Below are 127,192 nucleotides of genomic sequence, written 5' to 3' on the forward strand. Positions count from 1 at the left end.
ATCATTGGCCTCAAGAATATTGGCAAGCTCAATTTCTACATGAAATAACTTTAGCTACAAGTTTTCTCCCAAAAACTACCAAATAAATCATTGTAATATCAAATGGGAAATGACTAACTGATGTGTATATCTCTGATCACCCATCTTAAATTGCCACAAATTCATCCTAGTTAGAATCCTTTCTTGTAGTAACCTACAACCAAAAACACAAATTTTCAATGGAACCGATGTTTGCCAAACGTGATTCGCTGCTGCGAATAAATCGTCATCAAAATACTCTGTTCAGTTGTGTATATGCTGCAAACTGAGCAACATGTAGCAATCCTTGACAGTAAAACCAAGACTGCTACTCAATGGACATTAATTCTCCTATTTTCTTTATGATTATCGAATTCTCCAAAATATCGAGATACATTCATCAATATCTTCGAATGTAATTCTTGAAATCAAATTGATTTTGCTAGAGCCAGACCAATGTTGAGTTTAATTCTCAGAGTTTGTTCATTTGAAAGACCGATCAACCTCGTGTGAAAAAACAGATGTTCAACTTCAACTATTGATTTGAGAATTAGTCTTATAGCGGATTTTTATTCTTGATTTAGTGTTTGGCTATCTATTTTGAGCCAATTTTTCTGTTTAATTCTTTTAGTAACGATTGTATAATTTTCGTCAACACATTTCATCATTTATGCACGTTTCATTTATCATGAGTCATTCGGAGTTTCAGGTTCGTGCCCATGTAGATATCTAAGTGTTTCCCGCCTTAGGCTAATATCGTCTCCTCACCCTAAATTTTGTCTACAAACATTTGAGCCGTCGATTTGAGAAGAAATCTAATCTAATGTGAAAAATAAAATAAAATTAGATGTCTCCTGCTAACTTCACCCATATCTCGCGGGAGAGAACATGTTCATAGGACGGGTTTTGTACATCTCTAACCTAAACAAACTTCCGAACCAGATCATCTTCAGCCACTGGATGGTCCTCTGCAAATTTCAGCCATTAATTTAAATTTACCATAGCAGTCAACAACATGGATAATAAATTAACGGCTCAGATCAGTGTAGGACAAGAAACATGAGAGGAATGACGTAGAGAATCCAGTCCACAAACTTCATCTAAAGACTCTTAAAAATTTATTATTTTTTGAAAAAATATATATATTATGATTATTGATGTTAATTTACAAATTAATTTGATTTTAAATTTATCAATATTTCATGTTAATTTACTACATAATATATTAAAGCATTAAAATTATATATTTTTACTAGTTCTTTTAACAATTTTACAAATGCAAAATTCAATTGAAACCTATATTTAATAATAATAAAATAAAAAAAGAGTTAAGATTCCATTGTCAAAAAAACAAAAGAAAGAAAAGAGTCAAGATTCAACCACCCTAAACACTCATTTGTGATGCTTGAGTTAGCCTTGATTAAATCAATTATTACAGTAATTGTAAACAACATGGTCTTTCCCTGGTTTAATAATGATCTAGTTTTTATAACATTGAAAATCCAATTCAAATTATATGTCACTTGAGAGTATATAATTTATTATTTGTTTCAAAACATACAACTTTTTGTATATTTATAAAATAAAATAAAATAAAAAGACAGACATCTTACAATGCCTATCACAAATTGATCATATGATCCAAAATGAAAAATTGCAATAACATGCAAGAAATGCTTAAATAGCATCTAATTAATCTTGGACAAAATCACCAGCATTATGAAGAATATGAAGAAAAACATTCTCATTGCAAGGAATTAGAAGTTTAGAACCATTGGTGAATCCAAACACATCTTCTGCATGATCCAACAAAGCCTTGAAAGGTGGATGATTAAGTGTATCCACTTTTATGACAAATCTTTTGCAATCCTCACCCACATAGACAACCAAGTGTCCTTTTGGTACATCTTTTGGTATTTTTGAGTGTGATTTTTCTTGTAATGAAGAACAAAATTTAACCATGCCAATATTTTCTCTAATTGCACATTTGAGAGAACTAAACCTTACCTTTCTGAATTTAGAAAATTCTCTTAGGTAACAATTTTTGAAAATCTTGACCTTCATCTCATAAAAAATTTATAGAACTATAGAGAGATATAATTGAAGTGGAGAAGTATAATTGAAGAAGTGTAGTTTAATTATGTAAATGTTGGCAAGTAGGAGCAAAGATATATATAAAGGTTAGAATAGTGAAAGGTAGCTAATTTTTTTTTTTTTTTATGTCAATAAATGATTAAAAAAAATTAATTAGGCAAAAGGAATCATAATAGGTATGGTTTGTTTTGTAGCTTGAGTGATTAATTAAGTACAAATAATGGAGTATTGCACGCATTACTTGTACGAAATAGGACCTTGTCTTATTTTGTTTTGTAGTATAGTTTGGTTTTATAGAGTGAAAGGAAAGTACCCCACACGTTGGGAGTGATAGGAAAAAGGCATACAACAAGAGGGATAAAAGGGTTCTGGTTAGATCAATCAATAATTAACATTAACATTGAGATTTGAAAGTGCACGTTGTGTTCCATAGGAGAGATATGGGTAAAGTAATCAAGTGTACGAGCTAGTTAGTATAAGCTGTGTTTCATCTGTTAAAAAATAAGGGATTAGACAGAACAATTCCTGCTCTACTGTGTTTGATTTTAAAATAACTTTTTGTCCGCCAAACATCGTACAACACAAAGTTTATTCAATACCTTAAACGTTTGTCTTGTGCTGTTCTGTCTTGTACTGTCCTGTATTGTTCTGTCCAATATTTATATTTTGCAGATCAAACGGATAATCTCTTCCAACTGTTGTTTAATATGTACAAATAAAATAGTCGGAAAAATTTCTAACTTTAAATGGACACTTCGCAAGTGGATAGTGGAATTGATGTCTTTCAAATTAGTCGGTTTTTAAATCTGATATCAAATTTTCAAAAAAAAAAAAAGTGTTTTCACTGTTGGATCAACAAGTCCGCTTTATATTTTATTTTATTAATTGATGAAATTTATTGATATAATTGAAGAAAGTAATTAAGTTATGCATTATAATATAAAATTTATCTCACTTTCAATTAATAAACAAAGAATTTAACTTATTATTATGAGTACAAAAACTATGTTTCCCCTACATCTATGAGTTGTTTCTTTTTTTGAATAATGTTGATGTTACCTCAAAAAATAATTGAGTTGTTGTTACATTGTATGTAGAAGTTATATTCTTAAAAATTTATTTAATAAGGTGTCAACATCTTTTTTTTTTTTGACTAAGGTGTCAACATCTTATATTCGATGGATGTGAAAAATCTTTTTACACTAACATATAAAAATTTAAATGAAAAACTAATTAGATGGGCAATTAGCCCATAATCACTATTTTTGTTATAGACAAATATTTGTTAGCTTGTGATTATATTAGATTTGTGAGTTCAAATTCCGGACCTCCCAATTAAAACTCTTTTAGTGTTTTTTAGCTCACGTTGACTTCTTTGCATGTTTACAACTACGGTTATTTTTGTTAGTTTTGACCACATATTTTAACGGTTGTCTAAACTCAAAAAATATTGTAGCATACCTTACAAACTATATAATTAAACAAAAGAGAAGAATGTATATGTGCTCCTTTTGTAAAATGTCAACAAATCCCTAATAATAGTGAATCGAAATGGATGGCAAAGTGGATTGGCCCACATCCGTTTAAATTTACTCTACTTTTAATTATTTGAAAATGGTTCGAAATTGGCGAACCAACTTATTTATTTGAGTTCAAAATGTCACCCATGTCATCCTTTGGCATGCTGACGGGCTAGAATTGCAATTTCCATACCAATTTAGTTTATGTTCACGGGAACGGTTTTTTCGTAGTTTTATTCGTAAGAGTTAGCAGTTTTGTGTGTTAACCCTCTGTTTCCGGGGGTAAAGTCTAACCAAAAAAAATATTCCTCTTAAGAATGAAACTCAAGTCAGAATTCCATTTGAGTTCAATCATTATTGTTTTCTTTACTAAATACTCTGCTTTCAAGATACTATAGTCTTTAGGATCATTATAATTCTGATATCATTAAGATTGATAACTAGATCATTAATCACAAGTGCAGATATCATGGATTGAGTTCAACGCATAAATGCATAGATCCAATATTGGAGGACAAAAATCCAAATAAAGTAGCCAACAGATTTATGTTTCCTAATTATCATGTAACAAAAGATCCCCCAATGTGGCACATTATATTCTTTAATAGCCAACAGATTTGCAAAATATTAATGGGTTTATTTCAATTATCTTGAGTAGCTACAAATTGAACTCCAAAAAATAAGTACCAAGCATATGGTTGGAGGTTGGCAAGACTCATCCACATGGTGAATATATGATAAGATAACTGGCAATTTTGGAACTATTCTTTTACATTATCTTTCTCTAGCAATCAAAGAATATATGTTCAAGATTCGCTGACAATATTTTTTGTTTGAAATAATGCAAATAAATAAAATTCATGACAAGAAATGGAGCTTTGCACTTAATTTTTGGTTTTTTGAAACATTATGTAGGGAAAATTGAATTCTGTTTAAGATTTGTTTGATAACATTCAATGTAAAAAATATGAACAAAATAACGTATCATAGTTACAACGTGAGAAATCAATATGTCGTCCGAAAAATATCGACATTTAGTGTTATACACATTTCGAATAGAACTACTTCTCGTAGATGGAACCTATAAAAAATGGTATCATAATCAAAACATTAAATATATTAATATATGTCAATTGTCACATGTGTAAATTAGAAAACGACCGATTTATATGGAAAAGAGTTTAATTTATATGAATTGTGTAAATCTTTTTTACACACTCTTTGAATCATAAATCTCCACAGTTGTGGAGATAAAGCTACTAATGTAATAAAGTGGTACATTCGTGTGGCATATGATTTGATGCATGTGTAAAAAGATTAATTATACACTAACGGTGTATAAAATTAAATTTATAAAGAAAAAAATCACCTTTTACATTAGACTCTAAAGAAAAAATAATCACATTTGCATTAGGGTTGATTTTTTTATTTTTAATTTTGAAAGGGGGTTGATATTTTCTTTATCCGCAGAAATAAATTGGATCCAATCCTATAGTGTATTTGCTCAAATTTGTCATTAGTGTGGCTCTTAGCCTAATACTGCTAATCTGCTATAGTTCTAAATATATATGATATCTTTAATTTAAGTACTCTAAAACTCATGTCAGTGTTTGATTGAGGAGAGGAAATTTTAGGGATAGAAATGAATAGTTTTGGATGGTCTATTTATAGGAGATAAATTATCATGGAAAGAAAGAGAGTAACATCCTTTAAATGTTACGCGCCAAATTTTACCCTTTAAATGTATCCATTGATATTTAAGCTTCGAAGGGAATGCTACCATCCTAGAGGTTGTAGAGATGAAGAATAAGTGGGTTGAGCCTTTGAGTTTATGAGAGATTGGACCTCTTGTTCATTCCAGAACAATATGTTTCGATACAAAATATGTAAGAAAATGAAAGTTATAGTTTTCATATAAGGATCTTAGAATTTATGAGTATCACATAACACCAACATTAAAAGAACATTACATTCTTTCAGGATGGTATGATGATGATATGATAGATAATAGAAGTAATAATTATCCGAAACCAATCGTTAGTTAGTTCAGTGGTGATTGACGCTAGATTTGGTAGGAAAAACTGAAAACTCACTTTATGTGGCGTTAGTTGTCTCTATTTACTTTAGTTATTGCCTGCCAATATGGTGATCAATCAATGTTATACTAGTACTATCCATTTGAGGAGAATATGTTTTGGTGCGATAACTTGTGTCAAGACAGACCACTAAGTCGTACACAACAAAAGACTTTGCGTATTTCCTAAATCAGAGTCAAAAGTCACAATGCTCGTACGACCATGAATTGTGTAGAGTCTTATGCGCAATGAAAGCCTCCACGTATGCAAAGAATGAAGAATGAAGCATTATCTGAAGATAAGACAGCTGGCTGATTTCTCATATGCATTTGTAATATCCTAGTACTATCCATTTGAGGAGAATATGCTTTATTCGTTTGGGCTGTCTTTATCCTAGCGGTTTTGGCCCATGATCCGAGAATGATTTCTCTATATAAAGAAGCCAATAACCCTAAATTTAGCCAACATATTTCCAACTATTGTCACCAAAACCCATTTTCATTACTTGTTATTTATACTTTCTGTTAAAAAACCCAAAATGATGTTTGTTACTTTTCTGCTCATAAGCTAAAAATTGATTAAATACGAATTGAAGCAAAGTTCCCTTCGCAATCCCTGTGGGTACGATACTCTATCTTATTACTTGCTGCAATTTGACTGTATATACTTGCACACGCTAAACAAGCGAAACAAGAACCACGGTTCGATCCTCTGCAACTACGATTATGAGGAGACTGGAATCACTTAATACCAGAGCTGACACCCGATTAAATTAGGCAGTCGGTGGATTAGATACCAGCGGTAAAAAAAAAGATTTATCCGAATTTCAATCTATCCTTTTATGTTCATTCTTTCTATGACTCATTCTTGATGCTACCGACAAAACTTTATAAAAGAAACAAAACCCTTTAACACTGAAGTTTTTAACTCCAATCAAGTTTTCACTATTCTCACTTTATTAAATAATAACATAATTTCACGAAGTTTCATATTATTTTTTCACGAAATTATGAGTTTTTTGCTATGTACTAATAGTGTAATTTTATTTACACATATATTCAATGAAATCTGATTATAACGTCACTTTTATAAGTTTATTCCTAATATATAGTCTATAATGCCTATATGTTATGACTTGATTGGATGCGTGTCTAAAATAATTTTATATTGTTGGTATATATAAAATAATTCATTTTAATATACATTAATGATTAAGATAAATAGTAATTGAGAAGAATCACCATCTTCTTTATTTCATTTATCATTTTTCTTTTTTTGACAGAACATTTATCATTTTTCTTAATACATGTGAAATAGTCAAATACGACACTTATGAAATAGGATAATAATATTTGTGATTAGAAAGTGAAAAACGAGAAGCAATAATAAATCTGCTCCGTTTATTTTATACGAGAGCTACTAAATATTACGAAAGAAGTTGGCCACAAAAGACAAGAATATGAAACGTGAAACATTATAAGAAGTCGCCAACTTCTTTCGTAATATTTAGCGGCGCTCTATGAAATATTAGTAGTATATAGAGCAATAAACACTAATTTTCTTATAATATAGCAGCCATCTGATTAATCGAACGAATGATATATTTGCATTAGAGACGGCAATAGAGTATATCGCTGTTGAGGATTCGGAACCACCGCTCTATCTTTCTCTCTCACAAAAATTCTACCGTGTTTGAACTTTGAACTTTTGAAGCCAAATTTTGCACAGTGCCTTGCAGTTACACTCTCTGCAACTCAAATTCCATTCCCCATTTCACAATTTTGCTTTACCTTTGACCTCAAACTGTTCCCAATTTCTTCAAAGGTAAGCAAAATTTCCCCAAATCCCTTCCCCAATTTAGGGTTTTTTGAGAATTTCAATGTGTAGTAGTAGTTTCTGAGCATGATTGAATTGAATTAGCCTTCTGGGTCAACTTGCATTGCTGTTTTGAATCTTCAATTTTTCAATTTTAATTCTATTTTTCATGTTATGGGTAATGTTGAAATCCCTAATTGGCTTGAGGGGTTGCCACTGGCACCTGAATTTCGACCTACTGATACTGAATTTTCTGACCCAATTGCTTATATTTCAAAGATTGAGAAAGAAGCTAGTAATTTTGGGATATGCAAGATTATTCCACCTTTGCCCAAACCTTCAAAAAAATATGTTTTTTCTAATTTGAATAAGTCCCTCTTGAAGCGTCCTGAATTGGGTCTAGATAATAGTTCTTTAGGTGTTGGTAATTCTTGGAAAATGGGTGCCGATGGTAGTAACGGTGGGGTATCGCGGGCCGTGTTTACCACAAGGCAACAAGAAGTGGGGCAGAATGTTAAAAAAACCAAAGGGGGAGTTCAGAAGCCACTGTCATGTGTTCATAAGCAAGTGTGGCAAAGTGGAGAGGTTTATACATTGGAACAGTTTGAGGCAAAATCGAAGTCTTTTGCTAGAAGCATTCTAGGTACGTCGAAGGACGTTTCTCCACTGGTTGTAGAGGCTATGTTTTGGAAGGCAGCTTCGGAGAAGCCTATATATGTGGAGTATGCCAATGACGTGCCTGGCTCTGCTTTTGGGGAATCACAGGGTCAATTTTATCATAGTCATAGAAGGCAACGAAAAAGGACTTATTATAAGAGTAGAGTAGATAGCTCCGTTTGTAAAGAAACTGAAATGGGTGGTGTAAAAGATACACAAAATGATGAGTCTAATGGCGTTACTGCCCCAAGTAATGGGGAGTCATGTTTAGAGATGTCTAAATCAGCTACAACTATGTCAACGTCTACACCAATTGAGGTGTCGCAGTCTTCTAAGGAGAAGAGTTCAGATGCCGACAATGATTTGCAAGGCACTGCTGGTTGGAAACTTTCAAATAGTCCTTGGAATTTGCAAGTTGTTGCTCGCGCTTCAGGCTCACTAACACGTTTCATGCCAGACGATATTCCCGGTGTTACTTCACCTATGATATACATTGGCATGTTGTTCAGTTGGTTTGCCTGGCATGTAGAGGATCATGAGCTTCACAGCTTGAATTTTCATCACACTGGCTCATCTAAGACTTGGTATTCTGTTCCTGGAAATTATGCCTTTGCTTTTGAGGAAGTCATCCGTACAGAGGGTTATGGTGGTGATATTGATCAATTAGGTATGTGAATTCTTTGACTATTATCTGTTTACAGAATTGTTTTTTCTTCCGATAACTGTGTATGAAAATTTTGCACCTATGGTTGAAGATAGAATTAATAATTTCATTAAATATTTTTACTATATTGCTTCTGGAATTTCTTTCATGCATATGGAAGGGGGAAATTCTTACAAGACTTGATCTGTAATATTCGGTACTAGAGTGCCAGTTTTCTTATATTTGCTAGCAAATTTGTCTCCTGTTTGGATACATGTCTGCCTTAATATCCATCACTATGAATATTTATGTTTTATCAGGATGATATTATAAAGCAAGTAGGCAACTTAGAAGGCTCTCCCAATCCCTCTTGATGCTGCTAAACTTCTTTTTATATTTATGTTCTCTAAAAATGTGGATTCTCTTGGTGGTTTTGCCAAAAGAGAATTATACGTTTGATTTCAAATCCTGTTCAGCTCATATGTTTTCCTTTTAGGATATCCATTTTATTCCTAAAGTATTTGTAACTCAAGTACAATTTATTTTCTTGGCAGCTGCTTTGAAACTTTTGGGCGAGAAAACAACTCTTTTATCACCTGAGGTAGTTGTTGCATCTGGGATTCCTTGTTGCAGGTCAGTTGCTTGCCATATTTGTTATGCCGTTATGTCATGAATGACTCATGATGTTGAACATATGCTTAGAATTATTTTTTTGAGATCTATATTTGGTGTTTTTTCTGCTGTTTCTCCTATTCTCTTTGTTGAATTAGTACTAATATCCATGCCGGTGATTTTTTCTAGGTTAGTACAGAACCCTGGTGAATTTGTGGTGACTTTTCCAAGAGCTTATCATGTAGGATTCAGCCATGGTAATTGCTTTGAAGTTTATGTACATTCCTGATATTTTGCATAATACTGTTAATGTTATAGGTTTTTACTCTGTATATGATGGAGTGATAATACAGACATTTCTATAATGTGTGCTATATAGAGCTGTTTGACATATGGTACATGACAAATCACATACATATTCACGGTTTCAATTAAAGTGCTTGTGGTTTGTAGATTTTTTTTTTTTTTTTTTGAATATCTGTATATTCTGTGATATGCGATAAGAAGAATTAGGAGACAACTTTTATTGGCCAATTGGCCTTCAAATTCTGAAAGCAAATGGTTAAAAGTAGAATGTGTTGGTCATTTATATATCCTCTAGCCAGTTAGTGTTTAATCAAAACTGGTGGCAGATCCAATTTTTCTTTATAACAATACCAATATATCCTTTAGGTGGGTGAAATGGTAGAATTCTTTAGGCACAACTTGTGATCACAAAGTGGCTGTTAAACTATTTTCATCAGATAGCTATAAAACCAATGATGCTCCATGGTAGCGAATTTTGGGCTATCTAATGCCACAACGAGAGAAAAATAAGCAAAGCATCGATGAAAATGCTGAGTTGATATGCAATAAAAGATAAAACTAAGGACATATATTTGGAAGAAAGTTTGTGGAGCAACTGTTGCAGAGAAGATTATAGAAATTCAAAAGGTGTTTTGGTCACGGTGTCATGTGAGAAGACCAATAGAGGTTCTAGTGAGAGAAATGAATAAAATGGATGATAGCTCAATTAAAATGTTCTACTGGGGGACCGTTAGGAGAAACCAACAGAAAAGAACATGCTCTAAATGGTTTTACTAAAAAAGCCTCTTATTTTCCCTTTGTATCTTAGAAGGTCACTATTTTTATTTTGAGTTATACTGTCCTGTGAGGCTTACCTCTCTTCAATCTTCAATATAATTCTTATGTGTTCAATATGGTGAAATAAAGGTTTTAACTGCGGGGAAGCTGCTAACTTGGCAACTCCACGATGGCTTGGCATAGCTAAAGAAGCTGCAGTGCGTAGAGCTACAATGAATCATCTTCCTATGCTTTCCCATCAGCAACTACTTTACTTGCTGACCATGTCTTTTATTTCAAGGTGAGAAAATTTTCTAACACAGCCTCTATACAATACATAGATACTACTCTATGGATGTTATATTATCATTCCCATGCAATATGAATGGTTGCCTGAATTTTCCTTTCAACTATTTGGTGCTAGTCGACTTAACTCTCTGCGATGCATCAATTATGTTTAATGACATGGATGGGCTAGGAGTGACTATTTATGAATTCGGCTTTTTAAGTTGTCTTTTAAGCTTAATTAGTTATGCAAGTCCTTTGCTATTACCCTTACTGCATTCAATGTAGAGTTGTTTGGGGTTTATCAGATTATATTTAACAGTAATGTAAGTCAGAGACTGAGAGATATCTTAGACCAAAAGTATGGTGCATATTTTGATCAATATGATGCCGTTAGATCTGTCTACATTTCCTGATTTTCTAACACAAATATTGTTCTTATGTTCACAGGTATTATTGTAACATGCATTTTTCATTTATCTAAAGTATCAAGTGGGTAACAAATTATGTTCTATTCCTGGTTTTGTTTTTGATAGTGTGCCAAGAACACTGTTACCCGGTGTGCGCAGTTCTCGTCTGAGAGACCGTCAGAAAGAAGAAAGAGAGATTCTAGTTAAACGGGCTTTTATAGAAGATATGCTGCAGGAAAACAAGCTGCTATCCATTCTTCTCGGAAAAGAAGCTACTAAACAGGTTGTTTTATGGAATGCTGATTTACTACCAGATTCTGGCAAATATCGCCGATTGCCTGATTTAGCTTCTACTTCTGGGACCTATATGGCCGACATGTCAAATGATAATATTAGTTCTGCAGATAAGAGTAGCCATTCTCTGCTTGATGAGATGAGTTTGTACATGGAGAATCTGTCCGATTTATATGTTGGTTGTGATGAACTTCCATGTCACTTCCAAACCGATTCAGGAGCATTAGCTTGTGTGGGTTGTGGAATACTTGGTTTTCCATTTATGACACTGATACAGCCAACTGAAAAATCGATAATGGAACTTCTTCCTGATAATCATCATCTAGTTAAAGATTCCTCTCTGATCTCTGTAGCCTCCCTTCACAGTGCAGTCTCAAGTAATCCCTTTATACTTTGTCCTATAATCCATTTTTTCACGTGTAGGTTTTTATTTATGCATTGTGTAGTGAAATTGAACTTGTTAGCCGCTACATGTACAACAGAGTTAGATAAGTAATGGTTTCTAGAGTTACTGATCCTGTTGTCTAAATTCTAAAATTCTAAGTTCCTGGATTCAACCGATAGAATATTAATACTATTAAGGAAATCAATTGTGTTGCGCATCATTTGCAACTTCATCAGCACCTTATAACTTCCCTTCTTGCACTGATTTTTTCAGTACATTTGAGTTGAAAGCGTTATAGTCGATATATTGCATTGGTTCTATGTAATATTGATCCAAAATGCCAAAATTTTATTTGGTGTATGCGGCTATTCTAGTCATTGTAAATCTGTAGATCCCTTATCCCATGTTTGGGTGAAAATTAATGGAAAACAATTTTGCCAAATACAATCAATTTCTGATTTGCACCTTCCCTTGTATATTCATAATACTGTAGAAGCTAATATGGATGCCAAATTTTTCAAAAAAGAATTTTTTTTTGATAAAAATGTATATTGGAAATGTTGAAATGAGTTGTTATGTAATTTGTTCTTCAGGGGATCTTTCTGTTTCTGAACTTGTGCTGGCAAAGGATTCGCAGAATCAGTCATTGAACAAGTGCAATAAATATTGGAACACCTCCAGTAAATTTTTGAAGCCGCGAATTTTCTGCTTGGAGCATGCTGTTCAGATAGTAGAGATGTTGCAAAGCAAAGGTGGAGCCAATGTGCTTATAATTTGTCATTCAGGTTCGTTTGAAGATTAGAAATCTGTTTTCATTGTCACTGTAAAATCAAATATCAAATTACATAGATTGTTTTTAATCTTTCAACTTCAATTTAGTTTGGAAAGCATGCGGTTCTTTCTTTTATTATCTTCATTAAATCTTGCAGTAGCTTAAAGTAGCTTAGATGATCTTAGGAGTTGTTTCCATATATCATGAATCTAGTATTAGTATGAATAGGTTTAGTACTTTGTCATTCAGGTTCGTTTGAAGATTAGAAATCTGTTTTCATTGTCACTGTAAAATCAAATATCAAATTACATAGATTGTTTTTAATCTTTCAACTTCAATTTAGTTTGGAAAGCATGCGGTTCTTTCTTTTATTATCTTCATTAAATCTTGCAGTAGCTTAAAGTAGCTTAGATGATCTTAGGAGTTGTTTCCATATATCATGAATCTAGTATTAGTATGAATAGGTTTAGTACTTTGTCTTTCGTATCACACCATATCACATTGAATCAAAATCAATTCCAGATTATTCCTTCTAAATTTTCTCATTTACTTCTTTCCCTACCTTAACCCTACAATTTCAACAAGGTCTATTAGAATGGAATTATCTACAATCTGGTGATCAATGTATGATGTGTTACAATCCAGTTTTCTTTGACATGCAAGTTGTATGCTCAGGGAAAATTGACAATCAAAGATATATATTTGTAATATTTATTATAGTTTTGTTTCCTTACCTTTACTATTCTGCTTTTTTGTAGACTATCCGAAAATAAAGGCACATGCCAGGGCAGTTGCAGAAGATATACAAAGTGCTTTTGATCATAATGAGGTTCCAATGGATATTGCATCCCCAGAAAATTTGGCTCTGATAGATCTGGCAATTGATGGTGAAGAAGAACTTAATGAATTTGAAGATTGGACATCTAAACTAGGCCTTAACCTGCGATTTTGTGTCAATAATATAAACAAATCTTCATGTAAACAATTTCCTCTGACACTAGCATTAGGGATGCAGTTCTATGATAAACGTCCCGGTTTATCTTTAAATTGGCATTCAAGGAAAACTCGGTCTAAAAGGTCAAACCGTTTAGCTCAGGCTAAACCTGACAGCATTCAGAGAAAGACGGATGATCCATTGCATGGAAGAATAGATGGCTCCACTGCTAAAAAGAAGCTAATTCAATATTCAAGAAGGAAGTTCAAGTCAAAGCAAAGTTGTTTCTCTGAAGCAAGCACAATCCGTGAATCCCATGAAAAGTTAAAAAATGCGTCAGCTGTTTTGAGTGGCGATCATGACACATGTGTTTCTAAAGATGAGCTTGACACAGACAATTTCAGGAGTAATTGTGCATTGTCACATGGCTCTGCTTCTGCTGCAATGTCTCCAACGCATCCTGAAATCCAGAATGCTGAAGCTCCCATCTGTCCAAGCTTAAATACCAGTGTCTCAGAAATATGTGGCAAAGAGAGCCAAGATTGTCAGGACAGAGGATATTCTGGCTCACTTACATATGGAATAGACGGAAATGTTGATGTGTTTGGAAGCAACCAAATTACAGAAGCAATTGTCATTGATAGCAAGTGTAATAGCTTAGATTTGGATGGTGAAGGGTATCATGAACATCAGTCTGCGTGCAAAAGCAACAGCAACGGTGAAGCTGTTTTATCTACTTCATTGGTAAACCAGCCTGCTCTCGCCACTGCAGATGGAAGTTTTGAAAGTCCAAAGAATAATGACGCTGAAGAGAAAGTTAGCCATTCTATGTCATTAAAAGAGACAACTGAGGGAGAAAGTAAGCCTTCGAATGAAATGGACAGGGTACCTCTAAATGATGATAAAGCAATAAGTGAACACACTCCTATTGCAGATGTTTGTGAAATTCCAGGAAAGCTTTATGATGCTGCAGACTTCCATAATACAGTATGCTTGGATGCTACGATGCAGCAAGAACTGCAGGTTGGAAAAGGTGGTGATAAGGAAATAATTCAGTCCACTCATATTTCAGAAAAAGAATTGTGTGAATCTACAAGTGGGGAATATGCCAAGGAGTTGCACGATGAAGTGATTTTAGAGTCTGCAAAGCAGATTCAGATCCAAAATGAGAATAGAACTAATGAGGAGCCTGTTTCTAGTGATATTACAAAAGGTGTAAGTGTAACAATACCAGAAATAGGATGTTCTGAAGTTTTGGCAGAAACCTGCCCTAAAGAAGACTCCTGTATTCAATTTATTTCGAATGCAGAAAAGGAAATGGAAATCCAACCAATTTGTAGAAGTGATGAGGAACTTTCTGTATCAATCCAGGAATGTTCTAAAACCGAGAAAAAGACACGTGGTAGAGAAAACGAATATGGAAGCGAAGTTGATCTGTCACAAGATAATGGAGAGCTGGAAAGCTATGACTTGACTACTACGGTTCCCAGATCAAATGCTGAAAAGAAAAAAAAGAGGAAAATGGAACACATGGCAATGGACCAATTTGAGTTCAATGACTTTATAAGAAGTCCATGTGAGAGACTGAGGCCAAGAACTGGGAAGATTGCCTGTGCCACCACAGGCAAAACTGGAGGGGACATCAGCCAACAAAAAGAGGAAAATCCGGTAGCTAAAAGGACACGGAAGCCTCCTGAAGCTTCAGTTCCTCACAAGGATAAAAAAGCTTCAGTTCCTCACAAGGATAAAAAAGTCGATGTCAAAAAGCCGCACAAGTGTGACATTGATAATTGCCATATGAGTTTCCCGACTAAGGCTGAACTACAGTTGCATAAACGTAACATGTGCCCAGAAAAAGGGTGTGGTAAGAGGAAGTTCCGTTCCCACAAATACACACTGATTCACCAGCGCGTTCATGAGGATGATAGGCCCTTTGAATGTCCATGGAAAGGCTGTTCCAAGTGTTTCAAGTGGGCATGGGCAATGACAGAGCATATAAGGGTGCATACTGGGGAGAAGCCTTATCAATGCAAGGTGGAGGGATGCGACCTTTCTTTCAGATTTATATCAGATTTTAGCAGGCACAGGCGGAAAACAGGACACTATGTGTAATCTCCTGCTTCAAACATTCACTTTGAATTTTTTTTTTGCCTGTAACATGTGCATATATGTGATTAGATTTGAGGCAATAATAGATGTCTGACCATAAAGCATTCTGGTCTGACCATAAGCTGTAAAGTTAGGATATCATGGTTGTAGAAGCTCAACATATCCAATTTATTTGGAAGTGATTAAAGTTGGTAAGGTAAGAGAATTTTGATCATTTGGATTTGGGGTTTATTAGAGGGTGCTGCAGCATGTTGGTTGGTCATATCTGATATCTCTACTGGCTTAGTTACTTTTTCTGTTGATTGTCTCATTGTCTGTACTTTTGATGCAGTTGCTAGGTCTTTGAATCTTTATTGATAGCTGCTCATTGTTGCTGTATAATACTGCACTGTATTAATTTCATTTGTTACTATATTAAAGGGGGACAAGAAAGATGAGAGTAAGAAACAAAAGACATGTGCTCTCAATGTACTATATACTTTCTATGAATTCCTCTTGGCTAGTTCATTCATTGGTTAAAACATTCTTAAATATTTGGTACTACTGCATAACTGGTTGTCTATTCTTAAGTATTTGTAGTAGTTTTGTACTTTTTTATTCATTTATTTTTGGATGCAATACTTTTTAAATTTTAATTGGGTGTATTTTTACTTACCAAAAATTGATATTTGATTTTTTCTTGAAATTTTGACCGAAGAACATAATAAATTATGGTTAGATGGGAAGCTGAAACAAGTCAAACAACACATGGCTTTGTTGTTTGAATGAAAATTGTTGAATAAGACCGATGCCATGTGTGATCCACGTGTCACTCATACAATTTATTCATAGGAAAATATTAACAAGTGTTTTTAGTGTATTGTTTAAAAAATTAAAAGAAGTGATTTTTGCATAAAAAAAGGTATATCTATTATTTTGACAAGACTTGCATTTAAAGACAACATATCTTTTGTTTATATATTGAGTTAACTAATTGTCTTTCGTAAATATCTCGAATTTTGTGCTTAGTTCTTATAAAAAATTTTAGTAATTTTTTTTTTCTCAAATATTTTTTATCGTAATTTTTGGTATTTTCTTTTAAATCAACACTTGTGCATTTAAAATTTTTTAAATGGTTTTTTGTATTTAATTTTATAATATTATAAGAATCTCTTCCACAAAATTTAAAATTTTTTAATGTAAGATGAATTATTTATGAATTTTAAAGTGTAAAACCAAAAAAAAAAATATCAATTTTTTGTTAAAAAATTAAACTTTTATAAAAAAAATTCATATAATATACTAAGGAGAATGTTAACTTGTGCCCTTAAGGCACATGTTAAGGAAGCAAAAATAGAAATTATTAAATGCTAATTTGTGTATTTTGACTTTTGAAGATTAAATTTCTTGTATCATTAAATGTTGAATTTCTATTTTGGTATATCTTAACATGTGCCCTAAGGGCACATGTTAACAAGACCCATATACTAAATATGATCGCGGAAAAAAATTAAAAATTTCAAAAGATATATACAAGTTGACAAAAAATATTTGAGAGAAATACTTGCTGAAATTTTTTATATAACTAAAAAAAAAAATTAAAAAATTTAATGTATATGCACTGACGATGTAAAATATTTTACACGATCGTTCAATAAACAACTACTCCCTCAGTTCCAAAATGTAAGTCACTTTGGGCAAATTACACAAATTAAGAAATGTAATTAATGTCGTATGAAAAAGAGAAATTATGAGTTAGTTTACAAAATTGTCATTCATTAATGATATAAGAAAGATAAATTAAAAGAAGAGAGTAACAAATGGTTAAGAGTATAATAGGAAAACTTGCATTAAATGTTTCATTGGTAATGTAAAATACTTATAATTTGGTACAAATTTTCTGAAAGTGACTTACAATTTAGAACAGATGGAGTATCATTTTGTCATATCATATTAAAAAAGTGAGATGAAATGGGATAATGTGACAAAAACATAGCTGATATGAATTGACAATGTAAATCGACCAATACTAAAATATTTTATAGGAGTAAAATATATTTCTCTGACCAAGAAGTAATTACTACTCCGTCCTAAAATATAAGCAAAAAGTGGTCAACCAAAGTGGATGTATTTGGACTAAATTTTTAACCAAATACATTCACTTTAGTTGACCACTTTTTGCTTATATTTTGAGACGGAGGGAATATGACGCAACTGAAGACACCGTCTCATCGAAAAAGACGGTACTAGAATAGAGACCAACATACTTTTACTTGTTCATTCCATTCCATGATCCCATGAAGATTCTTGTAAAACTAAACAACCATTGTTAAATGATTGAAAAACTCTCACTTCAATGTGCAAATCAAAAAAGAGCACCACCGTGGTACAACCCACAAGAAGAATCTCAACATCATCATCTTCCACAACAAATTTCCCATCTTCTTCCAACAACACCGAAGTCCCAATCACAGAATCAAAAAGTTACATCTACGGTGATAAACAATGGTCCAAAACTTCTTCATCAGTTTCAAGCCACTCTTCTCTTTCAAGCCTCAAACAATCTCTCCCAGAAAATCCTCACATCTATCCTTTCTCAGAAATCTCAACCGCCACAGCTAACTTCTCCACTAACCGTCTCTCCACAAATTCATTCCGTTGTTATCTCCGAGACCGCGACGTCGTTATTTTCCAGCGGAAATTCCGCCGGAAAATTGACTTACCGGAGATACGTGATCGTCTTGCTCTTATCTGCCGGAGTCATCATAGCAGTCTCGTGAAGCTTCTCGGAGCTTCTGTCTCCGGTGGCTACATTTATCTTGTATATGAATTTGTTCCCGGTGGTAGTCTTTCCGATTGTCTTCGAAATCGTCGGAACCCTAGCTTCACGAATCTCTCGACGTGGAGTTTGAGGATGCAAATTGCTTCTGATCTCGCTCACGGTCTTGATTATGTTCATAATTCTTCAGGTTCGGGTAACGGTTTCGTTCATAATCATATTAAAAGCTCTAGTATCATCGTCTCAGAGGAGAATTTCGGAGCTAAGATTTGTCACTTCGGTACATCGGAGCTCTGCGGCGAGTCTGTTACCGTCGGAGATTCTTCTGCATCGGAGAAAAATTTGAAAAGGTCCGGTAGCCGGGGGGTGAGATTTGAGGGGACGAGGGGCTACATGGCGCCGGAATTTCAATTAACCGGCGTTGCGACGCAGAAGACCGACGTGTATGCTTTCGGCGTGGTGGTTTTGGAGCTTCTGAGCGGGTTAGAGGCGGTGAGATTTGAATTGGAGGGAAATGATGGCGGGTATAGGAGGGTGAGTGTGGTGGATACGGCGAGGGAAGCGTCGAAGGAGCACGGTGGCGTGAGAAAATGGGTTGATCGGAGGTTGAGGGATTCGTTTCCGATGGATGTGGCTGAGAAAATGATTCGGGTCGGGTTGGAATGTGTTGAGGATGATCCAAATGAGAGACCGGGTATGGGTCGGGTATCGATGGAAGTATCCAAGTTGTATTTGGAATCAAAGGAGTGGGAAGAGAAATTGGGTACTAACATTGATATTTCGGTCTCATTAGCCCCACGCTAATGCTACTTATCTATATATATAAATCCTAGATAGTTCTCCTATCACTAATCCTAACCCTAATTGTATCAATCAATCATAGCCTTTAGATCATTTCTTTTTGTGGATAAATCAAGAGTTAGATAATAAGTAAAACAATCACCTCTTTTAATATTTTTTTAGTGCCAAGCCTTTTAATTGACATTCCCACTATAATAAAAACGGTTTTGTTAATTAATTATTTTATAATATATATGTCTTATATCCCTCCTCATACATATATGGGCATGTGAAATTTCTATTTGAAAGGGTTATTAGTGTTGTAGAAGAATAATATGTTTCTGAAATTTTATGATTTTATTGTATCTTTCTTTTTCTTTGTATTTAACGAGTGAGACTATATTGTTGATTTTGCAAGTATATATAGATTTTGATGCTCTTTATTCTATTTTAACACTTTATCATAGTCATTGTACAACCCTTCTACCCAACCCTCTTTCTCATCTCATTTCTTCATTTCTTTCCCTTTTAATATTCAATTTTTTTTCCCTTAGCATTCTTATTGTCTAATTTGTGATATTTATGTAGTGGGACTTTGCATGATATTTACGAAACACTACAAATAAATTGTTTGAAATGCAATTACAAATATAATTCATATTGTTAATATTTTTTATTAAGTTTTATTGCTATATTATTTTGATAATATCTATTGTTTCAATTATTAATTTACTATTTATACAAATAATTTTTTGACGCTTCATTATAAAACAACGCATAATGTCCGTGCATCGCACACTACTACATTTACCAAGATCGATGTTCCACACATTCCATTGAACCATTTTGATTTTATGCCATTCCAAGATATTTTGAATTCAACTGAAGAAGAAAAAATAGTTGGTAATGATTATTAGCTTTCGTTTTAATTTAAATCTCATATATTGATTGATATTTTAATCTAGATAATATGTCTCTATTTTAATTGTTTTAGATGTTATTACGCATGTGATTGAAAGAAGTGAATTCAACATTATTATAATATAAAATACTGCATAACACACGTGCATCGCACGGGTGTGGGACTAGTTTTGACTAATTGTTCTATACTATTTTGTTAGGTTATCTATTTTATTTTTTAAAAAGCTAATTTTTAGTTTTTAATCTCCAATTAAAATTTATAATTGATTGCATACTTGTTTTTCTTTTTTGGGTTTATATTGTATAGTTTTTATTTTGAACAAAATTGTGTAAGATTTTGTCAAATGTCAATATAGGAGAAATTCAAGACATGTTTTTTGGGAGAGTTGAACTATGAACCAGATTTTAATTTGAATGTAGGGATTTATTGCTTGCTTGTAGTAGTAAAATTGATTTGATGGAATGTTGTGCACTTAGTTAGAGTGTCGTGTGGGGTGAGTGAGAGAGCTAATTAATAGTGTGTTGAGATTCCTCATTATCATTAGAAGTTCTAATGCAAAAGTAGGCTAATTAATATTATCATTAGAAGTTCTAATGCAAAAGTAGGCCTATTAGACCATCTCCAATGGTGGTACTTATATTTTTAAGTACTAGTACCTAATAGGTACTCCAATTGGAGCAAAAATAAAATTATACCTAATAGGTACTAGTTCTATAATAAGACATAATACCTAAATAATTTTTGTGGGATCCATTTAAAATGATGTTGAGTTATTGGATAGATGTGTTACTAGTGGGACCAATTTGGAACTTTTGAAAAGGTTTTGGGTTGGAGGGATTATGTACTTATTAAGTACTATTATTAAAAAGGCTTAATTAATAAAATGGTCCCTTAAAGACATTTTTGGTTTCATATTGGTCCCTTAAAGAAAAAAAGTCTAAATAGGTCCCTTAAAGAAAAAAAGGTCCGAATAGGTCCCTTAAAGACATATCCGTTAATCAGTTTGGTCCTATTTAGACCTCTTTTTAGGGACCAAACTGATTAACGGAGATGTCTTTAAGGGACTTATTTGGACTTTTTTTTCTTTAAGGGACCTATTTGAACCTTTTTTTCTTTAAGGGACCAATCTAAAACCAAAAATATCTTTAAGGGACCATTTTATTAATTAAGCCTATTAAAAAAATTATAAATGAATGATGTGTACATGTGGGGCTCACTTAAGTACTAAAAAATTAGTAGCTCCATTGTGGATGCTCTTAGAAGTTCTTTTAAGCACAAACTACACTTTTACGGTTTATGTTGTACATCACACCGCCATTTAACGGTGAGAGCTAAAGATCTAATCAATAACACCACTTGTTAACTCAGTTGGATTGGTCTAGTGGTGTTGACTTTGATCCTTGAAGTATGGTCCTCTCAAGGTCCCGAGTTCGATTTCCTCTGATATCAATTTCGATGGACTAGTCCATACAGAACAACCGCAAATGGACGATGGGATTGGTCCCCACCACTTGTTCACGTAATTCAAATCTCTCACCATTTAGATTAATTATTGTTTGTTGATAACTTTAGTTAATATTTTTCATTTAGATAAATTATTGTTAGTGATAACTTTAGTTAATATTTTAGAAGTATTGCTAGTTTTTTTTTTATAACATTTGTATTTGACACTTTTGATTTCCTAACACTAAAGACTAAGTCTTTTTAAAAGATTACAAATATAATAATGTTGCGTCTCTCTTTCTCATTAGTTGATTGGAAACTAATCACCTAGTTGGCCCGTGAGGTGCTAGCCTCGCTAGCTATACTTATACAGCCATGCCAAACATATTGCTATTCGCCTATCTCGGTGATATCTTTTGGAATAGATCTCACCAAGGCCTCTAGATATAGGTTTTAAGAGGATTAGTTTTGCATTTAAAAAGATTTAGTGACACAATTTGGTACTTGTTTGTCTTTCATTCAAATCTAATTATCTTAGATATATATACAAATATTGAATGAAGCTAAAAAAAAGGACACATGTGTAAACTAATTTACAATTAGATCGTTGTTCTTCGCTCTCTTTGAATTACTAACACTAGAAATACATTGTCGAAAGATATCTTCCATTAAATTTGCCCTACCGAAATATATCTTTTGGTAAATGTGAGAAACATGTGGGGATTATAATTAATTTAGGTCGAATTAGTTTGTGGTTTAGTCAATTTGACTAGTTGAGGGACCATGGTTTAGCACATGGACCGAACCCGAAACCTTGTGTAAGTTTCGCGTTCGATACTGTGTCTGACATTGATATTTTTTCCATACGTATCGGAGTTGTACCCAATGATTAAATTTTAATTTGTTAATAAAAAAATATCAGACACATTTGTGATACTTCCCTATATGTATTGAAGAAGTATTAAGTGATTAAATTTTATATTCTTTTAGTAAAAAAATAATTTTTTGGGATAATATTACAAATGATTTTTTTTATATTACTTTAAGATACGCAACTCACTTGAATTGAATTTTTTTTTTCTCATTAGTTGATTGGAAACTAATCACCTAGTTGGCCCCCTGAGGTGCTAGCCTCGCTAGCTATACTTATACAACCATGCCAAACATATTGAGATTCGCCTATCTCGATGATATCTTTTGGAATAGATCCCACCAAGGCCTCTAGATATAGGTTTTAAGAGGATTAGTTTTGCCATTTAAAAAGATTTAGTGACACAATTTGGTACTTGTTTGTCTTTCATTCAAATATAATTATCTTAAATAAATAAATAAATATATATATATATATATATATATATATATATATATATATATATATATATACAAATATTGAATGAAGCTAAAAAAAAGGACACATGTGTAAACTAATTTACAATTAGATCGTTGTTCTTCGCCTTCTTTAAATTACTAACACTAGAAAATACATTGTCGAAAGATATCTTCCATTAAATTTGCCCTACCGAAATATATCTTTTGGTAAATGTGAGAAACATGTGGGGATTATAATTAATTTAGGTAGCGAATCAGTTTGTGGTTTAGTCAATTTAACTAGTTGAGGGACCATGGTTTAGCACATGGACTGGACCCGAAACCTTGTGTAAGTTTCGCGTCCGATATTGTATCTGACACTAGGGACGGTCCTACGTTGCCCATTGTGTGGGCATGAGACCCCACTTCAATTTTATCTTGCTCAATATACCATATATATATATATATAGAGGATGTATATTATGAGAATGACAAAGTTATATGAGAATATGAGAATGAATTTTCAGCCATTTGATTAAAATGAAGGGTTGAGATTAAAAGATTCCACTAAAAACATGTTTTCATATACTTCACACAATTGTTCAATTGCACAACACACTCTCGCCGTTTCACTTTATTTCAGCAGCTATCACCATTTTTCACCATTGATGAAGCTATTATAAAGGTAACAAATTCAAAGCCTCTCCCTTAATGAATCAGGTTCATTGCTCACTGTTCTTATTATGTTTGTGACTTTTTGAATTTGGGTTTCCTTCAAAGATTCATATAGAATCCCATAAATCCCATCAACAAGTCTCTAAATCCCAAAATGATTAAAAAATCGAAATTAGATGATTGAAATTTAAGAAGAAGAAGTTGATGAAGTGTCGGGTGAGGAATTGGATATGACAACGATCGGGAGAGGAATCGTATGAAGTGAATTGTTATCACTTTCCTATTGTTTTTTTTTCAATCCTTCAACAATCGGAAACGGCAACCCATTCTCAAGCCGGCGAACTACGACGACAATAGGGAAGAAAGCCACCGGTCGGAACTAGTGGTGGAAAGGGAAGAAGAAGAAGGGTCAGATCTGGTCGTGAGAGAGTGATGAATATGGTGGGTCGTGGACTCGTGGCTATGTGGAAGAAGAATAGGAGATTTGGGTACATTGCAAAAAGAGAGGCACACGTTAATCTAAGCCATAAATTTTAATCTAAAGGCTGAAAATTCATTCTCACATTCTCATATAATTTGTCATTCTCATAATATACATCCTCTATATATATATATATATATATATATATATAGTGTGATACATATAATCTCATTTTTCTTTCTTTGAAGGAAGGTGCCCCTACCATATCACTCTTATGGTATCCTAGTTTGTTATTGTTTTTGGTTTATAACTCTCTGATTCCTAGGAAAAATGGGTCCTAGTAGTCCAGAGTTCGGCCGCGAGGTAAGTAAAGTCTGACCATGAAATTGTTCCATCCAGGAATTGAATTCGGGTTCTCCCGAAATCCATTCTTTTTGGTGAAACTCATTTATTTTTTTTGAAGAAGCTAAATTAGCCCGCCCAAATTGGCACTAGAGAGAATCGAACCCCAGACCTCAAGAGGAGCACACTCCCAGGTCCCAAGCCAATACCAATGCTTAATATTGGCTTGGTGAAACTCATTAACCACTTGAGTTCAATAACTTGGTTATCCTAGTTTGTTCTTTTCTCTTAGTTTCATATCCTTTTTAAATAAAAACATGCATAATATTTTTTACCTACGTTGAATTTATTTATTTGTTATTTTAATTAGTAAAAAATTATAGAAGTTCTAGTTAATAAACTTTTTGAGCTTTCTTATTTTTTTACATTAAAATTGATATATTATGCTTTTAATTTTAATAAATTATATTGAAGTATAAGATGGTTTGATGACTTGTAGAAGGAATATTATAAGGGTTGAAGTGATAAAGAGCTTATGAGTTCAACATATCTTCTAATAAATTTAAGAAAAATTATAAATTTATATATAAATATTGCCCCCACTATTGAAAAGTTCTGGATCCGTCACTGCCCACACTGATATTTTTTTATACGTATCGGAGTAGTATCCAATGATTAAATTTTAATTTGTTAATAAAAAAACATCAGACACGTTTGTGATACTTCCCCATATGTATTGAAGAAGTATTCAGTGATTAAATTTTATATTCTTTTAGTAAAAAAATATTTTTTGGGATAATATTACTAATGATGATTCTTTTAGTAACTCACATTGATATTTTTTTTCTTCTTTTAAATTGGTTGATGGCTAGAATTTTTTCATTTCTTAAAATGAATAAAACAAATATATAAAGTTCTAACCTCGACTCATATATTTAAAATGCAATATTCATATAAACTGAGTTATGCTCACGAGACCACTTAATCTAATAAATGAGTAATGTGAATGTGTATTTATTATCGTTTAAGATATGAATGCTTATTTTATTATTTAGTTTAGTTAAGTAGTACATATATTTTGTATTTATATATTTAATTTTAAATTTAATTTTTTACTATTATCTTTGCCTATGTGACAAAAAAAAAAAAATCTTTTGCCTATTATCAAGGACTAGTATATATATGGAATGGACGTGTTGGACAAGTGACCATGAAAGAAGAATTACTACTCCTATGAAAATCCCAAAATCACATAAACAATTCCAAAACCGGTTGTGAAAAAAAAACATGGCGGCGACGCTGGCGAAGTTTTTGCAAAGGCGATTCCTTTCAACACAATCACTCCATTTTGATCGCACCATCGTTCAAGGTATCAACTTTCTACTCTTTTCTTCTTTCCTACTAATTTAGGGTTTCGTTATTTCATACTTAATTACTTTGATTAATTAATAATAAAATCGTGATAAACCATAAGCCATTCCAGAAACCCTATTAATCAACTTTTTTTATCAATTTCAAACTTGTTATGAATAACCAAACCCTATTATCAATTTCAAAGTAGCAATATTACAGTCCAAGCATAGAATTTGTAAGTAGACTCATTTTTATCTCAATATGGGCTCGTTTGGATTTGACTTATTTTTGAGCTTATGAAGATAGCTTATGCAAATAAATAAAGTTTTATGTTAATTCATAAGTTTTCACGGACAAAAATTGTATTTTTGTAAGCTATTTTCTCATCAGCTACTTTGAAAAGCTTATAATAATGCATTAAAGTTTATTTATTCACATAAGCTGTTTTTACTAAGTATGTGACACTGCACAAAAATGGTTCAACATTGTAATATGCTAAACTGATTAAGAAGAAATTTGACAGAAGAGTTTATGGCCAAAATCTTTAGAGGAGATGATGGATTTGGCCTTGTTAGTAGCTGGATGAATACAACAGGGCGATGTTCGAGAACACCCTCTTTTATGGACACTTTCAATTGTTATCAGCCCTTTACATAATTTGCCCCCTTGCTTACACCCTCTTTACTATTGGTTGTCTATCACATTGTTTGATTCTAGACCTTGAATTGATTAACTTTCTGTTTCATTAACTGATCTGATTTAAAACACTTGTCAAAAGCGATGAAAGCTTATGCTAAACAGTTTGATTTTATTACTTGCATCTCCTAAATTGTGAAACAAACGGTGTTTCCGGAATAATTGGAGAGTAGCTATTGTTAATTACTTGAGTTGAGTCCGCTCTAAACAATCTGATGTCCTCCTCTTTATCCATATAGTTACAATTATATTTGCTTAGCTAAATATTTATCTGGGTCAAAACCAACCTTGATCATTCACACAAGAGCTTGAACTTATGCAAAAAAAGTAGAGGATTTTCTAGTAGCTTTCTTTTGCTCTCTACATTCTCATGTGTAAGTCTTGCTAATGCTCGCTAATATTTCATTTATGTGTTTATTGGCAGCTTCCTCTGGGCACAGATATGGATTTCATAAAAGGGGAATCTTGACACAGACAGATCCAAGTAAACATGTTTGTGAAGGTTTAGTAAATAATGAAGCCAGCGCCTTACAGTCTAGTGTGAAACCGGATTCCTCTGCCATAAAGTTTTCTGCTAAGTCTACTTTTAAAACATCCCCAAGACATGATCTTGCTATGGTTTTCACCTGCAAGGTCTGTGAAACGAGGTCCATCAAGACAGCTTGTCGCGAATCATATGAGAAAGGTGTAGTGATAGCAAGATGTGGGGGATGTAATAATCTCCACCTGATTGCAGATCACCGGGGATGGTTTGGCGAACCAGGAACTGTTGAGGACTTCCTTGCTGCTCGTGGAGAAGAAGTTAAAAGCGGGTCAGTTGATACACTGAATCTTACATTGGAAGATTTAGCTGGAACACAAGCTTGAAATGTACAATTTGACCAAATATATATGCTGCATTAGGGTATCATTGAGATAATGGAAGGGTGAGGGAATGTAACAATTGTTGGTGTTTTCAAACTCAGACTTTTATTACTATCTTTTGATTATTGCAAATAATAAAAAGTGTTACATTTAATGTGATGTTACCTTTAATTATTTTTGGTGCATAGTGAGATATTTGTCACATTCAAATATATAGGCTGGAAGGAATGTTTTGGATAGAGCATATATATTGTGTATCATGGCTGCACTTATATTATGGAATTTTCTTGAATCATTATATTATATCATTTGTGTAGAATGTCTTTGCCTCTTTGGCACAAGGGAGAATGCTGATACCAGATCAGGTTCTACAATCATGGAAGTTAGTTTAGTGTACTGAGCTTTCCATTGTTATCTCATATCTAACCATTGTTGAAAATGATGTTGCAAAGTTCAAGGATAATTTTGCAATTAAAATTTCACTTCTGTAATGTGCATAATAAAGTAATAATCCCTTTGGGTTCATCATATATTATTATTTTTTTGAATAATCTTAAAAGGGCGTTATGGAAATTAAACTATGAAAATATTGGATTCATGGTCTCATACTGAAAATAATAGTATATTATTCTATTATAAAAAGAAAAAATAGTATATTATTCTAGGCTTTTGCATAATTTTTTTCTTTCTGCAGTACACATTGTTTTTGGTTTTAGTTTTTACAAACAAAGTCATAGTCGATTTAAATGTTAAAAAGTTGGGAATTTGTGTTTTTGCTTATTTTTTATGTATTTAACCTTAATATTTGATTCATGTTGATATAATAAAATCGTACAAAGTAAAATTTATGAGAAAATAGAACATGTATCAACATTGTAAAATAATTTTATATTGCCATTCAATACCGACTATGTACTCGGCCAAAACATCCTATTATACCTCACTTTAATGGTATGATTTGGAGAAATAACTTATTTCTGTTGAACGTCTGTGTAAAAATATTTGACACCGACAGGGACGGATCCAAGAATTTATAAAACGGAGGGCCGAAATAATTAAATAATAATAATTATAATAGTACTTAAATATATGCTTAATAAAAAATAAAAAATACATTATATTGTTTATCTAAATTGTACACGATAATGTTCTATATCATAAAATTCATCAACAACTGAACCGTATTAATTAGTTTGAAATTCATTTTCCATCTTATTTCTCAACCTATTTTTCACAATCTTCGTATAGCAAGAAAATAATTTTTCACTTATAGCAAACAATCAAAATTAACTTAATTGAATTTGGATTTTTTTTTTGGTGAAGAATTGAATTTGGACTTTAATAGTGTATAATATATATTATCAAAATATTTTAAAGTAAATTGTTACAATTACTATATTGTAGGTGCATGTTTTGCACCAAACGGTCGTTACTAATCTTTTACCACGTCTCTCAAATATCAATTTATGTAGTATGTATCAAGAACAAGTATATTATGAAGAAAAAAAATATGACAAGAGGGGGGGGGGGGCTCAACCCCTACTTGCCTCCCTTATGTCCGTCCCTGACACCGACGTAGCTTGTCCATTAAACTTAACATTTATTTCATACCCAAAAAATACAAATCTAGTGTACATTTTTCAAAAGGATTTGAATCGTTTGAGATAATTTAAATTTAATTTTAATTGCTCATTTCACCGAATTTGAAAAATACTAAAAAAAATAAAAATCGAAGAGTTAACATAAGATTTAATTGTCAAGTAAATAAATAAATAAATTATAAGTGTTCGATCACAAACATGTTTTTTTTTACTAAAAATAATGAAATAATAAATATTAAATATGTTTGTTTTCCTGTCTTATTTTCTTTTAACCTGTTTTTGCTATTTCTTTAGCTCTATCTTATTTTGTGTTTTAGTATCTTTGCCGTGGACGTATTTCAATCAAAGAAACACAAAACTTGGTGATGCTGTGAGAAACAAAACAACAGAGTAAACCAAAAGCAAACTACTTTGTACTTTGAAGTAATAACAGAAAGAAGAAAATGGCTTCTTACACTTCTTCTTCTGCAATTTCATCATCTTCTCTTCGCATAACAAATTCAATGCCCATAAAGGGTCTTCTCTCCTTCCCTCCCACTCCATCTCCTCTCCTTTCTTTCCACAAAGCCTCTACCTTTATTTCTTTGCGTGCTTCCAATAAGCCACTCACCAAGTCTTTTCAAGGTTTTATAATCTCTCTCTCTCTCTCTCTCTCTCTCTCTCTCTCTCTCTATCATTTATTTATGTTTTCTGCTTCAAGGTTTAGTCTTTTCATTTATTTTTGTGTGTTAGATTCAATAAGCCTAGCCCAGTGATTATTTATTTTTCTTGTTGTCACTTTATTAATTCATCTACTTTAGGAGGAGTGTTTGATGGTAAATGTTAACCAAGTTATTGGAAATTAGTTTTGTTATATAACCAAGTTAATGGGATAAGTTAAAGAAAGAGGGTGTATGTTAGGGATTTTTCTTATTATATTTTCTGCTGGAATCTCTTTTCTTTTACATTTTTATTAAATGGGTAGGTTTATAATGATTTTATTATGATTAGTTTCATTTTGACCATAATTTGGGTGATTGTCTACCATATGGATGATGGCTATGAAGCACGGACACAGATACCGGACACGATACTCACACTGGCACATCGAAACTAGGAATATGTTGATAAAATTGAATTTATTGTAACCACTATGTATGTGTCTTGTCCGTGTCGGCCAATTGACATACCTTCAATCTAAAATATCATTGCTGAATATGTTGATGGGCACTTTAGCTATCACAATAGTTTTGCTTTAAATTTCACATTTCATGATGTGTTAGCGCTAATTAAGGTAGGATAGTCAAAAAGAGCTTTGCTTTGGTAACTTGTGCTATTGATATATATCTGTTGAGAATTTGATGACACATTTTTATGGTTATTACCTTCTTTATGTTGTCAGTGAGAGCAGTGGCGACTCCTACAGAATCTGTAGCGGGGTTTGATGACATGGTTGCTGGGACTGAGAGGAAATATTACATGCTAGGTGGGAAAGGAGGGGTAGGGAAGACAAGTTGTGCCGCTTCACTTGCTGTTAAATTTGCAAATAATGGACACCCGACTCTTGTGGTTTCCACTGATCCAGCTCATTCTTTGAGCGATTCTTTTGCTCAGGTTAATTATACAATTTCTAGTTACGATGTTGCTTATGAGCTAGCTGATTCAAGTTTCGGTTGTATGTGTGCTCTGCATAACACAAGTTTTTCATATTTTACAATAGGATTTGACAGGAGGAGCATTGGTTCAGGTGGATGGACCTGATTATCCACTTTTCGCTCTTGAAGTAAGCTGGCATTGTTGTAAAATAGATATGTTATACTTAATGATATGATTGTTATTTTTGTGAACTATATGATTACCATTTAATGATGCATTTCTCCTATCTTATGTATTTTCTTACTTTTGTAGTTCCTTACTTTCTTTACAGATAAACCCTGAAAAAGCTAGGGATGATTTTCGAGATGCAGCTAAACAAAATGGTGGAAGTACTGGAGTAAAAGATTTCATGGATGGCATGGGTCTTGGAATGATAGTAGACCAGGTAAAGCTTATTTATTGAGATGTCTAGTTATTTATTTGTTGCAACAGGATATTTTATGCTGTGAATTTTAAAGGTTGACGAGTCCTTTAAATTTTGATGTTTTCTGTTGGAATTTTAGTTCTTCTATAAGTTAGCAACTTTCCATCATATAGGCATCTACATATCATTAACAAATAATCGGCTGTATAGACATATTTGAAATGTAACCGGTTGTATAGACATATTTGAAATGTAATTCTGCTTCTTTATAAGCTTCATCCTCTAAGTAGTGTTGTTTCATTCTTTGGTTGCAAAAGTTAGGAGAGCTAAAACTGGGAGAGTTACTGGATACACCTCCTCCTGGACTGGATGAAGCTATTGCGATTTCCAAGGCATGCACTTTTTTATGCTTTATGGTGATTTATCTATTTGCTAATTATCCGTGCAATAAATCCTTTTTTGCTCTACTAAATTTAAAACCTTCTTGCCAGGTTATGCAATTTCTTGAATCACAGGAATATAAAATGTTCACTCGAGTTGTATTTGATACTGCCCCTACAGTGAGTAAAATGGAAATAGATATATTTCACGTCAGCTTTGTTTTTGGACATTATCTGATATAGAATTTACACATTTTCCTGAACAGGGTCATACATTACGTTTATTGTCCTTGCCTGATTTCTTGGATGCATCAATTGGGAAGATACTAAAAGTAAGACTGTTAATTTTTATAAACGAAAACAACACACACATATCCATATCCATATTCCTTAACACAATTGATTTGCTTCTTTTTCAAGTCATTTGATTATACTAAATACTGGACTTAATATCCTATGTAACACCTGAGGTTTTCTTTCTAACATGATCATGTTTCTGGAGCTATAAGCATTAGATACAATTTCCCAGCCAAAAAGTCAGTTTTGAAATTGCTATTTCTCCTATGAAAATGTTTGTCAAATTGTGTTGGAAATTGTTACATTTCTATTTTTCCTCCAACTTCAGTTGTTTTTGTTGGAAATAAAAAACTACGCACTCGCTTTCATCACTCATCGGTTAGTTGATTCATTACATGGCATCGGAGCCTCTATATTATATGGTCTGTGCATTGTCCATGCTTCCAGAATTCAAGTCCAAAGGACTTGTGTTAGAAATAAAAACCAGTTATGTGCTTCAACTCAACAACTTAACCTTTCATCATAGTTTGTTCTTAACCATTTATGTTCTTGCAATGCTTCAAATGTATTTAATCTCCCCTCTACTGAGTGAACAATTAGGACAGTACAAAATTTATGCTTCTGAGTTCCATTGTTAGAGCAATCCTTTATGGTTGTTTGATACCAATTATTCTGCTGCAGCTAAGACAAAAGATAGCTTCTGCTACCTCTGCAATTAAATCCGTGTTTGGGCAAGAAAAAAATCCTCAAGATGCGGTAAGATTCATATTCATGGGCTACTGTTGCATTTAGTTTCATCTTAACATACTTACCTTTTGTCATATCTTGATGTTACAGGCTGATAAATTGGAGAAACTTAGGGAGAGGATGATAAAAGTGCGTGACCTTTTTCGTGACACTGATGCGACAGAATTTGTTATTGTTACAATCCCAACGGTATGACCTAGAAATATGTTCCGCAACTGATTAATGATTGAATAACTGCTGCATATAATTATAAACTGACTTATAATTTAGTTTAGTGTCACCAACCCTTGAGAATGATTTAAGGACGAAAATAATGAGTCTTCGAGGGGAATAAAAAATTGATGAATGAAACCAAGCTAGATTATAGGAGTTCAGTTAAGCACAAAAAGAACGAGACTTAGTGTGAATGGAAGAAATGGAGTAAGAAGGCATAAATGGAAGTGAAACTAACCTTATTGCGACATCTACTTCAATATAATAGAAAACAATGTCATTGTTCAATTCATGTAGCCAATCTCACCTAGTGTGAAAAGGTTTATTTTCCATTGTTGTACTTTACCAACTAAATGACGGATAACTTACTTATGTAGTTCATAAACTTCATATTCATTGTATTGGAAAGAGGGGGGTAGCTAAGTAATCATTTAAATTTGTCTTGAATCCTTAAGGTGATGGCGGTTAATGAGTCATCTAGATTGAGCGCCTCCTTGAAGAAGGAAAATGTTCCTGTGAAGAGACTTATTGTCAATCAGATTCTTCCACCATCCGCATCTGATTGCAAGTTTTGTGCTGTGAAAAGAAAGGTACTTTAACTGTTTGCTATTATTCTATTGTTTAAGCTGAACAGTGAACTATATTCTACTTTAACTGTTTGCAATCCAATTAATAAAACAATGTGACTAAATGAGACAACTGATATATTATATAAGCATATGTCAAACAAGAATATGCACTTAATGAAATCTTACCACAAACAAACTTTTCAGGATCAAACGCGTGCTCTTGATGTGATTCGGAGCGATCCAGAACTCTCTAGCTTATCGATGATCCAAGCACCACTTGTTGATGTTGAAATAAGAGGTGTTCCTGCTCTCAAATTTCTAGGTGACATTATCTGGAAATGACTCATTACAGTTTTTCAAGTAATGATTAGGTAATATGTTCTTTTAGCTTTTAAGTGGATCATTCATAGCACTATTTCAGTGTAATTTACTCTATTAAGTTTACTATAGTAGTACTATTTAACTTTGAAGTCATTGCAATAATTTTTTTTTTTTTGACAAACTTTGAAATCATTGCAATAATTTACAGCCAAAATATACTTAGAATCAGATCATATCTTACTTAGATTTAGCCAAAATTAAAATTTCTTCTTTTCTGTACTGAAGTTGGCAGTTTTGTGAAGAAGAAGAAAGAACACATAACTTGAGCACATGACATCAAGGCTTATCAGATTTATACAGTCAAGTGGTAGCTGCTGGAAGAACCAAAAAGTTTATTTTATTTTATTTTTTATTTTATTTCTTATATACATTTCACAGAGAAAAGAAACTTAACTAGTTACTGTATATTCCCTGATCCACTAGCTTGTATTTGAAACTATTTTTTTAGCTCTTCATTTTAGCTTTTGCTTGTTTTTCTTTTATATCCCATATATGAAAATGTAAGTTTTCACTGTATATTGCGAACCATATTTTTCTCTTTTGGTTGAATGACATAATATGGAACAAAGGAGTAAAAATTAATAAACATTCATTTTTGGATCAAATCCAAGTGTTACTTCAAAGCTACAGAGGATCTTGAAATGATATTCATTTTTGGAACATATTTATAAGCTCCCAAATTGGTCTTGTTAATGAGAACCTTAGTCATGTATAAAATCTCAACTAGAGTAAAACATTAAACTATGATATGACTTGTGGAGCATAACCATCATAATATATATGAGAATATCAACAACTTACATACTGAGCTCAACAACCAATATCAGCCCCCAAAGAATTAATCAAACATCCTTGAGATCAAGTAAATCTATTAAAAATTCTATCAAGTTTTGATCATACTTCTACCCTCCCTCACTTTGTACAACTCATTCTTGAAATATAAAATTGTAATAGCCTGATGTTTGGCCTTACTTCTTTTTTAAGGTAACCATACAGAAAAATGCTATTGCGCGACCAATTACACCCATAAGAATGAGAATGGATATGCAGAGACTCCAATCATGAAGATTATAGCCACTTTTTAAAAGTGAACCGCATCGAGTTATGAGCCACACTCCTTGATACCTATAGTATACAAGAAAATAAAAGCATGTTCAATATTCAGTTTCCAATGTTTTGGATAGAAAGAAGTTCTAATCAATATTGTTAATTGCGGATTGTGGAAAATAGTGGTTTGACTAAATTTCGCTACACAACGGTGTTATAGTTATAGCACCACAATTGCTATTTGACAACATTTTGAGCTAAATAACTTATTGCAGAATAATAGCTATTTGCTCCCATTCCGCTACAACTACGTACAACACGGGTTCTAATATGTCTATTGAGCTTTAAAATTTTCAAGCAATTAAGAAGTACTGCTTTCAGCATTCTACTTACCTTTCAGCATTTGCAATGATCAACGCTTGTAAAGCCCATTTTGAGTAGCACAAATTAGCTATAGCCTTTAAAATTTTACTATCTTTTGGTTGTGTTGCAATGAGAGTCAAAACAACAGGAAGAAGTACTGACCACTGCAAGATACAGAATCGTGTGAGACGAGAATCGAAAACATGAGTGTGGATAAATTTCTATTTTGGAGTTGGTGAAAGTTTAGTACTCACCAGCTGAGCCGCGCCAGGTTCAAAAACTATGGACAGTGCGTATGCTATGCCGGTCACACAGTATACAAGACAAAGCAACACAATATAATTATCGGCAAAAGTAGACCTTGGATTGGTAAAGAAATAGAACATAGATAGGTACACCACAGGCTTGATCACTGTATTAAAATGATCCATTGTGTCTTTGGAGAGAAAATAAGCCAAGCTACTCATGCCGGAATCACTCTCCCTCCAGTAGTGCAATTTATCCAAAGAAAATGATCTCAACGCGGCTATTTTGCATAGAAGAGCTAAAAATAACAAAAACATATAAGAACAGAGAACTTCTCACATGAATGTTGAGTAGAGTAGAATAGACTATTTATTATATATGCAACTTACATACAGCAATCACCGTATAGGTGTAACCAGATGCGCCAAACGTTTGATCACTCGATTTGGTAATTGATCCTAAACAAGCTCCAGCAAGTAACAAAATAAGATAATCTACAGCCTGGATTCTAGCTTCTCGTAATCTTTGCTTTCCAACACTGAAATAACATTAGCTTAGAGTGAGACTAACAAAAGAAAACGACACAGGCACCAAATTAAAAAGACATGCATCATTAAAAAATATAAGCTATATGGAAGATGAAAAAATCTAAGGTCGTTAGATTGTTTTACCGTATAAGAAAGTACTTATATTGCTTAAATACACCGGGAGTTTTCCGGCCGGATAAATCCTTGGATTTTAAAAAATTAACTCTTATCTTTTCCCCTCGCAGTTCCACGTTATTTCTCACGTCATTCCATAACTCTCCAGCAAACGTCTTTCCCACTTCACTCGATTCATTAGCTGGATTTACACTTTGTGGCATATCGAACTGTGCTGCATGCTGCCTCATATCATGAGGTATTGGATATCCATTATAAAGCATCCATTTAACTGGGAGATCTTCATAACGGAGTCCCGAGTTTCCATCAGGTGCTGCTATGCCCTCCAAAATGTCAATATAGTAATCTGGAGGGTTGATCCGCTCCGGAACATTGATCCCCAAACCTGAAAAGTATTCTTCAACTTTCTTGGAAGATCCGTGATAGACCATGAGACCACCTTTACCCAGAAGTATCAAGTCATCAAACATGTTGAACAAAGCATAGCTGAAAATCAATGGGAAATAATCTTATTGTTAACAAATCCAAATTAAAGCATCGGGTGTGATATCAATTTTCAAAATAGGTTTCCGTAGCGTCAAATGAACAAGGAGCGTTTAAAAAGGAATATGTACTATACTAAGGAGCGTTCAAATTGTAATAAGTAGTAATAGCATACGAGACAAGAAACATTTCTATATACAGACATGTAATTAAAATTTACCTAGGTTGGTGAACCACCATGCAAATGTTCACTCCCTCAAGAGCTTCGCGTCTTAATGCTCTTAGAAGGAGCTGAGATGATGCACTGTCCAGGCCAGACGTCGGTTCATCTAGCATCAAAAGTGAAGGTTCCATAACCATTTCCAATCCAACATTTACTCGCTTCCTTTGGCCTCCAGAGATACCTCGCTTTTCCACTGTTCCAACTACCGAATTCCGCACAGATTGAAGCCCCAAGAATTCAATAACTCTTTCAACAACCAGAACTTTTTCTGGTTTTGACAAATCAGCTGATAACCTTTAACAAAATTTCATTTGATCAAACACATACCGAATCATGAAAAAGCTACCATAAACTTGAGTGAAGGATATTAAAACGATTTAGAAAATACTTCAAGAAAAATGTCAAAGAACATTATATACCTGCACTGTGCACTGAACCAGAGATTCTCTTCCACTGTCAAGTTTCCATGGACTACATCATCTTGTGGCACAAAGCCGATAATTTTCTTAAAGGAATGAATTGATTCATGCCTTCCATTTATAAGAATTGAACCATTAACCAGGCATCCAAATGCCTTTCCAGCTAGAGCTGAGAGAAAAGTTGTCTTACCAGCCCCTGACGGACCCATGACAGCAGTGATACGGCCAGGTTTGATTTTCCCCGTAACATTTCTCAATATATGTTTATTTCGAGATTTAAGTGTGAGAGTCAGATCTTTGAAAGAAATCTCAATAAAAGGCCTTTTCATTTTCTCAGTATTTGTGGCCATTTTTAATACTCCTGAGAAGGTAAGGTTCTTGTTTTCTTGTTGCTGAGCCTTCTCTTTTTCAAGTTGAGCATATGCATACTTAAAAATTTGTGTATTAGTTTGTGGCTGTTTTTCCTTCGTAGCACTTTTATGTCTAGTTCCTCTTTCTATATTGGGATTGTCGATAACATGCGGATCATTTTCAATTTCATGTATTATATGCATTAGTCCACTTGGATTTTTTCCCTTTTCAGTTGGCGCTGCAGAACTTCCAACCATGCTTGAAGGTTGTGAATGCGGCAACAATTCAACATCTGTTTCACAAGTCTCTTGATTCAAAATTTTAACTTTTTCAATATTTTCTTCGTCCTTTTTACGAGAGAATTTACGTGATAACTGAGCTTGCAGCCCAGTTGCACCCTTCTTAGCAGCATCTTTTGCAAATTTCCATCTTTGGTGTGCATTTGCAGTTTTCTTTGCACTTCTAGCCGCTGCTTCTCTTGATTTTGCCACTCTCCTTTCCCTAGTAGTGAGAACTTGGTCAGAACAGTTGTAAATAATGAGTAGCAAAGTACTCAAAGCTGCCTGCATAAGCAGTTAAATAGTGTTAACTTTCTACCAACTTCAGTACATAAGCATCGGCCATTAATCTTAGATCATCTTTGCACACGAAGTAAAAACTATTTAAAAAAATTAAAAACAAGAACCATGAAATATGATAACTTACAATGAGCATAATTCCATATGCATGCATGTTTTGGGTTGCCGTGTTTGAATTACATGAACTCAGTTTGAAACATCCTACAAGCGATAATCAATAAACGGTCATAAGCACTTTCAATATAAACAGTCAAAAATTGATTAGTAAATCTGAGAGCTATCACAGATATACTGCTGAAAGTGAAAGTATTCATCATTCACAATATCTTACTTTTCTCAGATGTGGAACCCGTCCTGCAGTAATGCCTGAAATTTCATCAGAAAATGTTATGAAAATTCCTATTAATGAATAGAGGTGCAGTAACTTATTTTAAAAAACAACAAAAGCATGTAAAAAGTATAACAGGTATACTAAAAAAAGTTTGATAATTATCAAGTGTCGAAGCAAAATAATACCCACTACTGCAAGGAAATTTTTGGGTGGTTGTTGGACAATAGGATCCTGCTGAGCAAAATGTTTCACTACTGCTACTGAAATCAGCCCATGTATTTGCTCCTCCGCAGCTATGGTTTGGCTTCATTGGAGGTAGTTGATAAAGATATCTGAAGAAATATATCCATAAATTAGCTCAATACTTATACAACCGCATGCAAGCAACAGCTTGAGAAGAGAAAAAGACACAAAATTTCGGGTCAGAATTATAACTCACGGTTCACATACACCAGTTGTTTTATTGAGCGTAGCAAGGGGGCAATAGGAACCTAGAGGGCATGCTTCAAGAACAAATTTTCCAATTAGATAAAAATTAGCACATTATCTTATAGAAGCTAACGTTAGTCATCAATAATGAAGAAAGAAACAAAGGAATTTTAAACATTCTGATCTGTTATACTTACGTATCATGCACGTGATACCGTGAGGACAAAAGAAGCCTTCACAACATGCTTGACAGTTTGAAGTTCTAGAAGGCATCTCCTTTGAATCTCCAAGGTCAATCTTCTGGCTTGAGGGGGGAACACTACATGCCCATCCGGGCTCACAACCAGAAACCCATGAGGTTAAATTGCAGTTCTTATTAGGCTTTAAATAATTGGCACTTGTAGATTTCTCCATTAAACTATTTAAGTAAAACTTCACTTCTGCGGCTGTACACAAGCGGTTTGTAATATCTCCTGCCAAATCATCAAAGTCATCAGAAGCGAAAGCATCAGAGTTGTGTGGATGACACATTTATGGTAGAGAACATAAATTCAAATGTCGCTCATTTCACTCAACCAGCCATCTTGGTTTTAGAAAAGACAAATAACGAATCATTCGGGAGAGTCCGAGTTCGAATCATAGTTGGAATAATCCTTGGTCAGACTTGACTTACCTCCCAGCCGAACTTCGGATTACCAGAGTCCCCTCCCCCAAGGAACCGAAGGGTTAAAACGAAGTGCACTATAGTTGCATGAGAATACAAACAACAAGCTAATAGGGACCTTCTTTGAACTATAAACCATATAGCCGCAGCATAAGCATTTTCTTTAAGTCGATGTTAGTACCAAAAGCCCCATTTTTTTTTTAAAAAAAAAAAAAAAAAAAAAAAAACAAAAGCCCTACTTGAGATTAGAAAAAACTACAAATCTTATCCCTTCCAACTTAAATCCATATTAGTTTCAATATCTTTCATCCTTATAGACCAATAAGCATGTACTGGTGCTACATTTTAATAATTTTTGTGTCCTCATCTATGAACATGAGCTCCTTAAGATTTCAGACCAAAAATTGAACATGTCAAATTTGCTTCTCAGAATCAGAATAAAATAATCTAAAGCAAAAAAAATGTGCCTTGTTTGTTCCTGTATTTTCTAAGAAGCAAAAAGCCAAAGGATTCATGGCATGTTTCTAAATGCCATTGTTTCATACCTTTTGTCTTTTTAATGCAAGATTCCAAGAAGCCCAAATCTGATGAAAAATTAAAGGCTTGATTCCAATCAGAATCCCTGAAACAATAAAATTATGTTTCGCATTCAAATCAATATCTATATCGGTATTATGAGATGGAATGGCTGTAAAAGAAATTAGTATCGTCCTATCATGTCCAAGTAATGAGTTCAAGCCATACCATCAAAAAGTAATAAGTTCAATTCATTACATTATAGTGACCAGTCCACAATCCACATAACATAATCAAATCAAAAGCAACAGTTCAGAAATTCGGTGCGGTCATAATTAATTATTGGGTCAACAACTAATTCAAATGTGGAACAAGTATCATCTCTCACCGGTTTCCTTTATCCTAAAGTGTCTTTTTTTGAGCTCATTCCAAATAAAACACCAACTTTGAAACACACTAAGCATAAAAACTAGAAGAATGATTTCATACTATTCACTTAAAAAATCAATTGAATTCCTCACTAATATTCTAATGGCCTATTTCGATTGACTTATTCGAGTTATCTACCGGCGTAAACACTTCTGAGACTGTTTAAGAGAGCTTATGAAAAGTTGAAAACAATCCATAAGTTGCTATCAGTTTATTTCCGTAAGCTCTTTAACCAGCTTATGAAAACAGTTTGACTTTATTTCATCTTTTATTACAGAAATAGCTTATACATAAGCACTTATACGAAAACCGCTTAATTGAACTTTTTATACAAACATACCTAAATCTAATTATCATGAAATGGACCATCCAATCCAACAACCAAATTCCAAAAATTACAATGATTAAACTCACTAGTCAACTTGCATGCCCCATCATTGTTATAAATAAAGCTGTCAAATAAGTATGCCTCCAGCTCAGAAATTTACCAAATTGACCAAACAAAAGCAAAGAAAAAGGACTTACTGATCTTTGACACAGAAATTGGATTCAGTACTAATTTGATGACTGAGAATTGAAGTCAAATTGGAAATTCTGGTATAAACAAGCTGAGTAATAAGAGGAAGAACAGCAGGGTTATCAATTTGGTCATAGTCATTCATATCTTGACAATGCATCTTCTTACTACCAAAGAATAAGCTCAATGTGAAAAACAACCATAGAAACAATCTCCAACTACTACACATGTTGGAAAAAATGAATCAATGAATCAATAGAACAAAGATTGTTTTGTTTTGCAGTTATACAACAAAAAGTGGTTTGAAGTTGTTTTGATTTATGGACAGGAACAGGACAAGTACAACAAAGGACTTTGTTTGAGAATTCAAGTAATAAAATAAGGGTCAGTGGGACCCACCAAGAAAGAGTATCTAATATTCTATCGTGACACCACGTTTGTTACTAATAAATGAAAATTAATTAATTGACAACTATTATTTTGTTGTCTGAAAGAAAAGGATAGAGTTAAGTTATTATATGATGATGATGATGATGATCTAATCTAACATCATTGTTGGATTCAACATTTTTATTTTGGTTATGTTTTAGTTTTTTGACAAATGGTTCTGTTTTAGTTTGGTTTCATTGTATATTTTGCCGTCTTATATTAAATCTAAGGGTCATGACAAAAGTCACATGAATTTGTTAAGTTAATTTTTAACTTAACTACAAAAGTCTCATCATATGTGGTGGAGCCTTTTGTAGAGACCATAATAACTTGCTTATTTGTTAAGAAAAACAAAGTTGCACTCGAGTATTAATTTTCATGTCAATGACCTGGTTGGTTCTATTGCTATTTTCCTTGATTAGGATTTAAATAATAGATGTCAAAAATTAGATAGAATAAATTGATGTCCATCGGAGTCAGCTTCATATCATAACTTTTGTATCATTAAATGCTATATTTCTACTTTTATGTAGTTTAACATGTACCCTTGATACACATGTTAACATGACCCTTACTTTTAAAATTGAAAAAAGTTATATTTTTGAAATTTTAAATGATTTTGCACCAATAGGTGTGTTTTTTAACACGAGAAGAATTAAGCATGGTGGGATTTTAGGGCACACCATCCACCATACCATCTAATCAAAGGCGATGTCGAATTAAGCATGAAACATCTCTATGCTTATCCGAGAGAGGATTCTCTCAAGTGGAAAAAAAATTGAGGAAATAATGTGGGGATTTAGACCATTAGATTATAAATAAAGAACAATATTTAAATTTAAAAGAAATGTAGAAAAGTTGATTGATGGTTGAGATGTGAAAATTGAGAAAATTGAGAAGATCCATTCTTATGCTTATCCATACTTGAATCACTCTTTAACATGATTGATCAAGTTATAACAATGTTTGAATCTTAATTTAGATAATAACTTGGTGAACACATCCATCAAATTGTCTTTCAAAGCAACTTTCTCCACCATAATCTCCTTGAATTCAATCATATTTTTAACAAAGTGCAAACAAATGTCAATGTGTTTTGTCTTTTCATGTGACACTTGATGATCAGCCAAATTGGTTGCACTTTGAGTATCACGATGTATCATCACATATTCTTGATTAATCCATAACTCCATAATCATAGGCCATGGTGAATTGTTAATCACTCTTCCAACCAATAGCCATCCCAAACATTTAATAAGTTTAAAACGAAACTCAACTTATTATATACATTAAATAAAGTGGTAACACAGATGAGGTCTAACCAAAAAAAAGGAGTACGTGCGAAAATTCGCACAAGTATCCTACTAGTTCCACAACTTACGTAAACAACTATTATTGTTCCGAAATGTGCGAGGCATTATTATATATAGTTTATGAAAATATCGAAATTGCAAATACATTACGAGATTAATTGGTTATTTAATGAAAAAAATATTATAATAACATCATTACACATATCTAGCACCAAAAATGACCAATTGTTCTATAACTTACATGTGAAATCAATAAAATTAAAGACGGTCTAAAATCGTGCATCAAATTTATGAGATATAACCATGCGGTCTATTTTGAATGATTGACAAACGCAAATAGAATTTAGAACTTATCATGCATTAGATCAAAAGAAGAACTTAGCATGCATTGTCGTAATGATGTTGACGATGTCAACATCAATTTAAAAAAGTTGCATGCTTGTGTATTTAAAAAATTTACATTCAATTAAATCATTCCATGTTTGTACCCAAAAATTAAAACATTCCATGCTTGTATACGTAGATTATGATTATGATATATAATATTAAAATATTTATTAAATACTCGATAAGTCAATTTTAAAAAACAACAATATTTAAAAGAATAAAATTGGGGTATAAACATGGAATCATTTAGGGATAAATTATAAGTTCTCACTAATGAAAATTTGTATTTTTATAAGCTGTTTTTTCATAAACTACCTTGACAAATTTATAATAATACATAAAAACTTGTATAAATTTTTTTTTTATTTGCATAAATTATTTTGCATAAACTCAAAAATAATTTATTTCAAACGAATCTTAATAAGATATAAACGGCACAATACCTTATTGATATTTAGTTTGCGTAAAAAAGTTTTAATTCCTAAATCCAGTTTAGTTGTATAGGTGTGTGTAAATATAATATAATATAATATAATTTTGGATTTAATCTAGTTTGTGTAAAAAAGTTTTATCAAATAAATTAATTCGACTTCTTTTTCTTTCTTTTTTTTCAAAAATAGAAAAGTTTAGAGTAAGAGAATGATGGTGTATTAATTCAAAACATATAATATAACACCTATTTCACATACTCGTATTTTCGGCTTAGCTATGATCTTCGATGGATTAGCCTTAAGAGAATCAACTAGTTAGGCAGATAAAAAGGCTCTCGAATCAAAGATCAATGAGCCTTATCAACGCTAATCGATTGAGTTGATTGATTAGTTTGAATTGAAAATCTTATCTTTACAATAATGCATGATGAAGCTGGATTTCACCTCTTACATAACCGACCGGATGTTCTATAACCTGATAGTCGGGATCATAATTTATCCGTTTGTCCTAACTTAAGGCTTATAATGCTAACAAACAACAAGAGTAATTTCAAAGAACGTTTATATAAATATTAACATTTATTTTCTTAATGACTCTAACAATACTGAATTATATCTTTCAGTTACAACATTTTATTATAATAAATTCACCTCCCTTTTTGGGCTTCGGCCCTCTTTTGTACCAAAAAAAAAAAATTCATCTCCCTTTTCAAATAAAACTAACAAAATTTTTAGAAAATTAAATTAATCCTTTCAAAATTTTATAATTTTTTTTTTTAAAATATCTTTACAATATTTATATAATGCTGATCTAAAAAAAAAAAACAATATTTATATAATATTAATATGATTGGATATATTTATATTTTTTACAATATTTATATAATATAAAATATCTTTTGGTATTTCTCTAACCATCGTTTTCTTCATCATTCGTTAAACTACGCTCGCTCGCTCTTCTTTCACACCTCTGTTCTTTTTCATTCGCCATCTTTTGCTTTTTCCATCGTTTTTCACCAAGGTAAGGTTCTTCATTCTCTTTCTTCACCCTTCTTCTTCTTCTTTTCCCTTTTATTATCCTTTCATATTCAATTTTCGACTGATTCATTACATTGGATTTTTCTTTTTTCCGGATTTTAACCAATTTCTGTTTCAGAAAATGGGTTTAGGGTTTCATTTATAATGATTATAACTTTGCATGTTGAAAAATGTTGAAAAAAAATCATGCTTTGGAAGTGGAAATCAAGGATTCTCTGTTTTCTTATGTTGTGTTCGTTTATGCAATTTTTTAATTTGATGTTTAAGTAGCATTGAATTGGTCTATGTGATTTAGGATATAATTTCAATTATCATGATCTAATAATTGATACTTTTCAAAATTTCCATTTTTGTAATGGGTTTTGTTAGTTGATATAAATATGAAGTGTGACTATCAAGTTTTGTTCTTTTTCAGAAATTGAACTCTTTTGGGGCATAATACTCAAATCAAATAAAAGAAAATTGGTTTCTGGAGTAGGTAGTTAGATTAGATGTGTTTATTAGGGTGATGATGACATCACATGACATGGATCCTGATGTTGTTCGATGGGGCCTACATCTCCTAGATGGTTGCACATTTGTCCATGGTCGGTCCCCTAGTGTCGTAACTAGATGTGATCCCGATTTAAGTCAAGTTGAATATGTTAGGGAAGGCTTCTGTGAGTATTCAAATGTTGAACATGATGAGGCTGTTGCACGTGCTTATCAAGAAGAATTATCGCAACTTGACTCCATGGAGGCTTCTGGGATGACCAATTTTGAGAATGAGCAAGTGCGAGCATCTGTAAATGCGCAAGATTGGCTATCTTCTTCAAATCGGAGCTATAACTTTGGTACTACAAACTTAGCAGTAGTAGTTTTTAATTAGTTATTTTCATATGTAATAGGTTTTTTAATACTTTTCATGATAGATAATCAACATGTAGGCGATGCATCTTGCCAGAATCCCGGAGATGAGTCATGTCGTATGAAAGAGGTGGATGATTGTGGTCCAAGTGGAAGGGAAAACAACATGCATGAAGTTGGAGCATTTAATTCATCTTTTAGGTCAGGAGAGATGCCCTTCATTACTGATGAAATGTGGCATTCGTTGGAAATATCGGATGAGTCTTCTCTTGATGGTGAAGTAGGCAAAAGATTAAACCAGATGGTTCCCATTCCTGTAAGTGTAACTTTAGTGCGCATCCACATGCGTCTGACTCTTCTTTGGATGATTTTGTATAGAATTCAAACATAAAATTCGTGTATGTTCATATGTGAACTATGAGCCTTTAACCCACACATGACGCCGAGACTTTCAGGAACATGTCTACTCTTATTTCTTGATGTAAATGTAGCAACCATGCTAGTACTAATTTGTTACATGATTCCTGCCTGAAAAAATAATAATTTTGAAATAATTATGTATCACACTATATAGGGAATAATGTGATACATAATCATTTCTAAATAAATGGGAGCTTGATAATTCTGATTTATATACATTAGACTTAAGTGATATATCATTACAAGTATACTTTAGATCTAATTCAAGTAATAATTCATGCTCCTATTTATCTTGTCTGTGTTTTCAGCATGTTCCTAAAACCAATGAAAAAATACCATCTGATGACGAAGAAATATCAGACCATCAAAGGCTGCTAGACAGGTCGGTTTACTTTATTTTTCATGTCTGTTAGTTTGATTAGTCTCCTAGAAGAAGTTAATTAAATACTAAGACTATTATTCTATACCACTATAAAAAGATGGACAAAGCCCCCTCTCCCCCAAAAACAGCCATTTGATGTCCTTTTTTTTCCTTAATAATAAACAGCCAATGTTTTGTTGCCATTTCCTGAAATAGATCTTGGGGAAGAAATTTTACAAAATGAATACTTTATGGTATTTCATATAAAATTACAGGTTGAGCCAAAACAAAATACTGTTTCTCGGTAGTTGTGATCCATTGGACATAGTCACATAGATCCAAGTGTTAAATTTTTTTGACTCCTTCCATTTTTTTACTGTTCCGCGTGGTATCAAGATGACACTGTCTGGATATCTTATCCACCTCTCCGGGAAAATGGATATTTCTAGAAAATATTTTTAATTATATTTTTTTTCCTTTTCTAATCGGAGAAATCCACCTATTATATTGAAAGTGATTGGTGTTCCTATTCGAACGAGACTATTATTCCGTACCATTATGTAAGAAGATTCGGGTAAAATATGCACTTCTTCGGGAATAAAAAAAATTGATCTACTTTTATTTGGTATTTTGGCTTTAATTCTTTGATTCCTCGATACTCAATGAAATCTTCTTTTTGATAAATGGAATGAATTCCTATAGCTCTATATTTAGTAATTCCCGAACTTTGTCTTATGTATCGAAGATCATCGAAATAAGAAAAATAAAATACTATTTTTATGAAAAATACCATTAGTTCATTCTTTTGCTCTTGAATTGATTGAAATGGAAATGAAATAAGAAATCTAGTTCTTCTCCTTTAAGTAATTTTTAAATCTTGTATGTAGTTATTGTAGAATAAGTATTCTCAAAGAGGTGTTAAAATGGGGCGACAAGGATAACACATCCTCAAGAGCTGAAAAAGACAAAAAGTAACAGAAAAGTAAAACTAGGAATGCTGCAATTCTGCTCAATTCCTTTTGCATACTAGAGGTGATTGTTTCCTTAAATCATCAGGTAGATTAGAACCAAGGAGTGGAGGGGCACACCTACCTAGTGGTCGTATCCTATTATACCCTATAATGAGAAGTGTATAGGGGGAATCACTCTTGTGCCCCTCAGTAGAGAAGGTCTCATGCAGCGCAATTGCCTTACTGAATTAGTTTCTCAATAACTTGATGCCTTAATGAGTTAATAGCTAAATAACTCAGCACAAACCCCTTCATCTGAAGGTCTGCAACACAAACCCCAAACCCTCGTTTTGGATCTCCCAAACCCAGCCCTGACCTAGGTAGGAAGTCATTGTAATTTTCTCTATCATTTGATTGGATTCTTTTTGAATTAGAAAGAGCGAGAACAGGATGTATTGAATGAAAAAGATTAAAAAATATGAATACATGATTGTTCTATGTAGTTCTACCTCTTTATATTTTTCTTCTCCATTTTGCACGTATGTTATAACAAATCATGTCTTATCGTTGACTTTAATGTCATTTAGCATATATCTAATTTTAAGAATTTGATCTTTGTTAGACTGCAGTTATATGAACTGATTGAATCTAAGGTTGAAGGAGATGGAAACTGCCAGGTTGGTTCTTTATCTTTCTGCGTGTCTCATCTGAAATGCAATTCAATTCCAGTATTATAAGATTTATTTCATCCTTGTTAGAACATTCATAAATTTATTATGAGAAACATATTTTGACTTCAATGTTCTAACTTGTGAAAGTAGGCTTAACATTGAGGGGAGTTTTGACTCTTCCAAACACTGTCTCGCACCTCTTATATTAAACACCTAACTGCTCCTATGGAAACTTCAGACATATATTTAATGATTTATACCAATAGCATAATCATTCCAATTCCTGTCAAAGAAAATAGCATTTCAAATTTCCAATTTTTAGAAAGTAACTTTCCGCCTGCCGTTCATCCAAGAGACACATAAGTGTCAATTCATTCCTTATCTTAAAATTTTAAATTTGATCGTACAACTCTTTATACTATGAGTAGAAAATCAAACCAATATACAAGTGGACCACATGGTTCATTGATAGCATAAAATACTCCATACTGAAAGTTTATCAGAAGTAAATCCTTTGGGGTGGGCTGGGGTTGGAGGGTTGTAAAAATTTATTTTTTCTACAAATGTTATGAATCTTATCATACGGGTTATTTTCTTTAAACATTTTTTTCTATCTATTGCAATTCAGTTGTCTTGTTATTATTTAAGTTCAGTGAAGTACAACCTTAGTTTTTTATATCATTATTATTATTCTCAGAAAAATTGACATATAAGTATAGATTTTCACATACTATTTTCTAATAATAAAGAGTGCCTTGTTGGTTTCATTTTATTTCAGTTTCGTGCTTTATCGGATCAACTCTATCGCTCTCCAAACCTCCACAAATTTGTAAGGGAACAAATTGTTCAACAGGTTTGTTGGTTTTACAATGATGTTTTTACCTGTTTGGTGGTGCTTCCTATAGACATATGCATTGATAGTGTCTTTTTTTGTTGTTTCGTCAGCTCAAGTCCGACCCAGATCTATATGCTGGTTATGTTCCTATGACTTATAGTGAATATTTAAAGAAGATGAGCAAGTATGCGAGTATATGCACATATGCTGTTATATTTTTTTTTTACGATATGTCTTTATTGAAGTCTTTATGTTTGCTGATATCTTTATGTATGAATGTTTTAGGAGTGGTGAATGGGGCGACCATGTCACATTGCAGGCAGCTGCAGATTGGGTATGAGGAAATACATAATTTCTTTTTCTTTTACAATTATACTTTTGTTGGCCATGCATATGTGTGTGTGTGTGTGTGAGAGAGAGAGAGAGAGAGAGAGAGAGAGAGAGAGAGAGAGTTTAGTTAACACCGACTTAAATGATTGGTATTATAATCTTTTATTGGATAAAACATTATGTCTTTAAATGGAAACTGCGTGTAAAAAGGTGAGCACTGGGGACATGATATTTACTTTCAAGATATTGTATGTAAATTTCTTTAGTTATATTTTGAAGACATTGCGTCCACTGTGTAGTAATTAAGGATAAATTGAGTATGCCGTGGGTGGGTGCTATATAGAGAGCATATATCATTGTGTTTTTGTTTATTCCTCAATTGCTTTTTTGACTGATATGGTCATTTCTCATGTCCTTTCAGTATGGTGTCAAAATATTTGTGATTACATCTTTCAAGGACACATGTTACATTGAGATTCTTCCACAAACACAGAAGTCTGGAAGGGGTAAGATTTTATCATTATTTGTTAAGATGAGGGGTAGAGAAAATGACGGCATGTTTTGTTTATTTACTTTGCATTCAAAAAGTTCTTTTTGATAAAGTTCATGTAAATGTAGATAAGTTTTCAAAAATGTTTTGATATGTAAAATGTGAAATGACCAAGTTTATGAATGGCAATATCTTGCTTACCTATAAAATAGTGTAATTTTTGAGTGTGGTGCATAATCTATGTTATGTGTACTGTTAGGAAATGAGAAATGAGCAAGTCTATTTGTACTGTTAGTATATTAACTCCTGTTTCAGCAATATGCTAAGTGTATGATGGCCTTTACCTGTGACTTCTGCAGTAATATTTCTGAGCTTTTGGGCAGAGGTGCATTACAACTCAATTTATCCAGAAGGAGGTAACAATCTTATTCTTCATACAAACTCTAGAAACACGAAAAGTGAAATTATGAAGCTCTTGATTCAATTATTTGCACATCCAGCTTAATTTTGAAAAAGCTCCATGAATCTCCGATGTCATGAATCCTATATACCAAAATGCAGCTAATGGTCTTTTAGCAATCAACTGAAATGATAAATTTTAGGCTTAACTATACATTTGGTCCCTTACGTTTATTTTAGGTTTCAATTTGGTCCCTTACGTTTAAAAAGTATCAATTTGGTCCCTTATGTTTATTTTAGGTTTCAAGTTGGTCCTTTCCGTCAATTTTGTCACATGTGGCAGTCAATTTGCATACGTGGACTGACACGTGGCACTTGGACACACTGACACGTGTACTATTCAAACGGTGTTAGTGACAAAACTAACGGAAAGGACTAACTTGAAACTTAAAATAAACGTAAGGGACCAAATTGATACTTTTTAAACGTAAGGGACCAAATGTGTAGTTAAACCTAAATTTTACCCCCCTTGACTCGTAAATTATTGACCGCAGAACCAAGAGACTCACTGAGTTGTCTTCTGTAGTATTTTTTTGATTATTCCAATCTGTTTCATGCTCTTGAATATTTGGTTGTCCTCATTGTAGTTTTATACTTTTATGTAACGTGGCATTGTTGCATCGTGTCTATTGCTGTCTTAGCAGGATCTTTTGCATCATACTTGTTATTCAACCTCATAACATATCTTTTCAATATCTTTATTTTCCAAGAGTTTGCTTTTTATGGTTATATTTTCAGAGGTCGCACTCGCATTTGTTTTTAAGTGATTTTATTTAATCGTATCATGTTATTTCATATTCAGAAATGCCTTCATCTTATGAAAAGAAAAAAAAGAAGTGGTGGAATTTTGGCGGTTAGGATCGGCGCACAAATGGATGCAACTATTTCACGCACCCGTTGCTGACAATCTGACCATATTTTTGGCACTTAAACCATCGGCTAATCAGTATGACCGGCTATGTAATCATCTGAGCTTTTATTGCTAGCTGCACATATATTTATTTATACCTTGATGCTGCCCCTGCCAATAGCTAGAGTTGGTTCCTCCCTCTTCGTTCGTCTCCTATTCTTTTATGTATATATATATATATATATATAACAATAAAATAAGAATAATAATAACATTTGTTTTCCTTCTTCTACGGCATTCATTTGTATATATCTTTGTTCCATGTAAGCTGCTTATTTTTGTTTTCTGGCAACATATTCTTGAGGTTTTTGGAAGAATCCAACATATTCTGTAGATGGTATGAATATAAGTTAAGTCCCTACTCTATGTTGAACTATTGCAGTATATATTCTGCAATGCATATAGCATGAAAAAAAAATTTGGTACTCCCTCCGTTCCAAATTGTAAGCCACTTTAAGAAAAAAAAATTGTATCAAAGTATAAGTCACTTTACATTACCAATGAAATATTTAATATTAGTTTTCCTATTATACCCTTAATTATTTATTACTTTCTTTTCTTTCAATTCTTCAATTTATCTTTCCTATATCATTAATTAAGAACAATTTTGTAAACTAACTTATAATTTGTTTTTTCCATACAACATTAATTACATTTTTTAATTTGTGTAATTTGTCCAAAGTGACTTATATTATGGAAAGGAGAGACTATTTATTATGGTCCAATTATTATTTTTACATTAGAAAACAACAAAAGCAATATTGAAGGGACAATTACTTGAGAGAAAAGTGACTGGTCTTTAAATAATAGGATCTTTCAAAAAGTAGTATTTATTTAGCTATTAATTTAAGGGTTATGCTAACCGGTGCCCCCGAGACACTGGTTAAGGAAACCAAAAAATAAAATTTTTAAATTGAAAATAATACTTTTTAGACTTTCGAGGTATTGACTGCACAAAGTTCAATGTCATATTACAATATTTGCTTCCTTAAACAGTGCCCGAGGCACTGTTTAGCATTTTCCTTAATTTAAAAAGCAAATGTACATGCACATTCGATTTCGATTCAATTTACCTTAGAAATTCTCTTTGTAAATAGATCTCGTAACTATTATTTTTTTGTCAAGTCTTTTAATTAATTTAAACATATAAAAATTGGTATTTAAAAAATGGATTATGCTAACCGGTGCCATCGGGACACTGATTAAGAAAACTAGAAAAAAAAATTAAATTAAAAATAATACTGACTTTCATATTTTCCTTAAAAAATAAGCATAATCATAATTCTTTTTTTCATCCATAATTGAAAACAACAACAACAACAAGAAGTAGCAATGTAGCAGCACGCAGAAAAGAAGTCCGACGGCGCTAGACAGACATGCTCTACTTTAACATTGTCAAAATCACAAACAACGTTAAACCATTTCAAACAAGGTTTTTCACCACAACAACAACCTCTTGTATATTAAATCTCTGCACTAAACCACAACACCTTCAACAAATCCATGCTAGATTCATCCTCCATGGCCTCCACCAAAACTCTTCTCTTTCATCCAAACTCATGGATTCTTATTCCAAGTTTGGATTCCTTAATTTCTCCTACAAACTCTTCAACTTCACTCAAAACCCTGATTCACTTCTCTACAATGCATTCCTTAAAAACTTGTTTCACTTTGGTCAATATCAAAAAAATATCCTTTTTTTCTATAAACAAATGGTTGATAAATCCATGTGCCCAGATGAAGATTGTTGTTCATCTCTTTTGAAATCTTTTTTTTATGTGTCTCATCAAAAAGGGTTGATGATGATGGTTCATGGGCATGTGGTGAAATTGGGTATGGATGCATTTGATTTGGTGGGAAATGCTTTGATTGAGTTGTATGGTTTTTTCAATGGGAATGAATTGCTTGAAAGAAAATCTGTAACAGGATTGAATTATTGGAATAATTTGATTTATGAGGCTTATGAAAGTGGGAAAATTGTCGAAAGCTTTCAAATTTTTTGTAGGATGAGAAAAGAGAATAATATGCAACCCAATTCAGTTACTGTGATTAATTTGTTAAGGGCTAGTGTTGAATTGAACTCGTTGAAGACGGGGAAACTTCTTCATTCTTTGGTTGTTGTGAGCAATTTGTGTGAGGAACTAACTGTGAATACTGCACTGTTGTCAATGTATGCTAAATTGGGTAGTTTAGAAAATGCAAGAATGATGTTTGAGAAAATGCCTGAGAAGGACGTTGTAGTCTGGAACATAATGATTTCAGCATATTCTGGGAAAGGTTGCCCTAAGGAATCCTTAGAACTTGTGTATTCTATGGTTAGATCAGGGGTTAGACCTGATATGTTCACAGCAATTCCCGCAATTTCTTCAATAGCGCAGTTAAAGTTTAATAAGTGGGGAAAGCAAATGCATGCTCAAGTCATAAGAAACGGTTCAGATTATCAGGTTTCTGTTCATAATTCTCTTATTGACATGTATTCCACGTGTGATGACTTAAGTTTAGCGCGGAAGATTTTCGGTTTGATAACGGACAAGACTGTAGTTTCATGGAGTGCAATGATCAAAGGGTATGCAATGAATGGAAATTGTCTCGAGGCTCTTTCTTTATTCATAGAAATGAAGTTGAGTGGCACTAAAGTTGACTTCATAATAGTCATTAACATCTTGCCTGCTTTTGCAAAGATAGGGGCATTGCATTACGTAAGATACTTACATGGATACTCATTGAAAACCAATCTCGATTCACTCAAATCTCTTAAGACATCATTTCTTAGTAGCTATGCAAAATGTGGTTGTATAGAGATGGCAAGAAAGCTTTTTGATGAAGAGAAAAATAGCCATAAAGATATAATTGCATGGAACTCTATGATCACTGCATATTCTAACCATGGAGAGTGGTTTCAATGTTTTCAATTGTACGACCAAATGAAACTATCAAATGTTAAACCAGATCAAGTAACATTTCTCGGGATGCTCACAGCTTGTGTTAATTCCGGCCTTGTGGAAAAGGGCAAGGAGATTTTCAAGGAGATGGTGAAACTTTATGGTTACCAACCAAGTAAGGAACATAATGCTTGTATGGTCGATCTATTAGGACGTGCTGGAAAAATCAATGAAGCGAGCAAAATAATAGAAACTCATCAATTGAATTCAGATGCGAGGGTTTATGGCCCCTTGTTGAGTGCATGTAAGATGCATGAATCAGAAACCGATTTTGCAGAACTTGCTGCTGAGAAGCTCATAAATATGGAACCTAAAAACGCTGGCAACTATGTATTGCTATCGAATATATATGCTGCAGCAGGAAAATGGGACAAAGTTGCTAAAATGAGGAGTTTTCTAAGAGATAGAGGACTAAAGAAAACACCAGGTTGTAGCTGGGTAGAGTTGAATGGACAATTGCATGAGTTTCGTGTTGCGGATCAATCTCATCCAAAATCAGGAGATATATATTCAGTATTGAAAGTACTGGAGTCTGAAGCAGGCATGGAGGATGAGATTATTGACCTCTTTTACGAACCTCCTACTATTTTGGGGATGTGAATTGCATATCAATCACATCTTTAAGAGATGATAACTTGATAAGCTAAATACACCAGACACTGTAACGTTTATGATATTTTGATGGTTATTATATCATTGTTACACACAGTTATAGTAGCTTTAAGATTAATCCCACTTTTTAAGAGCTAATTAATTATTTTCAGTTAACATTAGTTAGCTATATGAATAATATATACCCCTGTATTGAGAGCCATAGTCACTCAATTTCATTCTTGTAATTTTCAGATTAAATTAAGAGATTTTCTCTCACTTTCTATCATCTAGTTTCGTAGAACTAACATTGTGTCGTCCATAAATTCTAGCTCAACCGGCAAAAACGCCGAAATTGTTAGGTTGGACGCCTTGAACGGGTTTGAACCCCTGCTCCTCCACTTCTAGGTTTCGCACAATGTTTTATAAATTCCTGCTTTTCAAGTGAATCTGATTTCTGTTTGTAGTCTTAGCACACATTCTGTGTTTTTCAACAAAACTTCATTCTTTGTTTTTTTTTCATTGCTTGAAGAAATCTGTTGCTTTAAACAGTTCTACTGCTTCAATTTGCTATGTAACAAATAGAACTCAGCTTGATCATGTCATTTGGTATTCAAGACTAGTCATATATCTCATGAAACTTCTTCGATTGCATTTTACTTGTTGCAATGATTGTCTCATATATCCTCTAACCAAACTTTGGAGACTGTCTATTGTTTACAATAACCATTTTTCAGCTCAATCCTTTGATCTTGTTCATATGATAGTAAAAGATGGGCAAAATTTGGGGTATGACAGTTTGCACTGAACTGAGTTAACAATTACTCGTGTCGTTTATTGTTTTCAGTATTTACTTCAGTATTATTAAGTTGATCTTGCGATCCAGTTTAACCAGTTGTCTTAAGACATCCGGCAATTTACACAGCTGTCTCAGACATCGTGTAAGACATCTGTCCTATTCACGGTTTCAATTAAAATGTTTGTGGTTAATAGTTTTTTATTTTATTTTTGAATATCTGTATATTCTGTGATATGCAATAAGAAGAATTACGAGACAATATTTTTTTGGCCAATTGGCCTTCAAATTCTGAAAGCAAATGGTTAAAAGTAGAATGTGTTGGTCATTTATATATCTTCTAGTCAGTTAGTGTTTAATCAAAATTAGTGGCAGATCCAATTTTTCTCTATAACAATATCAATATATCCTCTAGGTGGGTGAAATGGTAGAATTTTTTAGGCATAAGCATAACCTGTGATCACAAAGTGCCGGTTAAACTATTTTCATCAGATAGCTATAAAACCAATGGTGCTCCATGGTAGCGAATTTTGGGCTATCTAATGCCACAACAAGAGAGAAAAATAAGTGAAGCATGGATGAAAATGCTGAGTGGATATACAATAAAGATAAGACTAAGGACATATATTTGGTAGGAAGTTTGGGGAGCAACTGGTGCAGCGAAGATTATAGAAATTCAAAAGGTTTTTTGGTCACGGCATCATGTGAGAAGACCAATAGAGGTTCTAGTGGGATAAATGAATAAAATGGGTGATAGCTCAATTAAAATGTTCTACTGGGGAACCATTAGGAGAAACCAACAGAAAAGAACTTGCTCTAAATGGTTTTACTAGAAAAGCCTCTTATCTTCCTTTGTATCTTAGGTCACTATTTTTATTTTGAGTTATACTGTCCTGTGAGGTTTACCTCTCTTCAATCTTCAATATAATTCTTATGTGTTCAATATGGTGAAATAAAGGTTTTAACTGTGGGGAAGCTGCTAACTTGGCGACTCCACGATGGCTTGGCATAGCTAAAGAAGCTGCAGTGCGTAGAGCTACAATGAATCATCTTCCTATGCTTTCCCATCAGCAACTACTTTACATTTATGACACTGATACAGACAACTAAAAAAGCTATAATGGAACTTCTTCCTGATAATCATCATCTACTTAAAGATTCCTCTCTGATCTCTGTAGCCTCACTTCACAGTGCAGTCTCAAGTAATGCCTTTATTCTTTGTCCTATATTCCGTTTTTAATTGATTTTTCACATGTAGGTTTTAATTTATGCATATTGCATTGTGTAGTGAAATTGAACTTGTTAGCCGCTACAGGTACAACAGAGTTAGATAAGTAGTGGTTTCTAGAGTTACTGATCCTGTTGTCTAAATTCTAAGTTCCTGGATTCAACCAATAGAATATTAATATTATAAAGGAAATCAACTGTGTTGTGCATCATTTGCAACTTCATCAGCACCTTATAACTTCCCTTCCTGCACTGATTTTTTCAGTACATCTGAGTTGTAATGCGCTATAGTTGATATATTGCATTGGTTCTATGTAATATTGATCCAAAATGCCAAATTACTTTTACGAAAATTTTATTTGCTGTATGCAGCTAATCTATTCATTGTAAATCTTGTATATCCCTTATCCCATGTTTGGGTGAAAATTAATGGAAAATAATTTTGCCAAACACGATCAATTTCTGATTTGCACTTTCCCTTGCATATTCAATTATTCATAATACTGTAGAAGCTGATATGGTGGCCAAATTTTTCAAAAAAGAAACATTTTGATAAAAATGTATATTGGAAATGCGGAAATGAGTTGTTATGTAATTTGTTCTTCAGGGGTTCTTTCTGTTTCTGAACTTGCGCCGGCAAAGGATTCGCAGAGTCATTGAACAAGTGCAATAAATAATGGAACATCTCCAGTAAATTTTTGAAGCCGCGAATTTTCTGCTTGGAGCATGCTGTTCAGATAGTAAAGATGTTGCAAAGCAAAGGTGGAGCCAGTGTGCTGATAATTTATCATTCTGGTTCGTTTGAAGATTACAAATATCAAATTGCATAGATTGTTTTGAATCTTTCAACTTCAACTTTGTTTGGAAAGCATGCAGCTCTTTCTTTTATCATCTTCGTTAGATCTTGAAGTAGCTTAAAGTAGCTTAGATGATCTTAGGAGTTGTTTCCATATATCGTGAATCTAGTATTAGTATGAATAGGTTTAGAACTTTGTCTTTCGTATCACATCATTTCACATTGAATCAAAATCAATTCCAGATTATTCCTTCTAAGTTTTCTCATTTACTTCTTTCCCTACCTTAAACCCTACAATTTCAACAAGGTCTAATAGAATGGAATCATCTACATATCATCTGGTGATCAATGTATGATGTGTTACAATCCAGTTTTCTTTGACATATCAGTCATGGACATGCAAGTTGTATGCTCATGGAAAATTGACAATCAAAGACATATCGAGATTCCACTACCTCTTTTCAGTTCAGTTAGCGGCTTCTAGTTGTTTGCTTACCTTTACTATTTTGCTTTTTTGTAGACTATCCGAAAATAAAGGCAAATGCCAGGGAAGTTGCAGAAGAGATACAAAGTGCTTTTGATCATGATGAGGTTCCAACGGATATTGCATCCCCAGAAAATTTGGCTCTGATAGATCTGGCAATTGACGGTGAAGAACTTAATGAATTTGAAGACTAGACATCTAAACTAGGCCTTAACTTGCAATTTTGTGTCAATAATATAAACAAATCATCATGTAAACAAGTTCCTCTTACACTAGCATCAGGGATGCAGTTCTATGATAAACGTCCTGGTCTAAAAGGTCAAACCGTTTAGCTCAGGCTAAACCTGACAGCATTCAGAAAAAGACGGATGATCCATTGCATGGAAAAATAGATGGCTCCACTGCTAAAAGGAAGCTAATTCAATATTCAAGAAGGAAGTTCAAGACAAAGCAAAGTTGTTTCTCTATAGCAAGCACGGTCCGTGAATCCCATGAAAAGTTAAAAAATGTGTCAGCTGTTTTGAGTGGCGATCATGACATACATGTTTCTAAAGATGAGCTTGACACAGACAATTTCAGGAGTGATTGTGCATTGTCACGTGGCTCTGCTTCTGCTGCAATTTCTCCAACGCATCCTGCAATCCAGAATGCTGAAGCTCCCATCTGTCCAAGCTTAAATACCAGTGTCTCAGAAATATGTGGCAAAGAGAGCCAGAATTGTCAGGACAAGGGATATTCTGGCTCACCTACATATGGAATAGACGGAAATGTTGATGGGTTTGGAAGCAACCAAATTACAGAAGCAATTGTCATTGATAGCAAGTGTAATAGCTTAGATTCGGATGGTGAAGGGTATCACATCACGAACATCAGTCTCCGTGCAAAAGCAACAGCAACGGTGGAGCTGTTTTATCTACTTCATTGGTAAACCAGCCTGCTCTCGCCATTGCGGATGGAAGTTTTGAAAGTCCAAATAATAAAGCAATAAGTGAACATACTCCTATTGCAGACGTTTGTGAAATTCCAAGAAAGCTTTATGATGCTGCAGACTTCCATAATACAGTAAGCTTGGATGCTAAGATGCAGCAAGAATGACAGGTTGGAAAAGGTGGTGAAAAGGAAACAATTCAGTCCACTCATATTTCAGCAAAACAATTGTGTGAATCTACAAGTAGGGAATATGCCAAGGAGTTGCACAATGAAATGGTTTTAGACTCTACAAAGCAGAGTCAGATCCAAAATGAGAATAGAGCTAATGAGGAACCTGTTTCTAGTTATGTTGCAAAAACTGACAATAGAAGTGTAACAATACCAGAAATAGGATGTTCTGAAGTTTCGGCAGAAACCTGTCCTAAATCATGTATTGAATTTATTTTGAATACAGCAAAGGAAATGGAAATCCAACCAATTTGTAGAAGTGATGAGGAACTTTCTGTATCAATCCAGGAATGTTCTAAAACCGAGAAAAAGACACATGGTAGAGAAAACGAATATGGAAGCGAAGTTGATCTGTCACAAGATAATGGAGAGCTGGAAAGCTATGACTTGAATACTACGGTTCCCAGATCAAATGCTGAAAAGCAAAAAAAGAGGAAAATGGAACACACAGCAAAGAACCAATTTGATTGCAATGACTTTATAGGAAGTCCATGTGAGAGACTGAGGCCAAGAACTGGGAAGATTGCCACATAAGGAGGGGACATCAGCCAACATAAGGAGGAAAATCCAGTAGCTAAAAGGAAAAGGAGGCCTCCTGAAGCTTCAGTTCCTCACAAGGATAAAAAAGCCAATGTCAAAAAACCGCACAAGTGTGACATTGATAATTGGCATATGAGTTTCACTTGGTCATGGCAACAATTACGTATTCTAATGAGATGAATACTTTAAATTTTTAAATTCTCACTACTTCTACTTGGTGCCTATAATGCATGGCTTCTACAAAGTTAAAAAATTTATTAATCAAACTTGAGAGCTGAACCAATTTTTTAAAAAATTACACTTTTTTGCCTTAAAAAAGGCTCAAAAGAAATAATTGAACAGACAAATAAACTTCGACTAAAAATTAAACGTGTCAAACTTGAGTTGGAAAAAAAATTGTATCGAACTCCAACCATATTTTGGGCTGAACCAATTTTTGTTACCTTTGTATTTTATTATAATTATAACTGTAATAAATTACATGACAATCTTATCATACTAACGGAACTAATTTCGCACTGTGCTATTCTCGGCCGACTCTAAAAAAAATCACGGCAACGCCGCGCCCTATGCACGAGTATTGTACTAGTTATAATAAAAATGAAACAGAAGTGCACTCAAGAAAGTTGTTGCATATTATTATTATTTACATATATGAAATGAGAGTTTAGAGTCTGATCTAGCGACTCTGATTACTGCAATTACTTATTTGCCATTATTTCCTTTACAGACAATGGACCTCATACATACACAATAAATACACATTGTCGTGACTCTCTAATCTTGACATCCTAAGTTAACTCACTGTGGAGATTTTCTGTCAAGTAATTATAATGAAATCAAGCAAAGTGAGAAAAATTGTTATTCCAGTCACCCAACTGACCGTTTTTATCTCCAACGCTTTACATAAATATGGCTTGCAGAGGAAACTTGTGATATTAACATCTATGTTGACTGTACAAAAGGAATGTGATGATTGGAAATTAGACCAAGACTTTCAACTAGGATGCTTGAGGATGTGAGAATTTAGGCCAATAATCCTATGCGCCTTTCTGCAAACGATGAAAAGGTTTGTAAAAGAAATCTAAACAATTCACACAGACAAGCAATGTAAATTTATATATGGAGGAGTCTGTATTCTTTACCTCCAGTGGTTATCAGTTTCTCCACACGAGAAACTATGTGTTTTCCGTAAGTATATCGCTTGAGGGCATTTAAGTGAACCTTGATGCGAGAAAGGATCAACTCAAGGCTTTGATCATCACAGGTCTCGAGAACCTTTTGCACAACATAATTACCAAAAGGGTCTTTCATCATAGCCTGCATATTGCACATTGTATCATGATTCATTCAGAACCTCTGATTTGATGAATGTATAAAACAACAATGTAGTTGAACTTTTATTTGAAATATATGTTAACCCTCGACATGGTTTTTTTCTTCCAACAAGCCTTCTCTGACTCTCTTGTCTTTGCTTATGACTATTCTGGAGGGTTTCTAATATTGATATGCAGCAAGATTGGAAAGTTTCATTGTATTTATTTATGGGGCCATTTTAAGCTGTTTGGAAAAATAAAAAAGGCAACTGAATGCTATAAGCTCCTAATGGAAGAGTCCAGCCCAAGGAAGGATCGGATCCATTGTGGATCTATTTTAGGCAGTCTTATCTTGCATTAATAAGAAAGAGGTTGATTGCATGACTCAAACTTGTGACCGCCTACCCTAGTGACATGTTAGCAACAACAACCTTTGTGACAATACATCCTTTCTTTTTATGCTATGTTTGGTAGCTACTTAAAAATAAGATAAAATTTAGAAATAATACAAGAGTAAAAATACTCGATTAAATTTGAGGGGCTAAATATTTAGGCTCTAACAAGTACACCTGGCATATGTGGAGACCATATTTAGAGTATAGAGGAGTTCTTCTAAATTTCCATGCTTATGTTAATACATCTATTAATTTCATTTGTCTGGAAAATTTTGGGAAGGGAAACTAAACACAAATGAATGGTTTCTTGAACAATGATTGCACAACAGTTTTAGTTACAAACTAATCTCTTCACCTGATAAAAAATTGACACGAAAATATTTGAATAACAGATAATCTCCAGCCTCAGATAATGAAAAACTGAAAAATATGAGATGAAAAGGGGGCCATACCTGTAAGGGCTCATTCTCATCAGAGGTACCAAGCATTTCATTCACCAAAATCTGACGTTCTTCAGGAGACCCGAAAGCCAAGCACTTCTCGATGACATTAGAAGCAAATTTTTGCTGGCTCATCTTAACAATTTGTCCAGCAAGCTTGCTGATAACAATAGTTCGTTCATGCGGTTTACCATATTCTAGGATGTGCTACAAAAGAAAAGTACAGTATGGAAATAACAACTGGGTTAGTAAAAATATGTAGCACGAGTAATAACTAGCAAAACAAAAGGCAAGCAATCTTATTTTTAATTTAAAAATTAAAAGGAAATGATGTGGCAAATGATATGGCAAAAAATCCACGTGTCTGTCCAAGTGTGCATCACTGTTTGCCACGTGTCCACATCTAACGGCGTTAGTCAAAAACTTGACGGGAGGGACTAACTTGTTAAACGGAAGAAAAGATAAGGGACCAATTTGAAACTTTTAAAAGATAAGGGACCAACTTGAAACCTAAAATAAAGATAAGGGACCAAATGTGCAATTAAGCCTTAAAAAAAGTAGCGTACTTAACAGTGTCTATTCCTATAATTTTAGGAATTATAACATGCACAAGATATGGCCCAAGGTACGGGACGTTGCAACTTGCAACATAAAATGATATGATCCTAAAGAAAAACCACATGAACGGACAACAAAGTATAGACAATGCTTTAGATCTAAAACTCTATTTGCTGGCAAATAAGGGAGGTAGCATTAGCATATGTCCAACAATTATGTTAGAAGATTACTGCTCCAGACTGCAGTGTTTCATTCTTACCAAGGATGATCCTAAAATGGCCAAGAGCCTAAGACTAAGACAGAAGTAGAAAATGTTGTTTGTAAAAAGACAAGCATGAACTGGATCTCTACTAAAAAGGTCTAACAGTCGAGAGAAAGCCAAACTCATGAAACTATATTGCACATTACGAGTGCAGAAGTATAAGTGCACAATTCTCGAAGCATAAAACATGAACCGAAGTGCTAATGTACATTACCTATCCATGTCGTCGACCATGTAAAATAAACTCGTATGAAAATGTTACATACCTGAATAACATAATTTCCATATTGATCCTGTGCTAAAGTGCATACAGATTGCATGATTTCATCCATGATAATTTCTTGAGTGTTTAGATCATCACAATGTTCTAGAACCCTCTGTTAGGATCCATGTAAACTGTTAATTGTAAAATAAAAGGCTAAAAAGAAATACAGCTCATACTGCGTCAATAGAAGGTAAATAATATGTCCAATGGTCTAACCTGAATAACTCTGCACCCATAAGGATGAGTAGAAAGTGCAACAACTTGCCCATAAAAGGATGAGATGATAAACTGAATTCTATCTTGAGGGACACACTCTATACACTTCTGAATAACATGGTTTCCATTTTGGTCACGTACACATTTCATTATTGCACCACTCAGCTCCGACACCATTTGGCTCTGCTGATCAACATCAACCACCTCCAAGGCCTGTCAATAAATTTAGCAAAAGAGTTGAAATAGTGCGTTCATTTTACTACTTACCAATATTACCACAAATCAAATAAGAACTAAATCCATTAAATCCTAATGATTACAGACCTAAGGATGGCTAAACCTTATATGTTTTACAGATACCACTATGAAATCAAAACAAACTTCAGCACTGCAGAAAGTGTAAAACAATACACAAGAATATCTCCAATATTCCATTTTTTACTTGGTATTAATCAAACATGAATCAGTTTAAAAAAGAATTGAGCAAAATAATCATGTTCATGTTTGATATATAAAAAAGAGGTCACCTTTACCTACAAACAGATGAACTGTGAGATTTGACAAGGAAAAACAGATCATCTTATAGAAAAATTGAAGATACCAGGTTTTAAGAGTTAGGTGTGAGTTAACAAATAGGGAACTATATGAGAATATAAAGCTTGAAATGCACCTTCTGAATCACTCTGCAACCGTACATTTGCAGACTAAGAGGTAAAACATGACCTGTAAGTTGGTTGGCCAATTCCTTTCTTTGACTATCTGTACCGTGCTCAAAAAACTGTAACATTGCAATATCAAGTGTGAAATTTTAACTAACCTCACAAAAAGAGCATATTTATAACACTACTCTCAGCATATAGTTAAAAAAAGCTAAATATACTTTCTGTATGACATAATTGCCAAAGACATCAGTCATCAAGGCACGAGCATGAGGAATGATCTCAGGAAATATCTTGGTCTTCTCTTCTACCGAAGCTGTTTCTAATTTCTGCTGAATAAAGCGGCTACCATACTGATCAGTACTGCATTATAGCACAGATTATCAATTCAGACTTCCAGAGCCATGCCACTAGAAAACAACAACGGAGGTACTAAATCATACCTGAACTGTACCACATGATCAGTGATATCTGAAAGTTCAAAAGGTTTGGCTTTGTTGTTCTTAAATTCATCCAGCAAAGATGAAGCGAACCTAGTCTCCATGTTATTGCCAATATCAGCATGCCATGAGTTGCCAGAACCTCCCATAGAACTTCTCATCATAGAGTTTATGTGCGAGATACGTTCATTCTCAAACAGTGGATTTCCAGATCCAAGAGAAGGAAGTGATGAATTTGCTATCTGCTTTCCTGAATGTGGCATTCCAAGATCATATGGTTGACTCCCAAATGACCCATGATTAAGAAGCCCAGATTTGCTCAGAAGTGGGAGTTCATACTGTTGCTTTTGTTGAATAAGAAGTGTCTCAAGATATGCTTTACGAATTGCCTCTCTGTCTCCATGTTGTGAAGCATCAGAGAAATTTCTCATTTGAAAAGGATCACCAGAACTATTCATCCCATGCATGGAGTAATCAGAACTTTGCTGCAAGTATTGGATGATGCGTGGATCCAGAGTTGCGGAATTCAATTCAGAACCCACTTGATTTCCCAGTGTATCTAAATTTTGTCCATCTCTGCGACCCCTCAAGGCTGGAATCAAATAAATGAACAGTTAGATCCAACTAATGATGCCAAGTGACATCTCAGGAAACAGGCACACAAAAACACATTTTTACATACACAAACACAAGCACAGAGAGAGAGAGAGGGGGAGAGAGGGAGAGAGAGAGAGAGGGAGAGAGAGAGACCTGTCTCAAGATGATTATTGTACACATTATTCAATTTAGTGTTTGCAGGATATGCACCAGGAACTTGGCCAGCGAAGTCCATACTTGGCAAACTTGTTAAGTTTCCAGTAGAATGCACATTTGCACGGAGATTAGCAAAAGAAGCAGTTTTTTTCATTAGATTAACTCGCTCATTCAAACTAAATGTGTTAAGGTCTGTTGCAAGCTCGTTATGTTTGGGCAAATTAACATTGTTCGGTGTGTTTAACAGAACATTAGCATGATTATCAACTTCCATCTGCAGCTTAGATTTCAAAAAGTTTTCTTGTTCTGCACGTCTAGCACCAGATAAATTTAACCCTGACACCATATCAGCAAGATCTGTCATACTGGAAGGGTGACCACTGTGATTACCCAAGCCAATCCCACTTTTCTCAGCAGAGAACACTTTGCTACCCATTTGAGGAACTGCAGATCCAACAGGTCTCCCAATAGCATGCGAGTCAGGGGTCGTCGACCTTGACAGAGAAGAACCCACAGCAGATGAAAAACTGTGAGAGTTTACACCGTGGTTCTGAAGTCCAATCAAACCTGGGGTAGAGGCTGATGAACGCAATCCCTCGAAGGACTCACGATCAACAATGCCAGCTGAATCCCTGATATCACCAAATGCATTGTGACTTGCTGGACGTGACATAGTGCTAGTCAAAACAGGTTGATCAAACCCATCCTGCTAAAATGTTCGGTTCAGCTATAGGTGTCTTAAAATTCCAATGATAGAACAGGACAACAAATTAATAGAACATGCTTTTTCAAAGTATACAGAAGAAAAATCAACAGTACAACAGAAGCAATCAGGATAAATAAATACCTGAAGAATGTCTGAATAACCAGTCCTCCTTGCACCAAGACCGGTTCCTGACATTCTTGTCATACCATCTGTATGTCTATCGAGTAACTGAGGTGAACTCTGCCTAGGGATATTACGTCCATTGGCTTTCCTCAATTCCATCAAATCATTTTCTGCATGTTGCAATGAAAATCCCGGTTGCACCGAAAATAGCGATGAACTATTACCATTTGGGGTCACATTCTTCCTCCAGTCCCCAAATCCCTCATTTGAAGAAGACCCACCAACTTGAAACCTTTGTGCAATACGCCAATCTTCTTTTGACAACAATGGTGGAGGCAACCTAGGATTAATACTCTCATGTGAGTAATAATATGAAAGATAAGCCGGGTGTGATCGAATCTCATCTTCAGTCAAAATTCCATCATTATTACTCCTCCCATTATTATTAGCTCCATAATCAAAATTCCTCAAACTGCCAAAAGCACTTAACGACCCCTCAACTGTTGGAGGCGCACTTCCACTCCTATAAATATCATAACCACGTTCTCTATTTATAAACTGCTGATTCCGCTGCTCATGCAGTAACATTTCCAGCTCACTCTGCAACGATCCAATAGTCCTATTCGGCAAATCCAACGTTGGCACATCCACCTTACTCCCACTGGCCATCTCCAACTCCAAACTCGAAGTCACCTAAGAATGCCACCAAAAACACCCCATTAAAGTTACCTAAACAAAAAAACAATTTTTTACTCAAAAAAAAAAAAAAAACAAGAAACCAATTTTACATTTTTATGGAAAAATAAAAAATACCCAACACCTCAATCTACTTTCAAATTACCATGAAACCAAACAAACCATAAGAAAATAATGATCATGGTTAATTCTCTTTCACTATATAATCCAAAAGCTAATAATTCACATTAAATTAAGGACAATAATTACATCAAACAAAAATTCTACTATTCTATTTAATTAATTTACCCATAAAGTATAAATCAATGCAGAATTTCCAATTATAGGTAAAAAAAATTAAAATTATACCTTAGAGACTCCCTCCAAAGCTGAAAAGGAACCTTGACATCAATCAACAAAACAAAATCCGTAATCCGATCCTATCTGAAACGGAGATAGAGAAATTCGATATCAACAATTAACGCGCAAATCAACACATAGATTTTGCACATTTCTTCATAATTAACGTAATGATTAAAAAAATATGAATAAATAAATCCAGATTTTATTAATTTTTTATAGATTATTATATTATATAAGGAATTGTTGTTGTTTCAAAAAAAAAAAAAAAAGGAATTGTTGCAGGTAGAGATTTCCAATAAGGAAAAAAGAAGAATTAAGTTACCGTTTTGAGGAAGCTGAAAATCGTTTGTTTTCTGTTCCGAATCAGAAATAGAACAATTTTCTGAAAAGGGATTTTTTTTTGCAGAGAGTTGTTCTTGGGTCTCGAAATTGGGCTTTTTCCTTTTAATGGGCTTTTCCTCTTTTTGTCTCATATATTATCCAAACTAACCGTATCTGGTTTATCGGTTCGGTTTGATTTTCAGGGTTTTTTAAAAGTGAATTCGAACCAAACTAAACCGATGATATATGGTTTATATTTGGTTTGTTTGATTGGTTTGCCTAAAAATTTACATTAGATTATCATAAAAATAAGAAAACACCGACTCAGTTGACAGAATATTGTAGGTTATTATAGGATCGAGATTCGAACCTCACTAGTCTCACTTGTTTTTCGAAACGGGAAGACACTAAGACAATATGAGACAATATATATTCATCAATTAATCTACCTTAGAACCCTATTTAGTGTTGTCTAATTATGAGCTATGATGGGTCGACATTTTATTGTCTACCAGTAAATACTTTAATGTTATTTGATATAAAAAAAAGTCCGAGTTTCGAACATTAAAAAAAAAATGTGAAGTGTTTTTTGTGTGTGTTTTCGAAATATACTTAATATATAGAAGATAAAAAATAAGAGAGATAGAAATAAACATATACATTATCAATACAATATTTTTTTTTTGAACAAACATTATCAATACAATATTACTATTGTTCAAATAACACAACAGTTATTTGGTTTGTACATCAACAATACATTCACTATTTTGCCCAAATAATGCCTTCAAAATATTACATGACAATAGGAAATTTTGCTAAGAACAACAAATATGTACTTTGGACCTCTCTAAGAGACCATAAATGCTTGGTGGACATTCTATATCAACTTGATAGTATTGGCATTATCATGGTCTCAATCTTTCAATTTTAGTTGTATTCTTTTGGACTTTACCAAAATTTGTATTATATCATTAATATCTAATACTCCTCTTCACCACTTAGCCTTTCGATATACTATATGTAAGGATATTTTCATAAAATAAAATGTAGGCCCTAGCAATGTTTTAGTTAGTTATGTCATAGGTTTTCAATCCACATAGTACATTCTTCTTTCTTCCTTCATAATTTTTTCATTTAGTTTTAACTTTTAAGGGACACTCATTTTTCTAGTTCCGTGTCCTTGTGAGTTGGCACTTTTGTTTTTTTTTGTACTTTGAATCACAACTATTTGTGTTTATACCCTATCATTTACGGCTACCGTACAAGCAGTCAGATTTTTGACTTATTTAATCACAACCATCCATTTTAATCGGATGATTAGAAACAGTTACTACGTGACGCAGTAAGTAACTATGTTAAATCCAAATTCATTGTTGCATTATATGGTTATGTCATGGAGATTCTTTATCAAGAAATGTAATAGACATTTTCAACTGAAAGAAAATACTCTTTAATAAATTCATTTGAAAGGTTCTTACAAACTCTTAAAAATGTTTCTCAACATAATCTATATTACCAACACTTCAAACCTGAGCAAAACTTTTTATGATATGCTAACAAGTAACAACAAATAATAGTAACAGAATGGAGATGCCACAATAAGCAAAAAATTGACTCAAAATTGGGATGTGAAATCACAACATATAGAATTTTGAAAAGGGTAGATACTAGCAAACAAATCTCATCTTCCATGATTTATGCCACAAAACTTCATCCACTCAAACTCTTAACAATCTCGGCGAGGGCTGAGTACGTTCCAACCGAAGAACACACAGCTCCTACTATAATAATTCCAATGCAAAGTCCTCTCTGTAGTCATGAAATGAAAGCAGCGTCACGTCACACTTTAATTCATTAGAGCTACTACAAAAAATATTTCATAATTCTTCTAGCGTTGTTATACAACAAGATAGCAGATATTTCGTATACACATTTCATTTTCATCTCAGTCTCATAATTTGTGTAAAGAGAGGAATTGGATTACATGCAGTCGGACTGCATGCAGTCAGCAATTTTGAACCGTCTGATCTCAAATCTTAAGAAAATTCTGAGATGACATCTAGACCATCCGATCAAGATTGGACCTTGGACGACCTGAAACTTACTGACTGCATGACTGCACTGTTTTTTGACTGCACATAATCCAGGTCCGTAAAAAGATCCTACCTTCATATAGCTTATTTATAGTAATGGTTTGATAGTAGCCACATTTATTCATACATGATTTACAATGAGTACTATTACGAAGGGTGTATTTGTGAATGTGTCATACCTGTAATCGCGTGACCTTACCCCGCAAGATTCTTAGGTAACAAACACATGGTAATATCAAAGTCTGCATACAAGGTTGATGTTAATTAATAAAATGATATGGTCAATAATTCAAGGAGATATAACAGAAAAAATGAAGGGAACTTACTACAAGCATTGTAAGTAAAGATCCAATTAAGGACATAACCAAACCTGCAAAGAATAATTAAACATGTTATCTCTATAACATAGTGCAACTATGTCGCATTACAATTACAATGATCGATTGATTAAGACTCACCAAAAAAGGGAACTGAGAGACCAATAACAAGGGTAGAAAATACAAGGCCTGTTCTGATGAAAATTGAATATAGGTAAGACTTTGCATGGTTTGCCGGTATCAACTCTTCGAGACTCATTGCCACTGGAGATATAGTCAACGCATACGTAAAGATGCTAGTTAAGAAAAACCATCTTTCTTCATCTGCAGTGTAAGAATACTCTATGAAGAGAATGCAAGACAAAATCATAAATTAAGATGAATAATTTTTTCCATCTCTATGTATGTATATAAAGGATATTTGGTAAATGGATTAACCACCTGCAAAAATAGAAGTTGCAGAAAATAATGTTAGCAATTTATAGTGGTTGATTAGTTTCTAAAGTATAGTGTAGTGAGAAAATAGCCGCAATAGAATGTAGAATTGGTATACCGTAGTCCAGACAGCAATCTTGGTTGCAACCAAGTCTTGTGGCAGGTTAAGAGTGAATTGAGAGAGAGTATCGTCTCCAAACATTTTGTATCCCATAAAAGCACCGCCAGCATATAGTAAGGTACAAACTCCAAAACTACCAGAAAATCATACATTGTATTTAGATAGATTCAGAAACATTCCTTCGGAATTATAAACCACGGCTTAAATTAATGTTTTGTTTACCATGCTACTAGTACTGCAGGAAACTGGTTTGGATTTGCCATGGAAGTATAAATATTTGGGAAAACAGCATGACCGGAATAACAGTAACCGTAAAGACCAATAGCTACCGGAAGAGTTGCAAGATTGAGTGTTGTCCCTGAGCGTTGAAAGCCAACGTCTTCTACGCCGATCCATAACAAGCACAGAACCACTAAAACGGATGCTATAACTCCACCAGCTATAACAAACATGGTAAATAAATGGTTATAATAAGCTCGGATAATAACCAAAGCATTAAGTCATTCTTTGAACAAAAATAAGTGTTACCTGAGATGTAACTAAGAATGCTTAGGTCACGGAGCCAAACTGTAGGAAGAACAGCCAAGGCAGCAACCACAGCAAAGAGCGTTTGCGGACTCAACTCGATTCCACCTAAATTTAAGTATGCATTTGGAAACAAAGAAGCCAAGTTGTCTCCCTCCAAAATTATATATTCAATGCAACAGCCCTGCAGGACAACATAATTTTAACTTACAAAACTTATGGTCGAAGGCAGACGAACAAAACTTATGACAACTTAATTTTACTATTGTGGATTATCCATCTCCTGCTATTTGAGCAAAGATAGACCTACTTACATATAATTCGACGTACAGTACTATCTGCATCCACAAATAAGGGGAAATCGTAAGAAATTGATATTAAACACCAATGCAAACCACCAAAAACATGCAAGAACGAAGGAAAAGATCACAAGAATATATAGATGAGCATAAAGACTTACTGAAATAGCGATACGTCCGGTAGTACCAAAAGCAGCTTGGCCAATGTCAGGGTATGTTTCAAGGCCAGGTTCGCTGTCCAAGCAAGAACGCAAGAGCAATCCGGTATAAAAGGAAATGATTCCAAAAATGAACAAAATGGAAAGTCCAACCCATCCACCTTCTTTAGCAGCATAAGGGGTTGAAAGGATTCCTACTCCACAAAGAACGTTTATGCCTGCAAAATCGAAAATAAGATCAAGGCAAACACAAATTTGTGATTTTTAGTGCATTGCTTAGTTGTCAAGTATGTGATGTCAATACCCCCAAGTGCACATGTTCTCAGATCAACATATCTAGAATTTTCACATACAGATTATTTTTAATTTTTTTGTTATTAACCCTCTGGTTCCCTGAGAAGGGAGGCCCGGTAATCCAGAGTTCGGCCACGAGGTAAGTAAAGTCTGGCCAAGGTAATAATGATAAGAAGGAAAAATCTTCAATAACTTGGTAAAAATTGAGCAAAATCTGTGCTAAAAGAGCAAGAGCAAGCCAAGGTTCAATTACTAACCATTAAGCACAGCCTGTCCGTAAGAGCAGTGTCGAGAAGGAACTTCATGACAAACCTTGGATTCTGTCTTAAGCAAAGAAGACTTTCTAGAAAGGGGAGGAAGCAAGGCGCGAGAGCTGCGTCTTTGTGGCGGCTCATCTTCTATTGTCTGTATAAGAGGTTTTGTAACCGAAGGAAGAACTTCAGGAGTGTGCCTCCTTGTTAAAGATGTAGAAAGGAAGGAACTGCTTAATCTTGACAATGAAGAAGTTCCTAGAAATCCAATATTTGGTGATGGTACACTACTGTATAGATCAATAGATTGCCTGAAATATCAATAGAAATAACACAACATAAGTATTCAGTTGATGCACTTTACTGATAAGACAGTACACGACTACTCACCTTTGTTCATCAAATCAATTGATAGATATTAAAAATAAGTCAATCAAAAACAAAATTGTTGAAAATTTCACACTTTTTGGCTCAACTTCTTTAGTCTTGACCATGTCAAAACACAAATAGGTATATTCTACAACCAACCAAGTGGTTAATCAGCTTCATTCAATTAAGGTCAAATTGTTCGAGAAAATCTAAGTTGAATCTTGACTGGAACAATCTTTGACCGGGGTACCCCGATCAAACTCCGGATTACCAGGACCCCATTTTTCACAGAGATAAGACCAAAAAATAAAAAATAACAGGTCTTCATTATCCGGTATCTCCCACTAAACTAAACTCTGGATTACCAAGGACTTCATTAACTGAAACTAATGAGAAAAGTTCATAAAGGAATTTCACATTTCACATGAATCACATCCACTCAGAAAAGTAAAACCACTTTCCAAGGATTATATCAGAAAAGTGAAGAAGAAAAAGGGACAATTAACCATTCTTTGCAGAAATTCCAAAGATTCCCTTTACACTTGCAGAAACAAAAAGCCACGTAAAGTGAAATTGAAACAAGGTGAACAAAAAGGACTTAACCTGTAACTCTGAGGCCATGAAGGGTTATAAGAACTTTGTATCCTTTGTGGTGGATTTTCATTGGAGTAATTTGAAGAATCAGAATCATTTCCATCATCATCTTTGTTAAAATCCTTATCATCTTCTTCATCACTTTCAATAATAAAACTGTTCTCTGAAACTACTGAGTTATTCATCTTCAATTCACCTTCACAAAAATGACCAAAAAATCATCACATAACAGAAGAAAAATTCAATTAAAAATTTAAGCTAATTTATCCACTAAAAAACCGGATCTGAATTATCCAAAATGCAAACTGCATGGTTTGAACTTTGAATTATCCACATAACTGTATCAGTTTTAGTTCTGTGCATGCATTTTTAAAACAAAAGTTTGAAAGAAAAAAAAAAGAAGAAAAACCAAAAAGGTATTAATTAAGAATCAGAAATTTGTTCAATAGATGAATGACACTTGTGGTTTAGAAAAGAAAGAAAGTGAAAATCTAAGAAAATAAGAAGACAGTGAAAAGAAACATCTGAAGTAGTACTACGTACTTTACTTTCTCACTCACTCACTCACTTACACACACTCTGTCTCTAGACACTGATGGTTCTTCTTTATACAGATTTAAGATTTTCCACTGTCTCACTCTGTCTCAAGGAAATAACAAACAACGTGAAGATTCACGAAGACCGAACAGAACAGAAGAAGGAACTAACTGATTTAGCAGATAATTACTCTGTCAGTTTCATATTTATCTTAATTGATTAATGGATTTTATTTTGTGTTAATCAACATTTTTATTTATTTTCCGTAAAAAAAAAACATTTTTATTAATTTATTTATTTTTAAAATTTCACCTTTAAATATGGATAATTGATGTGTACGGGATTCGAATCTGGCTCACAAATAATGGGATGTCCCTACCAACTGAGCTAAGTTCACGAGAATAATGTTTTTATTTTATTTTATTTTAAATAGACAAAATGATAATCTATTAAAAACCCACACATATAAATTGGAGGACCATAACTCTAGTAATCATGATCGATCTAATAATTTTGACATTTTCTGTCAGTTGAGTTAAGATTTAAGGACGTTAATCACCTATGCATTTTGGTCTCAGAAACTTCTAATTATCCAATTCAATTTCCAACAAAAATAAAATTTAAATTAATGTTTTTATTATAATAAATCATGAGCTAATTTATCTTCAATATAAAAATATCACGAAGCCATTTGAATTAATTTTTGTTAAGACTAAATCGAACCGTCAAAAAATTATGATGATTAAAATAATTTTTCACTTTTCTTTTTAACTATTTGTGTGTTTAATGGTTATTAGTTTAGATTAGTGGCGAAGGGTTTATATAGTATGCATGAGGGTCGTATGTTCGATTTTCACTGATTTATCGTAAAAAAAAAAAAAAATTGTTTTTTGACCAAAAGTGAATAATCATGTTATTTGTTCAAAAAAGTTTCATTAACAAAATTTTGGCTTGATTGGATTAAACATGTGTCGCAAGGATATTGGGTAGTTTGTCTTTGGTACCACAGGTGAATAATCTTAGCCGTACATTATAATTAGATAGCTATAGCTATTGCATATGCTGGCATGGGGGGACCCTTTTTTGTTTCTAAGTCGTAGGCATCGCTAATTAAATATAGTAGATTTCATAAGATTTGTATTTTGTTGTGTTTGCACTTTGTTTCTGTGTGTAAATAAAGTATGCAAATTGTCTATTTTATTATTATTAATTAATAGTTTAATTTGTGAAGATAAAGCTTACTTGAGAGTGTCATCGATGAAATCCGAATTCAATTGTTTCAACTTCTAAAAACAATGTCCACTATCAATTACAAGTAAAAGTTGATAAAATAATGTTGATGTATTTGGCCTAAAATTTTTGAATCAAATACATCAATTTTGTTAGACCATTTTATTTGTAATTTAAGATAGAAGAAATACTCTTTTTTGCTTTGTACCAAAAAAAAAGAAACTCTTTTTACTATAAAATAAAAAAAATAAATACTCTTTTCATAATTGTCTCATAACCTCCCAAGTCTTTTTAGCTATACTTGGTAAATCATGGCAACAAATAATTACAAATGATGGCTGGGATATTCTATTTATTTTTAGAATCAACTATATTAAAGACCAGTGATTAGTGATATACAAATTTATTGTGATCAATTATTAGAGTCGCCATATGGAGTAGCGATTGCTCCTTTAAGGGGAGAAATTCTTGTGTGAGTCATCACCTAAGTATTAATAGTTACACACAACTAATCAAATAATTACAAGTAATTAATAGAGTAGTAATTAAAATAAATCTCTACAGATAAAATAAGGAAAGAAAAAAAAATGTTCACTTTATAAAAAAAAATTATAACCGGTCATATTTTTTTCATTCCAACTAATCTTTTTTTTTTTTTTTTAATTTGCTACAAACTAATTAAGCTCTCTTTTTTAATTTTTTATTTCTTTTTTTTTTGTTTTTGTTTACAATGACATGGGAATCGAACCCAGTACCTATAGCGTATTACTCAAATTTCTCACTACTAGGCTAAATCCAGTAGCTTTAATTTTTTATTTCTTTGTTCCAATTATTTGTATACTATTATTTCTCTGTGTTTTGGAAATTTAGAGACTATACTCAAATCCCTCACCTAATAATTATTCAATATATTAATTATTTGTAATTATGTGATTGGTTGTGTGTAACCATTAATGCTTAGGTGGAGACTCACACAAGAATTTCTCCTTTAAGGGTCCAAAGTCAGGCCAACGACAACCCGTGGCAACCATACTAAGACCTAACGAGAGATTTATCTCTCTCCCTCTGTTTTTGGCGCCAAAAACAAACTTGTCAGTCCGGTCAGGGGGAGGAAGGTATACTTGGGTAGAATAATTGAGCACCAAAGCAATAATAAACACGAATTCATTTTTTTTCATTTTTTTAGTTATATGTTAAGCAAATGCTAACATGTGTCCTTAGGTGCTTTAAATTAGATATTATCCTATTTATTCCATCTTAATGAAAATTAAAACATTGATTTTTTTATAATAAAAACATAAAACATGTATTTAATAAGATGTATAATCACAAAAACATCAAGCCTCCCAAAGTCAGTTTACATGCGCTTACATAAAAAAAAAAAAAAAAAATTGTTTGTTCACATAAGACTTTTTTTTTTCTTCGTAAAAACATGGAGATGTAATCAATCTCTAAAATTAAACAAAGTTAGGACATTTTAGAAGTTTTCTTTATTCCTCTTTCGACACTAACATTCTCAACTTATGTCAAATGGAGATGTAAAATTCATGAAGTAGATTTAATCTTGTTTTGCTTAAACTTTTTTTTATTTAATTAAACATTTGAGTGCTTTGTATTTGATAGTATATTAACTTGTAATTTTATTTATAATTTAATATTTGTTTCCAACTTTAAGAAAAATAAAAAAGTTACTAAAACTATGGCATCTATGGCGCGTGTATTACCATTCTTTGGCAGCAGTACTACAGCAATTATTTTAATTAATTAAACATAGTATGATCATAAATTTTAATTATTAAAGTTGACTATATATTACGTCATTTAAAGTAAAATAAATGGATCATAGGTTATTAAATGAATTATTAACGAAGTTTTCACTGGCGTTAGCAACGACTAATTTCCGTCAAAAAACATGTGGGACATACAAAGTGTGTTCTTTCTTCCCAACAGAATTTTCTCTATAAGCAAGTATGAGTCGTGAATTGGACCTTTTACTGTATACTTAAGGGGATATGTTTCTTATGTTTTATTGGAATATTAAATCTTTTCACTAACCCAACCCTTTTTGTTGGATATTATAGACTCAATATTTTGGGTTATTATCATTGACAACAATTCTATAATTGTCTTGATTAGAGTTTTTCTATAATTATGTTATGTATGCCAAGTTTTTGTTCATTAATTTTTTTTTATGTTAATCTTGTTTTGTGAAAGATTTTTCATATTTATTTTGTTGTTGAAGTATTTTTTTTTTTTAAAAAAAAAAGAAGGAAAGAAAGATGCAATATATATGCGTCTTTCTTCTATAAAAAGTTAAAAAATATTGAAATGCTTGTGTTAGGTGTTTTATAAAAAAAAATATAAAATTTTATTATTTTTAATCTTCTAGGATCTTCGTGGATACTGTTGGAATCAAAATGGAAAAAAAATATCTCCCTATTGTAAGAAATGGGGATGAGGAACAAATTAAAGGACAGGGCTAAGATCGGAGGAGAATCCTCCAACCATTCTCTGCTCTGTTGACATCCCTATTCCCTATTGTATAGTAGTTCTATTATAGAAAATACTCTAGAATATTCCATTCTATAATTATGTAAATGGACAATATGTTTCTAATGAATGTAGACATACACAAAAATTTAAATGTTGTACTATTTTATGTTTATTCACCAAAAAAAAAAAAAAACTATACTGTACTTATTAATTTTAAAAATTCTGCAAGTGTGCAATGTTAATAATTAATTTATAGCAATAAAAATACAAATCAAATGTACTCGTATGTGATTATGAAGAACAAAAATAAGCCACCATATATATAATGAGGGGCGTCTCTGAGTTTTAGGAGACTCTGTGCAAAATTTAAAAGTAACCCCTTAATAAAATATAATAATTTTCTTTTTTAAAAAAATATATTTAAATTGTATATAATATAAAAAAAATCATTTTTATTCTTGTAATCATATAAATTATCAATATTAAACCAATTGCATTAAATCAAATAGAACAAGAAATACAAAATAATTATCTTTGTATATAACGTCAAAAAAAAACATCTTAATCTAAGATTAAATTTTATGCAAAGATTAAAATGGACTAGAACTATATTTCCGAGTATAGATAACTAATCTATTGATACTCATATGATATTTTATGAACATTAATAATATATAACTATTATTTTAGGACCTAAAATTTAACCTATTAATATACATCTGATATTTTATGAGTATAAATAATATATAAGTAATATCATAGGACCTCAAAATTTTGAGTTGAGACCCTCAAAATTATGAGGTCCGATGCCGTCGTACTTCCCGCAGATGTATGCATGCCGGCTCTGTATATAATAATGGAGTAATGTTGTTGTTGAAGGACAAAAAAGTGAACACAGGCAGGACAATGCACATGTGGTTTTCTTGTGAACGGCGTTTCGAACTTGAAGTACGACGTTAACGTATACTATATATCATTGTCGTTATTGATAACAAGATCAACGTTGAAATCATTATGTGTCACACTATTGCAAGTGTATAATACTTAATCATATGCTATCTACGTTACCATGTATTTCACCACATCAAGTTTTATTATTTTTTTATAAACAAAAAATTTAGGATAAGAAATGATGGTTTCCATTTATATATTTTAAATATAGTCTTAAAAAATGAGTGTTAGGTCTAACTCATCTTTACAAAACCGGTTTGTAAAGTGAAAATTGTCTCTTATTTATAAACCATTGTCCAGGCCAACTCGCAATAACTTCTTAACATATATAATGATTAGAATTTTAATTTTTAAAATACATACGTAGATGTATCATGATTTGAGAATTTTGATCTATCTCTTTTTGGTTTGATTAAAAAGGTCATCCCAACTGTGATCATCAGGCGGCATAATGATCCAGATTGTTTTGTGTTTATCCTTGAAAATTTGAAAGATCACTACAAAAATTTTAGATTAACATTTAACATTCAACCTTCATCGAGGGTTTTTAAAAAAAGACCTGCTTATATAACTGCAAAACAAATTTGTATAGATAGTCTTGTACATAGCAATAGTGTTTTCCTATTTTTATTACTAAACTTGTTTTAATTCCTTGTTTAATTTCTTAAGTGCGCAATCTTTTTGTAAAACCATCGTTATTAGTGATATGGTTTTTTGTGTTTTTTTTATTGCGGAATTTGGTGGGATATAATTTTAGGGAGAAAACTCTCCTCAAATATAGAGTTATATGAAGAATACTAAAATTCTTGTTTTATTCATCATGCTTATGACTCTATATATAGAGCTACATAATTAAAAACACATTAATCCTGTAATAAATTCTGAACAAATCTTAAATATTTTAAACAGAAATATAAATCAAAAGCCCTAATATTATATTATTTCAAATATAAATTTAAAACTATATTTAAATATAAAATCTTCCAAAAAAAAAATATTTAGGCATTATTCCCAACAATTAGTTAATAATTAGTATTGTTAATTTTTATTTGGATGAAAATCAAGCATCTAAGTTTCATATCACCCCATTTCTCTCGTCAACTCTAGTCATCAAATTATCTTTAATTATAACTTCCCTTAAGGATACAAGTTAGCATGAAAGAAGAAAAAGTCAACGAAAAGATTATAATTTTATTAATATTTTGTGTGTGACCAAAGAGGATCTTGATAATCCAAAATTTCATGAAACTTTTTTTTGACAAAAAAATTCCACGGAACTTAAATAGAGCTTTATAAATAATCGTTATTTTTAAAAATTGATTTCAATTTTTTTTAAAAGTGTGTTGGAATGAGAAAATATTGTGAGGTAATGTAATTTTTTTTAGGGAATTAAAAAAATTATCATATTTTACAAGTAAAATTTGAATTATTTCAAAAAAGGAGAAAACTAACACATGCCCTTAAGAAACTTAATATGATAATCCGTCTTAAAATTCGTGTATTCAATTTTTTTAAGTCAAAATATTATTTATTTCAATGCATATTTTCCACTTTTAAATTCCTTAACATGTGCCCTAAGGATTTAGGACACATGTTAGCAAGATCCTTCAAAAAATTACATTACCTCACAATAACTTTTGTCTTCCTAAATATAAATTTTGCTAATCTTTAATTACCATACACTATTTTTCCCTTCACCTAATTTTTTTCTTTTTGGTTTTATAAGTAAGGTTTTTAATGAGTCAGTCAATTGTATTTTGTTAGTTAGCTCTCACTTGAATTTTGGTCTAATCACTCAAATTTTATAATATTTATGTGCTGGCTCTTTTTTTAATTTAAATAAGGAAAATGCCAAATAGTACGAATCAAAAGGTGAAGAAAAGTAAGAATTACATTGTTATTAAATGGTTATTACTTTTTTGCCCATCATTTGTCTTCTATTTTACCACCACTACCCCATGTATGGTTTGCTTTTTCCCACTATCGTCCATTTCGTTGGTCAGTGGTTTGTACCGCATAGCATTGCTCTTTAAATAAAAGCATGTCAATCTGGTTGAAATATTTGATTTAACTTATTTGAGTCCTCAATTTTTGTTTAAAAAAACTTATACGGTAAAACAATTTGTCTTGAAGTTTTTCTTTTATAACATTAACGGTCGAAAAAAGAGAACTATATATAGAACAATTAACTTAAGATAGTAATCCCTTAGCAAGCATTATCTAACATGAGGATTTTGTATTGTAGGTGTTCTTATTCGAAAGTTTGATTGGTCTTGCACTTTGGCAACACAACACTCATAATAGATAACGTTGATTAATCAATCTGATTGAATAAATTAAAATTACGTTGTCGATTCTCCACTTCTTCCAGATCTGATGAAACACGTGCTTTCCTGATGTACTCACTAATTATACGTAGATGCATGGGCTGTGTTGGATTGGATATTTATTATCATCACATCACATGACAGTGTCACACATGTGATGTGGATCCCATATATACCACACCCTAATGTTTTTCCTTTCACTTATGATAAATCAAGAGTGAGCAAGAGATACATGGTCGAGATTTCCTGTAGTCAAATATTCACGCTGTTTTTTACGGTGCTGTTTTTTACGGTAATAAATTTAGGCCGTTGATCTGTGATTGAACGGTTCAGATTTTCTACATAGTAAAATAATTTTAATTGTTTATCGGATTGGACGATTCAAAGTTGTAGCTGTGTATGCAGTTACGGTGGAAACTCAAAAATGAGAAAAAGTTATTGTTGAGTCAAATGTGAGGTGAATTTAACATGACTCATGAACCTAATTATGCCCTAAGGTTTTGAGTCCAATATGAATGTTCTGCGGTTGCTTCTTGGTAACCTAACTTTAAGAACTTGTCCATGGAATTGGTTCCTTTGAATTAGTCGTCTTAAGGCCGAATATCAAGTTTTCAAAAAAAAAAAAAAAACTTTAAGAACTTGTCTATTTTTTTCATTTCTAAATCCTGAGTTAATCTCCACAATGTTACTAATACTATTACTATTTTTTTTACTAAATCCACAATATTATCGATCGAGTACATGTGTTTGTGATGCATTATTATATAATAATTGTTATGTGCGCTGTTGTTAATTGGATCAATAGCATCAAGCAGTATATTCTTATTTTTTTCTTCTTTTAACAGAATCATTCATAAACTTATAATTATTATGAATCGATCATGATGATTTGAAATATGTATATATATTATATATCGACAATATATGGTATCTGGACAAGAATTCAGTTCCGCAAATTATGGATTCAATGAACTTGGACACCCCCGTTTTTGCAAACGTGGTGAAAAACATTTAACCCAAAAAATATAGGTGCCACCTATAAACTGTAATTGGTACATCAAGTCTAAATAAAGGATCACTAGAAAAAGTAAATGTTGAACAATATTATATAAGTGTGAGGTTTTATATTGATGAAAAACTTAAAAAGTTTTAACAAAGGACGGATTGTTTAAAAGAATTAGAGTTCGATTTATGGATAAAATAATTCATTGGTTAGACTTTACATACATTGCGGCTCTGAACTCCAAATTATTAGATCATTTCCCTCATTTTAAACAAATACTCCTTAGTGCGACTCGTTGAAAGTGTTGATGGTACAATATATGTGAGTGAAAAAACTTGCAATTATGGGGGGTATATTCAAATGAATATATAAATTTACATTTAAGTGAAAAATTGTTGGCTAAAATTTACACTCTTCTCATCACCCAACATAAATTACCTCCTAGGCTAAAACCTCTCTTCGAATATTCCCAAAAAATTCTCTCCATATATGATATATATAACCTCTTGATCACTTTCCACATGCATGAGATAATAATACATACATAATTTCAAACTTTAAATCGGAAACTAAATGCAATATTATTCAGCATTTGAAAGTTGAAATTGAAACCATACAAGATTGTTAATTCAAATATGAAATATTTTTTTAGTCAAAATAAAAAGTTTCTTTAATAAACTCTATTAAAGAATGAATTATTATTTATGAGAATATAAATTTACAATTCATGTGTATATTATTGCCATCGTCTAGTAAGTAGTAACATTACTAAGATTAGTGAGGTATGATCGTGTCATCACCCCATACCATAGGGTCTGAATATTGAAACATTGGGAGAAATATGAATACTACTTTTATAATTAAGCTAAGTCCTAATTAACATGATTAATTTGACATAATTTTTAACGGCAGAACAGAAATGGCATGTGCAACCAAACATTAAAAAAATCAAGAAAAAGAAAGGATGGATATTCCCCACCAGCTTTGCACCCACACCACACAACTCTACAGTTTGACTAGACATTAGTATTTGTCTTTTGACTATTAATCAAACATGTATACATTCAAATTAACATTACTTTTATTCATTTTGTAGAATTTGTACATAGTTATCCACATGTCATATACCACCAATCAATGAATTAATTGGCAACACCAACTAATCATATAAGACACTTCGGTACGTACATTACATAGCATGGCTCCATTATATTTATCCAAAAAAATAAAAATAGAGCTATCAATGGAATTTTTGTATTGGAAACCTTCTTTTCACTCGTTGTCCCAACTTTGGTGGCCCTCTTCTTGGTTCATAATTATTCAACATATTATTAAAAGTATTAAAATTATTGGTTTTATTGTTAAAGAGAAATATACCCTTTAAATATATGATCACGAGTTTGATCTATGAATTTTGTGTATGGATAAATTTCAGTTGAGAAATTTCAATAGAGCTATTTTGTGTGTTTCACTTTCACTGGTTTTCAACAAAAATTAGTCTTTGTACGGTTGTGAAATCTTTGTACTTACAACATATTTTCAGATTTGAATTTTTTTATAGCTAATTTATTTCTAAATTTGTGCTTGGTAATCAATTAGTTAGTTTTGAAATGTGTCTTATGTTAGTATAGGGATTAGAAGAAACATTTAGAATAATTTTTTGTAGTTTTGTTTCATTTAAACATTATAATAACATTATCTCATACACTAAAAAACTAAAATAATTAATTTTTGGATTTTAATTCTCACGAATTCGCTTCATCTGAAGTAATTATAATTAAGACACCGGCTGACCCTAAATATGATTTGCATCTCTTAATCAAAATTTGAATATTATTGGCGTAATGTTGAAGGAGTTTAACTCTTTTTTCATCAAGTAGTTTAACAACTAAAATTTTTATGCTTAAAATATAGGCTTAACTACACATTTGATCCCTTACGTTTATTTTAGGTTTCAATTTGGTCCTTTACGTTTAAAAAGTATTAATTTGGTCCCTTACGTTTATTTTAGGTTTCAAGTTAGTCCTTTCCGTTAGTTTTGTCACTAACACCGTTTGAACAGTACACGTGTCAGCATGTCCAAGTGCCACGTGTCAGTCCACGTATGCAAATTGACTGCCACATGTGACAAAATTGACGGAAAGGACTAACTTGAAACCTAAAATAAACGTAAGGGACCAAATTGACACTTTTTAAACGTAAGGGACCAAATTGAAACCTAAAATAAACGTAAGGGACCAAATATATAGTTAAGCCTAAAATATACTATAAGTGAAATATTTAAAACATATTATATAATATGATATCTTTACCGATTGAATTAATATTAATTATTGAAGCTCAACTCTTTCTATTACAACTAATCTCTCTTTTTAACTACGTATTTACTAATAAAAATAATGATCGAGTCTGGATCATTATATTTGAAACCAACGTCTTTGGTGGGGACTAATTGCTATCATTTTAGCACATCTGTAAACATTTCAATTAATTATATAGCCATGTTGATCCTGTTCATCGCACAAACTACAGATGAAGTGCAAATTGTCAAATATGAATCAGTAGCATTATGCATCGTACAATTAATCACTCATATCACTTCTCTTTTGTTCTTCATACCAATAATTGGTTTATACTGCTTAGAACATTATTGCTATAAGTAGAATATAGTAGAAAAGTCTGGATCTCTTTATCATGATGATTGCTATTCGGCCTCCTGAATTGTTCACACTAAAAAAATACACTACCGAGAGATATCTTCCAGTAAGATTTGCATTACCTGATGATATCTCCCATTAGATGGGAGACATAGAGTCATAGAGGGATTCTGATCAATATAGAGGGGCGAAGAACAACCACGTGCTTAAATAGTAAGATTGGTTATTCGTGTATTAACAATGAATGATTAAATACTAACTTTTACGTTCATTAAAAAAATATATTGTTTAATGTGTTTTGACTTTTGAGTGTCTTTTCATGAAAACCGTTCGGATCGGATTTTAAGTTCCTTTTTGAAACCGAACTACAAGAGCTAGCCTGACAGGTAGCTTCTCGTGCTAACAAGTGAGCAACCACGCTGGCTTTTCTCTTGACAAACTCAACATAAGAGTTGTAAAAAAATCAGACAGACACAATAAATGTATTAGGGGAAGTATTATTTATGTTGCATATGAAATTTAAAGAATATATTCATATATAATATTCTGATGGTTTCCAAATCTGTTGAGATTTGCAGGTTTTTTTGTATCTCTTCCACGTCGGTGTTGACCGTTTGAAAGGCGGACTGCGAGTTAGGACTTACCTGCCTAGGTTTTCACTCTACCGTTGCCCCATCAATTTTTGGCTCATGGAGCTGCTGTTTGGATTCTAATGGACCGATCACTTTTGATTCGAGATCGGAAGTTAGCGTCCAGTGGCATCTTTTATGGGTTGGGTTGGTGGTCTTCTTTGGTGGTATGGAGGCTGAGGAGTTTTGTTCCTATTTATGGGATTAGGAGGGAGACCTCGTTTAGGTGGGGTTTTGTGTTTTGGTGTTTATTTTCGGTGTCCGCATATATATACGGTGCCCCTGTTATGTAATTCCGTTTTACCGGTCTTTGTTCGTCTTGTGCAGAGACCCGGTTATATATTTGCCGTTTAAAAAAAAAGGGTTGGGTCTAGAAGTAAAGAAATAGGCAAAATAAATTTGCCCAAGTTCAGAGGGAACTCGTTCTGAGAACATATATAATATCTAGAGACTCTCCATCAACACTATGAAAAGACCTTTTGACATAAATGCAATTATTCTAAATCTGCTAAAAAAACTGATTATGATGAATAAAATCAAAGAAAAATTGTGTCACCTGATTTACATGATCTCTAAATAACATTTCCACATTTTCAACAACCTATGATGGAGCCTAGCTGGCAAAAAACCTTAAGTTAATCATTTTTGGTAGAGGGGTCTATAAAGGTATTGTATGCTTACTTTTTAATGCTTGCATATAAGATCAACCAATTGCCACTTTTCTTTAAACCGTTGCCTGAGATCCGGATTCAGTTGGATGAAGGAGCTCTCAATTCGTCAATTCAAGACCAATAGGTATGAGATGTTGATTCAGTACTTGGTCCGACCCAGAAATGTTTATGAATTATCACGTAATGTAGGGAAGTTAACTCCTTCCTTCAGATGGCTCACTGCTGTAGGACATAACCATTTCAGCATGGTTGGACCTAAAATCTGATCAAGAAACATAGGAAAATTAATGTCAAACAAACAAACAAAACCACTAAGTTATTTTGCCAAAAGGTTACATAGAATAGGGACAGACCAATGTAATATTTTTGTATGCACCGATGTTGTATGGATGCCGGTAGTTCTGTCCAGTCTTGGCAGCCAGCCATTTTGCACGGTTTCCTTCATAATACTGGAAAAAAGCCACAAAATGAGATGTATCAAGACACTAATAAAAACCGAAGATTTTTTAATCGAATACATCAAACTAAAAGCCCACCTCAATGGTTGTCATATTATGAAGAATAAGGTAGACATGCCATCCAGTAAGACTCAAAAGGGTTATGGTCAAACCCACCACCACCGTTCCATACAGGACCTAAACATCACCATTTGTATATCTTCTGTTAGTATATAATTTATGAAAATTAAGGATTAATAGAGAAAAAAAAAGAGTTGCATGAACTTTCAAGACTTCAGTATATCTTCTCATCAGAAAACCATGTCAGTATTTATTAAAATATAAAGTCCCATTTTCTAAATAATAAATAACGACGCAACTTTTTCCACTAAATGTGACCTAGATGGCTCAAAAAATGTCACAAGGTCCAACCAGAAATTATATCTAATGACAACAATTAAATCTAAATCATTCTTAATGGTTTGAATTGTACTTTTCCTTGATTTACCTCTTTCTTTAACTATTTCGTTCATTTGGTCTGCCGTCTATAAATTTTATCTTACTAGCACAACAAAAGTTTAAGCCTAAAAGTTGCTTCATTGTTTAGTTATGAAAAAGGAGTCTAACAATAAACACTAAGGGCCTGTTTGAAACAGTTTTGCTTTTTAGTTTTTAAAATGAGTTTTATAAATTAGATTTTGAAAACAGTTTTTGAAAAGAGGGCTTTCAAACAAGTTTTTTCTTTTTTAATTTTTGAAAACTAAAAAAGAATATTTGGAAACTGTTTCAAACATGCCCTTAATTTCTATTATTTCACAGTCAAGCACTGCACGTAAACATTATCTATGATAAATAGAAAATTAGTAGAAAGATGGGAATAACTCAACAGCCTAACATGATGGAGGAGATCACATGGGAGATGATGGTTATTATGATGATCATGGCCTAAATGTTGCTTATGAATAAGAGAGGGGTTCGGATTGAGAAGTGTCAGACTGTCAGCTAAGTATGCCGGGGCATTAGGGCGGGGAGGAGTGCAAATCCTAGAAGATCTGCAGAGTTGCAGCTGAAATTAGGGTATTATTCCCTATTCATATTTCATTCTAATAGACTACCAGGTTCCTAAGATTAAGTTGTAAGTTTGTAACTTGTGAGTTGCATATGGCCTTCTTATGCATTTTCACTTCACATTTAATTCAATTAAATTTTAGTTGTACTTAAATGCTATTATTTTATCTGCTATACGTATTGTATATGGTAGGGTTAACACTTGAATATGTTTTATTTTGTTAAACAAAAATTCAGCACAGTGCATTTCACATCTTTCTATTATACTCCTCTTAATTGCTATATAGTGTCCCAAAAAATTGTCAGAAAAGTGTACCTCATGTTTCAATCTACGCAAGAGACTATGAGAGGCAGTGATTTAAACATTTAGCTAACCATGTACAAAGTGGCGGAACTTGGATGGTTTTTTTGAGGGAGCCAAAATTTAAATACTATTTATTATACTAACGGATCATAAGATATTGATGGTGCAGTGGTACTGTATCTTTAAAGCCATGCAGAATGTGTGTTTGAACGATCTTCTTGAATTTCGGGTGTTATTTTTTTTTTTTACAAAAATGCAAGAGTAAGACCAAAAAATGTGGCATCCAAGGGTTGATCTGGATCCCACTGGATGCAAAACATGTCTTGGCTGCGGCGCCAAGGTCATGTGTTATAAAAACAGCACCAAACATAATTTATTTAATATATATATTCCAAATATAAGCTATATTATGCATATGTTAATAGAAAGAAAGTCAAAATTTGGGGGGACCATGGCTCATACCAATCATACAAAAGCTCTGCCACTGCATGTACATTTTATAATATATGCTTACATGATTTGGAATTTTAACAAGATTCAGAAGATAAAAACCCAAATCAATATTGTAAAAACCAAGCTAGAATCTCCCTAAACTGCTATTTGTACCCAAAAAAAGAAAGCTAGGAAAAGAACAAATGCTGTTGTTCAAAGATATTGTAATAAAGCCTAGCGATTAACATCTAATTTACTCGGAACACCTCGTGAGAAAACAATAAAAGAGAAAGGAAACATGAAAGAATTTGTGCAATAGTATAATGAGGAGAGTTAAGAACTGAGCAGAACCACAGAAGTGAAACAAAGGTTTTTAAAAAAAAGGGGTGTTTTGCAGCGGTACAGTACACTAATCAATATTCTATACAGTACCTTAACATTGCAAGATGAAAAAATTGTGGATTCAGTTGATCAAGGGAAGAAAGAAGAGGGTTTCACCATTTAAATAGTTTTTCTAACAAGAATAGGAACTTCAGTTTTGAGCTTTGAGGAACACGGATCAGGAATTCTGATTTAAGTGATCCGAAACATCCCAAGTAAGGGACAAATGTTAGACTATTAAGCAGCAGACCAAAGATATGGATTCATGGAGAGGTATTGAGATAAGCCTGACAAAGCTAGGCGACACGTACATAAAAGCAGGAATCTACTAACTGTCGTTTAGCAAGTTCATTCAAGCTCTTTCTATCCATGTGGGAGAGGTAAGCAAGAAATTTGATGTTTATTCTAGAGTAAATGAGAGGACATGTGGGACCAAATATAAGAGACAGTTGTTGTGCTGACTGCTGAGTGATGATATCACAAACAGTTTTCTATGGCGAGGTTGTTATGGTGGAGGGGTAATCTAATACTTGGGGAATACTTCGGCCACAGGGTTGGGCTCATATCTCTGGCAGCTGGGGGATATTTTCCTCTGTTTTTCTATCTTTAAAGTGTTCAAGATATCATGCATTGACTTTCAAAGAACTGATATCTCCCACTTGCAGATTATTAAATGTAAGAGTTATTTAGTTTATATTTTGATCATTAAAACCGCATTGTTGGTCTAACCTGCTCGATCAATAACCACCCAAGCAAGATGGAGACTAGATCTCAGTGCAGGTACGAGGCAAATGAGACGATTTAGGAATGGTGGAGGTGAAGTTTGAAGAATTGATGCTTTCAGCATCAAGTTTGCAGGAGACAATCGTTAAAGAACAGCAAGTGCAGTTGGAGCTCCATTCTCTCTTTGCCAAGATCATGAAGCAATGAGAGAAACAATCATAAGGGGGGAATGATAGATGAAATAATATTAAAGTTGTAATCAGGATCCAAGTTTTCAAAAAAAAAACAAAAAACAAAAAAAAGTTGTAATCAGGATTTCAAAAAAGGATGTACATTCAGGCCACAATTTCAAACAACCCATTTATTTTCAGCTTTCTACCAAACAGATGAAGCTTCCTATTTCCAATGGCCTTAATCCTGGAGGTTGGCTGACATAAGCTGAACCATACCTTCATGGCTTCATGTATATCAAACACCCAGAAAACTCTCAGCTTGGGAGTGTATGGAGGGAGGTGCTATTCAATGGTGTTTTCTTTTGTGGTTTATCCGACAATTACTTTGGTACGTTTGCAGGAGAAATTTCCGTGGCCTAGAAACACAAAATCCTTATGAGGAGTTGGCAGCTTCGAAACAAAGGGATCAACTCAAAAAACATCACGGATTTTGGGTGTCTTGCTTCTTTGGTCCAGCTAGCTAGACTAGAGCAACAGTATGTGGAAGTTGAAAATGGACTAAAGGAGAATATTAGGTGCTGGGTACATCTCCGCAACCTCAACATCTGATTACAAACCATGCAACTAGCAAGGAACATGACGGTTGATCCATGACATGTCTAGGAGAGGCAATTTTGAAGTTCAGGATGAAGAAATTAGGCGGATCAAAGCCTCGTAACCAATGGGTCCATGAAGCCATCACTAATGTGCCAATGTGGCATGGAAAGATTACTGACATCCGTCAATGTGGGAGCCCCAGTAATAAAACAAAAAATCTCCTCCAGGAGTTCAAAAACAGGGGAATAACATCAAGCACAATAGCCACAATTTGATGTCCAGGGATAGAGGAAAGGAGGAAAAAGATACTATTTTCATTGCGGTCAGCAGTTTGGACCTAACCACAAATGCTGAGAACTTTGTATGGCCATATTAGGGGAGGACAAAACTTGCAATGGCAAAGAAAAAATATAGTGGTAGACTAGAAGCCAGCGAGGAAGTGGAATATGAAAAGGGGGATGCAGTGCTGTGGATTCTCAGACCAAAAGCTTTATATCAAGCATTAATTTTGAATGTGCATCTTAGGCAGGACAAAGGAGGAGGAGGAGTGTTGGTATAACAGTTAAGAGTTATTCGCGTGTGACTAAGGGTACACAGGTTTGACTCATGGAATCAGCTTCTTGCCAATGCAACCAGGACACTCCGTGGTGGCAATTTTATAGTAGCAGGATGCCCTTACTGCATCTTATGTAGGACAACAAACAACAGTCGAGTAGTAACAGAAATTGGAAATAGATGAGGCACCAAATGTGAAATGAAGGTGATTCCACAATCTTGCCAAATCAAAATAAAGGATAAAGTAATTTAGGATCTTTTGACTCAAAACTTCCAGTCAGCTGCTATAGAGCTCGAGTATGGCGTCATTAAAATGTAATTGCGGCAATCTAATGAATGAAAGGCAGGAGGGTTCTATCTGAACTTAAGAAAATGCCAGCAATAATGACATATTCATCATGCAATTAAACTAAATGATTTGAACCATTCACAATCACCATTTCAAACTGGTTTGGATAAACAACTGCCTATTTAAAGGAAAATACGCATGACCTACAACTTGCTTATATATCTTTCTCTAACAGTAGGAGGTTAACTCTATTTGTATATATTAGGAAATCCATAAATTTGCATGCAACTTACATAGAAGAGCTTAAGAGAACTCTCTATGGTGTGTCCCCATTCCTTCTGAAGTACACAGCTTATAAACAGGACCTGCACAGTACCAAAGAATAGATTATGTCAAATGGGAATCCTGGCCATTAAAACAAGTAGATATCATGTTAAAAACATACCGTAGAATAAATACTTGATATGGTGGCATATAATATAAAATCGAAGAAAGCCTTATAATTCCAATAACCAACACAATTATTTATCCACAAGCAGTGATGATCCTGAATAAAATTCAACAACCAAACAAAAATGTTAAAACAAATCTTTACATTGCAAACTCAAACCCAAAATGGAAGCCTAAAACAAAATTCATAATTGGGTAGCAACTAACCTACCATTTTCAAAACACACCTTCTGCAGACTCGACAATGATGAGTCCTTGGAGGCTTGTATCCAAAGCATTTGTCACATTTCTTCCGTTCTGCATTCTGCAACAAAATAGTTAAGGAACTCTATAACAGGATCAAACAAAGTAGATAACAATCGTATCATTAACATGCGGCAAGATAACCTATTAAGCAAAGACACCGACTCTAACACTAACAAGTAGACACCGATAATAATTTTAAAATATGTAACATTATGTGTCACTCACTATCAAACATCAGACACGTCATCAATCCAAAGTGTCGGTTATACATAGAAGATAACAATATCAAAAGCTTATTTTGTGTCACAGATACATCAGCAGCAACAACAACAACACCATAATCCTTAACAAGAAGTTAAGCAGTGTTAATTGTTAGCCAATCATTAATTGGTAGCTAAATTGAAACACTAGCAATCATCATTGATCCATTGCAACATGTGAAACACAGACACTCCTCAGATTAGATATGTCTCGGTGTCGGTCACGTGTGTTAGACACCGACAGGACACCACCGACACTTATAATTACATTAAATTGTGTCAACTTGTTAGTATCTGTGTCGTGTCCGGTGTCGGTGTCCTGTGATAAAAACTAAGAATTTCCATTTCCAGTTAGGGTGAAACAATTAACAGACAAAACTGAATTTCCCAAACAACACAAGATCAAACAATACAATAAAAAACAAGAATTTAAGGGAAAACAAAGAGACCCATTAATGGGAATGTGAAAAAGCTTACATCTTTGGCATCTGTGGAAGATTCAACATCAGGGTAAAAGGAAGAAGGGACATGACCGGGGTCAGTGAGAACGGAAAGAAAGAAAGAGAAAAGGGAAAGAGAAGCGAAGAGAGTGAAGAAGAAGAAATTCAAGGTTCCAGGGGAAGTGCGTAAACCGAGCCATTCATCGAGGAAGATGAAGATTGTTGTGTAATAAACAAAAAGCATCAACGATAATACTCCTAATACAGGAAAAGACAGAAATTTTTCCCCCTTCATCGTCGAATTCGTTCGTGTGTGTTATGTTTGTTATTCATACACACCTCAGAATTTCGATTTTTGGTGCATCATTTCGAATTTTTCAAGGAAAGATCTTTGAAAAGTAAAAATAAATTAAAAAAACAAGATGATTTTATGCAATGTAAACTAGTCAAAAATTTGCTTTGGAAAAAATTAGTAAAAAATTGGTGAAGGAAAATTTAATATAATATTTTTTTTTGAGGTAAAATTTAATATAATAATGTGAGTTCAATACAAATATGTTTATTTTTTTGTGAAGGACATTGTTGGATAGAATTTTCCCGTAAGTTGAATCAGTAGAGTGTCTCGAAGCTAATCTAATGTTTTTAGCAACTGAACAATACTCATGTAGACAAGATTTTTAGATATATGGTTTCTTTTTAATAAAAAATACTATAGTATTCCATTAGAAATAAGAGTGTAAATCCTCATGGGTTGATCTAGTAGTGTAGGTTTTAGATCTCATAGTATATTCTTCTTTAGGTTATGTATGAATATCTTTCATCTTATTCGAGTGGAATTGAATTCAGACTGCTTAATTATTATCTTAGATTTTAACTCTATCAATGAAAAAACATGGTTTAGGAGGGAGATGTGACCAACTAAATTTTCCGGCTAAAATTGGCCTTCATTAATACATTGTATCAATAACATGTTTATAAAAAACATTAAGGTAAAAAATGTCTTGCTAAGAAGTTTGAGAACATAATAGTAGTTTAAAAGGTGTTTGAGTTTTAAAATAAAAAATAAAAAATCGTATTCTCATAATTATAATTCACATGGTAGGAACATTATAATATGCAAGAATTGGTGTTTAAACTTGAGACACCCCATTTATTTATCTCAAGGAGAAAAAATACATCAACAACATAAAAAATGTTTTTCCAAACGACAATTAGGATATAACCTATATTTGATAAACTATATGCAACTATGTACTTCAAAGAGGATGACTAAACATTTGCTTATTTAGGGAAATTTTAAGTGCATATTTCGGTGTTAAGTCACAAGGTGATTTTTCCCATACGATAAGAATGGAAATTCCGAGTAATGCGTAAAGAGAAGAGCAATTACCAAATTAAAATAACGAATGTAGTTTTGGTCCATAAAATATATAATTACCTTCTTATCCTCTCCTAAATTTTCATTGAGATTTACTTTTGTTACCCTATTCTATTTCTCACGTGTCGTAAGTAGCGGACACTCCCACAAACACCCTACCCTTATAATGTTCGCTACTTAAGTAGCAGACGTTATAAAAATGAGCGGACGACATTTATAAAAATTTCTCATTTTATAATGTTTACTACTTAAGTTGTGGAAGGGTAAAATAAAAAAGGCGCATGGAGCGCGAGTAACCAGTAAAGTTGAAAAAGTAAATCTCATTTACATTTGGTTAGATAGAAAGAAAGTCAATGATCAAGTTGTTAGGAAGAAAAAAAATTGGTTACAAAAAAGATGCAAAGAGTCTTCCCTTAAAAAGGATGCAAGGCCCAATAACTATCTTGGTTTTAAGGGCAAAAGGCCCGATAACTATCTTGTGTTTTTGCACACAATAAGACATGTCATCTTTGTCAAAAAAAAAAATAAAGACATGTTGTCTAAAATTGATCGAACTCAAGTGATTGATGAGTTCTCTTTATAACGATTCATTTATAAGGATCCGAGTTTGACTATGGAGAGAAATAATTTTTTATCAAACATTAATTATATCGTATACGATCTCCGTATTACTAGTGTTGAGGCAAAATCCATTTTAGTGTTTTAATGACAACAAACCTTATGGAATAAATGTTAAGTTTTATGAATGGTGATCTACTGATGTTTGCACTTGAGTTTTTGTTGAAAGATAGGTAATGACAAAAGTGGACAATCGAGAAGCCACTCACATCAACAAGTGCATTTTATATACTCAAGCAATGAAAGAATCAGAGTAGCATCAGATGATCATAACAATAGCATCACAAGCTTCATGAAGATTTTTAAAGGATGTTGTTTGAATCATAAGAAGTTTCATTTGAAGATTCAAACAAGAAAGCAAGTTTCATGGTTAATAGTCTTCCTCATCACCACAAGGTTCACAATGAGCTTAAAGATTCAAGGAAGAATATGAAGATCATAGTTGATGGAAATACTTGCATCACAAGCTACACAAGAACATATTTGATGTTATCATGTCAAAACTCACATTGAGTTTTGTTACATGCTTTGAGGATTTACTACTACAATTAACATCAATGCAAATGATGCATATGTTGAAGATCTTCAAAACCTACTCAAAGTTTCATCTTAGCTTCTCAAGACAAGAATGATCTAAGAATGATTTTCCATGAATTTACAAAGGAGTTTATGCACCACAAGGCATAAAAGTTTCAATCATTGTCTAAGCTAGAAAATGATAATCCTCATGATGAGTACTCCCACGCCTCCACTAAAAGCATCTCAAAGTACTCAATGAACAAGCAACAATGTGTGCAAAACATTAAGAGGAATTGTGGAAAGTTTTGCAACAACATGAAGATCCCTCCTTAAGAAAATCTTGAGATACTGTTTCAAGAATGATCTGAGAACATTCTTAACAGACAGACTGCACTTTTGAATATAAGCACATTTTGGATTAAGTGCTTTCTGATTTTATAAGTCAACTTTGGACAAAACAAATAAGCACTTTACAAAGGAAATATGGATCAAATCTCTACAGAAGATAATATCTTTTTGGATCAACACTTTTGATGGAAAATAAGCATATACCTTTCCTAGTCATAATTCATGCAATGAATTATAAGTTTGATCTTTTATGATCTTTTATGGTATTGATCATCCAATGAAAATACCTGATCATATATCATAGGCCAATCAGATTGCAACAACACATTATGAACTATGAGTTGTGATGTACTTGCAAAATGACTATGTTGGAACATTCTTCAATGGTGTTGTCATACAAGTACATTTTTGTCTCACATGCCTTTGTACTAATCCAGCTGGTTTATTCCCAAGCTAAGGCTATCTCTGAGTTGTCCTTGAGCCTACTGAACAGCTGCATATCACAAAGGAAATAGAGATGAAGCTTCATCACACTTGCTGATGCAGTCAAGACTGGTTCAAGACTGATTCAAGACTGATTCAAGAATGATCCTGCACACAGTTTTTCAAAACCATTTCCAACTGTCATGAGTCCTTTTACTGAGGTTCCAAACGGCTATATCTGACCTCTGACATTGGAAGGAAGCAGGAAACAACTCATTTGTACTTGCCAACAGCTCACACTTCTTTGGCTCTTATGGATCAAAGCAAAATTCAGTTCAAGACTGTTTCAAGAATGAGCAGAGAATCTGGCAATTTTGCAGCAGCTGTCTAAAGCATCTTTGGCACTGAGTAACAGCTATAATTTGCTCTCTAACTGATATACTTGAAGGCCAAGACTCACACATAAGGTTGCATCTATAAAAGGCAAGCAAATCCAAGAGAAAGAGCAAGAGTTCAAGCTACAAATCATCAATTACTTGTTTTTGTCTACAAGTCCTAAAACTCTTCTTTCATCACTCAAACTCAGGCTCTTCATTCACATCATACTTCTGAGTTTATTGAGTGTTTCTATTTGCTTCTCAAACAACCTTTGAGTTTCTACAAGCAAATTTCTCAAGAGACCACTTTTCAACATAACCCACTTTTAAGTGGTTATATCTTTGTCTCTCAATTTTACCACTCACACTCCAGCTCTCTATCAACCTATTGGATCACAATATTACTGAGTGTATTGAGTGTATTTTGTATAAGCTTCTCAAACTAGTTTTGAGTTTTTGTATAAGCTTAGATCCAGAACAACTTCCCTTTGTAAAAAGAAGATTGGCTCAAGTCAATACGTAACTATTGATTGAGTGACACCTCTGTAAGGCTGAGGTAGATCAAGCTTGTAGGGATTGGAGGTTTCTGATCGTGGTTTAGATCAAAGAAGATTTGTATTTGAGATCGGTAGTATCTCGAGATCATAGTGGAAAACTCACAGGCGTGGGGACTGGACTAGCCCAGGATTTGGGTGAACCAGTATAATTTTTGTGTGTGAATCTCTCTTACCTTTAACTATTTATTTACTGCAAACACACATCACACAAACCACTTAATCTACATTCACTTTGAATTCTCACGCAGCAGAGAACATTCTCAGAACAAGCTCACGCAGCAGAGAACATTCTCAGAACAAGCTGTTTTATATTCCACTAACATTTATCCAAGTATACACTTGAGATTAATTTTGTAGAGTGCAGGATTAATTTTAAAAGGGTCACAATTCAAACCCCCCTTTCTTGTGACTATTTCTTCCACTTCAATTGGCATCAGAGCTCTGGCTCTAAGGTTTAAACACTTAACAGTGTTAGAGGAAAAGATTCAGGAAGAAGTGATGTCAAAACCTGCAAATCAAAGTGCATGCCGTAAGTGCAAAAAGAAGGGACATTCCAAAACAAAATGTTCTCAAAACAAGAAAATGCAAAGAGAGCTCGCTTCCAAGAAGAAATTCATGATGACAACAAAAGGTGACTTTGATGATTCAAAAATAGAAGAAAAAGGCAACACATGCTTAATGGTAAATAATGAGGTAAGAGATTCTAAACCTTGTTCTTTATGTATTAAAAGGGAAGTTGAATTTAATAGTCTTCTAAATAACTCAAACTCTCTATCTCAAAAGTGTACTTTACTAGAAAATCAACTATTTGAGATGAAGAAAGAAAATGAAAAATTACAAATCTTGAATGATAAATATTTCAAAATTATTCAAGAATTGCAATACTCTCATCTTAATATGTTTGAGCAACAAAAGATTCTCCATGATAAACAAACCACTAATCATCTTTTAGAATGTTCTAAAGTTCATGAAAATGATGTTGTTTTAAAAGAAAATATTTCAGATTTGGAAAAAGACATAACTAGCTCTGTAAAATCTACAAAGAATTTTCAAAACATTAAGGAATCACAAGTTATAATCTTTGACAAAACTAGTTTAGGTTGTAGAACTTTTCAAAAACAAAAGACATTTGAGGATTGTTTTGTTCCTCATAAAGATCAAAGAATACAAAGATACAAATGCTCATATTGTTCCAAATATGGTCATATTGAATCCTTTTGTTTTAAGAAAAAATTCAAAAGAAAAGAACATTCTCATCAGAAACAAGAACAGTCTCAGAATGTTCTGAAAATGCATTTTTATTCCAAATCTTCCTATAAGAGATCAACTTATTATCATAAGAAGAAATCTTATAAGAGGAACAACACTAACCTCCAAGGACCCAAATCATTATGGGTACCAAAATCATTATTAACTTGTGTTGCAGAAATGTCTTTAAGCAATCAAGAAAAAGCTTTGAGGCTTGGAAAATTGATGCTCAAGGAATATGACTTTAGAAAGACAATATTTCCTCACATTTAAAAAGGGAGGAATGGTGAATCTACAACCGTTGCAATCATCGACAAAAATCAAACCAAAGGTACATGTATCATTAAGTAAAATGATTTTGCATAAATTAAGGATGATTGATATGTTAAAGGTCTAACACATAACTTCATTAAATTTTGGGAAAATTGGAATTAAAGTTATTTCATACTCATCCTCATGATTATGATACTTAGATGATTTTTAAATCAAATCATGTTTTAATGCCCTTGAAAAAGATAAATATTTTGGACATAAAATGGCCTGTCAATTAAGTATGAAAACTTTATTCAATTTTGATCTAGTTAGATATTTGTTAAAAATTGGTTTTGAATATGATAAAGTTTGTGAAACTTGTATTTATTATGTAAAGAGTATTCTTCATTTGAAAAATACAATTTTAACCAAAAATCTTTTTGAACTACTTTATATTGATTTGTTTGTTCATTACAAAACTACTAGTCTTTTCACTTTGTACTACTTGATGATTTATTCAACTTGGACTTTATTTTTAAAGCAAAAGAACAATTTCTTTTAAGGCTTTTAAAGTTTTGTGAAAAATGTTCAAACTTTAAAAACTCAAAAATCATCTCTTAGTAGTAGTGATCATGGGGAGATTATGAAAAACTATATATCAAAACATTCTTTGAAGAAAATGATATTTCACTTGATTTTCTTGATTTAGAATTTCAGCAAAAACAAAATTGTTATAAAGAAAAATTCATTAAATGAAATATTTTTAATCAAGTGTTGAAAAATATTTTTGAAAGAAACCATAGACATTGCATATGTTTTTGCATCATGTTTCTACTTGAGTAAAACTCCAATCCATGTGAAAATATAGAAATCCAATCATATCATGCTTTTATTTTTTTTGTCATTACTATAATTTGGCATAGCAAAAAAAAAAAAAAATATTAAGAAGATTTTTTAAAATTATCAAAAACATAGTTTTTGGGATACTCTCTTCATTCTCTAAAGTTACAGTATATGTAATTTCAAATTTACAAGTTGTATAAATCATGTTAATTACTTTTGATGAGTTTGACAAGTTTTATGATAAGAGAAAAGATAATGGTGTTAATGATGATACACAACTACGAGAAGAGACCATGAATCAAAAGTTTAAGATTGTTCAAACATCACCTCTACAAATACATCTGAAGAGTTTGAAGTTGACTTACTATCATACTCATGATTGAATCATTAATAGCTCCATTGAAAGAATAAGAACTGAATTTTCTATTGAAGAAAATGGACGGATGGAAAATGAATAAGTATGTGGATGTCATTCTTGAATGATCGTAATGTTCTCCCAATTATAAGAATGTTCACCATTGGAAGGAGCCATGGTATATGAAGACAACTTGTACACTCCTGTTCAAGTAAGAAGAAATGAGTTGATCCAAGAAATGTTCATTGAAAGCTGAGATTATTAAAGGAGTACAATCTGAGAACGTTCTTGCTGCTATGATAACAACTGCCAAAGGAAAATGATCTCTCATTGAGTGTACTGAATCTTAGTCTAAGTTCATTCCCTTTGTGGACCTTGATGCATGCATCACTGCATTTTGACTCAAGTATATTGGTGTTGATCTCACTCCTTCACAAAGCTACTACAAGAGTTCTTGGAGAATTTTCAACCACACCTCATTTTTTTTAACCACTTTGTGTTCTCTCCTTCTGTGAATCACTGTCAAAGATCTTGATCCATTTCTTAGCAATGAATTCCAAAACAAAAAATTGCTCAAAATACCAAGCCCAAAAACCCCAGAATATTTGTTTCCATATTCTCTACATCCGTTGCACCAGTTTGAGATGAAGCAAACATCAGGCCTAAGCGTTCTAAGATGGGACTTTGAAAAAGAGAGCAACTTGGATGAGTTACTTTATACTTTGTTGGATCCAGTAGATTAATCTAAGAACGTTCTTCCTGCCAAGTCAACAAGTGAAAAGGCAAAGAAGTTCTACTTGAAGATAACCAATTGCAGCTCTAATTTTTAACCTTGACACCTCATTATTCAAGCATTAACATTGGTATTGGACCAACATCTTCTCAAACTATTGACTAAGATACTTGAGAGATGATGAATTTATTCAACATTGGAGAATGCTCTAAAAGATAAAACTTTTCTCCTCAAACGTCAACCAAGTGTCTTATATTTACAATGGCGAGCATGTGGTGAAATTTCAAACAATTGAAGAAGCTCCCATCATTGAATCTCAAATGAGGAAATCCATTATATAAGGTACACAAAATTCTAGATCTTATAACATTTGCATTATATTAAGCTTGAATACATTTATGCAATGTTATTATGTGATTGATTTGATGATCTTGAAATTTAGAATTCAGTATGAAATTTTCTGTATATGCCTTTAAAAGCTTAAATTGCATATCATAATGACTAGTATGTGCATATGCATAATTCATATCTTTAATAATTCATATCTTTAATGCACTCTTTGTTCTTACACTTTTTCATGATTTTTGTTCATACAATGGAAAATAATCTCTTTCAAAATATCATGCTAAGTGTTAAATGAATGAACATTGTTGCTGTGCAAAATCATCTTTCTACACCTTTGTAAGCAATACATTTTCAAAAATACTATACTCATATTGCTATCAAAGTTTTTGTTATGGGTTATTTTATCAAGTTAGATTTTCTCCATATCTCTTAGTCACATTTTTCAATGATCAATTTTATTTTGATATATCAAACGACAATTTTATTTTAAATTAACACTTGTCTTAATTTATGATCTCGTGATAAATATTTTAAAAAGTTCATGATCACATTGTTGATAAATATTTTTAAAATACAAGTCATGTTATGTGCTTAATGAAAAATTATCCTTAATGATCAATGAATAATTTTTGGAGTTAGTCTCTTAATTATCCTTCATGATAGACCAAAACTTTTAGAACAAGAAAAATGACATAAAACTCATAATTTTGATAAACCATTATATGTCACATTTGTTCTTACATAAGTCCGGCTTATAGTATACTTTTTTATGAAAACACATTTTTTCTATAAGTCTTTTATATGTGCACCGCTCTTAATATAAAACTTTGGATGAATCCAATTTTGTTGCACATCTTGATTAGCCTATAGTTTGCTTAATTGATGATTAAGTAGAACTTTTTGAACATGGCTTCTCAAAAATTGAGATTTTGTTATGACTTATGTAAAAGATCCTCCTTCAAAGGTTTTAAATGAATATCCATTTTTTGTTGGATTTATTATTTGAAGGATTTTTAACAAGAGAACATATGATTGGTCTTCATGAGAATAATTTGTGTGTCTACTCTCCATAAAATTAGAATTTGGTCTAAGAATAATAGTTCTTGCACATTATGTTCATAAACTCATATTTGACTTTTTTCTAAACTTATGTGTTTTGATCAGATGTTTTAACATAAAATCCTCTTGAATTTTTTGCTATAAAAAGGAAACATCTTCATCATAGAAATATTTGGAAAAGAGAGAAATCTATTTTTGACATGTTGTCAATTTACTCTGATTTCAAAGTTTTTTCGTTTGCGCCATTTTCTCTGTAATTTCAAAGTTTTTGGACAATTTTAAACTATATTTTATTGTTAAAATGACCACAACATAGTCTTGTCCATCATTTTTTTTGGAATGATCATGTTTTAAAAAAAAAAAAAAGTTACCTCTACCCAAATTATTTTGAAACTTTTAGAGAATATTCATCTCATAAGATTTAGGGGGAGTTTTTCTAAATTTTGAGAAATTTTGTTTCTTTAGAACTTGCAATATCTTTGAGGTCAAAATCCTTTTTTTAAATTGAGAATGTATAACATTATCTTTTAAAATCAAATATGTTAACATGTGATTTAACCATTATTCATGTTGTGATTGCAATATTTGATTAAAATGATTATTGATGATCATACATGCTATGTGCTTTAATGTTTAAATGCAAACTTGATAAGTTTGATATATGAATGAACTTCTCAACTTCATGCTCTATGTATGCAATGTTTCTTAATTTGAATCCTATCATTGCACTTCATATTTAAAATTACCCCCAATACTTTTTGATAGATGACAAAAGGGGGAGAGATATATATGATGGGAGAGAAATGTTAGATGAAACAAATTAATGAAGAATGTTATGAATTAACCTCTTGCATGTATTTAGGGGGAGTTTAATTAGAATGATAAGAATTAAACCCTTGCATGTGTTTAGGGGGAGCTTAATTGCATATCTACGAACATTCTTGCATTTGTTATTATTTCCATCCATAAAACATAAGATTTATTCAAAAGGTTTGTCATCATCAAAAAGGGGGAGATTGTTGAGGCAAAATCCATTTTAGTGTTTTAATGACAACAAACCTTATGGAATAAATGTTAAGTTTTATGAATGGTGATCTACTGATGTTTGCACTTGAGTTTTTGTTGAAAGATAGGTAATGACAAAAGTGGACAATCGAGAAGCCACTCACATCAACAAGTGCATTTTATATACTCAAGCAATGAAAGAATCAGAGTAGCATCAGATGATCATAACAATAGCATCACAAGCTTCATGAAGATTTTTAAAGGATGTTGTTTGAATCATAAGAAGTTTCATTTGAAGATTCAAACAAGAAAGCAAGTTTCATGGTTAATAGTCTTCCTCATCACCACAAGGTTCACAATGAGCTTAAAGATTCAAGGAAGAATATGAAGATCATAGTTGATGGAAATACTTGCATCACAAGCTACACAAGAACATATTTGATGTTATCATGTCAAAACTCACATTGAGTTTTGTTACATGCTTTGAGGATTTACTACTACAATTAACATCAATGCAAATGATGCATATGTTGAAGATCTTCAAAACCTACTCAAAGTTTCATCTTAGCTTCTCAAGACAAGAATGATCTAAGAATGATTTTCCATGAATTTACAAAGGAGTTTATGCACCACAAGGCATAAAAGTTTCAATCATTGTCTAAGCTAGAAAATGATAATCCTCATGATGAGTACTCCCACGCCTCCACTAAAAGCATCTCAAAGTACTCAATGAACAAGCAACAATGTGTGCAAAACATTAAGAGGAATTGTGGAAAGTTTTGCAACAACATGAAGATCCCTCCTTAAGGAAATCTTGAGATACTGTTTCAAGAATGATCTGAGAACATTCTTAACAGACAGACTGCACTTTTGAATATAAGCACATTTTGGATTAAGTGCTTTCTGATTTTATAAGTCAACTTTGGACAAAACAAATAAGCACTTTACAAAGGAAATATGGATCAAATCTCTACAGAAGATAATATCTTTTTGGATCAACACTTTTGATGGAAAATAAGCATATACCTTTCCTAGTCATAATTCATGCAATGAATTATAAGTTTGATCTTTTATGATCTTTTATGGTATTGATCATCCAATGAAAATACCTGATCATATATCATAGGCCAATCAGATTGCAACAACACATTATGAACTATGAGTTGTGATGTACTTGCAAAATGACTATGTTGGAACATTCTTCAATGGTGTTGTCATACAAGTACATTTTTGTCTCACATGCCTTTGTACTAATCCAGCTGGTTTATTCCCAAGCTAAGGCTATCTCTGAGTTGTCCTTGAGCCTACTGAACAGCTGCATATCACAAAGGAAATAGAGATGAAGCTTCATCACACTTGCTGATGCAGTCAAGACTGGTTCAAGACTGATTCAAGACTGATTCAAGAATGATCCTGCACACAGTTTTTCAAAACCATTTCCAACTGTCATGAGTCCTTTTACTGAGGTTCCAAACGGCTATATCTGACCTCTGACATTGGAAGGAAGCAGGAAACAACTCATTTGTACTTGCCAACAGCTCACACTTCTTTGGCTCTTATGGATCAAAGCAAAATTCAGTTCAAGACTGTTTCAAGAATGAGCAGAGAATCTGGCAATTTTGCAGCAGCTGTCTAAAGCATCTTTGGCACTGAGTAACAGCTATAATTTGCTCTCTAACTGATATACTTGAAGGCCAAGACTCACACATAAGGTTGCATCTATAAAAGGCAAGCAAATCCAAGAGAAAGAGCAAGAGTTCAAGCTACAAATCATCAATTACTTGTTTTTGTCTACAAGTCCTAAAACTCTTCTTTCATCACTCAAACTCAGGCTCTTCATTCACATCATACTTCTGAGTTTATTGAGTGTTTCTATTTGCTTCTCAAACAACCTTTGAGTTTCTACAAGCAAATTTCTCAAGAGACCACTTTTCAACATAACCCACTTTTAAGTGGTTATATCTTTGTCTCTCAATTTTACCACTCACACTCCAGCTCTCTATCAACCTATTGGATCACAATATTACTGAGTGTATTGAGTGTATTTTGTATAAGCTTCTCAAACTAGTTTTGAGTTTTTGTATAAGCTTAGATCCAGAACAACTTCCCTTTGTAAAAAGAAGATTGGCTCAAGTCAATACGTAACTATTGATTGAGTGACACCTCTGTAAGGCTGAGGTAGATCAAGCTTGTAGGGATTGGAGGTTTCTGATCGTGGTTTAGATCAAAGAAGATTTGTATTTGAGATCGGTAGTATCTCGAGATCATAGTGGAAAACTCACAGGCGTGGGGACTGGACTAGCCCAGGATTTGGGTGAACCAGTATAATTTTTGTGTGTGAATCTCTCTTACCTTTAACTATTTATTTACTGCAAACACACATCACACAAACCACTTAATCTACATTCACTTTGAATTCTCACGCAGCAGAGAACATTCTCAGAACAAGCTCACGCAGCAGAGAACATTCTCAGAACAAGCTGTTTTATATTCCACTAACATTTATCCAAGTATACACTTGAGATTAATTTTGTAGAGTGCAGGATTAATTTTAAAAGGGTCACAATTCAAACCCCCCTTTCTTGTGACTATTTCTTCCACTTCAACTAGATCTCTGAAAAACGAAAGGTTAAAAAAAAATCTTCCCAAGCCAAGTTAGATATTTGTTTTTGTTTTGATAAAGTAGATATTTGTGTTTTCCCATTGTTAAAAATTCATTTAACACATAAAATGTCAAGTTTATATGCACTGTTAGTGTAAAATTATTTTATACATGCGTTCAATAATATACCAACACATCATTTATGGTATTTAAAAACACATGATATGTCACGTTCATTAAATGATGTGACAACACACTTTACATTGACAGTGCACAATAATTAAACTCTTAAACTTTTACCCAAATTTTTGTCAAATATTCTAGTGGTTGATCTCACACACATTAAAAAAAAATATTGAGCAACGTTAAAAAAAAAAAAAGTATTGAGCAGTGGAAAATCCGAAATCTTAACGTCAATCTTTTCAATAATATTGATGATAATATTACCAACTGAGTTATATTGATTTGATATTTTAATGGACATTATATAGTGAAAATCTTTATAGAAGCAAAATAAATTTGGTTTATGATATTCTTCCCTTAAAATTAAACTAAAAAAAAAAAAAAAGTTTGGTTTCTTTCAATGATATGCTGAACCTTTACATTTGGCAATTGTTCGTTATATATATACCTTTACATTTGTGATCTATATACTCTACCAAAATAGCAACAGTTGGAGGAATCTATGTCACTATTTGTAATTACTAATTACCCTTCACGGTTTCGATGATAATAGTATATTGGTATTTGGTAATTGAGATAATATAAGCGTTACTCTAATTCTTATTATAAGTAATTAATTTTTCTATTAAATGGACTCGAATGTCATCCTAAACACATTTGGTGAGTATGTCTAAACACATTTATATACTCAACTGTTTGAGAATTTGGACAATATAAGATTTTCAACAAATTACAAACAATTTCAATATTCACCCTCACACACTATTAAATAATATCGCTTTCCGTAACATTTTTCTAGCAACACATGAAAAACAAGTTACTCTAATTCTTATGAAATAATTCCATAAAAAAAATTCTTATGAAATAACACGCATTTAGTAACGCTTTCTCTTAAAATTTGAGATATTTTTAATTGCATCTTTTATCACTCAACAGTGTCACCTCTTCAGAAAATTATTTAGTCAGGATCTTTAATTTTTTTCTCTCTCCGCAATTAGCAATGAGATCGCTACTGCGATGAAGATTCTTCACATTCAAACCCTAGCGTGGGCCTGAGTCCAATTCCCACATTGTAATTATTAACCTAGCTCTATTAACATGATAAATGATGGGTTAAATGTTTGGATCTCATCCTCGGAGAATAAAGATGCTCAAACACATTTTTTTTTTGGTACATGATGCTCAAACACATTTAAATACTCAATAACTCAAAAATCTAAGCAATATAAGACTTCAAAAAAAAAAACTTCAGCGCTTCGCAACAAGTTTACATTACTTCACCATGTTCCATACAGTAAAAAGAACCAGCTGTAACACAGGGCTCAAAAAAACTAAACACAACTAACTTATAACTACCTTAAATAATATTCAACTAATTCTAATTAAATATAAAAAATACCTAACATATGAAAAACAATAAATATGCTACAAATTGCTAAGTAGTAAAAGATTGTAACATATGGCCAATTGGTCGGATCATATTGGTCTCTGTGGAGCCAAATAATGTGTACAATATATTCAGATCCATAGGAATGGTCAATTTTGATATCATAGTCCTTCAATGTGAGGATATAAATTCATATATATTTTTTTGTGGACCCTTTAAGGTACATATTTATTGATGAAAATGAGGTAGCACTAGGACACACATACACAGAATTGGTACAATATATGCGCACTAAAACAATTGAAAGTTAAGGAGGTACAATATTATTTGCTGGCGTAAGTGATTGATGATCAAACAGGGACCATCAAGATCTTGAAAATCAATTTTGATTTTTGAAACATCTAATTAATTAACACCTTTAGATTTCATCAATCTAATTCTAATAAACTTCAATGTGCTAATTTGATTATAAGTGGCTGACGTGGATTAGAGTTAGATTAGTGGTTGCACAACTATCTAGGAATTATATATATAGATAGATGTTTATACATTTAAAAAACTTATTTATACATCATATTTGAAGTTACTTTGTTATTTTCTTCATTAACATTGATTAATAATGTCTTTAACTCATTCTTCAAAATAACTATGGAAATGACAACATATAATTGACCATGGAAAACAATCGATGTTGAAACATAAGTTTTTATTTATATTATAAATCTCATTGGAGGATTATGAGTTGAATAAACTACTTTATTATCTCTTACCAAAAAACTACTATATTATCGAATTTAACATTTATATTAATTTGAAACTTATTGGAGCAAAGATAAACCAATTAACTCATACTCAAATATCGAATATGATAAAAATCATACAGGGCATAACAATCATTAGTAAATTTTATTTTATCTATATTTTTTTACTAACATTAGAAAGTAGTCCTAACAATCGACCGACTCCTTATATTTACAAAGATTGGACAAAAGATTATTAGCAAAAACATTAATTTTTTTGAAAAAAAACAATAAAATACACAAAATAATAAAATGAAAAAAAATTTAAAATGAATAATAACCCAAAACAACAACAACAATAATAATAATAATTACGATTAGTACCCCACATTAAATGGATATAAGTGGATGATGTGGCTAAATGAAATGTTTTCATTGGTTTGTTGATTAGGGTTTAGATAACCAATTCCACAACTATCTAGGATTTATATATATAGATAATGTTTGAGGACTAAGGTGTTATAATAACATTGTGAAAATATTTCTATAGTTCTGGAAAAATAAAATAAAACTTTGGTGTAAGTGTGTTATACAGCACAATCAAGATGCAGTTACTTGTCATCTTCTCGAGTTAAGGTACATATTATATATGTCTCATTTTGATTGTGATGCATCATTGCATAATTGATACCACTTTTGAAGATATGTGGTTTATTTTTTTTCCTTCTGCATGTTCATATACAAACCTTATATTTAGCCAAAATTAATGGAAAGTGAAAGTTCATCATGGTCCCCTAAATCGTTGTTCATGCTACTTTAACATTTATGTTTTTTAATACTGAGAAAAAATAATTTATTAGTAATAAGATGAGTACTGTTTTCTAATAACAAGTTGTTATAATGGTTGTCTTCAAAAAAGAAAAAAAAATTGTCCATAATATGGATTATAGTTGTCTTAGGGACTCTGAAAGGAAATCGGTGTATTTTGCCGATTAAAAAAAAACATATATAAGCAAAATTTAAAAGTATTACCCCAACATAGGTGAAGTTTAAATGCTGGACTTGTCCATGATATGGATTATAGTTGTCTTAGGGACTCTGAAAGGGCCGGTTTTGGCGATTTGATTAAGAAAGGGGATGGTAATTAGATTATTGGCTTTAGATCATTTTTGGGTGTTACGATATGTTATGATTCTCTCATTATAATAATTTATATTGTAATTAAGTTAGGATCATTAGTCTTTATGTATATTTATTTTCTTTGTTTCTTTGTCTCTAATCCTATAATATAAATAGGAGTTTTTACTTGTACTTGAAACACACAATGAATATACAAACATTTTATATATCTTCCTGAGTTTCTACATGGTATCAGAGCTTAGGTTTCTTTTTGGCTCACCCCTTTTATTATTTCCAGAGTATTCCATTTTTTTTTCCGCCGTTGCTACACCTACACGGGCTACACTCATATTTGCTTAAGTGTTGTTTTTGTTATATAATGGAGAGATACTGTGGTTGTTGCCGTAATTATGGACATTCATTTTTTGATTGTCCTATGGTTGAATGTCATAACTGCATGAAAAAAGGTCATATGGCTTCAAATTGTTGTCGATATTGCAAGACAGCCGGACACTTGATTCAAAATTGTCCCACTCGTCCTCCACGATCTAATCAGAATAAAAATCAACATCGTCACAACTCTTCCAGGTCTGTAATTACAACTGATGCTGCTGCCAATGGATTTCTAGAATCTTCTCAATCTGCTTTGTCTATCACAAATATTCAGTCTCTTCTTAGACAACTTCTTCCTTCCGGTAATACTCCCGCCGCTCTTTCCACCACACCAGGTAATTCCAAATGGTATTTTGATTCTGCCTGTTGTAACCACATGACATCTGCATCTCATTTATTTGATTCCTTATCTAAAAATGACATTTCCCGTTCTATTCACACTGCTGATGGATCCCTTATGCATGTAAGCCACACAGGTTCTATATCCCTATCTAATCTAAGCTTACCTAATACATACCTTATTCCTAAACTAAATTTTAATCTTATATCTATTGGTCAATTATGTGATCTTGGTTATGATATTACCTTCTCTTCCTCTGGATGTCGTGTGCAGGATCCACGGACTGGACAACTCATAGGGACTGGACGTAAGATCGGAAGGTTATATGAGCTCATTGAACTACATGTTCCTCTAGAGTCTAGCATTTGTGCGGCTTCCACAGACTCTTCCATTCAACTTTGGAATCGTCGTCTTGCCCATAGTTCTATTGGTAAATTGCGTCCTCTAGTGTCTCAAGGTTATTTAGGATCTGTCATTAATGAGTCTTTTGATTGTTCTGCTTGTCAAACTGCTAAACAACCAGCCTTATCTTTTAATAAAAGTACTTCGATTTCAGCTTCAACATTTGATCTCGTGCACTCTGATATTTGGGGTCCTGCTCCCACACCTACTATGGGAGGTTCCCGGTATTTTGTTATATTTATTGATGATTATTCTCGTTTTACATGGATATATATGATGAAAAATAGGCATGAACTTTCTCAAATTTACATCAATTTTGCCAAAATGATTCAAACACAATTTTCAAAAGTCATTAAAGTTTTTCGACGAGATAATGCCATGGAATATCGTGATTCTAAACTCTTGTCTTTTCTTCACGAGCAGGGAACCTTGTCTGAATTTTCATGTCCATATACATCTCAACAAAATGGTCGTGCTGAGAGAAAGCATCGTCACATTCTTGACTCAGTTCGTGCTATGCTTATCTCAGCCTCTTGTCCAGAACGCGCTTGGGGTGAAGCTGCTCTTACAGCTGTCCATATAATAAATCGTCTCCCTTCCTCTGTCATTGGCAATGTCTCTCCTTTTGAGCGTCTTTATCTCACTACACCAGATTATAAATCACTAAAGGTGTTTGGTTGTGCTTGTTTTGTCCTCCTTCAGCCCCATGAATATACTAAACTTGAGCCTCGTGCTCGTCTATGTTGTTTTCTTGGTTATGGGACTGAACACAAAGGTTATCGATGTTGAGACCCAATCTCCCAACGCATTCGTACCTCTCGTCATGTTGTCTTTTGGGAACATATAATGTTCTCTTCCTTGTCAAAGTTTAAGTCAATCCCTTCTACTTCAACTCCTCTCTTTACTAACCCCGATGTCGATTATTTTCCTAGTGACACAATTGCAGGTTCTGAGACGCATGTTGGTTCATCTAGTGAGCTTCCAACGCCTTCCGATATTCCATCCACTTCTAGTGATGATGTTTCGTCTGTTGATCCTGCACCGCCAACTATTGAGCTTCCTCCACGGGTAAGAAATCCACCTCCCTACCTTCGTGATAATTACCATTGTTATTCCACTATTCTTCAACATCATGAACCACAATCCTATAAGGAAGCATCTGCAGATCCTCATTGGCAGCAAGCTATGCAGGAAGAATTACAGGCATTAGAGAAAACTCACACGTGGGACCTTGTTGATCCTCCTTCTGATAAGACTCTTGTAGGATGTAAGTGGGTTTATAAAATAAAGACTCTCTCTGATGGATCTATCGAGCGTTATAAAGCTCGTCTTGTGGCAAAAGGGTTCACTCAAGAGTATGGTATTGATTATGAAGAAACATTTGCCCCTGTTGCACGCATCACATCAGTTCGAACTCTTCTTGCCATTGCTGCTACTTGCAAATGGAGGCTCACTCAAATGGATGTCAAAAATGCTTTTCTCAATGGCGAGTTAGAAGAAGAGGTTTACATGCGTCCTCCTCCAGGTTATACTTGTCAGGAAAACAAAGTGTGTCGCCTTCGTAAGGCTCTCTATGGTCTCAAACAAGCACCTAGAGCTTGGTTCTCTAAATTTCACAAGACTATCACCAAGTTGAATTTCTCCTCAAGTGCTCATGACTCTGCTCTTTTTACTCGAAAAACTGACAATGGTACTGTTGTCTTGCTTCTTTATGTCGATGACATGATTATCACCGGCGATGACTCTGTTGGAATTGAAGAGCTCAAGCAATTCTTGTGTCAACATTTTGAGATGAAGGATCTTGGACCATTAAGTTACTTTTTGGGGATTGAAGTATTAACTTCCAGTGATGACTTGTTTCTCTCACAAGCCAAGTATGCTTCCGATCTTATCTCTCGAGCTGGTCTCACTGATTGTAAAATTGAACATACTCCTCTTGAACCCAATGTTCGATTTACTCCTCAAGATGGTACTTTACTTAATGATGCTACTCTTTATCGGCAACTTGTAGGTAGTCTGATATACCTCACAGTTACTCGGCCGGATATTTCATATGCTGTTCATCTTGTGAGCCAATTTATGTCTGCTCCACGTACCACACATTATGCTGCTGTCCTCCGGATCATTCGATATATCAAAGGTACCTTATTTTATGGTCTTCATTACTCAGCTACATCCCCATTGATTCTTAGAGCCTACTCTGATGCTGATTGGGCTGGTGATCCTAGTGATCGTCGTTCCACCACTGGTTTTTGTATTTTTCTTGGAGATTCTCTTATATCTTGGCGTAGCAAGAAACAAACTTTGACAGCCCGCTCTAGCACTGAAGCTGAATATCGTGCTCTTGCTGATACTACTTCTGAGATATTATGGCTTCGTTGGCTTCTTTCTGATTTAGAGACATTTCAACCTTCACCGACAGATCTTTATTGTGATAATCGAAGTGCCATTCAAATTGCTCACAATGATGTTTTCCATGAGCGAACAAAACATATTGAAATTGATTGTCACTTTATCCGCCAACATCTTCTCCGTGGTGAACTTCATCTTATATCTATCGGCACTCTAGATCAACCTGCTGATTTGTTCACAAAACCTCATTCTCCAGGTCGCTTCCGCACTTTATTGTCCAAACTCAAGTTGTTTACAGCTCCACCCACTTGAGTTTGAGGGGGGATGTTATGATTCTCTCATTATAATAATTTATATTGTAATTAAGTTAGGATCATTAGTCTTTATGTATATTTATTTTCTTTGTTTCTTTGTCTCTAATCCTATAATATAAATAGGAGTTTTTACTTGTACTTGAAACACACAATGAATATACAAACATTTTATATATCTTCCTGAGTTTCTACATTGGGTATCTCCAATATAATACTTTAGTCCTATGTGGCTTTAAGGTTGCTAGCTAGGGATTGCGGTTAGAGTCGCATTTAGGGTCCGTTTGTTACAGATTAAAAAAATAGTGATTTTGATGTTAAATAATTTAGACATTAGTTTTTAGAGATTTTTATTAAAGTTGAATTTATTTTGTGTTTGTTTATTATAATAAAAATCACTTTTTTTAAATAAAATAATTTTTAGTTTGTTTGGATACAACTTATAAAAGTGATTTTTTTAATTACAAATAATTTTCTTCTTTTAACATTTATTTTCTCTCTCCTCTAAAAAAATCTATTATTTTATAAGCTACTCTTAGTAGCTTCTCATTTTTAGCTGTTTTCTGATTATTTTTAGCTTCTGATTATTTTTAAAATCTATAACAAACATATGCAAAACAATTAAAAGTGATTATTTTTATAAAAAAATTGATTTTTTTCTAAAATAAGCTATAACAAACGTTTTGTAATTACTCTGATTCTCAATCTGAATGTGGTTGATGTAATTTTCAAGGATTTTAATTCTTTCCATTGTTATGCGACGATTATATCAAGCATCAAGGACCTTCTTCGGTTGGACTAGGAAGTCCACCTTTCCCATTCTTTTAGGAAAGGTAATTCTAATGCTGATTTTTTGGCAAAGTTAGAATCGACTAATGATGAGAAATTGACTTTATGGGAATCTCCGCCCGCAGAGATGGAGAGTATCCTTTTGCCTGATGCTTTACGGATGTCTCGCCCTCGTTCTTGCTCTCGTTTCCCTTTGCTTTTTTTTTTTGCTTGTACCAAAAAAAAGAAAAGTGAAGTTTAAATGACAATGTCTAATATGTACAAGTGACATAAATTATTTACCGTAAAAAACTTATTTTTATCATTAGATTAATAAATTTGACCATTAAATATTTCACTTGTGCACCAAAAACTTGGTCGGTTTCGATTTCGGGTATATGAGTAACCCTACATTTCTTCTCCAAATTACTCTTATTTAATAAGATGAATAGTCATCATCAAACAAGGAAAAAAAGTATACATACGACAGTTATCCAATGTAGAATTAAAAATATGTGCATATTGCATCACAATAACAATAACTTAAGCTTCTTGTTCCTGTTGTTACAAAGATAGTGATTTGATTATGAGAACATTTTATGTGAGTGCTCGGATTGGTTCTTGGGTTGTCAATTCTTTTGTGCGTATATTAGAGTATGTGTTAATAGTGAATAAAATTAAAGTAAAAATGCTGGGATCGGGGTTCAAACTCATACTCCTACGATTTCACATTAAAAAAGTGAAATACTAGCCGCTAAGCTACTTGACAAAAAAGAGTAAAAATAAAAGATAACTTACGCTTCATAAGCGATTAACTGTGGAAAAACAATAATCATACTAATTATCTTATCATGAAACAATGAATGACAAGTTGGTGAAATCAGGATGTTACATCCATCTGATTCACTTCACATTAACTTTTCCAGCAAAGCTAAATGAGATAGAATTTGGACAAAATCTTTCATCTTCATGGGGTTTATGATTTGATCCAAAAGCCATCGTCAAACACTCAAACTTCTTTTTTCTTGTAAACTTCCATTCCATCCCTTCCTAACTATTGCATTATTGAGGAGATAGTCATGTAGATGAGATATCCCATGATCATATAATTCATATATCTTGGTCTCTTCTCTATATCGTGTAGAAACACTTCTTTTTCCTTTGAGGAGGGCCATGTTACCTTCAAATTGGCCCCTAATAAATAAATATAATATTACATAAATACACAAAAAGGACAAGAAAAAGTTCATAGTACAAATGAGTATCAGAAGTACGCACAACATGAAACTCAAACCTAAACAAGGTAAAAGCAAAAACAGTCTCGAAAAACACACTAAAAACTACACTAGCAAGAAAACAAAAAGCGCACAGACACCGGTGAATAAAGAACACCCAAACACAACAACCACAAGGAGAACCGACTCTCCACAAAGAGAAGAAACGATCAACCACTAAGACAAGACAGACACTAAGGGGCCTCCAATCAACCAGGACCACCGAGATCCGGCTAATTTACTAATTGAGGTCTAATGGAATTTGGAGTGTCACATGAAGCATGTGACCCTTGCATTTGCATGAGGAAAAAAAAAATATATTTGAATAATTAAAAATAAGTATAGAAAGGTATTAATGCTGAATTAAAATCAAGTTATATTAGATATTGAATTTCCTTGAAAATAGTTAATATACAAATTTGAAGAACATGAGCAAAACTGTACAAAACTCTTTCTGTTTGGAGAATCCAGAATTTGATTTCTGATAAGAACAATTTTTTTTGTCAGACTTTTTTAACCTTACGGCCGAACTCTGGATCACCGGATTCTCTTCCCTTGAAAACCAGAGGGCTAATGAAAAAAAAAATGTAATCATGATTCTTTAAAATATTTGATCAAATCTGAGTCACAAACAACTCACATTGTATATATTGTGTATACATAATAATTACAAACAGAAATTGTAGTACTAAAAATCATTATGATTGTTTATCTTTACTGGGCAACAGCCAAAAACTAGGAGTTGTTTTGTTGCACTCTTTGTTTTAAGGGACAATTGATGACACAAAAGCTGTCCACAAATATACCATGTCTCATCAACCAGTCAGTACTGGTAGTTAACTTATATGCTATTACAATTTCTTCTCATCTTCTCATTGCATCAACTTATTACTTAGAAACTAATTAACTTTCTTTTTAACTTTAGGACACAACCAATAAATAAAATTGCAATATTTCAAAATGCTAGTCTATCTATGCAAATTAAGGAGTAAAATACTTCAAATTGAAGGTGTGTTCGATGTCTGATGACTGATATCAACACGACGCCAACAAATATAATATTGTTGCATTGATTATTTCAACTTTTAAATTATTACAGATGTCACGTATCAATATTATTGTATCTGATGTCTGTGTCTGTAGTTTACAACTGGAGTTTAACTTTCTGATAACTTAAGTGTCATTGCTGAAGAGTTTCAGAAGGCCATAATTAAAATGAATAATATACATATATAGATATATTCTCTGCAAAGTATATGGTAGTTCAAAGTGTAGTATATCATCCAGCTGGCTATTTGTATACTGACAGACAGCAAGCAGAGGTAGAACAAGACACTAAAGAATCACAAAATATACCTGACCTGCAAAACATCTTCAAAACAAGTAAAGGTGAAAGGAAACAAAATTATGTATATATCTTCTAAGAGTTCCTTTCCTTTCCTTTCATTAGGGAAACATATCTTTGATATTGTGATTTTGAAAAAATTACGAAGTTACTGTGATTTTGTTAAAGCTTCAAACTCAAAGTGTAACTTTGGTCAAAATCATAATGACACAGAAACTATGGATAAATCTGAAATATATAAAAGTTTCCCGGGGAAAAATTATGGTGACATCGTAATTTTGTTAAAACTTCAGAGACTATTTTTTATAGGTATATGTGTTTGTTCAATTTGGGACAAAAACTGGGTTATATATATTGTGTCAGGGAAATTAAGTACCTGAAGATGAACTTTGCTGGGAGCAATGGAGCATAAAGCTGCCACATCATCACCATGGTTTTTTAGTTTTTTTCTATATAAAATAATAATGAAACTAAATCTGGGGTTATCATCAAAGAAAACTAGATCATAGATTTCATAATTTTGTTTTCTTGTGATGGCAAGGCAAGCAGCTTATGGGAGTACAAAAACATTAACTTGTTATCCTAAAAGCCCTAAGAATGGAACAAGAAATTACCAAACCATGATCCAAGAAACTTAATATGAAACTTGGATTTGATTTTTTTATTTTTATATTAACCCTCTAGTTACTAGGAGAAAGGAGTCGGTAATCCAGATTTTGCCTAAGGTAAGTAAAGAATTGTTCTCATCAGAATCTAATATATCATCTTCCTTTTAACAGAATACAGTATAAAATTCCAATATAAATGTTAATGAACAAACAAATATATAAGGTTGTGATTAGAATTCAGAATCTTATCTTGACAAAAAACAAAAGAATTAAGAATCTTACCCCTCAGAGGTTCTGAAAACTTGTAATAATCAATCTTTTTTATTGCTAAAAGACTTGATTGCAAAGAAGCAAAAAAGATCCAAGATCCATATATTGTGGAAACTGTAAATATATTAAGATAGATAGATCTGTTGAAAAATCATTTATTGCTGATGCAGCATCATCAAGATTCTCAATACCAATTAATTAAACACATCACTGATTAGTAAAGATGTTTTGTATGTATGTGAATCTTGATGCTGCTGCACCTGCAAACAACGACTATAGTATATATGATATATATTGAATTCTGAGTTTCAATATTGTTGGCATAACCAAACCCTCATGTCACTTTGCTATTTATAGGTGATTTATAGGTGAAGTATAACTACGGAACCCTAACAGAATATACTCTTTCAACAACCCTGTTTTCAATATATTTTTTCATTGGCTAATATATATATAGAGAGAGAGAGATAATGTAGAGCAACAAGCACAACCTTTGAACAAATTCTATGAGTGTGTGCTTGTGGCATGATGAATTAATGGATGAATCTTTGGTGGTGTGTGCATATATTTATACTACATTTCTCTTTTTTTCTTCTTTATGACATCATTTTTTTAACAGCAACAAAATTTATCATATTAATTTTTCTTTTTACATAAATCAAATACCTTGTGTGTGCAATTGGAGAGACCAAGTTAGAAATCAAACTTTAGGATTTTGTTTAAACGGGAAGAGATTCGCGTCATTTTATCTAAGTGTTGTTGGATAATTATCATATTAATTTTAAATATGTTAATTTGTGTATTTGATAATGGTGTGATATAAAGATTCCTCAATAATTACATCTCTATCATATCTCAATATATGGGTGGTGGGACATATATATTAGAAGAGAAAAAATGTTTCGTCTAAAATGAGTGGTTCAAATTAGAATATAATACTAGTAATTTTTTTTTGAATCACCACCAGTTTGATCTGATTCGGCGGTCAGGTTTGGCATTAAGTGGTTTAAGCCCCCTCCAATCGCAGTTGTGGGGATCGAATCGTGGTATTTTCTTCAAAGTTCAGCGTCAATCACTACTGAACCAATTAACAATTAACAATCGTAGTAATATTTTATTTTTTATGATAGAAGAAATCACAAGTTATTGAAAACTCACACATAAAGTGAATGGACCGAGTTCGAACTCCAATTATGACATTCGACGTAATAATTTTGACATTTCTATCGATTGAGTCAGAATTTGTGGAGTAACATGAGTAATATTAATAATGATAAAAATAGTTTTATTTATTTATCTTATCATCAATATCATTATGAAGATGGATAAGATTATTAGCCTTTTGTGAAGATTTTGGGCCAGGTAAAAGAAAAAGTGATAAAAAATATATATTGTAATGAAAATTTTGATTTATAAAAAAAATAAAAGAGTTATCAAGATGCAACTCAAGTTCTTGCGAGGTGAGACGGGATGGAGATACTCGAACCTCATTGAATATGGGTTTAGGGTTCTACTTTCGCCCTCATTAATATTTGGGACGGGTATGGAGGTACTCGAATGTTATTAGTTTGAGTCTGGGGAAGACAAAATTCATCTCTGACCCACTCTATTATCATGTTTATACTAGATACATCAATTATTAAATACTTCTGAAAATGAAATATATGTTGAGAAGCAAATTAATCATAAGCTATAGGCTATATATATGGCTATACCTCTCATGAGCATATCTGCATTATATGTAATTACTCCCAATGCATCATAAAAGGATAGATTAATTAATCGCAAAATGATAAAGAATGTCTTTAAATTACTATTACATTTATATCTAAATATAAGACAACTTTTAGAAAAATATGGGGAAGAAAAGTTAGGTGTGATATTAAATTTATTGAAAATTGGTATTTTTTATAATTTTATTCTTTAAGAGGAGAATGAGTTAATATTTTATTTAGAATATTTATTACATATCGGAGAAAACGGTGCACTATAAATTCTATAATTAAGAGTATGTTGATAAAAAATACTCCCTCCATCTTAAAATATAGTAAATAAAAACTTTCTAACAAAATTAAGTTGATGTATTTTGTGTAAAATTTAGGTATCATTTGGCCTAATTTTTTTCGGTCTAAAAGCTACTTTAAAATAAAAGTAAGTACTTTAGAAATAAACTAAAGTTGTTTGGTGATTTCATTTTTAAGAAACTTAAAATAAATTTTAATTTAAAATTTGTTTGGTAAGATATTTTCTAAAAGTTATGATAATATTAAAATTCTAATTAACTTAAAATAAGCTCATTATTGATGTATTTTACACATAAAAATAAGTAACATTTTCTTTATTAAGTACTTTTATCAAATTTAATAAAGAGAACTAATCAAATTTACTGCTACTAGAACCAATGAAAAAAGTCAAAACAAATTAATCTTATGTCTTTTCCTGTTAGTTAGAAAAAATAAAAACGGTTAAATTTGAGTCTTAAGATTTTCGTTGTCTTATATTGGACTACTATATCTCTTCATTTTAATTTTTTTATAATAAAAGAGAAAAAGAGTATTAATAATAATTTAAAGGAAATAAAATGAAATTAATTTTAGCCGTAAAAAATCAATTTCTCTATTTTTTTTTAAGACTAAAGAAACTTTGGTGCTCTTCTTTTCAAATACCAGGCCCGCTGGCCACGTGAATAAGGTACGAAAAATGCTTTCAAAAATAAACGTTAACCAACGGAAAACAAAAGCAACCAACCACCCAACTCAAATGAAACATTTATAAATTAAAAATAAAATTAAATAGAAAAGAATCCATGTGTGAGATGGGTTTATACGGAGCCAGAAATATTAAGTAGTGGGAGAAATTGAACTTTGATTATAGTATGTAAAATTAGTATAACTTTTATATGTTAGTCTTGATATATTTTGAACATAATATAAACATAAAGATGTTTGATATAATAGAACGTAACATGAACATATTTTAAACACAAAAAAGTCATAACATTGACATTAACATGAACATAATTTATGAATAAAAAATAAAGTAGAAATTTTTTGGAAAGATAAAAACAATTTATTTTTATTTTTAAGAACTAAAATCAAATTATTATTTCAAATAATTAGAAAATAATTTAGTTATAAAATACTGTATTATAGATGTATGTTTAAAAAATTTGAAGTTAAATAAATAAAAAATAAAATAAGAAACACATAGAGTATGAGTATATATATGTGTGGTATGAATTTCAAAAACTAGTGGGGGCTCATGCCTGCAGAGAGGGCAACGTAACTCCGTCCCTGGGTTTATATATGCAATTTTTTAAAAGTTTGATTATTATCAACAATTTTCTATATTATTAGGCGATATTTATTGATTAATCGATGAACTCAAAAAGCAATCATTATTTATTAGTAAAAGTTTTTTTTACAAGAAAAATGGATTTTATTAATAATAACAAGTTCTTATTAGTATAAGGTGTGCCAAACAGAACATCAAGAGTTTACAAGAAATAGAAAAACATAAACAATGCACTACACTAGTATATAAATGATGTATCATCTAATATTGGAATTATTCGATGGAGATTTTTGTTATCAAAATTGTTAATGTGTGCGGTCTTAATTAACAGGAATCTATTACTAAACCTTTTGAGTTTTTATGTGTTTTTTGTTTTTGAGAAGTTAAAGAGATTCAACGTGTGTTGTTTAATTGTCTGCTTTCACAATATAAGTGGAGGAAAATTTATTGTTGGATACAAGTGGAGAATATTGTTCTTGAAGAAATTTAGAGTCACTTCAATTTGTTTGGCAAGTTGATGAAAGACAAAAAATATCACAAGATGATTTGTCTTGCAACAATATTGTACCTTTACCGGGATTAATAATAATAATAAAAAAATCTCCTCCAATTTAAAACTATAACAAATATAATATATATATTCATATAGATAAAAAAATTATATAATCCCATATTTTTTCTAAATTATTATAATATATATATGAAATTACCACCGCTTCTGTGGTGATCCACCGAAAACCTATGAGGAACATAAAGTGTGTTTTCCCCTCCATTCAATTTTTTTCATATGCATGAATCATAATTAAATCTCTAAACACCAGCTTAAGGGGTTTAAAAGTTTTGCTAATTTGATAAATTCATTATTGGTATTTAATTCCAAAATGTATAACACCAGTGCATCCTCTTCCATGTGAATTTGAACCGTACAAATTAACTTAAAAAAACTTTAGGATTTAAATGAAAATAAAAGTCACTACAGAGGATCTTATCCGTAATACCACCGAAAAAGTTTAGAAAGAAAAAAAAAAAAAAAAAAGAAGAGAAAATGCCTCACCAATGGCAAACAACCTAGTACTACTTTATTTTATTCAATGGTGGCTCTTTTATTAAGATCTAACTTTAAATATTTAAAATGACTAGATTCCCATCATTGATATTGAAAAGCTACATTATTTATTTATATAAAGGTACATTGAACATTAAAAAAAATAGAACGTATATATTTTTCTTATCTCTTTTCTATTTTTTTATTTACATATTTTATACACATTTTAAAAAATAAACACTTAATAACAAAATTTTTATATACAAACATTATTTATCATTTATATTGAATGGTAAAGTTCATACGTACGTGTTTAGATATATAATAATAGCAAATAAATAAGACAATTTCAAGTCTAATAAAATTAATTAATTTTTTACAATACAGTGAATTGAAGTTCGAAATTTGATTGAAAAAAAATGTCTGATATTTAATATTCGATAGGGTTTTAAATAAGATTATCTCTGATGAAACGAGTTTATGAAGAAAAATAATATCTATATATTAGTGTAAGATTAGATTTCCAAAAGTGGCTTCTTTTTAAGGAAAACATAATACTTATTACTATAACTTATTTAAATTTTTGGGCAAATAATATTTATAACAAGTTAGTCCTTTAAAAAAAATTGTAATAAAAGTAAAAAAAAAAATTGTAATAAGTTGGTCCTTTTAAGTCATAACATATTGAACTTTTTTTAAAGAACTAAAAAGCCAAATTTATTAACCACTCTTTTTTTGACAACATTATTAACCACTCTTTTAGTTGGCACAAAATGTGCACAAACCAAATAGGTAATAGCCGTCAATTACACATACAAATATTCAAAAAAAGTATTCGGAAACAACATCATAGGGAATGGATCATCTCCAGTGTAATTTTTACTTGAGGTATTAATGTCTAGATCTTGGCCTTCCATTTCTTTTTTTACACATAGTGAACTTGCAACAAAAAAACATGTGGCTAGGATTTCACTGGATTCACTTTCCAATGGAGAGGATCCTCTCCCAGTACAACCACCCATTAATTATAAGAATTAAAATACTTGTAATCTCAGACAAACCAAGTGATTTAAAGACCACCGAATAAAATCTTTTTTTTTTGACATGAAGACCACCGAATAAAATCACTCTCAAACTCTTTAAGCTTCACTTTAAACCACCCACCAAGTATGAACCTTTATTAGTTCAAGCACAAGATCATCTTCAAAAGTTTTATTAGTAAACAAGCAATCATTTCGAACTTTCCAAATCATCTAAATTGTTGTCAACCAAATAACATGAAAACTATCTTTACACTTTAAATAACAAACTTGTAGACCTTTAAGATATGCATTTACCTAATATACTCAGAATTTTTTATTCTTATCAAAATTTCGTAGAAAAAAAAGTTTATTTGTATATGAATACATTATACATGGTGCATTATGCTATCTATTCATATAAAGTTTTCAAGGATTTTTTATTTATTTTAATAATAACTAAAAAATAAATCATTTGTCAGAATCTGAATTCGGTTATTTTGGAAACAATGTTTTATCACATTTTACAAAGAACCGTTGAAAACACCTTAGAAGGGGTGTCATTTCATTTGTGATCGATGTGAACTGAGTTAAGTTTCACATTGTTTAAAAAAGTGGAGGTTAGATATTTTATAAGTGAGAGATGACTCACAAACCTAATGACATAATGTTTTGGGTAAAAATGTGATATCCAACTCACTTGTATATATGATTGTTCTTAACATCAATGTGGATGATCCCCTGACTGCTCTCTCGTGACTCAATAATGGTATCAGGGTTGATGGTTCGGAAAATTGTTGTGGTAAGTGTGAGGTAAGTTAAGTCTCACATTATTTAAAAGGCAAATGCTAAATAGTGCCCCCGGGGCACTCTTTAAGCCCTTAAATAGTAAGTTTTTTATAGAATTTTTACGAAAATGCGTAAAGTTAATGCATTGGAAATTGGAGTGTTTAATTTTTTGAATAAAAAGTTTCTTTTAATGGAATGCTTAAAGAGTGCTCCGGGGGCACTCGTTAGCAAGACCCTATTTAAAAAAGTAGACGTTGAATACTTTATAACTTCTATATTTTTTCTAGAAAATTTCACAGTTCTTTTTTTTAGATTTAATTACAATTTTATTAAATCATAATTTTTAAATACAAAAATCTAATTAATGTACTAAAATTTGATGATTTTAAAATAACGAGTCAATTTTATTAGTAAGTGAAAATAGAGCAACAAAAAAAAAACTATTTTTTTATATCTCTAAGTTTTGAAAGCGTACAAGGTTGATCTCCTTTTCATGTGTTGAAACAAAAGCAGTAGGTAAATCCAACGCAGATTAGGTTCAATGATATTGATTTCACATGGCATGAAATGATTAATCAATCTCATATTTATAGTTACTTATAAATTATTTTATTCACTTCTACAATGAGATCATGTTGTTATGTATCTTTATTCAACTTAAAATAAACAGGAACATTAGTTAATTAAAGAATCTCAATCAACTAATGATCTCAAACTGATTAACTAAATATTTTGATAAAGCGCTTAAGATTAATTAATTCAACAGTTTGCGTGGTTTTGGGCTTTCCGCTTGAAACAGTGGGCGGTTTTAGCCTTTAAAAAGTATTTTTAATTTGAACAGTTAATGTATTCACACACAAATTATTTAATTTGAACAGTTAATGTATTCACACACACATATAGTATAGTCCTAATATCCTACCTTTACATCTAAATATAGATAGAATATTTCATGATAATTTTTGTCCAGTCTATTCTAATATTTTTTTTATAGAGGAAATGATAATTATTATCAGAAAGTCACACAATTTTTGTTGATGTTTTAATTTTGCCCTTTATGTTGTCAATGTTATAATAAGTTAGTTTTTTAGTCGAATTTTTTTAAATCGCTCACACGGTTAACAGAGTTGCTTACATGATAATTTTGGAGGTTATCACATGAAAATTTTAAATAAAATTAAGTCAAACTTTGACGTAAAAAACAAACTTATGTTGACATCAGTAACGTAAATGACTAAATTGAAACTTGTTGACATCAGTAACGTAGATGACTAAATTGAAACTTTTTAAACATAAAGACTAACTCTTTTTTTTACAGTCATAAGTATTAACTTGAAACTTAAAACAAACGTAAATGATCAAATATGTAATTGAGATTTTGTGTTCGAACCCGAGTAAATGTTTTCAACCTAATAAGATTAACTATTTAAAAGTTGAGCTAAGTCTTACCGACATTTATTCTAAATTTTTTACTATGTTAAATATTAAATATGTTCATTTTTATTTTGTCATTTTAATGTTATTTACACTTGGAAAAATATTAGAAAAATTGTTATTATAAATATAAGAATTAAATATGTTTTACGTCCATATAAAATTAACGAATTTTTGTATTAATCTCTATTTATACTTGGAAAAATATTAGAAAAATTATTATTATAAATATAAGAGTTAAATGATTTTATATTCTAAAATGTCTTTTTTTAAAAGCAATATTCTAAAATGTCTTAAAAAATACAACTTTAAATCTCGTTAAAATTTGTATCCAAAACAATATGTTATCACCTATTATTTGTTGTAGGCATTTTGCTGTTGTATGCTATTAACTTGGATACTGTGAGTTTTGCTCGCAAATTTATCCTTTACGTTTTTAGTGATGTTGATTATGTGATTGTACTTGATGCATTCTATCAACTGACTACTTTTATCAACTTTGTCGGAAAAAAAAAATATTGATTGTTTCTTATAAAAATGACTGGAGAAAGAGGAAGTATATCCAAATTCTAAGTAATAACTAATAATCTTGAAAGTCTTATATGAGCTATAAGAGTAGGGATCCTCTCAATTTTTATTTTTATTTTTTAAAATGGTGTTGTTCATTATTATAGTTTTGAAGTAAATGAATGATATAAATGCATGTTTTTCAAGAATTGTTGACATTATTTGAATATTTATAGTACAACAAAATTTTAGTAATTGTAGTTTCCATTTCTTTTAAGAAATGGAGAGAATCTCAACTCGAACTATAAATCCATAATAATCACTAGCGGACCTAGGGGTGGGCTGAGGTGGGCCGCGACCCATCCCCACCCCAAAAAAATAATTTTTTTATATTAAAGTATTAATTTAAATGTATTATTAATGATTTTAAATCACTCGGCAAACATATTTGTACAAATTTTAGTTTAAATATTAATTTAGAGTTTTATTGATGATTATAAGTAACTCGGTAGTTCAAATATTAGCGTAAATATTAGTTCATGATTAATTGAATTTATAGTATTAGATAAAATTAGCAATTGAACTAGCATATATAAATATGAAATGACATTAAAAAGATATATTTAATTAATATTTAATTTTTTAAGTTCCATATTTTCACATTTGTTTCAATTTTAGTCATATCTCAATTTTTTTCTTTTTTGCCATAAAAATAGCGAATTTTAATGCCAAAAAAATGTGAATTTTAGTCTCAAATTTGATATTTCATCTTTTGAGACAATAAATCACCTTTATGGCCAAAAATCACAATTTTTAGAGTAAAAATATAGATTGTTGGTACCAAAATTGTAACCTATGAAAATAGAGGACCAAAAAATTCAATTCAAAAATAGATCGACTATTTGTCGGCCCACCCACAATATTTTTTCCGGTTCCGTCACTGATAATAATCAATTAACTACTTTTATCAATTTTGTCGTTTGTAAATAGAGTCAACAACATAACCAATAAAAGAATTCCGGAAGCAAGACAAAGAAATAAAAAATTGATTTGGAATACAACATAAAAAATGGCCAAGAACAATGACAGCCCGTTACTCAATATTTTTTATTAGCTTTGAGATTTAATGGTGGTATTACTATTAAGGCATGTGTGGTCTAATGGCATTGTGGTTTTGTTAGGAGGTCCTGTGAGAAAATTAAGGTGTGTTGAGTATCTTATTAGTAATTTTTTTTTCCTAATGTTAATCTGTGAATTTTTAATTTTGAGAAAATGAGGTCAGTGAATTTAAAGCTCAGTTGTGAGATAATTATAATTTGATTAAAAAGTGAACTTTTGTTTTTTTGAATAATTTGTTCCGGAAGAAATTCATTAACCACAAGCTCAATAACCGATTTATTGTATTAAGCTTACTTTTGGAAGAAGAACAAAAAGAGATTGGTAGTGTACTTAAAAAACTGGGCGGTGTAAAAAGAAATACCCTTATAGTGACTATTGAGTACTAACTACTCCCGAAAGAGAGGGTCATAGTATCATAAACCTTTTAAAAGATTGGGCCTGTTGGACTGCTGTTTTTAAAGCATTGAAAAAGGATGTTTTCTCTCACCACTTCCCGTGAATCTTTTATATCCCCAATATTCTAATTTTGCCCTTGCAGAAAAATTCGGTTCGCATAAACCGAATTTTTACTAGTGCAAATTCAGAATAAATTTCGGTTTTTAGAAACCGAAATTTGTTTTCAAGGCAAAAAAAAACTTCGGTAAAGTTTTTTCAAGGGCAAAATTGGAAATTTAGGGGATAAAAGATTCACGGGGTGGGGAGAGAAAACATCTTGAAAAGGGGTCTTTTTGAGAATTTTTCTCTTCCTGTTCCCCGTGTTTCTTTTCTACTCCCATTTTTTCATTTTGCTCTAGTACGAAAACTTCATAACGCGTTTTCCGAAGTTTTTTAGTTCTAATTTGTGAGATAATTTCATTTTGTAATCTGTTCAAAACAAAAAAATCATTTTGTAAAAAAAAAAATATCACTTTGTTTTTTTTATTTATTAAGAATTAAAATTTTAAGATTAAAACAAGTCTTCAAAGTGCTTTAACCTTTAAGAGACGGTGCTGGTTTTAATGTATTCGCATCAATTTTTTTTTTTTTGTTTTTTTTTTACATAGATGAAAGGGTAAATCATTGAAAACTCACACACGCAAAATAGAAAAATTGAAGTACAACACCAATCATGATGTCCGACACTAACAATTTTGACGTCAATTTCTAATCAAGATAGTATTAACGTCAGTTTCTAATGAAGATAGTATTAATCTATACATACACACGTAAGAGATCATAAAACGTGTAAAGAACCGGCCAAAATATAATTTAACAATAGGTAAGCTACTATAACAATACATGGCCCAATTAGAGGGTTACATGTGCATATACGAGGTTGTTCAAAGTCAATTTGTCTAAGATTTTCTTCACTAATTAATCAGTAGTAGTTCCTTAATTGATCTTCCATCCTCTTTCTGCTGCATTATTGTTAACTTTTCCTTTATGTATGCATGCTTTGCGATATAAACTTGCACTAGAATCAACTTTTTGTGATGCACCACCAATGGCATATATACACAAATATATCCTTTTTGGTTTCTATTATATTTAGTCAAAAAAATAAAAATATGAACATATGGACTGCTATAAAACTTATCCGTGTTAAAAGTCACATTTAATTAAGGTAGATCTTGACAAAGTCCTAAGTAATAGAGTATTTTTATTTGATTTCTAAGTTAAGATTTTTATTATTTTTATCTTGAATTTTTCCGTTTAAATTTTTTTATATTTAATTTATTGCATGTTAAAAAATTCTAAATTTTAATAAATGAACTCTATATGATATTTTAAAAATGCCTGAAAAAATCATTCCAAAGTTTAAAAGTTTGAAGTAAACAAAATTAATTTTAGTAGGAATTAAAATTATATGCAAGAAAAATATTATAGGAAGTAATAATATAATAAAAATTAAGTAAGGACTAGATTTAAAATATTCTTATTTTATTGGATCCAAAAACATATTTAAACCTTTATTTTTATGGAGAGCTTTTATAAATTTTAATGACTTTTTTTTTTTGACATTCAACAATTTTTCTTGCACACATGCCACAACCGTACAAAATACATTTCATTTTAATGTCACGTGCATTAACCCGATGTTACGTCCATTAGTCCAACAATACATCAAATTTATAGTACTAATTTGAACGTCGAAGTATTTGCATATACACTCTCATCATTATCGTTATCCCACCTCAAATTTCGGCCTCCACATTCAGTCACATAAAGTTCCTTCTATCGATTCACTCTCACTACGAGTCCTTCTCAAATTCTTCAAAGTAGTGGTATTTGATATTAAATCATCTCCATATTGATCACCATAATTCTTCTTCTTCCCACCTCTAGTTATTGGTATTTGATTGAATTTTGAAGGTTTATAAACAAACACCATTTGTTGACTCTTCTTCAACAATCTCGTCACCTCATCTAGTTGTAGTGTACTCTTTCGTGTTAACATTGACCGCACTGGTGGTTTATAAGATTTGGATAGTGAAGTCAACAAAACGAAAAGAGTATTTGTCATGGGCGCGACAATGACCACCCGAAAGGCGAGGGAGAACAACGATGGTTCTTTTAAATGAGAGGTTAACGAGGACAAATATGTACCTTTTTTGTGTGCAAAATGTCATTTTATAGTAAGGTTTCAAGAAAAATGAGTTAAAAATTCGTTGGAATGGAGAGTTCATGTTGTGAATGGTGGCTCAATCTTTAATCTTCGTGCAGTGACTGATTACATAAGCAGAAATGTTCGTGTGTTTGCTAGCTGATGGTGTAGTGTATGCTACATGAACTCTTTTAGTGAAAACAATTTTAGATGAATCTTGACCTAATTCAAAAACACAATTAAAAAACATATTTTATATTTAATATTGAAATATCTATTTGTAAAGTTACAAGATACATTAATCTCGTCAAAAAAAAGTTTTAGTACTCAATTTAAGGATTTTTTTT

The 127,192-nt window shown here is 32.4% G+C and overlaps 11 protein-coding genes and 1 pseudogene across 15 annotated transcripts; 8 read left to right on the forward strand and 4 right to left on the reverse strand.

The window, feature by feature from the left end:
• Positions 1-7,239: 7,239 nt before the first annotated feature.
• On the forward strand, positions 7,240-16,206 carry LOC123919635 (probable lysine-specific demethylase ELF6). Its single transcript, XM_045971599.1, has 7 exons — positions 7,240-8,846; positions 9,377-9,455; positions 9,624-9,691; positions 10,647-10,797; positions 11,318-11,862; positions 12,464-12,655; positions 13,401-16,206. The coding sequence occupies exons 1-7, from the start codon at positions 7,697-7,699 to the stop codon at positions 15,686-15,688; spliced, it is 4,473 nt and encodes a 1,490-aa protein (XP_045827555.1). The 5' UTR covers positions 7,240-7,696; the 3' UTR covers positions 15,689-16,206.
• Positions 16,207-17,920: 1,714 nt separating this feature from the next.
• Positions 17,921-20,515, forward strand: LOC123919640 (lysM domain receptor-like kinase 3). The gene is made up of 2 exons (XM_045971613.1): positions 17,921-19,256; positions 20,313-20,515. The coding sequence occupies exon 1, from the start codon at positions 18,021-18,023 to the stop codon at positions 19,245-19,247; it is 1,227 nt and encodes a 408-aa protein (XP_045827569.1). The 5' UTR covers positions 17,921-18,020; the 3' UTR covers positions 19,248-19,256; positions 20,313-20,515.
• Positions 20,516-25,529: 5,014 nt separating this feature from the next.
• Positions 25,530-27,401, forward strand: LOC123919648 (DNL-type zinc finger protein). Its single transcript, XM_045971623.1, has 2 exons — positions 25,530-25,703; positions 26,808-27,401. Exons 1-2 carry the CDS (start codon positions 25,622-25,624, stop codon positions 27,248-27,250), a joined length of 525 nt encoding a protein of 174 aa, XP_045827579.1. The 5' UTR covers positions 25,530-25,621; the 3' UTR covers positions 27,251-27,401.
• Positions 27,402-29,118: 1,717 nt separating this feature from the next.
• LOC123919673 (ATPase GET3B) lies at positions 29,119-33,986 on the forward strand. The gene is made up of 12 exons (XM_045971646.1): positions 29,119-29,472; positions 30,230-30,441; positions 30,548-30,610; positions 30,755-30,868; positions 31,165-31,239; positions 31,339-31,407; positions 31,494-31,559; positions 32,206-32,280; positions 32,362-32,460; positions 32,940-33,074; positions 33,258-33,424; positions 33,660-33,986. Exons 1-11 carry the CDS (start codon positions 29,292-29,294, stop codon positions 33,393-33,395), a joined length of 1,227 nt encoding a protein of 408 aa, XP_045827602.1. The 5' UTR covers positions 29,119-29,291; the 3' UTR covers positions 33,396-33,424; positions 33,660-33,986.
• Positions 33,987-34,001: 15 nt separating this feature from the next.
• LOC123919657 (ABC transporter G family member 24-like) lies at positions 34,002-41,041 on the reverse strand. Of its 2 annotated transcripts, XM_045971633.1 has the most exons (14): positions 40,701-41,041; positions 39,776-39,852; positions 38,764-39,039; positions 38,577-38,640; positions 38,323-38,469; positions 38,138-38,172; positions 37,934-38,007; positions 36,878-37,791; positions 36,456-36,752; positions 35,762-36,238; positions 35,480-35,628; positions 35,099-35,388; positions 34,875-35,008; positions 34,002-34,559 (listed from the first exon to the last, which is right to left on the reverse strand). In XM_045971633.1, the coding sequence occupies exons 1-14, from the start codon at positions 40,919-40,921 to the stop codon at positions 34,403-34,405; spliced, it is 3,312 nt and encodes a 1,103-aa protein (XP_045827589.1). In that variant the 5' UTR covers positions 40,922-41,041; the 3' UTR covers positions 34,002-34,402. The 2 variants fall into 2 exon arrangements, with proteins under 2 accessions (XP_045827589.1, XP_045827594.1); XM_045971638.1 differs by lacking the exons at positions 34,002-34,559; positions 34,875-35,008 and having other exon boundaries at positions 35,240-35,388; positions 35,484-35,628; positions 40,701-41,017.
• A 3,118-nt stretch (positions 41,042-44,159) lies between these two features.
• LOC123919681 (OVARIAN TUMOR DOMAIN-containing deubiquitinating enzyme 12) lies at positions 44,160-50,987 on the forward strand. Of its 2 annotated transcripts, none has more exons than XM_045971658.1 (11): positions 44,160-44,273; positions 44,706-45,123; positions 45,202-45,452; positions 45,865-45,938; positions 47,490-47,544; positions 48,317-48,391; positions 48,484-48,557; positions 48,659-48,707; positions 49,125-49,209; positions 49,553-49,609; positions 50,455-50,987. In XM_045971658.1, exons 2-11 carry the CDS (start codon positions 44,799-44,801, stop codon positions 50,508-50,510), a joined length of 1,101 nt encoding a protein of 366 aa, XP_045827614.1. In that variant the 5' UTR covers positions 44,160-44,273; positions 44,706-44,798; the 3' UTR covers positions 50,511-50,987. The 2 variants fall into 2 exon arrangements, with proteins under 2 accessions (XP_045827614.1, XP_045827624.1); XM_045971668.1 differs by having other exon boundaries at positions 44,224-44,273; positions 45,217-45,452.
• Positions 50,988-51,861: 874 nt separating this feature from the next.
• LOC123919690 (pentatricopeptide repeat-containing protein At1g11290, chloroplastic-like) lies at positions 51,862-54,379 on the forward strand. Its single transcript, XM_045971681.1, has one exon. The coding sequence runs from the start codon at positions 51,939-51,941 to the stop codon at positions 54,102-54,104; it is 2,166 nt and encodes a 721-aa protein (XP_045827637.1). The 5' UTR covers positions 51,862-51,938; the 3' UTR covers positions 54,105-54,379.
• An 824-nt stretch (positions 54,380-55,203) lies between these two features.
• On the forward strand, positions 55,204-59,276 carry LOC123887857 (annotated as a pseudogene).
• Positions 59,277-59,708: 432 nt separating this feature from the next.
• Positions 59,709-66,713, reverse strand: LOC123919699 (pumilio homolog 4). Of its 2 annotated transcripts, none has more exons than XM_045971698.1 (12): positions 66,590-66,713; positions 66,274-66,348; positions 65,248-65,922; positions 64,398-65,106; positions 63,651-64,239; positions 63,429-63,570; positions 63,219-63,326; positions 62,549-62,761; positions 62,334-62,444; positions 61,260-61,454; positions 60,242-60,416; positions 59,709-60,148 (listed from the first exon to the last, which is right to left on the reverse strand). In XM_045971698.1, the coding sequence occupies exons 3-12, from the start codon at positions 65,896-65,898 to the stop codon at positions 60,123-60,125; spliced, it is 2,919 nt and encodes a 972-aa protein (XP_045827654.1). In that variant the 5' UTR covers positions 65,899-65,922; positions 66,274-66,348; positions 66,590-66,713; the 3' UTR covers positions 59,709-60,122. The 2 variants fall into 2 exon arrangements, with proteins under 2 accessions (XP_045827654.1, XP_045827647.1); XM_045971691.1 differs by having other exon boundaries at positions 64,398-65,109.
• Positions 66,714-68,017: 1,304 nt separating this feature from the next.
• Positions 68,018-72,777, reverse strand: LOC123919716 (amino acid transporter AVT1C). 2 transcript variants are annotated; one of them, XM_045971715.1, is made up of 13 exons: positions 72,620-72,777; positions 72,057-72,243; positions 71,091-71,395; positions 70,543-70,757; positions 70,397-70,420; positions 70,086-70,266; positions 69,780-69,996; positions 69,555-69,690; positions 69,423-69,442; positions 69,143-69,288; positions 69,011-69,054; positions 68,864-68,926; positions 68,018-68,400 (listed from the first exon to the last, which is right to left on the reverse strand). In XM_045971715.1, exons 2-13 carry the CDS (start codon positions 72,230-72,232, stop codon positions 68,302-68,304), a joined length of 1,626 nt encoding a protein of 541 aa, XP_045827671.1. In that variant the 5' UTR covers positions 72,233-72,243; positions 72,620-72,777; the 3' UTR covers positions 68,018-68,301. The 2 variants fall into 2 exon arrangements, with proteins under 2 accessions (XP_045827671.1, XP_045827665.1); XM_045971709.1 differs by having other exon boundaries at positions 72,591-72,770.
• Positions 72,778-84,380: 11,603 nt separating this feature from the next.
• On the reverse strand, positions 84,381-91,338 carry LOC123919732 (probable protein S-acyltransferase 15). The gene is made up of 7 exons (XM_045971723.1): positions 90,938-91,338; positions 90,166-90,258; positions 89,950-90,051; positions 89,798-89,869; positions 85,082-85,180; positions 84,899-84,994; positions 84,381-84,807 (listed from the first exon to the last, which is right to left on the reverse strand). The coding sequence occupies exons 1-7, from the start codon at positions 91,193-91,195 to the stop codon at positions 84,712-84,714; spliced, it is 816 nt and encodes a 271-aa protein (XP_045827679.1). The 5' UTR covers positions 91,196-91,338; the 3' UTR covers positions 84,381-84,711.
• Positions 91,339-107,411: 16,073 nt separating this feature from the next.
• LOC123919743 lies at positions 107,412-108,098 on the forward strand. Its single transcript, XM_045971733.1, has 2 exons — positions 107,412-107,719; positions 107,998-108,098. The coding sequence occupies exons 1-2, from the start codon at positions 107,428-107,430 to the stop codon at positions 108,033-108,035; spliced, it is 330 nt and encodes a 109-aa protein (XP_045827689.1). The 5' UTR covers positions 107,412-107,427; the 3' UTR covers positions 108,036-108,098.
• Positions 108,099-127,192: the final 19,094 nt, after the last annotated feature.

This window comes from Trifolium pratense, linkage group LG1 (genome assembly GCF_020283565.1).
Source record: "Trifolium pratense cultivar HEN17-A07 linkage group LG1, ARS_RC_1.1, whole genome shotgun sequence".
In the NCBI taxonomy this organism is placed as follows: domain Eukaryota; kingdom Viridiplantae; phylum Streptophyta; class Magnoliopsida; order Fabales; family Fabaceae; genus Trifolium; species Trifolium pratense.

Bases quoted from the DNA above. Each gene is read 5' to 3' on its own strand.
- LOC123919635 (XM_045971599.1), top strand. From the start codon at position 7,697: ATGGGTAATGTTGAAATCCCTAATTGGCTTGAGGGGTTGCCACTGGCA. The intron at 8,847-9,376 runs GTATGTGAATTC...TTTTCTTGGCAG, and splicing joins TGGTGATATTGATCAATTAG to CTGCTTTGAAACTTTTGGGC. The intron at 9,456-9,623 runs GTCAGTTGCTTG...GATTTTTTCTAG, and splicing joins TCTGGGATTCCTTGTTGCAG to GTTAGTACAGAACCCTGGTG.
- LOC123919640 (XM_045971613.1), top strand. From the start codon at position 18,021: ATGTGCAAATCAAAAAAGAGCACCACCGTGGTACAACCCACAAGAAGA.
- LOC123919648 (XM_045971623.1), top strand. From the start codon at position 25,622: ATGGCGGCGACGCTGGCGAAGTTTTTGCAAAGGCGATTCCTTTCAACA. The intron at 25,704-26,807 runs GTATCAACTTTC...GTTTATTGGCAG, and splicing joins TGATCGCACCATCGTTCAAG to CTTCCTCTGGGCACAGATAT.
- LOC123919673 (XM_045971646.1), top strand. From the start codon at position 29,292: ATGGCTTCTTACACTTCTTCTTCTGCAATTTCATCATCTTCTCTTCGC. The intron at 31,560-32,205 runs GTAAGACTGTTA...ATTCTGCTGCAG, and splicing joins CAATTGGGAAGATACTAAAA to CTAAGACAAAAGATAGCTTC. The intron at 32,281-32,361 runs GTAAGATTCATA...TTGATGTTACAG, and splicing joins AAAAAAATCCTCAAGATGCG to GCTGATAAATTGGAGAAACT.
- LOC123919657 (XM_045971633.1), bottom strand. From the start codon at position 40,921: ATGTGTAGTAGTTGGAGATTGTTTCTATGGTTGTTTTTCACATTGAGC. The intron at 38,173-38,322 runs GTATTATTTTGC...ATGAAATTTCAG, and splicing joins AAATTTCCTTGCAGTAGTGG to GCATTACTGCAGGACGGGTT. The intron at 36,753-36,877 runs GTATATAATGTT...ATTTTGTTAAAG, and splicing joins TGGTTCAGTGCACAGTGCAG to GTTATCAGCTGATTTGTCAA.
- LOC123919681 (XM_045971658.1), top strand. From the start codon at position 44,799: ATGATGACATCACATGACATGGATCCTGATGTTGTTCGATGGGGCCTA. The intron at 45,124-45,201 runs GTACTACAAACT...TTTTCATGATAG, and splicing joins AAATCGGAGCTATAACTTTG to ATAATCAACATGTAGGCGAT. The intron at 47,545-48,316 runs GTTGGTTCTTTA...ATTTTATTTCAG, and splicing joins AAGGAGATGGAAACTGCCAG to TTTCGTGCTTTATCGGATCA.
- LOC123919690 (XM_045971681.1), top strand. From the start codon at position 51,939: ATGCTCTACTTTAACATTGTCAAAATCACAAACAACGTTAAACCATTT.
- LOC123919699 (XM_045971691.1), bottom strand. From the start codon at position 65,898: ATGGCCAGTGGGAGTAAGGTGGATGTGCCAACGTTGGATTTGCCGAAT. The intron at 64,240-64,397 runs GTCTCTCTCTCT...ATTTGATTCCAG, and splicing joins CAATAATCATCTTGAGACAG to CCTTGAGGGGTCGCAGAGAT. The intron at 63,571-63,650 runs GTATGATTTAGT...GCTATAATGCAG, and splicing joins GATCATGTGGTACAGTTCAG to TACTGATCAGTATGGTAGCC.
- LOC123919716 (XM_045971715.1), bottom strand. From the start codon at position 72,232: ATGAATAACTCAGTAGTTTCAGAGAACAGTTTTATTATTGAAAGTGAT. The intron at 69,997-70,085 runs GTAACACTTATT...TGTTTGTTATAG, and splicing joins CATTCTTAGTTACATCTCAG to CTGGTGGAGTTATAGCATCC. The intron at 69,289-69,422 runs ATATCCTTTATA...TAGCATCTTTAC, and splicing joins GTGGTTAATCCATTTACCAA to GTATGCGTTGACTATATCTC.
- LOC123919732 (XM_045971723.1), bottom strand. From the start codon at position 91,195: ATGAAGGGGGAAAAATTTCTGTCTTTTCCTGTATTAGGAGTATTATCG. The intron at 90,259-90,937 runs GTAAGCTTTTTC...ATTTTGTTGCAG, and splicing joins CTTCCACAGATGCCAAAGAT to AATGCAGAACGGAAGAAATG. The intron at 84,995-85,081 runs GTGGGCTTTTAG...GCTTTTTTCCAG, and splicing joins ATAATATGACAACCATTGAG to TATTATGAAGGAAACCGTGC.
- LOC123919743 (XM_045971733.1), top strand. From the start codon at position 107,428: ATGGTTGAATGTCATAACTGCATGAAAAAAGGTCATATGGCTTCAAAT. The intron at 107,720-107,997 runs GTAATTCCAAAT...TGTCGTGTGCAG, and splicing joins CGCTCTTTCCACCACACCAG to GATCCACGGACTGGACAACT.